At 39.3% G+C, this 111,575-nt stretch overlaps 2 protein-coding genes across 3 annotated transcripts; one reads left to right on the forward strand and one right to left on the reverse strand.

Annotated features, from left to right (window-relative positions):
* The first annotated feature begins 203 nt into the window (after positions 1-203).
* THEMIS (thymocyte selection associated) lies at positions 204-77,697 on the forward strand. Of its 2 annotated transcripts, XM_061474936.1 has the most exons (7): positions 1,207-1,421; positions 16,084-16,242; positions 23,215-23,673; positions 26,638-27,680; positions 65,288-65,438; positions 72,762-72,918; positions 77,077-77,697. In XM_061474936.1, the coding sequence occupies exons 1-7, from the start codon at positions 1,298-1,300 to the stop codon at positions 77,084-77,086; spliced, it is 2,103 nt and encodes a 700-aa protein (XP_061330920.1). In that variant the 5' UTR covers positions 1,207-1,297; the 3' UTR covers positions 77,087-77,697. The 2 variants fall into 2 exon arrangements, with proteins under 2 accessions (XP_061330921.1, XP_061330920.1); XM_061474937.1 differs by lacking the exon at positions 77,077-77,697 and having other exon boundaries at positions 204-1,421; positions 72,762-72,922.
* A 6,773-nt stretch (positions 77,698-84,470) lies between these two features.
* Positions 84,471-95,576, reverse strand: CUNH6orf58 (chromosome unknown C6orf58 homolog). Its single transcript, XM_061474981.1, has 6 exons — positions 95,201-95,576; positions 92,160-92,246; positions 88,682-88,866; positions 87,377-87,510; positions 86,785-87,023; positions 84,471-84,840 (listed from the first exon to the last, which is right to left on the reverse strand). The coding sequence occupies exons 1-6, from the start codon at positions 95,568-95,570 to the stop codon at positions 84,653-84,655; spliced, it is 1,203 nt and encodes a 400-aa protein (XP_061330965.1). The 5' UTR covers positions 95,571-95,576; the 3' UTR covers positions 84,471-84,652.
* Positions 95,577-111,575: the final 15,999 nt, after the last annotated feature.

Below are 111,575 nucleotides of genomic sequence, written 5' to 3' on the forward strand. Positions count from 1 at the left end.
CCTGTAAGGATGCTGGGGAGGGACTCTTCATTAGGGACTGTAGTGATAGGACAGGGGGTAATGGGTTAAAACTTAAACAGGGGAAATTTAGGTTAGATAAAAGGAGGAAGTTCTTTTCTGTGAGGGTGGTGAGGAACTGGAATGGGTTGCCCAAGGAAGTTGTGGATGCTGCATCCCTGGGGATGTTCAAGGCCAGCCTTGGGTGAGATGGTTTAGTGTGAGGTATCCCTGCCCATGGCAGGCGTTTGGAACTAGATGATCTTATGGTTCTTTCTAACCCTAACTACTCCATGATTACATATAGGTGAAATGCCGCTTTTTGAAAATAAGCAGTTGGTTATCTCACTCACCGTTTTGTCACAACATCATACTTTCCCTGACACATCAGGGAGACATGAGGACAGTGTAAGGGCACATGAAATCACAGTGACTTCAGTTTTCCTGATGATTTGAGTCTGGTGCTTATTTGCTATGTGATATCACCTTCAGAAGTGTGCTGCTGCAATAACAACACTTGATCAGGCTCAGAGGAGCAGAGCTGGGACCGATGCTTGCGATTTGCCCTCAGTGCAGTCTGATTTTCACTTGGTACTGGCCAGCAGCCTCTTAAAATTCATTTCTAGTCGCAGCATCTTAAATTCAAATCTCCACAAGTCACTGGTGACATTAAAAAAAATCTTGTCCTTTTTGCAAAACAACCTTGTTTTTTAATGTCCATTTACATGATGAAGTAATTTCTATTCTCCTTGTGAGTCTTAAATCCAGATACAATGTTTAAGACAGCAAAAACATTAGAACAAAATGGTTTCCTTTCTTTGTTCAAGGGCTGCTTGTGGTTTTGAAGACAACAAACACCAAATTATTTTGCTGTGCTCCAAATACATAAACGAACAAAACCCACCCAGACATGGTGGTGTTTCCCCATCTTAGGCAGGACCGATGATAGTATCTTCTTTTCACAAGGTCAGTTTTCACAACTGTCACCGATGAGATGGAGTTTTGTGGCAGAACCCTCTGCCCACTGCAAAACAAGTACCCACAGGACTTCTCCTAGCCTGACATGGATCTTTGGTGGGTACAGGTACCCCATCCTGGTGGTGAGGCACTGGCTTAGTATCCCCCAGCCTCACCCCACTCCAGCTGCAGCCATGGGAGGAAATGGCCATGAAGTGGAGGAAGCAGAAGTACCTCTCTGTGCTGCTCCTCCCCTCCACTGCGGAGCCCCACAGCTCTCCTGGGCGCAGCATGCACCAGGCTGAAAGTGTTGCTGCCTTGAAAGCTCTTCACTGGTTTTTGCATGCCAAATCCACATGCTGCCTTGGTGCGGACCATGGCATCTACTCTGGAGAAGTTCATTCATTCTGTGGACCCCAGAACTCTTCCCAGAGTCCTCCAAATCCAGTCAGGCATCTATTTCCAAGGTGAGCATTGGGTGATTTCTGACAGAGCTTTGCAAGTCTGACATCCGGTCCCCCTTGGGATCTGGATGTAGGGGAGGCAGAGGGTGGATTTTGACAGAGTTGTCTCCCAGCAGTTTCCCACCAGGTGCAATTTCCCCTTTGAAGAACCAGCATAAGAATTAATAGCTTCGGAAATGTCTTCGATAGTGTGTGCATCTGGTCTTCTCACAGGCAGTGGAGAAGGAGCTGTAGATAGTCTTCATTGTATGCTGGAATGAGTCACGAATTTGCTTTGCACTCACACAGAGCCATCAATCCAGCAATTGCAGATCACCTCACAAAGGTTAATTGAGTAAACCTAGCTCTACTGTTCTGGGGTTGGCATGAGGAGGTGCTCTCTGTCACATGAACAGAGAGACAGGGAGTTTGGAAAGTGACTGTGAGGGACTATATGGTTTTCCTGAATTTCTGCCCTACATTAGGGGGTACTTCAGGTGGTGCAACAATGCAGAAGAATGGGTATGAGCCAGAAAGGAGTACCACAGAAGCTGTGTTTTGCTGGGTTTTCCTGATGCAAATCTTTTCTTGTATTTATTGCTGGGCTCTGCTTGTGCACAAAACACAGTAGAAGAATGGTAAAGAGGCTTGCACAAGAGGGAAATGCTAGGCACTTAGTCAGGGCATACATGTTTAATGACAGCAAAAACACCATGTCAAGCTCATGCATTAGTCTAGGAAAAGAAAGTTACCTCCCTGTCACTGCAAGGGTAAACTTGGGGTAACACTAAATAAAACAGAGGGGGCTTCATGAAATGAGCTGAAGACTTCAGCTTCAGCAGAATACCTACTCCAGGATTCACAATATCTAACTTTACATTAATCTAAAAATCCCCATTCTGTGCCATAGTAAGAGGAGAGAGGAGGCAGCCAATGTTAGCCACTTCCCACACACCTAGGAAATAGCAGTAATATAAATACAAGTTGCATATATATGTGTATGTATACATATATGTGTGTGTCTGTATACATGTACACAAAATACTGTGAGAGGTATATGTACATACAAGATCCTATGATAAAATTATGGTAGCCCAGCTGTCATCAGGTTTCTGAGTTCCTATAGTCTGCATCCTGCTGTTGGTGGATGGTAAAGCTCATGCCGGTACATCTTTGGAGCCAGGGTATTTCAGTTTGTCCTTCCATTTATCATGTAAATCCTTCCTCATGAGGAGAAAAAAAACAGTGGAGACATATCACACACGCCATTTTGCATCAGTATCCCCACATGTGAGAAAAAGTGGCTATTAGCTGATGACTGCATATAATAAAAGAGTGTGCACAACCTTGGGAGGGAGTGGTGTGTGCTCGAGAGAGTCAGGCATGTTTGCACTAAATCCAAGAGCCCTTGTGCTGCTCTGATGCTTCTTCAGTATTCAGCAGCACCATTTCTTCCTGTTCTCTGCTCCTAATGGCTTCCTCCCAGCTATACTCATATATGTTTCCACCAGCAGGCTAGATGCAGCACTAACATACATGCAGGTGTTTCTTGCTTATACAATAAGCTAGGCTAATACAGTCAGTCTATTTGGCTTCTTCCTCCCACAGTTGGCACATCCCCAGAATACCTAGAAACACAGATCTCAGCTAGCAGCTTTTCTTGGTTCCTCTATCATCATCTTCCCTGCTTCAGAGGCTTCAGAGGAAGCTTGAGACAGTTGAGGCACTATGATGTACCTGATAGGTTTGTAGGATCTAGGGCTACAAAAGGTATTCTCAGACCAAACTCTCCCTTCCTCTTCTTCCTTCCCTCCCTCCATCCCTTTGTCCCTCACTCCCTCCCTCGATAAGCACTCTATCCATGTTGGCTTCCTTCTGAACATTTTGCTCCCCTCCATGCCTGACAGCAGGGGTGAACACGCTGTTCTGTGATTGCATTCTGATTTATGTTGCATTTTCTAAAGTGGGAGTAGTGCTTCAGAGAGAGTCTGAAGTAAATCCTGTTATATTGCTAAACAGGAGAGTGAACCACTTTATGCACTTCGAATTTCTATTAGGATGTCCTTACTCAGGCAGATACCCACACCCCTCCAATAATCTTTTTGATTTCTCCTATCACATGCAGTACACCAGCAATCTCACTGTGGGTAATGGCAGGTCTGTCAACAACAAATATGAGTTTATTGCTACCGTTGCAGGGGCCAAATCAGAGCCTTTGTGCACTGATTGTAGTAGCTCCCAAATGTCTACAGAGTCAGCCTGGTTAGCTGAGTCCTACTTGGATTAGTGTTTTTATGGAGTTGGATTTCATAGGAATCTTTAACCATTCTCAACAGAACATGCAGATAGTAAGGGAGAAGATTTATTTTTAAAGCATTACATGGGATTGTTTGAAACTGGTCAGTCGCAAGAGATGATTAATCTTCTGGTGTAAAAATTTAAAATAGCAAGGATTTATATGTGTATATGTACATGCTATGTATGTTCCCCTCTCAGCAACACCAGAAAAAGGTGCAACATTTCTTAGTGTCAGCTTAACCTGGAACATCGAATGGCTAATGGAGTAAATAATGATCTACTAAATCCATTAGAGCTGTCACATCAAAGCTGTAGCAGCCAAGCAAAGGCAGCTGTAGTAATTTAGTTAGTAAGAAGACAACAAACTGTAATTCATTCACTGGTCTTCTGTGGTGAATGTTGTGCTGTGGGAATGAAACTCTTCATCCACTCTATTTGGAAACAACATTTTGCACACATTCCACTTAGGCCTAAATGATTTTACAAATATAAGACTTGCAAATTAGTCTTACTAGTCTTAACAGATTTTCAGTACCTCTGGAAGCATAAGAAAAGCACAGCGCTCTAAGTCTTTGTTAGGATGAATGTATATTTTTCTGTGTGGTGAGGTATTTTTATTAAAGTCAAGCTCCAGGGAAGGAGTGGGAATTTGATTGCTTTGGGCAAGGTAAAAGCTCTAAAAGATCCCATACTACCTTCATGCTATGTTACACCAAATGTAGCCTATGTCTTTGTTTTCAAACCCAAGCCTGCCTGCTGCAGTTCCCTGGAGGAGAATAGGTTGAAACACACTGTGTGCACTCGTTCCACCATTAATCTCTCTACTGGCCTATAAAAAATTAAGTTCTTGCTGCTATTAATGAAATTGTAGCTCCCCAAACTACAAATGGACAGGACTTTATAGACCCTGTTTCCATTTAGAATACTTTCAGCTAGAAAAGCTATGGGCAATTGAAATTTTGTTGCTAGTAGCGAGTACTACCACCTAGACACCTTTCTGAGGAAGCTCTGTTCACATTTCTGTTCCTGGCTTGAAGCAGAGGGAAGGGTTTCCACTGGAGTTGTATCAGTATTTTTCCTGATACACCTGGACTTTGGGGTTGGTTGAAGCCTTACCCAGTTTACTTCAGGCAGGATAGCCAAGGTTTGAAAGCTTATTCATATTTCCATGTTTCTACTCTCCTTTCCCTCTAGCAGTGTGTGGTTTCATAGCCAGAATCCCAGCCTGCACTCACCACCTATGACTGTCTGACACTACACAGACTCAGGAACGTGGGGTTTAGTAATAGCCCCAACTTGTTCTAGAGTGCTTTTTATTCATCAGAAAACAGAAACAGGTGAAAGGAAAGAGCGGTTACGCAAACCTCAGGGATGCTTTTCAGGGAAGTTGTTTTGGACTCTGAAGTCTTAATATTGTTTTTACAGGAACTGGACTGTTGAATCTCTGAAGGGAATAGAAAGGCTGATTATAAAATGAGAGCAAGTTTGCCAGATACAAGTATCTTGATAATCAGCATTGATTAGAAAGAAACTACAGTGCAGACTGAAGTACATGACAATTTAACAGCTCATTAAAATATGTTATTAAAATTAAACTACTAAAACTCCATTGGAAAATTGATTGATTGAATCTCTTTCTTTGAACATTTTAGTAAATATTTATACTTAGTGAGCTAAGTACTGTATGGCCACTGATTTTTACAGATAGCATGCAAGTACAGGCTTTCATCTTTGTGTTACAAAAATTATGTCTGTTTTAATATTGATGTAATTATTTTATGGGTAATTGAATCTAACATTCTGCAGGCTTAATTTAACCAGTGGCAGGACAGTAAAAAGTGTCAAACTTTAATTGTGAAAAATGTAGAACTTCTCAAGGCACCTATTCTGTTGATGTTTCTTGCTGCTAGCCGTGTTTCCTACCCACAGCCTTCCAATTTTTGCTCCACCTAACTAGAAATCACACATTGCCTTATTTCATTCCCCTAAAGCTAAATGCACACATCAGCAATAGGATTAGGACACCATGGATTGGGTCTTGTGAGAGTACAGAAGAACAGGTAGCACCTCGCTGCAGTTCAGCTGTTCGAAAGCAACATTTGTGTTGTAAAAAATCACAGTGCCAGGACATGTCCTCTTTATGACAGACCAATGAAACACACAGGGAAAGTTTATGCTCTGGTCTCTTTCCCTGAGGAAACTCTAAGCCAGCAGCCTACACCTCTGCAGGCCAGGAGTGCAGTGAAGCAACATTCTGTAAACATGATGCCCCGCCCTCTGCTATCTCTGCTGGGGCTCTGAAAAGTGCCAGGTCTTTCCATTTAGGGAGAAAATAGTGGGAAAAGGCAACAGCAGGGTCTCAGATACATCCCTGGTTAATGCCCTTCCAGAGCTAAGGGAGTTAAAGATGCCCAGTATTGCCAAGTGGAGACCCCAGCTGTGGGCAGTTGCTTCGTGTTCTCCAATAGCTGCATGAGGGGTGATGACGAGCAAAATACCTTGGGATTTGCTCCTCCTTTGGTGAATGTGAATAGTTCCATTTCAGAACTCCCTTTGGTGAACCATAAAGAACATGAACATGCTTAGGTTCATGACTTCTCTTGGCTGTCCTTTGCTGGTTGTGTATCTGTACCTGCTCACTGTCTTGATAGTTTCAATTTCACCCTTTCTGCTTCTGTTACTGAGCAACATCTTTTCAGCATGTGGTTCTGTGAACTTTTCAGGGGAGTGCTGGGCAGAGCGCTGCAGCCACTTATAAAAATCCTGTTAACCCCGTAACTGCAGCTAGGCAAACCAAATAGACGAACCCTTGTATATCAAGTCTCAGCTGTCCCAAGTCCTAATGTAGACAATACATCACTCTCAACACTAACAGAAAATCATCACATAGGATGGAATGATTTTCTACTGTTTTTAAGCCAACCTAGACGTATGAAAAGCTTATGAGTCAGTGAACACTAGGATATGCAGTCTGTAATACTTACGAATATAACAAAGAAGCTGCCTCTTCGGGATTAATAAAGGCACTTTTCCTTATAAAAACCAGCAAGACAATTTAAACAGAGGCTGAAGCATGAGCAGCTTTGAACAGCTTTGATGAAGATAATTAGGGTTGTACTTCTTAGAGGTGGAAGATCAATAAAAATGACCTGTGCATTTATTGAGTGGACTCTCAGTTGAGTGCATGCCAAAGGGAGAATTGCACATGGAATGGGTGAAATTTGTGGTACTGTGTTTGTACTTGATAATTTGTCACATTTTTTTTATAGAGATAGATGCCAAACCTGTCTGTAAAAATTGAAGGTTTTCCTTTGAACATAGTTGTTTCCCTTCCTCTTGCTTGAGCAGTTAGGAGCAAGAGCCCTAGGTACAGCCTAGGGTACAGATAGTTTGGATTCTCTTTTTTGGTCAGTAGTTGGAGAATGTTGGTAAATTTTCTTTATTAATATGTACCACTGAAATTCTCCTGATCTTGTTCAGGCTTTTTCAAAACTATGCTTTATTCTGAACAAGGAGGAAAGTGCCCTTCAGTGAATGCAATATGAGAACAAACCCTGACTTTTATGGGTCAAATATTGCTCATTTTATTCATGCAGCTGCCCTCAATGGGATGAGTCATCCAGAAACAGAAAAATCTGACCCTGGGTAGCTGGTGCTGAGGGCAAAACTGCTTCAAGTTTTCTTGTGGGGATTTTCTTTCTATGACATTCACCTTTGGGCCTCTCTGTGGATCTCATAGGAGGTGGCCAGAATACCCAAATTGCTTGGCTTGTCTTGATGCAAGGGTCAAAGCCCTCCCTTGGCTTACTGAAGCTGCCCTCAGTGTTCTGGTTTCCTGCAGTAGAGAGGGCTCCCTGGCTGTTGTATTTGGGCCTCCAGGGATGCGAAGAGGAGGACTGCAACAGGAGGAGCCCTGTTTGCCTACACATGAATCCTATAAAAATGCCAAGACAATTCTTACAAACTCAGGTTCTGGGAAGGTAATGGGACAAACCATAGCAAATAAGCAAGGAGGGAGGATCCAGGGATAAACATCATACACAAGCCCATGACCATGCGCTGTTTCTGAGTTACAGGGCTTTTGTGGAGTAATTTTTTTTTTTTTTCTCCAGTTCCTGGTGATCTGTGCATAATGGGACATGGCATTAGTACAGTTTCACAGTTTCTGGTTAGTTCCATTGGACACACAGTAATGGCACAAGGGGCAGCATGCTGTGATCTCAGTAGGGAAAGGTGCTTAAACATGTTTCCAGTTCTGCACTTCACCTGTGACATGCTCAACACTCTGTCCTGATCTGCAATTTAATTTAGGCAGCCTTCTTAGACCTAGTTGATCAAAGCACAGATTTCCAGTTAAACATACACTTCAGTAAACTTACCTTAAGTGAAAGTAATTAATACTGCAAAGAAAATGAATAAAACTAAATAAATCATAAACAGCTAAACCAGTGACTAACGCTGGTCAAAAGGAGCTTTCGGCATTCTCTTCACTGCTGCAGTAATTCTGACTCCTGTGGGTAAACCCAAACAAAAGGTCAAAGATGTTGCATTTGGATCTGTGGTTTCACTTGCTCTTTTCATTATAGTGGCTGCTGCATGCAAAAAGCTCTGTTGCCACATGCAGAGCATGAGCCCTCTGGATAGATGAGAATCAGAAGAAAGTATTAAAAAAAAAAAATAGCCATAAACCTATTAGGAAAGGAATAAATCAGAAACTGCATAAGTAATTTTTAAAAAATTTCCATTATGATTGAAATGGCTTAAAGCACTTGACATTTAAAGTTTGATTTTATATGGGAAAAGATAAATCCTAGAGCTTTTGTTTTTTTGATGGGTTTGTTCTGGCAAAAATCAGACCTTCTGCAGTCTAATCAGGTATGATCAAGATAAGATGCCTTCTTTACACAGAGCTTTTTGAGACGAATTTACCTTCATGGCAATTCAGCAGCTGAACTGCTTGGAGGATTTGTGTCCCAGACTGACCAAACCTGCAGATTTTTGTTGATTGAGACATATTAAAGAGAGAAGAGCCATTACAAAGCCTAGTAAGTTGCTCTGTCACTTGATAAAGGATCTCTACAGAAATTCACGCTGCCTTTGTGACCACTGCTAGCCCTGGGCTCCTGGAACACCCTGTGGGCACAGGAGAGCTGGGCTCACTTGCTCTCAGTGGGTGCACCTTCCGGGTGTAGGAAGGAAGGGATGGATAAGAGCCATACAAGTGCTTTATACTATTTGCAGCCACTCTCACAGCCTGGGGCTGGAGAGAGAAGCTGGGTCATGCTTTCTTCTTTGCCTGACAGTGAGCATATGATTTTCAGCCTCTTCATATCTTCCCCACAAGTTGTTAGTTTGAGTTTAGTGGGAGGAATCCAGCATGCTGATTAGCATCTGCGGTGTTCAGGAGGTATTTGACTGGGAAAAAAAAAAAAAAGACACTGCTCACCATCAGAAATAGGTTACATTTCCCTACTGCTTAATCAGAATATAATATGATTAAAGTTATTAAGCAAAATTCTCCTCCCCGCAACTTTAAAATAGATCTCTCTCCTTCAGTATAAACTGAACAACTGGCTAACCCCCAAATAATGCCCATAAAGAATGATACCTTTTTTTTATTGACATTAATTATAGATACATTATGTCCTTTATAGTACTTTTGGAGCCTGCAGCAGCCTTAATAGAACTGGGATTTCAGCTGAGCTCTGTCGTAGGGGAAAGTAGGCTATTGTTATTCTAGCTGAATGGCTGCACCAAGGGATCTGTGTCTTTATGTGAAAGGAGAACCATTTCACCAGCCCCTGAAACAGAGTCACCTCTGATCTGGGAAGAGGCACCCATATGGGCAACTGATGACAACATAATAGTGGAGAAAGGAGCACTGGGAAAAGGACATTGGGGCAAAATTCTACTCTTCCAGGAGATCTTTCATCTCTCTGCAAAGCAGCCAGGTTCCCGGTTCTTTGGATCTTCTTTCAGAGACTGCTCAGCTTGCCAGCTGCAATGAATTCAGTGGGTGTTTCTGAGAGATGAAAGGGGTAATGTTTTCCTTCAAGGATTCAAACTCGTAGGCTGAGGGTCAATGCCTAGTGCTTGGACTCCAAAGACATTTGTTTTGTTAGGAGAAAAGCTTGGTCTTGGTTCAAAAAATAAGAAAAAAGAACGGATGATATTTGGAAGTGCTTAGCAGCACCCTGTAGCAGACAGACGGTTAGACTGGGAGTCAGCCAGCCTGGGCTTGAGCTCCAATCCTGCTGAATGATCCTCTGTGCCACCTTAGTCAAGCCTTTTGTCTTGTTTGCATTGCTGTCCCTAGCTCTCCTTGCTGAACTGTCAAGGAGCATGCAGCAAAAGGGAGTTACATAGGAGTGATGTATTATTGCTGTTTAGTCATGGGCCTGATTTTGAGCCATACTTCCTATCTAGCATCTGTGAGGCATTCACTCTGAGGGCAGTCACCAAATTCAGCTCTAAGCTGCTGGGAAGGAAAAGGAACCTATTACTGAGATATTTGCTGTTCTACCTTATATTATAAAATATTTCTCTCAGTGGTCTCATGTGTCCTGACATGAAGAATGTCATTCTTCATCTTAGGCATTCACTGTATTTATATTTTATATTGTTGTTTTTATAAAACTCTTTTTGTACCTATTATGAGAAATAAAGGGCTCGTGTTAGAGAAGATGGTGCTGTAGCTGCTTAGCATTTTACGAAAGTTGGAGGAAAAAGATATTGAACCAATTGTTATGATTGCTTTGATGTGATCACAGCAGTTGCTAATATGGATCGTCAAACTAGAGATAAGCTTATGAAAGGATATAAATGTGTTTTTTATTGAACAAAGTAACAATCCAAAAAAAGGTAGTTTCAAAGACAAGAAGCTCTTTAATTGCAGCCTTCAGGAGCATTGTTTGATCACTGTAAATAGGCTGCTTTATTCCAGGTTCTGCTAAAATGTGTTTTTTTTTTCATTATGTTACATACATGTTTCTCAAATCAAAAAGATTACTTGATTTACATTTTCAGCATCTTACACTTTCTTTGTGGCTTGAGTGAGACAAACACAGTTACTGTTGGGCAACAACAAATAAAGGTACTATAAGGTTCATTTAAATTTTGTCACTATAATGTTCGTGTGGGTCCACATCACACAGCTGAAGTAAAATCTTTCAGGGTCACATTGTCACACAGTGGATATTTCCACAGTGTTTTAAGACTAATTATGATGGCTTTTAAAGGAAAAAGAATTTTTATTGTCCCTTTTGAAAACCATGCAGTTTCCGTCCCTCCCTTTTATCAGCACAAATATTTGCTGCAAATGCCTAGATGACAAATCACACAGGTAATATTTTTCTTGTCTGAATGTAATCTTCGTTGTACTATTCCAGGCAAAACACCAAGGAAAGGCTAAAATCAGGGATAAAGCAATCTGGTTGCAGACAAATATGTAATTACAATCAATACTGTATGTGCAATTGGACCCCCAAAAATGAATCTATTCTTGCATGGATGGCAGAGTCTCATTTTATTTTTTTTAACCTGTTATCATTAAAAATGAGGCTTCTGCAATCAGTCTCGGTCTGTAAATCATTTCCTCCCAGCATCTCACCCTCATGATCTTTCAACCTCTTGGTCTATTTTAAATGAAGCTGATAAATGAGGAGGTAATTAAAGACCCACAAGTTGCCCATGAATATGGTCATCAAGGTAGATTTCTATATACATGTACACACATTCATCTGTCTATACGCTCAAATATACGTTCTACTACTGAGAAGCTATAGAAGGTTGGCCTCTGATTTCCTTAATTGGATGGAAAATATGGTGGCATACCTCTGTTACTCAGTGGTTACATACGCAATTTCTCCAACTTTTCTTCTGCTATGAAAGGTACAGTCCTGTGACCATGAGTCCTGGGATTCTTGGGCACTCTCCACCTCTACTCTGCTAAAAGCTTTTCTTGCTTCTACAAGACCTAAAATGTCCTTCCTAAATGCTTAGTACCCTTTCCCTTCTCGATGATGTAAAAAAATATGTCTTTTCTTTCTTCCTTTTTAATTCAAGAATGGGTTCCCTTTCCTTGGTATTACTACACAGCATTCTTTGCCAGTAGATTATGTACCCATGTGATAATTTATTTCTTTGATGGTAAGACAACCAGCTCACTTAATTTTGGGGGGCTTTATTTTTTTATTTATTTTAGTTAAAGCCATAAAATGTTTGGGGTTTTTAAGTTTTAATTTTCATCTCACTTTTTCCTCGAACTGATGCTTTTAGATGAATGATCCACTTGTTTTCCACATCAATGTTACGTTTTGTTCTGCTGAAAGACCCTGAGAGTTAAGGTGCTTTGACAGCCCTGTCTGCCTATTCTGCGTGCACTCTTCTGTGACTTGCAGTGTGGCATTTATAATCCATCTTTTTTTCTGAATGTATTATCTTGGCCCTTGATGTTGCAAACAGAGCCTGCAGCTCCATGTAATGGTTTTTGTAGACTCCAGTTTGCACTACATATGCTTGTCTGCCTCAGGTACTTTCTCTCTTTTATGAGTGGAAATTCTATTTTCTTGTGTATTTTAGCTTTTTCTTGCAGCATTTTAGATTCTCTGCCATCTCTACAGTGCTAGGCCACTGTTTACGCTGCATAGGTTGTTATATGCATTTCTTATGGTTTGCATATTTTGATTGCTTTGTCAAAGGCTAATATTTGTGTCATCCAATCATCTATTTTTTAGTGTTTGGCAGAGCTAGTCTCTTCTCATAATATTGCCAGATTAGATGTTCAGACTGGGACCATCACTAACTGATGAGTTTGACTTTTTCGCAAGCTCTGTTTATACTTTTATTTTGCGATGGAGGGCAGGACTCTTCAAACTTCTGCCGTACAATTGGTAATTAAGCCATTGTGCCTGAGGAAAAGTAAACGTGATAAAAGTAGTAAGTCTTTCAGAACCAGCAATAATCAGGAAAAGGGCCCTCCTCTGACTCCCCTCTTTATTTCTTGGTGGCACCACTCTGCTGCAGATATAGACTGAAGTAGTACTTTAATATTCTTTAATCACACAATCATTTTTTGAGAAATTCAACCTCATGACTGCTCCATTCTTCCCCTCAGGGCCGTTGCTTGGGTTGGTCTACTCCAGCTACCGTGTTATTTGGAAATCAACCATGGCCAGCAAGGCCATGGAACCTGGATAGCACAGTGCCCATGCTCCTATGGAGTCTGCATATGGATGTGCAGCGGGGCCCTGCTGCATCCTGCGGAATGCCTGCAAAGGCTGTCTAGCAGAGTTGAAGGCAAATGTGCCTGGAGGCCATAATTAGTCAGTGCAGTTACTTTTATATGTTAAATGATTTCTAAGGGTCTGTTTTCAAGTGAGTTATTCTGGAGAAGTTGGATCTAAATATGCACTTAAGAAGAAACCCAACAACTCTAGAAGCCATGAGCTCCCATTTTGAGTAGGTTTTCACAAATATTTATTCAGAGGTGAGAATATTGGAATTATTTGCTCATCTTTCCCTGTTTCTGTAATGCAGAGCTCATCATGCTGCGTCCCCTAGGATTCCCTGTATCTAATAATATCATGGCTGCTTGTGATTGCTACTGTGTCTGATGTGAGGAGTGAGGTGGTTCAGCACAAAAGAAATTACCCTCTTCAAGGCTGCTCAATCTTTCTCTCCCTCTAATATGAAATAAGTATTGCACATTGTCCTGGGTTCAGCAGTAGCAGACATGGCTTTTCTGACTGTCATAAAATATCCTGTGGAGTTCAGCTAAAGGAATGAGAGCTATGATAATTCCTCATGTGTTTATTAGATCAACAGCCAGCCTACTGAGGGGAGCTGTAGCAATATCCAGCGGAGACATCCGACTTAATGCTGAATTACACAGAGACTCAAGGGAGAGCAAATAACTATGCACTACCTTTACAATAAGAAAACCTGACTGTTTTTTTTTTTCAGTGAAAGGTCAGAAGCTCTCTTGGTCTTCTGCCTGGTACCAGATGGGCTGAAAGTATGCATTAACAGCATGGTTCTTCACCTGGCTGTAGCTGATATATTTGTCTGGCACTATAATCCAGAATCCCTTTGTGCTAATCATCGAGTCAGTAGCCTGCTGGGGGAGTTTAGAGCCTAAATTCAGCAGACTTCATGATCCTATGTAGGGTTCTCAGCAAGAGAAATCAGGCAGTGTTGGCACATGCAGCCTGCTGAAAGCAACTGCCACACAATATATTAATGCTTTTTGGTTTGGTTTTTTTTTGGCTGATATTCCTTCTACACAGGGTTAAATACCTACATTGGTATGTGTCTTCTTCAGGGTAGTAGCTGGGGATTTCCAAGTGTCCATCTCAACTGTGAAAGCATTGCACAAGCAACGGACAGGTTTGCCTGGCCATGCCTTCACAGCAGAGCGCCTTTACCCAGCTGCCCAGTGTTACTCCTGTTCATCCTTCTGTCCTGATACAAACTTGCTGTTTTGAAGCTTTGGGTTTAGGCTAGAACCAGGGCAACTTGTGCTCAGCTTGCACTTGCAGTGACCTCCCATGAGGTCGAGGTGGTAGCCAAACACTTGTCACCTGGAAGTGCTGCAGCAGAGTTGATAAATATATCCCAGACTCAGTAAGAGATGCTGATTAGCCCAGGCTGTGGTTGTGACTGGAACTGATCTTGAATGATCATTAGGAAAATCACTCAGGTAATAGTTGCATTTTTTATATGACACCTGGGTAAAAAAAAAAAAAAAAAAGAAAAAAAAAGCTTTCTTTTTTCTCCCCAGCAACTACAAGGAGAGCTGTGGAGTAAGGAATGGTGCTTTCTGTGGGAAGTGAGTTCTGCAGGCAATGGCAATATGTCAGTCCAGGCCATCTCAATTATTGATTGCTACTATATAGCCAGAGATCAGGTGTTAAATACCTCTCATTGCCTGAGACCATTCTGGTTACCTAGGTTAAAATGGAGAAAAAAAAAAAAAGCCAAACCCAGAAACTTAAATTGAACAAGATGCAAGAAAGGGGCTATTGGGGAATTGTGGGAAGGAAAATCTTCTCGGAGGAGATAAAAAGAATTTGTTTCTTCATATTTTTGTCAAAAATGTGACCAGAGAAGGGCAAAAATAACCTTGAAACCCTTTGGAGAAATGGAAATGAGAAAAAAAGTATTTTAAGTAGCAAAACAATGTTAGTAGCAGAGCAAATGAATACACTTACCAACGCATTGGGAGTGAAAATGAGAATAAGGTTTCTTACCACAGGGAAATGAAATTCTGAGATGGGATTCTAGAAAGGGTACTTCCACATCTAAATACAGAGCTTGGTAAGTTCTTAGAAAGAACTGCACAGCATCAGAAAAACAGAAGCTAGCATTAAAATCAGCATTTCTGATGTTCTGTGTTCAATGCAGTCCTATCTACAAATGGAACACCATGTGTTTGCTGTACTGTCTTTCTATAAAATTAATTAGTCCCATGCTTCAAAGCTTCTTCTAATCTCCTGCAATGACCAGGAAGAATTTTCCTTCTGCATAACTTGTCTTTTGTTTTGGTTTTGCTTTATTCTTACACACTTCTGAAACAGCAAAGATTGACCACAGCTACAGTGGAGAAGGGGAGGGTTGGTTTTGTCAGGGCAGAGAAGGGAGGGCTGCTTTTGACAGGGCAAACTGCAGTTCCAGGTTTTGTGAGGAAGCTCTGAAATGCTTGGTTGAATTGCCTTGATCCTGATCTCAAACTTCTGAGTATCACAGACAAAAAAGGAATTTTTTTTGCTGCCAGGTCAGAATCACTAGGCATTTTTTCAGCATGAGACAAGGGATTACCACTGTCAATTGACCAGTCTTCCATTTTCTTGTACTTTCTTTTGGTTTTCTGTTCCTACAGAAAGCTCAAATGCTAGTTGCACTTTGCTGTCTCTTGGGCTCTTCCTGAGGACCTTTAGCGTTTATGATTTTTTGTCTTCTACTGTAGTCTATGTCCTATGGGATATGCTATGCCCTATGCTAAGCAGAGGCACCTTTCCTGTGCAAGCTCCACTGCCTGGTGATTTCAGGAGGCAGCTCCTGATGACCCAAGTAATCCTATGCTCTACTTCATTCCATTTTGTCTAGTAACTTGGAAATGCAGGTCCTTCAGACCTTGTTCTCCTCATATGCATCTAAGATCAGTGGGCACATAGATCTGACCTAGAGATCACTGAAGCCACAAGATTCTCTCAAGACACTAAAGAAGAAAATAAAACATTAGGTTAGTTATATATAAGTTATTATATATAAGTATTGTTTCTTATAACTTGTTTTAAGTATTTTTGCTTTCATTCAAAGAGGTAAAGTCACTTGAAAAAGTGAGAACAAGCTGAATAATGCTTTTCTTTCCTTTTGTGTTTCTTTTCAGGCTCCATCTATGAAATGTTTGGACATGAATGCTGCCTGTCAACAGGAGAAGTCATTAAAGTTATTGGCTTCAAAATTAATAAGCTTATAGCAAGTATCTGTGAGAATAATGAAGTCAGCCAGTTTTCAGCCAAAGTGGAATTACCACTGAATTTTCCTGGTATAGTATTTCATGAATGCATATTTTTAAGAAATTATAACCCTGAGTATTCACCTTTATTCATTTTATTAATTTGCTGTCCTGATTAATATTTGGTTTAGGTTACAACTCAGCTGTCAATGATACAATTTTATTAGATGGCACATGAAACAATCATCTTGCTTTTGAATTTCAACTCTTACAGTTCTTTTTCAAGCCTGGATAAATATTATTAAGGTTATAACATTTGTTAGTTAAACTTTCTCTACTTAAGATTGCTACAGAAATCTTCTTTTCAGTTACTTATGACTTTGCCAAGCTTTCTCTGAGCTAAAATCTCCTTGCTGTGTGCTCAGACTATAATTTATTTATTATTACTATATTTTTATTTTATTATTTTGGATATAAAGTATTACAAATATTTTGTTATGTTTTGGGTTTACTTCAATCATTGATTTTAATTCCAGTGGCCAAAGTGGCTGCTCCATGCATAGAAACAGTAGTAGAGGAAAATGGATGTGCTTTCCTGCTTAAAGACCACTTCAGCTGTTCTATAGCAAAGTCCCAAAATATCTGTATTTTGGAGGATGGACTTGAAATTTGGCGCATTACAAATAACTGACTTGTTCTTTGTAACACATTTCTCTCTGTTCATGTGGCCTTGTTAGGGTGAGCTGGGCAAATGCTGTACGTACCAAGAGCACCTAGTTGATCACATGTCATATTTATTCATTTTTCAATTCTGCTGTCATCTCAATTCCTCTGTTGTTAGGGCCCAGTCTTGTTAAAGGCGGAAGTTACTGGAGTACAGAGGGAGAAGTGCTGTACTGTCAGCATCCATGTGTGGGAAGTGGAGGAAGCAAATTAGGTTAGGAAAAGTTTGGATCTTGGAGCAGGGGAACATAATGAAGACTCAACAAGCAAAGATCAGGGACTGGAGACAGCAGTAGAGGTGTTTACCGGCATCAGAAGAGGACTGCACCCACACAGAAATATACATGTACAGCATTTCATATGTTTGGAGTCTTGCAGGCAGCAGAGGTAATGAGAGTCCCCCAAAGAGAGGAGAGGACAATGCTGGAAAACAGCACAAAAAGGCAAGTGAGATGTGGGAGGGAGCCTGTGTAGGTCTGGCAGAGAAGTTATGGGACATCTGAACATAGGAAACACTGGGACAGAGCACACACAAGACACAGCAGCCCACAAGAGACGAAGATCACATCCAGAACTCACTTTGGCCAGCACTAATTCTAGCTAATGCACTGAATGAGACTACAGTTCTGTAGGAGAAAAAGAATAAATCACAGAATGTAAACATTTAATTAACACTGTGTTGTGCTGCAAGGACATGGGAGGCTAAATTGGTGCTGCATAGGAAAACATAATTGAGTGTTTTCTAGTAACTTCATTGATGTTCTTCTAATGATTGTTCTTCTAATGATTCTGATTGATTGACTTAGTAACTTCACTGATGTTCTTCTGATGAATTGCTGAGCATGTGAGAATGTGTGCACAGGCATATATATGGTTTAGGCTATGCCAGTGTCCAAACTGGTATGTGCTTTTTCTACAGAGGAAGACAAGACACACTTCATGAAGCAAGTAAAGTGTAAAAGCACCTGAGAATGCAATGTTTTATCTGAAATCCACGGGAAAATATCTTCTGCCATGCCTTCATTTTCAATCTCTAACATACAAATTTCTGCCAAAAATAGTCTTATATATAATTTTCTTTTTCCCAGTAGATCCTCAATTTTCTTTCATGTTTTTCTTAGTGAATCAGAGACATTTGTATGACCACTTATTAAAAGACTTTTTTGGGATGTCATTTTCAAGCATTAGTAGGGCCCAAATTGATTGAAGACAATTATCTGTGGCTATCTAGAGATATTAAAGTATAGCTGTACTGTGAACTCTCAAGATACTTGGTATTTTTCTTCAAATCCAAGCTGCTTTGCCATTATTAAAATTTCTTGGCTCTAAAATATATACACATATACTAATATACTCATATTCTAAATCTCGATTGGCAGATGGGGTTGAACATTTGAATTCTAAAATATCCAACACAACTGAGTGATAAAAATAGTCCTACATTTATTAATGTTGAATCTCCTGATTTTTAGAACAGAATGACTTATGATTTCAAATGCTTGAACCTGGTGAATCTGGATTTATTTGCATTCAAGCGATCAACTTTCAACTTGGCATTTAGATGTTTTTGCCCTATTGAGCACATTTTCAAATTTTGTCTGATCACTACAATTCACATGAGTACTTATGAACTCTCCCAACCAGTGTTCTAGAAAACTGGGTTATTTCAGTAGAAAAATAAATTCAGAGTTCATTTTGCTAAAATTCATCTTTATTATCCTCCACATGATGGGTATTACTGAACAGCAGCACTGAAGAGGGGCATAATGACACTTCTTATCAGCCCAACAGGGAGTAGCACTCTCTTGTTTCTCTCTGTATGTGTACTGTTATGCATTCAAGAGCTTTTTGGTAAGATGTATATTTGTCATTTCTCTAATTTAGTTCTTAGCTGAAGAATGATTCTGCTTTACAAAGTAAAGATGTCCCAGTCTCTGCTTTTTCTTGATCTTTTTCCTTTTCACTTTATTACATACACATGCTAAACTCTGAACAAAACATTATATTAGAGCATTTCTGGCTTGCCCCTGTTTCCAGAACAAAGCACAGAACCAAACTGCAGATGGTCTTTTTCACACTGACATTGACTTACTTCAAGAAAAATATCCAGAGGTGTATAGGAGGCTGACACTGTATTTACATTGTGTGTACAGTGCTCTCTTGCCAATCTTTTGCTTTGATGTTATTTTCCATTTCCTCTGAGTTATCATTTGTATGTGGTGGGCTCATGTATCCTTTCACCATGTGCATGCTAGCATAAATAAGTCTTCTATTTCTGTTACACTGGGGATAATGTCTCTGTGAGTAAAGACTGGGCTCATTTGCTTTAAATGATCCTTACTCTTTGTCTTTTTGAATGCATTTGCAGTCTACAGAATTCTTTTTTTCTGCTCTGGCAAATCAGATCCTTGATAGAGGCCTAATCTGTCTTTTGCATTAGAGAAACCACTACAACTGCAAATTCACTATCTGTGTTACTGCATTTTATCCTTATTCTAATTTGTTCTTTTTCATGCCTCAGAGGGCCAGGCTATTCTTTCTATGCACATGCACTGGGTAAAAAAGGAACTCTGCTGTTATTATAGACACTTCAATGACTACATCTAACAGCATTTTGAACTACGATTTTCACTACTAACAAGTTAGCAGAGACAGGTAATTTGCACAATACCCAAACTGTGTGCCAGCACAAATGATTTCATTCTGTTTTGTTAAATTCCTTCTCCTGCAAAAATATTGCTAGGCTGTCTGTGGTCTCAGAGGGTCCCTGGTAGCATTGCTGCTTATTCCTTCGTGGTCTGACAGACACATAGCTGAGCATGGCTGTGCCTTTTAGCTTCCAGCCTCTGCAAGCCAGGGACAGGGGTTTGTCTATGGCCGTACAGCATGTATGTGGAAGATAAGGGGTTAGGCATTAGAAGGCTTATCTCAGTAGGAGATGATGGAGACACAGGAGAGATGGCCTTTGGGGCAGGATAAGGAAAGGAGCATGCTGGAGCAGGGGAGGTAGCAGAGTGGGTGGTGAAAGTGAGTGAAAAGAGGAATAGCAATCAAATCACCTCCAGAGAAGTTGGCAAACTGAGCTCTTCCCAGTCTTCTACAGTATCTTGGGGAACAAACATTACTGGTCTGGAACAGAAGGTCTTATATTTTTTCTCCTTAAAGGCTACTTGCTTCTCTACTAGGTGAGCCTAACTACTGGCTTTCTCAGTTTTCTGTAGGGAAAAGAAATAAAAAAGATAATAAAAAGCATATTCCTTTTCTTCAGGACTCAGTTATAATTAAGATTGAAAATGAATCTCTATAAAGATACAGGGAGATACACTATATCACTCAATAACTGTTAAAAGAGACCTGCATATACTGTTCTGTAAAAAGGTGCTAGAAACATCCTTCTTGCAAAACATGCTTTCCCACCGGACTAAATGGGTGATTCTTGGTCTGTGTTTCCTCTCCCATACCAGTGAAGAAAATCTTTTCAAATTCCCAAACCCTCTCTCTACCAATGTGTGCATCATTGCTGGGCTGATTAGGTTTGGTGCTTACTGATTTTCAGATTATGTCTAGGCCCACACTTTACCTTGTGAAATGCCTTGGTGCAGAGGGTTCATAGAGTGTGACAAGGGTTATACATTCATGTAGTTACTATGTATGTGTAGTTATTCTTGTCTCTAGCTGTAATTTTTTCCAGAACTATTGGGCATCAGTTCATTTTAGCTGTAGACCAGATGACTACATTTAGAAAGTAGATATATAGGAGCAGTATTGCCAGCTCTTAATAAACCAGCTGGACTTTTTTGCAGGTTTGCTATTTCCATCTGTCTTTCTCCCCACTAGTCCACCAAGCTCTTGTAGGAAAGCCCAAGTGAATTTAAGTAATTTTATGACTTATGAAAAAATGCACAAATATTTTTGTTTGACCTCAAAATGTCTGAACTTTAGCATCTCAAACTTACCATATGTCTCCTACTCTGGAGATTTCTTTGCTATATTAAGTTTGGAAATTATTTGGCTTTGTAATTTAATTCATAATGATATTAATAAGGTTCTAAATGGTTCCCTATAGTGTAATGTTGTTTGGTTTTTATGGGTTTGTGTGGGTTTTGTGTTTTGGTTTGGTTTGGGTTTTTTTGTTCATATTTTTTCTTTGGGGAGAGTGGTAGTTTTTTGGTTGGTTGGTTGGTTAGAGTTTTTTTGTGTTTGTTTTTTTGTGTGTGTGTTTGTTTGGGTTTGGGGTTTTTGGTTGTTTTTTTTTTTGTTTGTTTTTATATATATATATATATATATTTATCAAGGAGAGCATTTAGAAGATGCCATCACAGATTATGGCAGCTAGATAGTAACAAAGTGACTTTCACCCATCATACCAAAATGAATTTTTATATATTCACCTCTTTTCTGTATAGAGAGAAACATATGGAATTTTACATACTCATAAGCATAAACAGGTGGCTATTAGGTGCCTCTACTTCAAAGGTCTCATCGATGCAGATGCTAAGTATACTAGGCCACATGGCTCTTTAATTGCCTATGCAAGCATTCTGCTACCCAAATTAAGAAAACCAGCAAAATGGAAGGTGATGATTTTCCTGCTCCTAACCCTTGCAAAGTCAGTCTGCCTTGGCCCGAGGGGATAATCAGTTGTCCAGTTTTGTATGAGATCTGGTAATTATGTTTCTACATGAAACCTGCTTTATAACCCAGGATGCTCGTTGGTTTTGTTGCTGAAATAGCTGGCTTTCATACAGCCCCAGCAAAATGAGTAGAGCCTGAGTCTACTGTCAGACTCAGATGGAAGAATGGTATTTCTCATACCTGTACTTTGCCAAATATTTTCAACGGGGAATATTTTTCTAACATAGCTTATGAGGGCTTTTTAATGCAATTCTGGAGGTTTTCTTGGGGCAATATGCATGCTTCTGTATCACAGATAGATAAACATAGTTATTGCCTTTGGGATACATTGTATGCACTTTGAATAAATTTTTTAATGAAGAGTATTCCTATTTGCTTTCTCCCAGCACTGCAAGGAGATGATGCCCATCTTGTGTTTGCCAAGCATGACACTGGAACACTGTTTGGGGGACGCTGTCTTTCCCACAATTTCAGTTTATCATTAGTGCCTTGTCACTGCAATATATTCTAAAGGCTGATGAACCACTTTGTCTTGATCTGCACTGGCAGGTCTGGTGGTGATTAGGACTGGGGTAGCTAACTTGCTTGTTAATAATTGCATTAAAAATGACTGTGAGCAACATTAAAAATACCAGTGAGAAAGAAAAGTTGTACTTTGTACCTGTGCAGTTTCTGCTGGTTGGGCTTGGGGAAATGAGAGAGGAAAGGCACTGTAGCTTCTTTGTCGCTGTAGCTGTAGCTAGTGGTTAATTTGTGGCTAGCAAGCTTGGCTTAGGAATAACCTCTATGTATGTCTTGGAAGCAAGCCTAAGTCAATGCCTGTCCCAGGAAGCTGCAATGTAATGCCATGAGGCAGCATTCACGCTGCTGTGCTTTGGGAAGAAGACAGCTGAATCACACAGTTCAGCTAAACCCTACTGTTAAGTCCAGTAAAACATCCACTTCATCTGCCTCTATGAAAACACTCAAGCAATACAGAAATGTACACATTTTTCTTGTGATGTGAGCTCCCAATGAGACAGCTTCATGGGGCATGATTAACATGAAATAATAGTGTCCCTAGGGGATAGGGAGGCTCAGATGCAGCTTCTGTCTTGCAGAACTTCAGCATTTTGATTGCTTTGTGATGGCCAGAATATTACAACACTCGAACTTTGAATTATTCCATCTGGTGGTCTGGGCTATGATATATGCTAAAACCAATTTTCTTTGCTTATTCTTATCCATGGGTGCTACTTTTTAATTTGTGATATATCTTTAAACATATTTGGTCTTGGACTCCCCAGTCTGTGTGTGGAAGAATATGTAGTACTGATGTTTAGGCAGAAAACTTATCTTGCATTTCACATTACTGCCGCTCTTCCTCATATCATGTCTGCATTTATTTCTTACAGGTTGGTTTCCTAGGAAGACAAATGAGAATTTAAGATAATTTTTCTTCTTACTGTGGCAAAGAAAAATTTTTACCATAGATGTAAATATGTTGGATGTCAGATGCAGAGCAAAAAGGGCTAGTTCCAGCTGCCTAGACATAATATCATATAGTTGATATCTCTTTAGAGTCACAGTTCTAACAACCAAACTATCAGCTATGAATTGTTTGATGTGCTTTGGTCCCCATTTTTATTGCATTCGTAGTCTAAAATTTGGCAAGGCTTGCTTTGTATATTTCCCCTTTTGTAATGCAAGTTTTTCTGTTCTTAGGTCTTTATAAAGTTATGGCAGATAAAACACCATATGTCAGCATTGAAGAAATTACAAGAAAAGTCTCTATTGGGCCGACAAGATTTGGCCATCCATGTTTCTACAGCCCTGAGGACATAAAGTTGGCAAACCTCACTATCAAACATGGTGAGCACATCACCTTCAACTCAGTGGAAGAGGTCAATGGAACAATGGCTGTGAACTGTGTTGTAGTCAGAAATAACCAGTCTCATTCCTTTACTTTGCCCCTTTCACAAGAAGGAAAATTCTATGAGTGTGAAGATGACCAAATATACACCTTAAAAGAGATCGCAGAATGGAAAATCCCTAAGTGCAGAAACAGGATTGTCAAACTTTCCAGTACTATACATATGTGGGACTTCTCTAATCCACTTCCTGAGAATTTTGATGGCTGCTTGATTCTCACACCTGTCTATGAAGTGCAGGCAGTAATGAAATGTAAGTAGGAATCAAAGTCAATGTTCTGATAAGCTCGGTATAGCAAAGGACACAAAATTTGCTTAAAATAGGAAGGATTCAATTTAGACAAGAATTAGTGATCCATATTTGCCACTGATGCTCGTTTCAAGATGAAGAAATGTAAAAATAATATTGTCTCTTTTATTCCTTTATTAGCTGTTAATTCAGAAAGTTACCTTGCATTTCTTTTTGTTGCCATTTTATCGATCACTATGATTAAATCATCATTGCAAATCAAATATATTGCATAATGAAAAGGTGGAGCTTAGGAATTCTATTGAGTTCTCAGATTCTTTTTCTTTGTGTCTCAAACTTTGGCCATGGAGCAGCCACTTGATCATTTATGGCTATGGCTAGGAAGCAGGAAAAGAATATAGACTCACATGTTGTGACAAACTCAATTACTATATATTTTTCAGGATGAGGCTGCTGCAGAACACAAAACCATACTATTTTACTGTATTGCAGAAGCAAATATCAATAGAATATAAACAGAAAAGACTCACAGACCATTTCAGAAACCTCCAGATTTGAGGGAACAGGAAGATAATAGAAAAACAATATCTTTGAAAGGTATTTTTGTTTGGGGAAAAGAAAAAAGTATTTTGTCTATGACACATTAACACTATTCTACCTGTTCCACCGAAACACAGCAACTGCTGGGTTGTGTTCTTATCAATGTCTTTAAACCTGCTAGCAAAATTTGTCGTGGGAATAAAATTAAAAGGTGCACAAGGGTATAAGCATAGCGCGAAATGCTCCTGAGCTATGATTACTAGAATAGCCAAGCTGCAGCAATGACCGATGTGTGCATGCATAGTGTACCCTCTCTGAACTGAGATACTTAACCAAGCAAAAGAAAAACTTAGGATAAAATGTCTGGTTTCCAACTACTGCCTGGGCTGCTGCAATTCTACTTCTTCATGCACCCACCCTTTTAAAGTTTGAAGGATAAGAGCTTAGCTTTTGGAAAGGTTTGACTGCCAGTTGCATTTACTAGAAACAAACCAGCGTGCACCATACAAATTAAATCCTAACAGAAATATGTCATTCATGAGGATATTAAGCAGGAAATCTTTTCACAGTTGAGCTTTCTCTGATGAATGAGGTAAGTAAATCAATAAAAGAGGAATAAAAGTGGGCAGAGACCTTAAGCACAATATCCTATAGTTGTTAAATGCTTATCATGAGACATTCAGGGGTATTTTCTATGTGATTTAATGTGTGAGTCTGGGAAGTGTATCTTCATTAGATAAACTACTTCATTTTCTGCAACTCTGGCTAGATTCAGGAATCTAACCCATTTCCTGAAGCTAGATTCATTTAGGTGAATTCCAATACCAGCTTAAACATATGTGTAGAATCAATGAGAATTTAGTGTTCCCAAAAAGCTTTCTGAAGATTCAGTTGTCTTTCAAACAGATTCCCGTGAGCGCTGTATTTGTTGATTTTATGTTTCATAGTGTGCTCAACATTTAAAAAGCATTAAATATGTCCTAAATAGTTATTTAATACAAACTTGAAAAGTAGGCTTCATGGTACATGATTTCTTGTGGACCATGAAAAATGGATTTTCACCATTTTTAGAAGAACTATAAATAGGCACAAGATAAAGTATGAGGAATACTATCCACAGTTCAATAAAAAAGATTCCTGATAAGAGGGAGGGATAGCAGATTATACTTTCACAGGCTGTGAGCAGATAGCCTTTACACTTCTCATTTTTTATAATGAGCAAATTATGTGTGTGGAACTCCCTCAAATACTCATAGAAAACTTTAATTTTCACCAGTCATTCCTCCTTCATTGGCTTTCCTTTGGGGTGCTTAGAATGTTTGTCACCTGAAGATGTCAATGTGGCAAAAGTACTGCTGGAATAAACAGATCCTGAATCAATGTCATAAAACTCTGTAATATGAAATAGATCCGATACCAACTTTTAAGGATAAAATATCAGTATGTCCTGCTACAAGGAAGTGTGAATCCAGGATATACTATCCTTCTGTGCAGGACTATGCAGAATAAGTCTTACTGAAGAGAGTCGTTAACTATTATTAAATTTTAAATTTAGTCGTTAACTATTATTAAATTATTAAATTTTAGTGTCCTGGTCAGCACTCTGTATTGTCACTGATCTGGATCCAAATTCTTAAACAAACCTTAACTGCATAGTCAGCTTTGTACTTGGAAGTTTTACATCCAAAATTTTGCAAGTTCGATGATGATAAGAAGTTGTTCTCTGTCAGACTGTTAAATACAATGGCTTGATTCTGATAGTAAATAAAACTAGATGCTGCAGTAAAAGATGCAAGAGAACCACAGAAGAGCATAGTAGAAATTTATTCATTCACTAACACTAAGCTTAGACTTCATTATATAAAAATTTTGCATTTTTTAATAAAGTTATTTTCTAGTAATTGTAGATATTTTTGTTATTCTTATAAATATCAAAATATCATATTTTTGCTAGACTGGCCACAGCAACAATATGTGTTAATGGGTTCAAATGCTATTTATTTATTACAAATGTTCCCCTGACACATTTCTCTGGAGGAACCATAAGAAGTCACTATGAGATAATAGGAATACATCTTGTACTCAAGGAAAACAGTTTGATAAGATGCACAGCTGATTAAACTTGGAGGTCCTGTGAGAAAGATAGTGAGCTATTTTTTTTCCCCTTTCCTTTTTCTTCAACTTTTATTCACTTGCACGCCCTATTTTTATCTCCTCTTGTTTCTGTCTTCCTTCATGAGGTCTCCTGAATATCTAACAGCCATATATCTCAAATTAAACCAGACTTTGACTAGCCCTGTTAATTGTGCATGTTTACATATGGAGGTGCATACCTCAAGGTAGGTACTTCTAGTATCTGGCCAATAGGACGTGTATTTTATTCTAATGTCAGTTTGAAAACAAAAATCAATGTCTTTTTCTTTTCAGTTCGAAAGGACATAGTTCATATCCTCTCAGATCTAGATGTCGAGGTCAAGGATATAACAGACTGTTATGATACTAGCTCTTTCCTTCAGCCACTGTCTTTGGAAGATGTATTTGAGAGAACAAGCAAGGAATTTCCTATGGTTGCTGAGATAATGGAAGGGCCTTCAGAAAGTCAAAAACCTCTTAAATTTCTGGATACAGGGAATGAGATCATTATCTACAAAAAGTACCAGACAACAAGAGTCCTAGCCTCAGAGATCAGAAGTGATTCCCCCAAAAGATATTTTTTAATCCCTATGAGCTACAAAGGAAGGTTCAAAAGAAGACCTCGGGAGTTTCCTACTGCCTATGACTTAGAGATAGCAAGAAGCGAAAAGGAACAACTTCATGTCGTAGCAACTAAAGCCTTTGATTCCCCTCATAAAGAGCTTTTCTCTGTTTCAGTTGGAGATCAGTTTCTAGTTCAGCAACGCCAGACTAGTGAAGTTCTGTATGAGGGAAGAAAGAAACTTATAGATGTTTTAGCTTGTGAACAAATACTAGGTGATAGATATAAGAAAGTTCTCCTCCCTATGTACATGGAAGGTAGATTTGTGGAAGTGATTCATGACAAGAAACAGTACCAGCTTTCTGAGATTTGCAGAGAATTTCGTTTGCCTTTTAATGTCAAAGTGTCTGTGAGAGACCTTTCCATTGAAGAAGATGTCGTGGCTGCCATGCCTGGTCTGCAGTTTGAAGAAGAAATCACAGACTCTTATTTGCTGATCAGTAGTGCCAGCAGTCCAGCAGAGAGCTGGGAGATTCCTGTATGTCGTTTAAACATGTCCGTCCATTTGCTCAGCAAAGATGTCCAGACAGTTGTGCCTCCTGTGACTAAGACAAAAGTGGAACAGATCAGTGAAGAGCAATACTATATGGTGCGAAGATATGAAAACCAAACCCTTCGTTCACCACCGAGGCCTCCTAAAAAGCCAACGCTTTCACCAAAACCTGGTTTTGCAGTACCTAAGCAAGGTGTGACTGATGTACTACAAGCTCCAAAGGTAAGGTATCACACCTTGTCTTTGAATCTCCTAAAATCACAGGTCATGTTCTGTTGGTTTACAGTCTCCGTTTCACTGGTGTATCGTAATAGCTTGTATACATATGGCTCTCAATTCCTGTAATAGGCAAATTGGCCATTGTAGTTGACAATGACTAAAATAGTCAGTATGTGTTAACTGTTCTGTGAAAAGCAGCAGAACCATACCAGCTCACAGCAGAAAACTTGGCCGGATAATTTTACATGGATAATCCTTTACTGCGCCAATGCAAAAGTGAAGGAAGAGAGTTGAAGTGGTTGTATTTAATTTTTTATTAAGGAAAAGCATATGTTTTAATGATATAAAGATAATTTTTCTTAGCTGGAACCAGCAGAATCAAATTCACAGGAAGTCAGGTTGTACAGATATTTTTGACTGCACGGTTTTGAGCTTACCCAAGTGGCAAATAGATTTGGAATAAAAAGAGCAGACCTTTAGAATAGCACTTGAAGTTAAGAGATAAGTGCCCTTTCTGGGACAATTTTCCTCATGGCTAACCCAAGGCAATCATTTGTTCATTACTTTTTATGTTGGGTCTGGCTGAGATGGAGTTAATTTTCTTCACAGCAGCCTGTAAGATATTGTGTTTTGGGTTTGTGACTAAACAGCACTGATAACACCAGTGTTTTGGCTATTGCAAATCAGTGCACCCGCAGTGTCGAGGCCTTCTCTTTTTTCCAGGCTGCCCATCCCCAGAAAGCAGGCTATGGGTGGGCAAGAGGCTAGGAGGGCAAACAGATGGCACAGCTGACCCCAGATGACCAAAAAGATATTCCATTTGTTGTTATGCTCAGCAATAAAAACTGAGGGAGTGGTTGGTCTGGGAAGGTTACCGTAGCTCAGACTGGTTGGACACCAGTCTGCTTGTAGGAGGTGGTCACTGGGTGCCTTTGTATCACTGTGGGTTTTTTTCCCTTTCCTTCACTTATTAAACTGTCTTTATCTCAGCCCACAAGTTTTCTTGTTTTTGCTCTTATTATTCTCTCTCCTGATGAGAACATAATCCTAATGTGAGTGCTTAGCTGCTGGCTGGGGTCAATCTACCACATTTTTTTTTCATAAATTGAAAGAATCAAAGGAAGGCACCTTGATGGACTTTAATGAAAGAGACTGCCCAGGAGGTATTTAATTTCTGCAGTTGTTCTTGTGTGCAAATACAAATTCTCTACAGGGGAAGAATTAAAAACACAGGAAATACTTTCAGGCCTCTGCATTGTGATTGTGTTGCACTTTAAATGCAATGTAACTCATGGAGTTCTATTTTGGGGGATTTGGGGAAGGTTAGTTTTTTGTTGCTATCAAATTATGGTCCAGTTGTAGTGACCCTGGAGGGACAGCCTTTATTAAGTACCTCTCCTTGGCTACTGGAGATGTTTCTCCCCTCAATGCCAACTCCAAGACCACATGCAAGTGCACATCTCCACTCTTCTGGGAGATGGTTACAACAGACTGTAGGAGACATGAATGGGTAATGTGGGTCCCTCAGATAGGGTAATACAGTAAAAACCTGCATTGTTTTCTTCTGTCTTTACTTGCATTACAGAAACTTCTTTTCTTCTAATTTGTACAGTGAACCTTGTAGCAGCTTAAATAAGTCATCCTGATAGGCTAGGGAGGATAGACAAGAAACTAATCCCTTGAGCTAACAGGTAGGCCATCATCCTGGTGTTGGTGTAAAGAACTGGAGAAGAATTCCCTAAAGTTGTGTTTCTGATAGACCTGTATCATTGCCAGGAGGACTCAGATCTCCTGCAGTTACTGATAGGGGTGTGTGGAGAGCAACAGGTAGATGCTGACTCTAGTCTAGACTCATGCAGAAGATAATATTTTCCTGAAGTGAGTAGAGAGCAATAAGGGCAAGAGAGATGTGAGCTCAGGTTCTTTTGCACATTTATGAGTGAAAGCAATCTCAGACTGCAGCTGTACAATGAAACACATTTAAGCAAATTGGTCCAGAAGACTTTTTTTTGTCATGTGCTCAATATAAATAAACTGCAGTTGGAATGCTTAGAGTTATGCAGATTTGTGAATCTACTTCCCTGAAAAGGTGAAACAGGTAGAGATCCCTTATTCATAAGATCAAACATCCTGAGCTGTAATGTAATAGGTTTAAAGTCACACAGAATGCATTATCTTTTCCATCCCGAACACCATGAATCCTCTGAGAGAACATGGCTGGTAGTGCATAAGCTTTGCCTTGGCTTCTCTGCCAGTGGTAGTGATAGGGGAGACTGCATTTTCTCCTATAAGTATCAGGGATGACTGGGGGTTCAGAAAGTTGGAAATTGTGCCAAACTGATAAACTGGCATTCTTTGAATATTTTGTGACTATGCATAGAATTATTTGAATAAATAGCAGATGAATGTCCTAATGAGCTGAATTTAAGCCTGACAAGATGGCAGGCTGAATTAAGCCATAGTGCTGCATGAATTGCCATGCTCCTCCTGTGGCAGTTCCCTGCATGGTGCTTAGGGAGCTCTGGCTACTTGCTGGAGGGTGGTGAATGGTTTCTTTGCCCACCAGCTGGGAAACTCTGCTTGGCTTGGTGCTCCAGGATTAAATGCTGCTGCTGCATGAGTCCACAGAGGACTAAGATCCATCTTTTTTATGCCAATACCTGAGGATGCTCTGCAAGAGCTATAGCTAGTGCTTTGATCACCTCTTAGCTCACAGCAAAGCTGTGGGGGCAGAGAGGCTCCAGCTGTCTCTGCCTGCTGTTCTCTGACATTGGTAAGGCAACACTAGGGCCAGGAGTAGTGCCATATGTTTCACTGTGTACTTTTTGCGATATTAGACACTTAATTGTGTGAGATTAACCGCCAGCATGAACTGGAACCTCAGATGAGTGCAAGACCTGCCTCTGCTTGGGTGCAAGGTGCAGTGCTGCAGAGACATGGATGTTTGCACAGTTCAGCAAAGTCCAGAGGCACCAGATGAATTCTCAAACATACTATAGCTCCATTAACCAAGCACTCTGCCCAGTCTCTTCACAGGGCTAATTAAGTTGGCTTGGCTCCTGCTGACACAGCTTTCGCTTCCAGATCCTGGGGATCTCTCCTTTCCCCTCCACAGTATGGTATAGACTTTCTCTCCCTCTCTTATCTGATCATTTTGTTTGGGTAGGAAACAGCAAGACCACATATGTTTGCAGTTTTGTATTATTTACTAAACAAAGACAAACCCCAAGAAAATATATGCAAACTAAACAAATGAAACAAAATAGCATGTATTGAATGATTAAATTAATCTGATATTTCACATATCAGGTGTCTATCTGTCCATGATACTATCTCATTATCAGATAGCAGATATCTATATTAATATGACCTCTACCCACAAGCATCCCCAGCTGAGGACAGTGATAAGAAAACAGTTATTGTACCCTTTGTCTAATGGTAAAAAGTTGGATACAAGCAGTCATTCACAAGAAATCCACATTTTCCTCACTGGAATGATTGGAATAAAGTCTTCACAGGGCTCTAAATGCCATGTTGAATTAAATAGTTTCAGCCATTCTATTTCTGACTTGTGAGCTTAGCTGGAAAATGAGAATGACCTAATAAACTCCTAGAAGTTAACGCTACTGATCTGAGAATGGAGCATCTGTCTCTCTTGCCAAGTTGTTCCTGGAGAGAAGTTCCTGTGGGAGAAACCAGTCACGACCTCACCTTCTTGAAATTATAGTTAACTTAAAAGACAAGCCAGATGTACCTGTTCTTTCCACAGTTAGTCTCACCACAGTGAATATAGCAAACCAAGTTTTCACTGAGGAACTCCAGAATAAGCTTTCAGGTGGGACCCTGAACAAAAGAGTCTTGAGAATTGTTTCGTAAAATTTCCTCAGGCTTTTTACATGCTACCCTACAAGGTCATTTAAGTGGCAGAAACTTTCCAGCTTTTTTTCAGTCTGTCAGTTAAAGCTGTAAATATCCTACAGATTTAAGAAGGCTACTATATGACCCTCAATGGCTTAGTTTTAAATTGAAACCATCAAATAATACCCCATGCCAAACATTGCTAAGTGCATTCACTGATATTCACTGATATTAGCTGATTCTGGGGGAATGGTAATCAAGGCATGGAAGGCCACACTTTAGTCCTAATACCCTGAGGGCACTAAGTACACTGCTTAAGGAATTAAAACAAGCAGTATTTGGCTCCTGATAAACAGTAAGAGAGGTTAGCTCCATCCAATGCTATTTTGAGAGGTCTGCTCTAACCTGAGCATCAGTAGAACCAGTAAAATACCAGCTCCAAGTTAGGATTGCTGCTAAATACCTTTATGAATGTGGAACTGGAAAAGTCAGTCACGGGCAGTAATCTGCTCAGCTTTGGCAAGAAAGCTGAGAGAATTCCAGCCAGGGAAACTGGAATTTAATAGTAAGTATCACAGCATGGTAGTTAATTGTCATTCTGTGCTAAGGTCCATTATCCTTCAAAAAGTCATTACAGTGTTATGGTATCAGGAACTTTCTTGCTTTCTTGCTTTTTATTTCAAAATTAAAATAAAAGAAAAAATTATCATTTCCATCTGGCTTTGCAGTGCTACAAACTGAACTATCAAAATCTGCCATTGACATATTTATCGCATCTGTCTTCACAGCAAAATGAAGACTTATCTGGAATTAAATTGATAAGACATAAGCTGCACTTTTCAGCAAATTAATTTTCCTGCAGTGCCTCCTTTCCTTCCTCCTCTTTCTTTTCTGCTTCCAGAGCATTTTTTCATGCTTTGAGGGCCTTCATAGAGTAGATTTAACATAAGTTATTTCTGCAGTGTGGCAAGAAACTAACCTTCCTAAATAAATATGTATTAGAAAATACGCACAGGACAGCCAGGAAGAAATAGGTAAGAACAGACTTCAGGAATTAATCTTTTGGCCTGGAAAAGAGGGATGAAAGTGTGTTTCATCAGCAGATGCAAAACTGTGCATATGTAAGTGTAAGAAAGGTTTCTCTCTGACAGATGCAGCATTGTCTCACCTTCACCCTCTCTCTCCTTCCACACATCCCATCTACTGTTTCTCCCTGTCGCTTTTCCAGTAGCTTTGTAGGTCTTTATTAAATAGCACAGAAAGGCTGGTAGCACAGCCCTTACAGATTAGTGACTATGCCATGTTGTCATGCCCACATTCTTGAAGTCTCTCAAAATCCCATCCTCCCCACAGCCTCACCTGCATGGATCCCAGATCCCCCCACCTCTTTGCACTGAAGCTTCTTGCTTCTCCTAGTACTAAGTCCATGCTGTGCCACAGGGTCCTTTTCCTCCTAATACCCACCTTCTACCACATGTGCCTGACTTCCCCCAAACCCTTGGGTGCCCCAGCACTACACTTTTTATGCGCCCTCAGCTTATATGACCTTGGTTCTCCAGTCCTCTCTGCTGCTTTCAGATAGGCTTGTCTTTTCCTCTTCCTTATTTCTTCCCCACACATCCCCACTTGCTCTTATCTCATGCAGTGAGCTAAAGCCAAGGCCACAGGCATTATCAGGCAGGAGCTGTGGGGACATCCCAAGTTGCACATTTTCATCTCCTTCCCCAGTGGCACCTGTTCCAAACCTCTGCAGAGCATTAGTCTTCAGCTAGGTTTTTAGGAGTAAAACTGGAGCAGGCTGTAGGTGCTGGCAAGTGTCAAGCCATTTAATACTCTTGTAGGCTGGACAGTCTGAGCTGAAGGACCTAGTTACAGAGATCCTTATAGCTATGTATGTATTTGGATACTCATGACCCTTTGCTGGGCTGAAGCCTGCATGCGTGTCATCCCACCTCATGTCCTGGGTTTTTCTGCAGAAGAAACCAAGATACGCTGGCTGGAGAAGCACTCTGCTCTGGATGATGGGGTATCCGGACTGCCGGCTACTTTATGGAGCCTGTATGAATCAACAGGAAGGAGCTAGAGGAACAGGAAACCCTACAGCTATTAAATGACTGGTGTTTTCCTAATATTCTCAGTATGGAGAGCTGGTATTAGGACCTCTTTCTCTTTTAAACAATACTAAAAGCTCAACATTTCCATAGAGAAGCACCAAGTCTGTAGTAGGTACTTAACTGTGGATTGATGTTACTCTCAAAACCAAAATACAGGGGGGAAGATAGCGATGTGCTGCCAGAAGGACAGGCAGTAGATAATTGCTTGAAAAACTGAGCAATCTGAGGTGTAAGTTTCATTGCAGAAAGCCATTACTGCTACAGGAAATGCTGATATAGTACATGAAATTAAGAAAGGTACAGATGAACATTTGGATATGCTGACTGATGAAAATGCCAACTGATTAAAAGAAAATTGCTTAATTTAAAGCTAAAAATGAATTACTTGGAGAACAAAGAGAAAAGAAATATCAAAATCAAAAGGATGCCCAGAAGAAATAAAAAAATAGACCACATGAAAATATGGAACATTTGATAAGAAATGAAAAATTTTGCACAGAATGTGTGAGCCAAAAGCCATTAATGTCAGTAAGGGGAGAATTGGTTGGCACATCTTTTTCTCTCTTGCAGAAAGTACATAACAAAATACATAGCATAACAAAATCGCACAATTATGAATAATTATAAAGCAGGACAAAAAAAGTAAAAATATAATCCAAAATTCTAGGAAGCACTGCAGCAGAATAACTCTTCTCTTCAAAATATAATGGGGAAGAGGAATCTGAAATGTTTTATTTCAGCTAAGGTTCCAGGCAGCGTGACATCCCACAGGGTTATTCTCCAAGCTTCATCTTATCATTTGCCCTTCTCATGGCAAGAAGGTTGGAAAATTAGGTTGGAAAATTAATGTGGTTATTGAAATGCTACCTTTTATGGCCTGTATTTTGGCCTGTTTGGGAGTTACCAAAGAGTTTTCCAGTTTAAACTGGTCAGAGATAATCTGCACTGCAACAAATCTCCAGCAGGAAACACAGTCCCCCTATACTCCTATGATACCCACATACAGGAGTGGCAGTGACTTGCTGGGCAGCTCCCAGGGCTCCCGCAGAGCCAGCTGCTGAACTCCAAGCAGCTGCCAGGCTTTCTGACTCCATCCCTGCTTAAACACCTTCATGGACTTTTCTGGGCTCTGAAAGCCCACTGGCATGAGGTGGCTTATGTTTCTGCTAAGAATCCTCTTGGTTGCTTATTTGTGGGGCTGCTTGCAAACTGCATACTGTGAGTGGGCCTTGGGGTGCTCTAACCCCACATCATGCCCAGGAACTGTTTAGGAAAGTGTCAGTTGGCACAGGTTGAAACTGATCCCAGGGATGTTTACAGGCACTGTAAACTAGTGGCCTCTGCTAAAAAAGAGGGGGGAAAAAAGAGAAAAGAAGGATGCTCCTCAGAGTCAATAAAGGGTTCAATGAGGTCAATGTGAAAAAAAGAACTGACATTGCCGTTTACATTATGCCTTCGTTTATGAAATTCAAGGTTTTGCAGTACTGTCAGACCCGGGCATCCTAGAAGGGAAAGCATCCCAGAAGGTTGGGATTGTGCTTTGAAATATGTTGCTCCATGAAATGAAATGAGAAAGTTGCTGTCAGTGTGACAGTAGGGTCAAATCTCCAAAGACCTGTAAACATGACTCACATTTTCCAGAAAGTCCTTGCAGTGAGGAACTGAGTGATTACCAGAAACAAGAGAATGCTGTGGAGATACTCATCAAATCCATTAAAATACATAAAGACAGCCCGAGTCCTGGGCTTTCCCTCTCTGCTTTTTGAATGTGTTAGTCCATAGACATGCTATAAAAAAGCACGATGGTAATGAAATGAATAGTGAGGTTTATCAATTATTATATGATATGAGATTTTAAAGGCTGAAAAATAATCTATCTAATATCTGTACTGAGAAAATTAATTTCCCATCTTTATGGATAGAGGTATATAATTTATACTGAACTTTCTCAAGGTATTTAACAGCATTATGTTCTTGTTCTACCTCAGGACATGAAGTAATTTTACTGGTAAATGTTTTAAATGGCAGTATGTTGTGATGCTGTGATAATGCAGGTTGTCCTTCCATGGGTTTCTTTATATTTTTTCTTCTTTTTTTTTTTTAATGGAAAGTAACAAGGGGTTTGAGGAGGCACAGGGTATTCAATTTGGTTGTGATTCCCATGGTGCCACTGAAAAATCAGAGCAATTATCAGGCTTGCAATGGCTGTAGGCAGTGGCTTATATCAGTGGTCAACCTGAACTACTGTGATGGAGTGTTGATAGGAGTCACTGTAGAAAAAAAGGAAAAGAAAGAAGCCTCTTTACCAGTTTGTGGCATGCTATGCATCATTCTGATAGGCTATAAACCTATCAGACTGTGCACTGATTTCGGTTCTAGATTAGCCAGCGTTGAAATCTGATGAATAAAACAGATGAAGCTATTTCCAAAGCAATATTTTCTTTTAAATTTTAAGTTTAAGAGTATTTTTAAAAATAAATAATATTTTATGAAGAAACTGTATCTGGAAGCTGATACTTTTACTGATCCATCTGTTTTGCATGTGGTATATGCATGCTCTGCAGTATTAATGAGGAAAAGGGTGGCTGAGTGTGCTGGCAAATTGCTCTCATTTGAAGGGAGATGTGTGAAGCAATTGAACAGCAACTCTACAAGAAAATTCTGGCCATGCAAAAAGCGAGATTTGCAGGAGCTCAGTAGGTCTGGTTTACATTCCCACTTCTGTCACATGCTGCTTCAGTGACACGAGACAAATCACATAAATATCATTGTTTCCAGATACATGAAGAAACTGCCATGTGGGAAGAAAGAGTGTGGATTTACAGCTCGTTAGTTACTCTATATGGATGCTTTTATCTCAGGTAAATGCAAGATACATTGCTGCACTTTCAGTCAGGGTCAGAGCTACCTCACATTTACTCTGGAGCAATAAGCATAAAGACAGTTGCCATGGAGTAGTAAATAAGCTGCAAATCCACGCTCATTTACTTGGTGACAATTTGTTCATGTAGCTGTCTCCTCTGTCTATGAAATGGGACACTATGCTTCATTTTCTCATCTCAGATATTTATAGAGACAAGCATAATTTTTACACGCATGCAGCATTCTGTGCATTGGTTACTGCAATACAAACAAAAGCAACAACATAAAAATAATATCAAAAATGAAATTCCTACACGATAGTACCTTTTAGGCTTCCTTAACAGCTTTCAGCTGAAAGTGAATGTACGTAAAAGGTGCAAAAAGCAAGTGACTGTTGTCTAGGACATCTGAATTCTGAATTGTGGATATTGGAAAGGGGAAGAAACAGGAAGAAAAAACTTGCCACATTTAGAATCATAGAATAGAATCATAGAATAGTTAGGGTTGGAAAAGACCTTAAGATCATCAAGTTCCAACCCCCCTGCCATGGGCAGGGACACCTCACACTAAACCATGTCAGCCAAAGCTCCATCCATCCTGGCCTTGAACACCACCAGGGATGGAGCATTCACAATTTGCTTGGGCAACCCATTCCAGTGCCTCACCACCCTCACAGTAAGGAACTTCTTCCTTATATCCAATCTAAACATCCCCTGTGTGCGTTTGAACCCATTACCCCTTGTCCTATTACTGCAGTCCTGAATGAAGAGTCCCTCCCCAGCATCCTTATAGGCCTCCTCCAGATACTGGAAGGCTGCTATGAGGTCTCCACGCAGCCTTCTCTTCTCCAGGATGAACAGCCCCAACTTTCTCAGCCTATCTTCATACAGGAGGTGCTCCAGTCCCCTGATCATCCTCGTAGCCTTCCTCTGGACTTGTTCCAACAGTTCCATGTCCTTTCTATGTTGAGGACACCAGAACTGTACACAGTACTCCAAGTGGGATCTCATGACAGCAGAGTAGAGGGGCAGGATCACCTCCTTTGACCTGCTGGTCATGCTCCTTTTGATGCAGCCCAGGATACAGTTGGCTTTCTGGGCTCTGAGAGCACACTGCTGGCTCATGTTCACTTTCTCATCGAAACACCCCCAAGTCCTTCTCTGCAGGACTGCTCTGAATCTCTTCTCTGCCCAACCTGTAGCTGTGCCTGGGATTGCTCTGACCCAGGTGTAGGACCTTGCACTTCGCTTGGTTAAACTTCATAAGGTTGGCATCAGCCCACCTTACAAGTGTGTCAAGCTCCCTCTGGATGGCATTCCTTCCCTCCAGTGTATCAGTAGATCCACACAGCTTGGTGTCATTGTCAAACTTGCTGAGAGTGCACTCAATCCCACTGTCCATGTCACCGACAAAGATGTTGAACAAGACCGGTCCCAGCACCAATCCCTGAGGGACACCACTCGTTACTGGTCTCCAACTGGACATTGAGCCATTGACCACAACTCTTTATGTGCGGCCATCCAGCCAGTTCTTTATCCACTGAGTGGTCCACCTATCATATTGATGTCTCCAATTTAGAGAGAAGGATGTCGTGTGGGACAGTGTTGAATGCTTTGCACAAGTCCAGGTAGATGACATCAACTGCTCTACCCCTGTCCATCAGTTCTGTAGCCCCATCATAGAAGGCCACCAAATTGGTCAGGCAGGATTTCCCCTTAGTGAAGCCATGCTGGCTGTCACCAAGCACCTTGTTGTTTTTCATGTGCCTTAGCATGCCTTCCAGGAGAATCTGCTCTAAGATTTTGCCAGGCACAGAGGTGAGACTGACTGGTCTGTAGTTGCCCAGGTCATCCATTTCCCCTTCTTGAAAATGGGGGTTATATTTGCCTTTTTCCAGTCATCGGGAACTTCTCCTGTCTGCCATGATTTTTCATGGCAATATTTAACATTGCGGGTGTTAACCTTGAGGCTAACGCCTTGATATGTTTGGTATTCTGTTACCACTCCATCATTTATTCTTATAGTAGACATTGGCCTTTGTGCTTGCATTCTCCATCTGTTATGGTATATCCACTGTCTTTAGCCTTGTCTTCACCTGTTGGCAGAAGATAGAAGTTAGTTTCAAGATATGAAGGGTTATGGATGGAAACTCAGGTGCTTCTCAGAATGCCTTCATAAATTTCCCCACTTTGTGGGACTTCGACAGATGATGACATTAAACTAAAAGTTGCATGCCAAATGTTAGTTTGTGCAAGTATGCAAGGTATCAGCAAGGGTAGAAAATGAGGGAAGAGAATGACACAGTGTGGGTTATATATATTTTTATTTTGATAGATTTGGATAAAAAGTAGTGGGACGTAACTGATGATTTGTAAATGAATGCTGGACTGAAAGGCCATTTTTCAAAGTTAGCCCTAGCACATAGCTTTTGCTACTTGCAGTGATGGAGCAACACCACCATTCGGATGGAAGAGAGGATTAAAGAAGTAGGCTAGAAAGGTGAAATTAAGTAATAGTGAAACAGAAAAATGGAATATCTAGTTACATTCTATCAAACTGTGAAGCAGGATGGGAAAGCAGAATTTATACAGGATGGAGGGAATTGCATTTTTGTTATAAAAAGAATTTTTTGAGGGGGATGATTTTTCTTTCTAAATTTGTTCTTTCCCCTTAAGAGTATATTGATTCATAGCTATCCTGCCCTCATAGCTATCCTGTCTCTCACATAAAAATGCAAAGCAGCGTACTGTAAAAAGCTCTGCTTGTGTTGCACACAATGATTTAAAATGCATATGTACATGGTGTTTAACATGAAATATCTGCTGTTTATCTGCTACTTTGCACCTCTCTGAGCAGAGGTGGACCAGAGTGGTCTTGATTTGCCTCTTACTTACCCTCCACACAGTCAACATCTGATGATGTAGACACCCAAGCTACCAACCTCCTACACTACTGATACTCCCTCTCTGTTCTTATGGTTCAAGCAGTAGGAATGTGGATATAAAAATATGTAAGCTAGAAGGAAAAAAGAAACTAAATTCTTATACAGGAGGCTTAGATTTTGCATAATGCTTTTCATTAGTTTGCATCTTCAGAAAACACAGAAGCAAAATCCGCTCTTGAAATATTGAAACCACTTCTGCCCTACACTAATAGCTGAATGTGAAAGATCTCCCTCTACCCTCCAAAATGGAAAGTAAAACTTATTATGAATGTATGAATGTTATGAGTTATTGAATAATAATAAGCTAGTGGTATGATGCTGCTATTGTTGAACCTAAATGAAAACCCTTATTAATCATGGATTTGACAGCTCATTCAGTTATAATAATGTTTCCTGTCAATCCAAGCTCTCATTATAATTGGATCTTACTTAGAAAGGAAGATGCTCCATTGACTGCACAAATGGAGGAAAATACAGGTTTGAAAATGAAAATATCAGTCTGAATTCTGTTTCCAGGGAGCCTACTTATGCATGTACAAGTTGGATAACACTTTAATCCTTGCTGTGTGTCACATTTGGATGTTGCTATAATAAGATTCTCTTACTGACTAGACACCAGCTCTAGAGTCATGACAGCGAAAGTGAAAGCAGAAAGAGTAAATGAAACTTCTCGGGGATGCTGGTATATGATTACTACAACCTAGTTGCAAAGAATCAACTGAAATAGATGGCTTTTCTACATAAAGAAGTGTGATTTTCAGTGAATTTACAATTAATTTGGTTTTCCGCATGGCCTCTTTTGTGGTTACTCAGTATGCAGGAGGTATTAGATAATTCACATGGCACTGGGAGAGGATTAAGAGGCTTCAAACCAAGGCAATTTAGTGTGCTTTGGGAGTGTTTACAAAGAGAGTTAGTGGCAAGGAACTGTAAATTCATACCCTAACTTACTGCACACTAACTTTATAAACAAGACCAAAGACAGGCTGAGACTGAAAGCAGTTGGAAGTGCATCTTAAATAAATGTCATTTAGAAGAGGCTCTGTGGGCAAAATCTATAAATTGCATACTGGAGGCCTCAATTCCACGGGTGTAACAGAGGAATGTGGTGCATTTCCATGCAGACTACAGTTCATTAAGGACACAGAAACCACAGTGTAAGTATAATTTATACTCAACCCAAAAAAATAGAGTTTACAGAAAGCGCTTTTCTATGGCAGCTGAAATGGTAATTCCCAGAAAATGTTATTGTTCACTGTTAAACCAACGTGGTTGCAATAAGCAGGAAATTAAAGTAGCTTTCTAATGAATAGTATAATTCCAGCAAACATAGAGATGTCAAATCATTTTCACTGCCTTGCAGGACAAATAACAAATAATCTATTAACAGTAAGCCTGTATACAGAACCAAAAATGGTTATGAACTAGGAAGAAACTTGTTGTTTATAGATATCAATAGTAAGTACTCTCTACAAGAAATCATAGGGGGACCTAAAGAGGACCTAAAGAGGTAGTTTTTGATGCAACTTGTTTTGAGAGAAACAGAAGTTATAGAAAAAAGCCAGTCTGCTTTGGCAGAAAATGAAAGGCAAAGGAGGTGATGGCAAGTTGTTGCAGATGGTGTAAAGTGTATGGCAAGTCCTTTTGCAGCTCTCATTATGGGCATGCATGTACCTGATTGGTTACCTGATGGGCAAGCAAATTTATGTCAGCTTCAAGCAGCCCCAAGCCCTTCTTCAAAACACACACATTAGAGTCACCAGTGTGCTGGGATATCAGAGCCATTTAAGTATTTGTAATGGCAGTGAATGCTTTCTTTTTTATGTCCCAAGAGCATTTTGCTCATGACATGACATATACTACAAGTGTAGCAGGGCTAGAAGGCAAGTAGTCCTAACTGCAACAAAGCCAGTCTTCATCAATATACTTGTTGAGAAAGGTCTTCCTAAGAAACCAAACTGTAAGAAGTATTAGCATTGTGATGCAGAATTAGAATGATTTTGTTATAAGCTAAATATTCAATAATGCTCTTAATGTCTTTGCATGTGAAAAAGAAATCATAAAATTATTTTTTTATTTCTCACTCTTTACCCAAAAGATAGACAAAATTTAGCAATGTCTACTGTTTTGTGAATTAGTATGCCATTCTTGGAACTTCATGTGCAGCAACAGGTGAGATATCTATTTTTCAGAGATTTTTCTATTTTCTCTATCATGAGAAGCTTGTGTAAGCTTAATTTATGGAATTCTTTGCATGACTGTAAGGACTTACTGTTTGCGTGCTTGATCCTATGGCAGATATACACACCAGGAAGAAGAGAGTAAATAATCTTTTCTCCCTCAGTGGCTCAACAAGGGAAAAAAGGCTACAACCCATACCAGAATTTAGTAACTGTACTGAGAGAGCACACATTCTACTCTTAGTTGTATAAAATCATTGCTGCTCAGCACTATCTATCTTTTACTTTGCTTTTTACCAAGCAGACAGCTTAGTCTTCACTGATATTGTAATGCCTAAGAGAAGTAAGGTCTAAGAGTGAAAGTGCTGCAAATATGAAAAGCAATAAAATTCCAAGAGATAGTGGAAAGTGTTTGCTTTACTTTTGTTCTTGTGCATTCATTTTTAAGGTTTTATGCATGAGTAGCTGACTGATTTCTTGTCTCTGAATTAATAAATAAAAGTCAATATTTGTTTTGGGTGAAGAGGTGATATTAAATGGGATTTCTTGCATTACTGAAGTGCAAAGATCATCCAGTCATAAACCAGAAGTCATCATATGCCTCTACAGCCACTCACATTGTGTAAATTTCTGTGGGTTATGGGACAGTTTGTAAAATGACTATTAACATAAAATAGCCATAAAATTTGCCATGAAACTATGTGACTCATATGGTGGAATAATATCTCAAACAATGCTTTCCATAATATGTAGCTTGATCAGCAACTGTTGAATGCATAAAATTAATATTTATATTCATGGAATATCTGTGAAAAGGTCAAGTAGGAGACATTTAAATTTATGTTTTCAATTTGTGGCTATATGCTTAGAATAATAAATCATAGCAGTTTTCAAAAGTAACGACAGCAACAGTAATATACAACTCTAAAATTTCTGTGGTCTATAGATTAAACTAATTTGTTTTTCCTAATCACCTAAATACATTTTCTTTATTTTTTGGTTGTGACCTCTTATGTAGTTACAAAAAGAGATTTTATACTTAATGGTGTTATGCTAACAATTTCAAACTAATGGGAACTTACAGTTTATTTCTAAAGACACATTGCCAAGTACTGCCATCATATTTTTCATAACTTTTTCAATATAAATATATTTTCAACAGTACAAATGTAATTTGTATTTGCAATCTGCAAATGTAAATGCAACTTTTTACCCTGACTGAAGGTACGGCAAAGTTGTAATAATGTGGCAGCCAGCAACATTCGTTGATTTAAAAAATCCTTTACAAATGTTTTATGTGCTTATACACTGTATGAAGCCCCAATAAAATTGTTGTGCATGGCTTTCTCTCAACAGGTAGTGTCGTTCAGATGTAACCACAAGGAAACCTCCACTCTATTATGAAAATGCCTGTCAGAGCATTTGTTATTTCAAGCTGATGCTGTTCATTAGGCAGTGCCAAATAATTTCCTTTAAAAAATCCTTGCTATAAGCACTTTTTCGACTGCTCTACTGTTTGTCTAGCTGCTTGGTTGTGACTACATTTTGGTGCCTATGTTCTGTCTTAGGCTGTCCATGCTCAAGATAGACAGATCTGATGGGACATGTGCAGACTTGGTTTAAGGAAATGCAGTTCCATTAATTTTAATGGAACTGAAACTTCTTCCAAGAAGTGTGAATTCGTAAGATTTGTTTTGGAAGAGGAATATGGCACATGTGTTACTTCAAAGCTGGGCCAGCATGGTGCAGTGACTGAGGGGCTGGGAGAGCCCTCCAGAGAAAGGTGACTTTGCTTTCGTGACCACATGTATGCAAGGTCTCTAACTCCCATTATGGCCTGTATTGTCAGTGATGCCTAGAGAGCCAGATAGATACTTTGCAGTTAGCTGAATCACTTTTTAACTGTATTGAATAAATTTCCTGACTGTAGGCAGAGCAAGGACCCGTGAAGCATGTAGATAGGTACACGTAGTTATGCACATATTTGTGCCTTGGTCTGGAGCTGAATTCCACCCATTGTGTAAGAATTAACCCAAACTGCATGATAGGCATCTCTTTTTCATGATAGAGTTGCAATTAGTTCATTTGCCTCATGAAGTGATCCCCACATTATGGCTGCTGACACACGAGGCCCATCAGCAGTACAAGCAAAGCCCTGATGTCATGGCTGTGTTGACTTGAACACTGCAATATTGTGCAGCTACAAGGTCTGAGGGACGAGGTGCAACCCTGGTTCAGAAGATAATGCTTCAGCAGGGAATGATGAGGCTTGGGTGTCCCTGTGTCATCCCAAAAGTTACAACACACACAGCTGGAAGTTTGGCCATATGCATATCATGGATGAAGTTCATTCCTGAACAGAAACAGACATAACCATAGTTTAATTTCCAAGTAGATTCTCAAAATAAGGTTTGAGGATCCATACTTTCCTGCTGTGCACATTTCATTCCTACTGAAGTGAGAAGGTGTTCAGGGAAAATGTGTAAGTAAACATTTAATGAAATTATTTACTGAAGCTGAACAAAAAGCAGTGTTTCTCAGATTTGTTTTTCTTAAAATTATTGTCATGCCAATTCTCTCTAGATAAAGAGATAAAGTTAAGGGTTCAAATGTGAGCTAGCCAATCCTGTTTCCACAACTCTTACAATGCCAGCAATTGAAGGGGACAGTGGAGTGTAAGATGCCTAACAGATCCTTGTTTGCATCCCCCACTTTGCTTCCGTAGCATTTCTTGTAACAGGAACTGGGGACACAGAAGATCCATGCATGCTTCAAAGGCATAAGAAACACTTTCCACTCAGAAGTGACAGCTGTGGCTTTTATTCTTCACTCTTATTTAAAACAGGTTGTTTTCTTAGTGGTAGAATCTTTGTTTGAAGTCTTGAAATTCTTGAGCAGCATCCTTTGCCCTCTGCAAACATGCGCACACAGTAAGTCAAGAAAGACAAAAAGTGTTTATTTTGACAGTCTAAGCCTATAGCATGCCCCCATGCTTTTTTTACAGCACAAATAATGTAGATTTCTGAAGACTTCATCTTGACTCTGATGAAGATATAAAGTACCACCTTGAATTAAAAGAAACAGTAAGATTTTAATACCTTTGTTGTGACAAAGAAAACCTTAACTACATTAATTTACATTTGAAAAATCCATTTGGATTGGAAGAAATGGTTATGTTTGTAGTCCTCCCATAAGTTTTGATTCCTGTATATTGAAACACCACACATGTCAATGTGACTGTTCAGCTTGAATTTCAGGTAGAAGAGAGTATCCATGTTTCTTGGTTTTCCATTCCTCATTGGTATATAAACTACAGCAATTTATTAAAATTCTGCCCCACACATATAGGGTTGTATAACTGAATAGGTCCTCTCCCTCTCCTTTCTCGTGGGATATTGCCAAGTATAACTTGTCAGAAGTACAAAATCTTTGATCTTTCCTTTCATTTTTTAATATTATCAATCCATTTCATTCACGCTTATTACACAAGAATCTCACTGTATTGAACTTCTGTCCTAGATAATTTTCAATGGTAGATAAAAAAGAAATAATCTATAGAATAATTTTGTACTGAAATTCTTTTTTTTTCCTCAGTATTTAGTAAATGTGTTCTCAGCTACTAATCACACAGAGGCCAGGTTTTCATTAATAGGTGCAATAAAGTGAATTTATTTCTCTTTCATGTTACTTTCTGATCTTTATTTCACTAACATTTCTCTTTCATCTGGAATATGTAGGTGAATAGATTTAATTTATAGAGAATTATGATTTACAAAGCACCAAACCATATTGAGAACCCTTGCCTAAAACTTCGTGAGTTAGGTTTTTCTGTTAATTTACCTGAAATGGTTATAGTTTACAATATTAGATAATCTTGGATGAGACATTTCAAATCTGACAGGGTTATCTACTGATCTACAACTACTAAGCATTTTTGTGCATCTATAATTGCAGTACATTTAAAGCATCTTCAGTTAAGATGCCGTCTCTACTCTTTCAATCAACACTTCCGTGGAGAAAAAACTAAACCCAGAAAAACCACACTTTTTCACATTAGAATTTGATTCGCTTTTGCTTAGTTTAATAAATGCAATATTCACCTGTAAAAAAAAGTATTTTAGCTACTTAGCCAGCATTCTACACTTTACAATAAATAGGGTGTTATAAAATCCTTATTTAAGAAATTGATCAGTCTGGGAAAACATCACTGTCATCCAACTTGCAGAACATGACCGATGAATAAAATGTTCCTAGCAAAATGTACACAGTAAAAGTTCAGAACATGAAGAACTGTTCAGAGCACTAGCTAGTCTCCTGCTACCCATTTTTTTTATCTTTAAATAATTGAATGTTTTTTATTTGTTTTTTTGTGGGCCCACTTGGATATATTCTTTGAGAAGAGAGAACACATTGGCAGTATTCTGAAATAAATGGAATTAGCAGTGAGAAAATAGGAGTATAGTTGTTGGTTTCCCAACACTCCCAAGGAACATTTCACAAGGGAACAATCATGATGCACATCAGCAGGTGAAAGTACCATTACCTAATGGCTCCTGAGAAGAAGAAAAAAAAATATTGTACCACCTTTGAAGGACCATCACTGAAAGATGAGTAGCCCAGTCGTAGTTCCTCTGAAGGGATCATAACTGGTTGCAATAAGGTACAAATGCTTTGGCTTCAAGGCAATGCTGGATGCAACCATGTCACTGAGTCCCATGATCTTGAAGGACAGCATCTCGGATTCTCTTCTGTAAGAATTTAGGTGCACAATTCCTTCTGGCTGTAATTTGTACCACTTTAGAGATTTTTTTTTTTTTTTTGGCAAGGCTTTAAATTCTATTACAGGAAAAATTATTTTTTTACCTCTCTTTTGTGACTGGTACACATTCAAGCAGGAGATTACATCCCATGTGTGGATACTAACAGCACATACCAGTGGCATGCTCTTGTCTACTCTACTGCTTGTTACTTTTCTTCAGAAAGATTTCAGCTCTCCACCAAGGGACTCCTGAAAGCTCGAAGAATACACTGGCTCTGACAATAATTAACAGTCAAAGATTTTTTATTTTTTTTTTGCTCTAAATATGAGCATATGTAATTATTAGGACCATTTTCCCTGCTGGCATTTGTGGCCTTTAAAGCCAAAATTGCTGGAGTTTTACATAAGCAGCCTAGAAGCCTTGGTTGTAGAATTCCCTGTTCTACATGGCTTATGCCTATGTTTCCTCTGAGAGTTGAAAGGCCTCTTCCTTTTGCTTTATGAATCTAAATGTAGATTCTCCAGATCTACAAATGTCATAAAATCACTGAGTCACTGGAGATGCCCAGAGGATTAATAATTTAAATAAAACCAATCAGGGCTAAGTTGGTGCTTTACGGTCAAAATGTGTATTTTCCCCATATTACTTCTCCTTCTGGTGCATAAATAATTCCTCTAGAATTAGTGGAGCTATGTTAATTTATACAAACAGAGGACTTGGTCTCAGAAGTCTAATTTGGATGACAACAGTGAAGTGCAAGGACTTGCCATTTTTATTTGTATGTAAAGTACCAGGCACTCAACTAGTATGTGTCATTAAATTATTTCTAGAAAATAAATTGCCACTTGGAAGGCTTGCTCTTGGGTGAAATTCTATCTTTTTGTATGACTTAAGACAGAAGAAATGGATTAATTTGAACAGCTCCTCTTCACTTCAACAATTTTGTTCTACCTCCTATGTCCTGTCTCTCATGTGCTGAGCATGCCTTCTTCATTACGTATGACTGAAATAAATAACACCCTTGGATGGTAGCTTATGTACTTCATTACAATGTTCCCCCTGTTCTGAAGAACCTTCGTAAAAAATGAGGTAGTAGGGCATAAAAGTGGTTGGTGTCAGCTATAGCTCCTGAGGCATTTAAAAGTTGGATGATAGGAAGATTTTTAAATCATCAAAGCTCCCTCTTCCTCAGCTGTAATTTTTTTGTTGCACAACACAGAATTTCACCCTAGGTCTTTTGACTGAATAGTGATGGATTTGACATCAATCACACCTGCACACCGGACACGTAACTATTAGTGGGGTGCTTCATTTCTGAGGAACTATGCAATAATGACAGCTTATGTTTTTCTACTTTCCAAGTCTTACGTTAGTAATTTCATAAAGGCTGTGTTATGTTTTCACTGGTCAGTTTTCTCCTTGGCATTAATTGCTGGAGTATTTTCCTTAGTGGCACCTCAGGCACACTTCCATGTAGTCCTGTTCCATGTCTGATGCTGCCATTCTTGCACATTAGCCTTCCCTTCTGTCAAAATCTATTTGGAGTCAACAGGGCCGGCAAGCATATATGTACATGCTGCTAAAACATGAGAGAAGGCTGACTTGTTTGCAAACAGTGAAGAAGAGATGATACTTGCTGAAAGAACTTGCCATCTGAAAAAAAAAAACAACAAAACCAAACAAGCAAACAAAAATCTGCAGAAAAAAAAATGTGTCGGGGTTAAGGCTGGTGTTATAGTCAATGTAACTGAAATGGAAGGCTTATGTGGCCTGTAAAGACATTATGGGCATTGGGGAAGCTATGAACTGATTCTATTGCTTTCTAGTGTTTGATTCTGTGCCTGTCATTTAATCTTGATATTCATCAATGCTAAACTGCCTTACCGCCTACTGCAATACACTGTACTGCATTCTGCTATTTTGTGTAAGTCAGGTCCCAGCAGTGTCTCACATAACACTGTGAGCTGGTTGGTAGTTATTGTCATGGTGACCAGGTTATACAGTGAACCCTCACAAAAGGCAAATCTTTGTCTTGAGGAGTCAGTTTTATGTTTAGGTTTTAATATATTGTGGTTCTGATAAATACATTTTTTGATGTTAGACAAGTCAGTTGCTGGAGACAAGATTCTTTCCCCAGTATGTATAGAGATGAAAACAGTTTGCTTCCTTGACAAACTGTTTTTAAATCAACTCATTTTTGCACCCTTAACCATAACTTAGTGGAACTTTTCTAACCTCAGACCTCTGCTTCATTTAGGTTTCCAACATTCTGTATTCAAAATATCTATATTTTATAGATATACAACCATTTGTGTGTGAGTGTGTCTATTTTCTCAAGACTAAGGCAAGCTTGATTTTTTTCACATTTTTCACATTAGTATTGGCTATACAAGAGGGCTGTGTAAAGGTAATATGAAAAGAGATGAGAACAAAAGACTACTGCTAGCTATAAGGATCCTGGGGAGGTATTTAATACTATTGCAGCTGTCTGTAGCTTCAGTTTCTAGGCAGCTGGAGGGCTTCTCACACCTGGGGACCTGGCTTGGCCAGTCACTGGAAAATAAGAATGGGGTATTTGGATGAAATGAAATTCCACTAGGAAATGGTGTGATAGTAAAGATCCCTTGCATGGATATTTACAGTCATTGTATCACCTACAGGCCCATGTGGAGGGAGGGTCTTGGGGTCTCTGAGCCCTGCAGAAACACACAGTGTGTGGTAGTTGCAGCAGACATCCTTAGGCTCTAAACAGACGCAGAACGCATGACAGAGGGACCAGACAGCAGATGACTTGCCTGCAGTCACTCAGCAGGTTAATGGCAAGGTTTCTTGGCTAGCAGACCTGTTTTGTCCTGAACTAAATCTCTGTACAGGAATTTTCCTTTTCAGTTTTGGGGGAGAAAAATAGACTGAGATCCCAGAAACAGAGTTTGTCAAATCATCAACCTACAAACTGCATTCACAGCTACCACAGTGTATTTTAAGTCAACAGGTTGTTGTTCAGGTTGAATTAGTGTTGTTTTTGGAAGGCTGCACTTGTCACAAGGGTGTAACGTGTCCTTATACACCTACATCAAAGCCTTGCAAGAAGTTATTTGTTAGAATAGCCTTGTGAAATACTACTAAGTATTATTTTTGCAAAATGATTCGGAAGTAGCTGGAGTTCATAACCAGACAGCTCTTTCTTGAATGACGCCCACTTTTATACTGACAGCAGGAATAAATTTGCCACCTTACTCTTCTCGAAGACCTTCCTCTCGTTCTCTTTATAGTGGAATGGTGAAATGTAGGCAGGTAAGAAGAAATCCTTGAGCAAGTGACAACTGTACTCAGTTCTCATGTGGAGTTAAATCCTCACCAGAACCTTTTGTGACAATGTCTGTTAACAACTGTTTCCCTGGCTTGTAACATTAAATCCCAACATGGCCATGAGAAAGATGGTCAGAGGACCACATGACATTAGCATTTTGGTCAGGAATTAAATAAATACTTTTTAAAGGGTAATTTTAAAAAGAAATATTTGAGATTTACAAAACCAAGAAAATTTATTTCAGCAAAGTTTTAAGTCTACTTTCCTGTACTATTGCTTTAAATCTTTAAATGACTTTGCAGCCATTGATAATTAGCAGCAACGACAAAAGAGTTTGTCTCCATTCCTGCATCTGTATGTTATCAGTTAAAATCTAATCAGCAGTTGAACAGTATTGTGGCTTGACCAGCCTCTTGATTTTATGCCTCTGCTTCTCTAATGCTACCATGTTCAGTAAAGTAAAACCTGCCTACACTGGAAATCCACTACAGACCTTTGGTTCTGCTTTGTCTTCCACTTTGGGCTGTGACCAACTACCAAGTGAAAGCAGAAAGGCAATGGTTGATTTTATGAAATGTCCATGTAATGCTTTTCTAACAAATTATATAATAAATAAATAAATAAAACCTTTTGTCTATGATAAGAAAATCATCACTGAACCTGATGTATTTACTTGAACCAGGGCTTATTTCCCTACTTTTATTACTAGCAAGGCAAAAGTAGCCATTGGGAGCAAGAGATATGCAAGATTCCGGAAGAAACCAGTATATTAATGAAATGCACTTAGCAGAGAGCCTCTTACAATATCTGTTCCCTCTCCTGTGCCATTGCAGAGCTAAAAGTGATTGATAATAACCTTGCAGTTGCTGTAGAATTTGCCTACAATTCTTATTCACAGTCATGGCATTGATCTACAGTTAAATGAGATAATTTTTGTGCGCCGTCTTGCCGGTCTGCCAGGAGCAATGTACTAATTGTACCGGTAAAGTCACAAAAAAATGAATACTTGCTTGAATCCAGGGCTTAATACAGACATTTTTAGACAGCTACATTATGAAATTGCTGTAAAGAATATTTTTAAGTTTGTAAGAGAAATGTGATGAGGACTATTTAAACCTAGAAATTTCTATCAGTAATACTGCTTTTATCAGCAGAGTATTTTATAGCCTCTTTATAGCTTACTTTCTTCCTGTCACTATATGAATGTTGAAAACCACTTTTTTCTGTTACTTTGTAACTGCAGTATTACTAATATTAAGTTCTAAGACATTAGAAGATGTTTATGCAACATTTACTAAATTAATCTATTGAAATAAACTAGTTTAAAATGCAGGATCTTTTCTTTCTGCTTTTTTAACCTCAAACATATATATGATGGATCAAAACTCAAGTTCTTAGGAATTCTACTGGAAAATTCCAGTGAAATCCTACTTTGGACTAGAAACCAAGACTTCAAAGATACAAGTAAATTTTTCACCCAATTTCTTCCCAAATGTCTTCTTTCACCCAACTTTAAAATTTTAAATGAAACTTTTGTGTCACAAAACCACATAGACCACATCCTGCAGAAGTTTGCTAGAACCAGAGACCAGTGAAAATTCACTGGCTTCAAAGAGCCCAACACTGCAAGTGTGGCTTCTTACTCCTCCCTGGATGTAGCTCTTACCTGCACTGAAGCTTCTTTTTGTTATGCCAGTGTAAGATGGGGCCTTGGAAAGGGAGCCAGTTACTGTGACAGAGGGGTGTGTTTCCCTGTTGCTAACATGCTGGTTATAGAGATGGCCAAATGGGCAAGGAGGAGTCAGAAGTTGCTGATCTGATAAATTCTGGCTCAGAAGGAGGTATCAGAGATACCCTCAGGTTGTCTGTGACACAGCCTTTTAACTCACAGCATTTTGTTTCCATGATTTCAATCAAGAAGGAGGAATTTGGGACTGTAGGAAATGAGTAGTGCTGAAGGGAAAGCTTCTCTGGCAAGCAGAGTTGTTTCATCTACAAACTGTTGCTACCTCACAGATGCTTGCTGATGAATCATGTGAAATTAATGATTTTAGTCCAGCTCCAGGTAGATCAGAGAATTTTCTCCCAAGAGCCATTGTCACATGGAGTGCCACTTGCTGTTGATTTTCCTAGTTATCCAAGAAGCTGAAAGAAGTGTTGGAGGGTGAGGCTAACCTGAAATCTGCATGATTTATATAAGCTTTCAAATGTCACTGAGAACCCAGAAAACATAGATAGATTTGTTATTTTTGAAGTTTCCTACACCTAAGTAAAAAAAAGACTATTAAACCACAGAACTAATGATAGCAAGCTGTACAATCTTTTATTCTTTTAGGCTTGTCATAAATCCATGAAGCAAATAATAGATAAATGATGCCTAGTTATTTTCTCTATTTATTATTTGAATTTTGATAGCACCCACAATGTGTTAAACACTGACCTCTTCTGTGGATAAACATAGTTCCTTCATGAATACTTTTCGGTTTAAGACAAAGGAATTGTTTATCTGATAGATTATTCGGCTACATTTTATTATTTACTTAATGCCAAAAATATGCTTTGCTGTGGAAAACACTGAGTCCAAGGTCCTGATCTTGCCAACTTGGAGGCTTGTACAATACCATGGCGAGATTTTCCATTTACCAAATGGGATTGTTCACTGCTGTACACTTAAGTATGTATGAATGTGTTGGCAGGGTCAAAGCCTCTAAGGCTCTGCTCCTGTAAACACTTATGCATGAGCATACTCATACAAGGATGCACACTGATTTTAATAGACTAATTTACTCCAGATGATTACATATTTATCTTGCATTAATCTGCTTCGCACTGAGTCAGAAGACAACAATAGCCAGAACCAGCCAAGTGCTTTTAAGAATTTGTGTTGCTTTCATTAAACTCTCAGCAAGCTGTTTCTCCACCAGCTTGAAACAAGCACCAACAACCTTTTCTTTCTGCAACTCAGCCAGGGTCATTTCAGGTTTGCCATCTTGTTTCAGGTCAGACAATTTTACTTGTGCCGCATGCCTCTTTGCATGATCTACAGCAGCCCTGATCTGCTCATGGTATGTAGACGAAGGCACAGTGGAGAGACAGCCCGGTCTCTCTGGTACTGGAACGTTTTTGAACCTGCTCAATGCCGTGCCTCTCTGTAGCACTGTACTTCCACAACCTGTGGGTTTGGTGAAAGACACAGAAGAGAACAGCTCTGGAGAGAGAAATGTCTTCTCACAGCTGGCTGCAGTGAGTCTTTCTTCACCAAGCCCCTTGTTTCTGGCTGGCTGCACTGGGCAATTTCCTGAGGCAGCAAGGACTAACTCCTGCCACTTCAGCCAAGAGCCCAGCCTCCTCCTCTCCTGCCTGACACCGTTTTGCAAATGAAACAAAGGAACTGAGGGAAGAGTAGAGATCAGCAGTCGTTTCAGCTAAGAAAAAAGTTCTGCTGCTGCCACTGCTGCCAGTTTGATCAGATATGCTCTCCTTTTTGCTCCTGGAACTGAAGCACGAGAGCTGAGTTGGTAGATCTGGGAGACTTGCCTGTGATGCTGCTTAAAAACTCCTCTGCAGCATGGGGCATGAAAGCTCTACTAGTAATCTGACCTGTGACACATACCATTGAGGAGAGGTCTAGTCTGCATGTTTGAAATACTTGCTGCTGGGAAGACTCAGAAAGTATTTTTCTTGTGCAGTTAATGGAACTGCAAATTTTACCTCTCAAGACTGGCACAAGATTCATATTATAATAATCTCTTTTAAAACCTTCTGTGAGCTTGCTTGGAGTCATCTCAATTCCCATATCCTGAAAGAAAGTATTACCACCAGAAAAAAACAGATCCATCTGGCCATCTGAACGTTGAGCATGAAGCGTCAGGAAAAGATAGCGTTATAGTTTCAATGGCTGGCTTCTGAAATGAAAAGCAAATAAACAGTTAAACTTGGTTCAAAGACTGAATGAGATAAAACTTCAGGCTGCAGAAAAGTCTTTTCAAACTTCCCAAAGTAATTCAGCAGGCTGAGGAAACCAAAGCAGTTCTATGTGATCAGATTCATGAGAGTCACACAGCTTTTCATCCTCAGAGGAAACTGAAAAGAGCTTTCTTGTCAATAATTTGAAGCACTGTCCTCCAAGCAATTATTTGTTTGCTCAGAGAACCTTCTATCTATCTGGTGTATATCTGTGATCATTGTGGCAAAGCCCTCTGAAGATGTATGCGATTGCCTTGACAACTCAGAATTTAACAGCTGTGTCTGTGCCTAGACATGGGGATACAGCAAGACTATCCATGCCAACATCTTTAATGCATTGGTCAGCTGCAGCAGTGCTTAAAAACCTAATGTCGATGTCTTCTTGGGCTTTGTAAATGTAGTATGGGAATTATTTACTTCATTTTTTTTGTTAGGAAATGCAGATATTTGTCATTTAGAATGTCTTCTGCAGATAGAATCTTCCAGAAAAATTATTAAACAAGTGGTTCAAAAGGTCTCTTTTGGTACATTGAGACAATATGCAAGGTTCAGGCAATATTTCATGAAATTAGATATATTCTGAGCACAAACGAACGTGAACTGGGGAGAAGTAACATCCACTTTCAGGGCTGCATAATGATTAGTGTTATCTGCATAATGGCAGACCAACTGAGGTTTTATCAGGGTGTCATTAGTTTTTAAGACAAATGCATACTTAACATGGCTGAAATTTTATGCTTTCCTTTTGAGCTGCTACACTCAATGAACAGCTGTGAGAAAAAAAAACCTTCAGTGAGATTAATGAAACCCTCATTCTCCTATTTTTAACCCAAGTAAGCCAACCATTGTTATAGCTGACGTGTCATTCTATAATAAAGAAATTGTCTCGTATCAGAAAGAGACAAGCAGTGAAAGAACTACTTGTCAAGCGTGCTGTCTGAAGGAGAACAAAATCCGCCTTAAAGTCTAAAAATTACCTAAATATCTAAATGCTTTAAAAAATTTTATTACAGACTTTCCTGAGTCTGACAAAAATAAATCACAGGTGTTGGGTGCTGTAAAAGCATGATTCTTTTAATTATTCTTGCAAGGCATCAGTATTTACTTGATGAACTGTTCACATCAATCTACCATAGCTGTGGTAAGAACATCGTCACTGGGAGGTGGACTACAAAGAAACTGCCTGCTCAAGACAGATGACTGGGAACATGACTGCGCAAGTAAAACAAGCAGTGGCAACCAGTTGCTGAAATCTCTTTTATTTGAACATAGTTTTGTCAGCGTCATCATTGGTGCCAGGGGAACTCACCAGGAGACGAGGTGGATTCTAATAATGCCATGCACTGAGAACAAAAGCAAGAGATTACCCCAGGGACTGAGACTGAAATCTTTTGGTCCTTCCTGTACATTTGAAGATTGGGATTTCCCAAGGATTGTGTGAGAACATTAATGATACCATCAAATACAGACCTTATATTTACCATGGAATTCACCCAGGCCTTTCGTTTCAACTAGAATTCAACTTGCCAGCCCACCACGAGGGAGAGTGGTTTGGGAAGTGGGGCAAGAGGCAGAAGTGGGCACATTGTACTGCACAGTTTCATTTTGATACTGGGGACCAAATGCCTTTGCAAGCCTCCCCTCACCTTACTTTTTTTCTCTGCACTGAACTGAGGAAATTCAAAATCTAAACTTCCAACAGAGAAACAGACCAAAAAGCCCCCTTTTAATAGTTTTGATAAGTACTTGTAATTTGAAGTGAATTGAAATTCCCAATTTGCCAGAAGTTACAGGATGAAAATGTCCTTTCTGACGAGGAAGAATCTAGCTCCTCCCCAGGACATTTTTCAGTATTGCCAACAAGCCAAAACCCCCTGTGATTTGGCCAGGTTTTCTAACCACCGGTGTGCAATTTAACACAGCTGTGAGAGAATTCCGAGTGTCAGAGCTTGGAAATTATGTCAGAGAATAAAAAACAAAAAGTGAAGTGAAAAATGGGGCAGAATAGTTTCTGCTAAAATAGACTACCTTCTAGTGAGCAAACTGAAATATTTATATACTTATACCTCTGTGTACATTTATATGTCTATACAAGTGTGAGAAGGCAAAATTCTTGAAGGGATCCAAAAGTTGCAGAAATACCTGTTAGAATAGGAATGCATTTTACTAATAAAATAATCCATTTTTCTTCTCACTCCTGCTGTTACATTCCCCACTGTGACCTGGAAACCAGATGATTTTGAAAAACAAGAAGCCTGATGCTGAATGCAGACATGACTGAGTAAATCCAGAATAGTGCTTCCAAGCTGTAGAGACAGACTTCAGATTTATACCCAGTTTCTGAGATCCAAATCTGGTCTGAAGTATTTAATTCCTACCAATGCGATGTCCTGCTGCTTTCCTGAGGCTGCTGTCTGCCACGCACAGCGTTTTCTGTTATGCAGTAAGAGGAAGCACAGTGTGAGCTCTGCAGCTGGACTTGCAGACCCGTGCTAGGGAGGACAGCAAAGCAGTAAGAACTTGAAAACAACTTACTTAAAAAATCTTACCAGCACCTCCCCCTCTCCCCTCTGCAGGGCCACAATTAGAGGAAATGGGGCAGGATGCATTCAGATCAACGGCAGCCGGAACAAGGCTGGAAGTGGAACAGGAGTTCAAGGGGACTGGACAAATACTTGGAAGAGAGACCCTTTCAGGGTTACTAATAGACAAACCACATCAAACTCAGGAAATTCTCCTGAGCTGAAATTAGTAAGGGGCTGAGAGTGTATTTGGAGATAGCAGATTGCTTTGCTCTGTCCTCACTCTTCTTTATGTCTGCTTAGAGCAATGGCAAAGAAGTACTAAGTGAGATGCATTTTGACCTGGAACAGTGTGGCTGTTATTTAATTTTTTAGAAACAGAGAAGATCTGAGGACTGATGGGGAGACTCCTGAGGGAGCAGTGCAGTGAGGGGTGTCTCTTTTGAGGTTTTGAGTCAGGAGTTGCAGGAAATTTTGCTCTTCTCATTCGGTTTAAGTTCAAATCTTCCCCACAGAAAACTGCACTTCTGTTTGCATCAGCTTCAGCATTCAGATTCCATTCTGTTGAGTATATTCCATCTGCAGTTCGGCAAACCTGCAGATAATTAGCTCTCTATTGTAATTATATTTCCAGTTAATGTCCCATTAAAGATAAATGAGAAGACTTCACATCTTCTGCTTAAGTGGTGATTTCACAAAATGCAACATTGCATAGCCTTTGAACAAACAAGCACTTCCATTTGTCAAGGTAAGATGTATTTGTAATGCAGAAGCGGATCTTAATAATGCACATCTTCAGATGTACACTATTTTTCTCCCAAGAACTTCAGTGCTCAGTGGGTGAGTATCCCAGGAGAAGAGCAAAGCCTGCCCTGGGGATAGGGCATCTGACTCACCATCGAACAACAGGGTCCTCTTCTCCCTTCCTTTCACGGTTGCATTCTCACACTGTGAGTGCCATGGAAACCAGGATTTTCGCAGGTTGCTACTAACTGTGTTGCATTGCCCAATCTGAGAAAGCCCAGGCCTAATTTCTGCAGCTGAGCACCTTCAAGCAAGGCTGCAGTTGATGGCAGAGCAGGCAGGGAGTGCTGCTAGTGGGGAGGGCAGGGTGGTGAAGAGTCAGGATGCATGGAAAGGTGACAGCTGCAGACATCTCTTTGGTTCCTACCCACTTTTTGGAGCTATGTGGAAAAGAGCACATTTCAATTTGCCAGTAGGTAAAATGCAGAAAACAATACCTATGTTTCACTGCACAGAAGATTGAATAAAGAAAGTGCTGTTTAAGACTAAGTACTCAGAAAAAAAACAGGCCTTAAGATAAAGACATATCTAGAAAACTAAATGTAGTGCTAACATCATCTACATTACAGCAAAGATGAAGAAACTGTTTTCTGCTTTGAGATTCTGGGGATCAAGCATTCTGTGTGCTTAGCAGGGAGGGGAGAGGGAAGAGATGGAGCTGGGAGGGCATTATGCAGTTCTATATTTTGTATTTGAACTATGGCTAACAAAGATTTTGTATTTTTATTTGTAACATTAATAGCTGAAGGCAGAAAGCCTGGTGATTTTGTGCTGGCTAATTCAGCACTGTTTCGTCCCAAGCAGCTCAAGGGTGCCCAACATAATTTTCTTTTTTGCTTGTACACACACAGAGCAGGAGAAAAATGTCTGGGAAAAGAAGCTGACAGCTCTGGTTACCCATTGATATAAAAGACCCTTTGGTAGCAGGACCTCATTTTAAAGTCTCTTGAGACATACTCTGTACTATTCTGGGACAGATTGTGGAAAAGAAAAAGATCTCATTCAACAATAAATGATTAGATGAGTACTATGAGCAGTGAATGAGTACATGAAGGTTGCTGGATTAAGAACAAAAAGCTTGTGGCTCTGAATTTCTGAAGCAAGCAAAGGATTTTAATAGAATGTAATAGCAGTACACTCTTGCATGGCTTTTATTGATAGCATAATGCAACTTATTTTTTCTCAATCAGCTGTAGAAAAATTACGTGAAGTGTGGGAACTCGCAGTGAATAGTAGCAGTATTTAGTTACCTTCTTAAAACCCTCATGAAATTTCCTTGAAAAGCATTTACCATGCACATACAAAAGCCACTCTTTAAAGGTCATCCTGTTGGCTGGATCCCTTTTTTCCCCCGTTTGCTACTCCCTCCAAATTGTTAAACCTCAGCCTGTTTACTTACCAGATTTTAACAACTCACCACGACACTGCTCCAGGAAATCATCAAAACCTATCAAGAATATTTTCTTTCAACCTCATCCCAGATACAACTGTGGAATTTGTCATGCTTGTGTTTTCAAATGGGGGGAAAGGAGTGGAGCAGCAGGAGAAGTTTTTGTCAGAGGAGAGTTGGCATGCTGAGGTTGTACCTATTGTTGCACTGTTGGACTGTAAGCTCTTGCAACCCCGTATTACGCTGATAAGGTGGGGGACACAGCCATCTAGTGGTACTAGGCCCGCCGACTCAGCCAAGACCCCTGGTGCTAAGCAGCTCTCTCTCTGCCGGCAGGAATCTCCTCGCCTTTGCCGTTTAGTCTTTTTCACTCAGGATGTCATAAGAATATTTGTTCAAGCTCCCGGATAAACTGTGTGTTGGGCAAAACTCAGACTGGTCCGCCTGCCACTGATTTGTCCAGGTGCATTCAGTTTGATATGTTATCTGCTTTTATTTTTTGTAGAAATTAATATAGCTAAAACATGACTTTCTGGTCTGCTTTGTTTTTTACAACCAGATATTCTTGTTCAAACTCTCAACAAGGATTAACTAATTCTGTCCCTACTGTTAGGAGAATACTGCTTTTTAAATACATTGTTTGAATCACAAGAGTGAGCCTAGAGTGGCATCTGCCTGCGGCGGCTGTTACATAGCTACCCCCTTTTTAATCCTTGGGAAAATCCACACTATTGATAATGAAAGTCAAATTAATTGTGATATTGTAGGCATGTACAGAAAGTACCTAATGAGAGAGAAACCTATTAAGAGCTTGAACCTTGATCAAAAAAAACTTAATTTCATCAGATGTTTCATGTCCCTATTAGGCAGAGAACTCACAAACCAATGTAATTTTGTTCCTGTCTTTGAAACCATATAATCTTGACCCCTTCTTTGGCAAAAACAGTTCATCTGTAGTTTATAGAACCTTATGAGTTCTACAGGCAAATAATAATTCTCCAAAGTGCTCCTGTCCTGTATGTGTGTTTATTGCCCATGGCCTTTCTGAAGCATCTTCTAACTAGATCTTTTCCTTTTCCACACTCCAATGGACTGTGGAAAATGAAGGCTTGATGTCTTGTACTGGAATCACTGCACAATGGGGAAGACTGTTAAAATTCCTTACTATAGAATCATAGACCTTTGTCAGTACCCTTAACTATGGGTACACTGTGCCCTTGCAAAAATTACTTGATGTGCAAGATAAGTTGGCTTGCCAGTAGAAAGCTACCTTGGGATACAAATGAGTAATAACCGAACGGTAATTGTTTCCTTTCAAGTGGAATAAATCAGTCCTAACTGCCCACCGTAATAATGCAAATTTCCTGAGAGGTGTCAGCAGTTTCCATGCATGTGTTCCCGCTATTGGAATTTGTGTTTCCCATCTGTTAAGTGGAAGTACCCATTTTTACTTCTAATCATACAGTGGGTGAAATTTTGACTAGCAACTGTGTAAATCTGACCGACTCTGACCGATAATTACTCCAGAATGTAGTTACTCTGGCTTATGTGCTTGCAAACCAGAAAATAATTCAGATCTGCCTTTTGGGATGGTCTAAGGCTCTGATTGAGATAGCGTCTACCCTGGTTCTGTATTGATACAATATGGGAACCAAAAGCTGTGATTCTTCTTTGATTCACTGGAGTTCCAAACTGTTCCTGAAGAAAGTCATGCAGATATAATGAGAGTTGGAGAAAAATTGCATCAGTAGCTCTGAAAATTCAAGTTGCTATGAAATTCAAGAAGCCTTCTCTATAAATCAACAGCTATGAATACCCTGTCTCACTTAGACTGATATATGTCTCTCTACCCCTCTCATATTTTCCAAAATATTAAAATGTAAAGATTCACTCAGACTGATAGGGGCTTCCTCGTGAATACAGTGCTATGTGGCTTTCTTACAGAACCTTCATTTGTAGCTTGTGGGGATAATTTGTCTTTTTTGTCTGTAAACCGTGAAATGTGTTTGGACTGCAAAATCATTCATTGCACTTTCATTCTACATATATAGCTTTTTTTCTGGTGGAAGGGTGCATGCAGCAATTAAACATTTTACAGAGAAATATACCTGTACAGTATATGCCAAAGCAGAGATATATATCTAGAGCTTTGGCTTAAGTTTCTGAAAGCAGCGAAGAGTGCCACTCCAAGCTGTCTTTAAAGATTGCAGTAAAAGTTTTATGATCTATATCTGCTAGCACGGGTGACTCATAATAAATGTACTCCAAAGGCATAGTGCCATGTCCAGCACTGATTGCTCTTACAAATGAGTGCTCCTCTTCACTAGAGTAATTGGTAATCATATAACAGCTTGACTTTCTGTCTGGAAAAGCATAGTTTTGTCAGATTGGTTTATGCTACTACATCTTTCACAGCATTTTCAGAGACTATGACAGCTGTTGGTTTCATATTTACTCCCACATTTTTCTATATTTTAAACAAATGCTGCTTCTCCTTCTTTACTCCGAATGTTCTAGATGCTGTTGAGGCCTTCTTTCCCAAAGAAAAGAAAAAAAGAAAAGAATAAAAGCAACCAAAATGCTAATGTATATTATGAACACATATATTACATTGGCTTTTTTGTAAACAGACATAACAGCTCTTTTTTTTATTCTTTCTTGCTTCCTTTAAGAGCTTTGCTTTCTATCTCAGAATAGGTTACACTACTTTTACTGGGCATTTCCAAAGGTTTTGTTCTGTTTTGGTTTGGGGTTTTTATTATAAGAATTCTTTTGCTATATTCTTGGCTTGTTGAATAGTTGTGATGAAATCCTACTGTCTGAAGTATGTGTGGTATATGGACTGCCTTCAATAGTTTTGGTTGTATCTTGTAAAGAAGCAGGAATTTTTGGAGCTTATGCATCATAAATTACAGTTTGGCTCCTGTAACAGGAAAGTCAAAATAGACCAGAAACACTTCAGCCTGAAGACGAAGTGCTGAGGAATAAGAGTAAAAACGTGAATGCAGGGTGAAAATTAATAGAGAAGGATTACAACAGCAGCATGAAATCACAAGGTAGAGCATTAAAAAAACAATCAACAAACAAAAACTCAAAGGAAATCTTACACAAGGCAGAACTGGACTCTGGAACTTGTTGCCACATGATGTTGATTACAAAGAAGTTGTGAATGCTCCATCCCTGGCGGTGTTCAACACCAAGTTGGACAGAGCCTTGGGTGGCATGGTTTAGTGGGAGGGGAGTTGGAACTAGATGATCTTAGTCCTTTCCAACCCTAACTATTCTATGATTCTATGTAAATGACTTCAAAAAGCATTTAGACCCAGTAATGAAAGAAATATTCACAGAGAGACAACTGCTAATAGCCCAAAAATTTTGCAGTCAGAGGAGAACACACCTTGGAACTGTGGACAGAGGATACTAACATATGCTTAAATTGCAAGGGCAATTGCCATTTTTTTGAACAGATTTTGTGTAACTGGAGCTGTAGATAGACAAAGTGTTACTATTTCTGCAGTGACACTGGTAAGAACAAGAACTCCTGTCTGGTTTTAACTGCTTCTGAAGCAGACAAGTGGAGGGAAAACTTGTTTGCAGAAGAGAACTCTCTCTCACACATAAGCTCTTCAGGTAATCAAGGGAAATTAATTCAAACTGTTCACTCTGATACTCAGTTTGCTACTGCAGCATTTTCAGTTGCGTGCATCTTCAATACACTCGGCACTCACATACATACACAACAGAATGCTGAAACTTCTGTTCTTACTAATGTGATGCATTTCCAGCCCTTTAGTTCTCACCTTAGGTTTCACACTTTTTTGTATCCTGTTCAGTATAAGACCTGCTATTTCCTGAGAGGAACTGGGCAAATTTAGGCTATCTGACCTTTATGGCTTTCTGCTTTGTCTTCTGAGTTGTTTCTAGATGATAAGTGAACGTAGGGATGTAATGGGCAATGCTTAGCCATTGGGGTAAAATTTTTAGTTCATGCACATGTTGCTGTTGGTTGGAATTTCCAGATGCTGAGATTTGGGGTTTCCTAGTGGGGGATCCGTTATAACAAATGACTATAGTTGAGATCATGAGTTGTTAACTTAATTAGTGTTTCTTCTGGCAGTAACAGTACTGAAGACCGTGACTGACATCCTGACTTTTAAATTAGTGGAACAATGACTCCATGTAGACAGAAACCCTATATACTGTTAAACCTTCCTGGTGTCTGAAAGACTGCTGTAAGAGTTCACTCTTGGTTAAAAAAGAATCTTATCTCTGTTGGTCTCTAGCATAATTGTTATCTATAATGCAATTAAGAATGTTCAAGTGATATCAGATTTCAGCATATAGTGAAGTGACAATTCAGCTTCTGTAATCTGTTTAGGTTTAAATGTTTGAATTCTGCATCTTTTAATTTGTTCTCAAGGTGCCCCAGATAACCAATGTGTTACAATGTGTGGTTTTGCTGATAACTGATGAAGTAGATTAGTACAAATTTCAGCTACATTCTTCTCAATGAGGATAATCTTTCTGTTTTGATACCAAGGCTTGTTTTTAGTTAGTTAAGGCAATGCAAAACAAATAATCTCAACATACTAATTTATAATATTGCTTACTAGGATTTGGAAAAAATTCCTCACTGTGAGGGTAGTGAGGCCCTGGAACAGGTTGCCCAGAGAAGCTGTGGCTGCCCCATCCCTCGCAGTGTCCAAGGGCAGGTTGGATGGGGCTTTGAGCAACCTGGTCTAGTGGAAGGTGTCCCTGCCCATGGCAGGAGGGTTGGAACTGGAGGAGCTTTAAGGTCCCTTCAAACTCAAACCATTCTATGATTCTCTGATTCTATGAAATAAGGAGCTGACTGGAAAATAAGAGAATTAATGATTAAAAAAAAAAAATCAGATTTTTTTATGTCTACTCTTTAAATTAATATCCCCTTGTTACCTGAAAGTTAACTTTTATGTGAAAGCTTTCTATGTGATAAGTATGCCCAATAACTTGAACACAGAAAGAATCTGAAAAATGTTTCCAGGCCTTCCAAGACCTTTAATTTGTCATAAACAGGAGTGACTGATAGTGAGGACAAGTGACAGCTTTGAAAAATGATTATTTAAGCATGTATTTTCCCTGAGCAAAAGGTGGATGTTTCTTGATAACTACCTGCAAAGCATATGTTCATATTCTCAGGCCAGATTAGCAACAAACACGTAGTGCATACAGGCATGTTTGTGTGCAGATGATTGAGAAAAGAGCTGGAGATGAAATGAATGCCATGCTGTGCTGGTGAAAGAAAGTCAAGGGTCTTGTAACCTCAATGAAGCCATTCCACAACGCACCAGCTGAGCATTATCCTAGTTTGAACAGTGCCTTTTTCTTTGGGTTATTTTAATTCTCAGCTGTGAAGGACTTCTGATATTTTTCTTCCTTATTTCTTTTTGCAAAAAATTGCTGAGGATTTTGTGAATTACGTCATTGCTTAAACCTTTGCTTGACCTTTTGTAATCAATGAGAGCGCTAGCCAGCATTGTACAGCCTGTGTTGTGCAAACATGCATTGAATACTGTAATTCAGTCGACTCCTGCAGGTCGAGCTTGCAGTGTTTATTTCAGAAAATGGAGAAACTACCATAGATTCCTCTAATTGAAAAATGAGGTCTCTCACTTATGTTACATTGTGACCCACCCACTGAGGAAAATTGTCTACAGATTTTACAGATTTCACCCTTTTCTGTTATTCTTAATATACTCTCACAAATTTTTTATTTCAATTACAAGTGATTTTCTTGTTGCTAGATGGTATCTTCTTTTTTTTTTTTTTTAAAGGGCAGTTTGTCATAAAACGGGGGCTCGTGGGTTTTTTTTGCAAACTGTGGGTTGATTCTGAAAAGAGCAGATGCTATTACTGTGTAGCTACTGTCAATTTTATCAACACGAACTTCTCCCTCTGAATAAGATGGGCTTTGTCATTGCTGAGGAAAATACGCATTTTATTTTGCATGGAAAATCTATCCTGATTATTTCTTAAAATGCATACTCTCTGATATAATGATTACAATTGGACTGTACCTACATTCCAGCTACTGTACAGCTTCTCTAAAGATATATTTTTGACACTTAATTGACCCTTATTTACACAAATGAAAAATATGTATTTGATTGAAAATATTTATGACGTAAGTACCTCAGAATTAAAAAACCAAAACCAGCAACCAACAAGCCAAACACAGAATTATGGAAACGTATGTATCAAGCCTGAATTTCAAGAGGTGCAACTATTACCCAAACCAGCAACCAACAAGCCAAACACAGAATTATGGAAATGTATGTATCAAGCCTGAATTTCAAGAGGTACAACTATTACAGCCATATAACTCACTTCCTGCAATGTATTAACATTATAATTAATCACCTCATAATTGTCTGTTCCCATCATATAACTATACTCGCTATACTATGAATGCTACTGGATAAATGTAATTGGAATGTCAGACTTTATATGGATTTGTGGTGTAATGTGTAACAGAACTCATTAAATTAATAATTGATACAGTAAAAATAGTTAATCAGAAAGGAATCTGCATCAACTAAAAGGGATGCATAAATCTCCCTGCTTGTGTTTGCATAGCTCCATATACCCCTCAAAAAGAAAAGAAAGACTAGGGATAAGTTTTAAAGGTAATTCATTCACCTAGGATGCTGCCTTCTGGTCATGTTGTTTTGTGAGGTACATGCCTCAAAGACAAGCATTATGTTAAATGTGATACATGACTTTGACAAACAGAAGATACACAGTTAAAATTCATAGAAGTAACCCAAAGAATGTTCCTTCTGTGTGTCACATCTCTGTAAACATTCAGTTTGGAGTAACAATTTACATGTAAAGTCAATGTGCTCTTCTATGTAATTTCAGAATTTCTGTGTTGACACCACCAAGAAATTGTGCTCAAATCAAGCTGCTGATGTTTCAGGATTACAAGTTAGTTGTCAAAATGATTTGATGCATCATGACAATAAGGACATGACTGGAAATGCTACATCAGTGGAAACCAGTGTGATTAAAGGTCAGTTAAGCTTTATTATTTGAGTTATTGATATAACAAAGCTTCTACCCAGCCCTGAAAAGTAATTTACATGCAGAATTATCTTGTGTGATTTCACTTGGAATATGTGTCTTATTCAAAAGAGATGAAAAGTGAACATTTCTGTTCTTCCTCCATAAATGCCATAAGGCAAATTCATCCAAACTCTCAACAGCAGCATGGTCTTAAACTCTGTTTGACTCTGCAGCGTGAATATTCAGTAGTTTTTAGGAACAGACGTGTGGAAAAGATGCACTTTCTTTTTGCTTTAGGGTAACGCTTACGCATAATCTGTTATTAAAAACTCTTATTCCAACAGGTTTGAAAGACAAGCAAACAATTTACATTAAAGGTGTCAAGATGTCTTCACATTTTTGTATTTTGAAGGAAAAAAAAAAAAGAGCAAATTATTTGACTGATAATTGGTTTTAAAGTCACTGTTTGCTTGAATTTCCCAAGCATTTTTGATGGAAGGTTAGTTCCCCTAGTTATCTTTCATGTTTTTCAGAAGGAAATGTGCTAAAGTTGAGAAACTAAATGATAAGAGGACAAATTTAAAAGACTTTGCAGTACATATAGAAAATAAATTTAATTAATCTGTCACTGAAATATCTGAAATATGAACACATCACATTAATTACAATACTGAAATATTTGGAAGACTAAAGCACAAATGCTCATTCTCACAGCACTTTTTAACTGATAACTGGTATCATAACTGAATTTCCCATAAAGTTTCTCCTTATTGTCTTGTCATTTAGTGTGTAAGACTCCTAAAAAGGACTGTCTATTTGAAACTACTCATATTGACAATGCCAAATGCAACATAAACAGCGTTTATAATGAATTAGCGTAGCATGTTGAATATTCACTAATCCTTACTGCTGTAGAAGTTAATTGTTTGTGGGCTGGTTTTTGAAAGTTATTTTGGTATCTTGCTGCTTTGAAAGATAATCCCAAATTCGATACTTAGTTGGCTTTGAATTGAAGTTGAAGTTGACTTACTGGCTTTGAAAAATCTACCTGCAGGCTGTTTTATCACTGCTTAATGATTTGATTAGATTTGTAGGGGTAAATGGTAGCTTCCATATTGGCAGCTACAGAAGACATTATCCTCTCTTTAAACTTGAGGGAAAAAAATGAATACCAAGATGGGTTAATGTTGTACTCTTCTGTGTCAAAGGAACTACCTGCAAATCACTGGGACTTGGCTTTGACAAGCACTGTCCATGCTACAGGGATCAGTTGGATCACTTGCATTGATTAATCTCTGCAGGGTGAGGGAAGCAGTGGGGGGGTGCACCAGAAGAAAACATGAACAAAGCATCTGTACTGAAGTAGGCCAGGGTTAATGTTTATGCTGAGGACTGGCTTATTCACAGATAAAAAATAGCCTTTGTTAAGGAAGGTTTCAAAGAAACACTCAGTACCTTTGTTTAGTACATACATACAAAATCAAGAAGCAGCGCATCGTAACGTTTCTTCTTTTGCAAGGCTAGGAAATTGCTTCTTGTTAAATTGCCTTGGAGTATATCCCTGTACAAACTTTGCCTTAAATTTGAGTGCAGTGTGGGTTTGAGCTAGGCAGATTTAACCTAGATGAAAGAATAGTGATGGATTGTATGCTGACAAAATGAAATCTTTTTCTGTGAGATGTGTGTTAGTATAGCCCAAAATTATTTGACTTAATTCAAAGATAACTGCAGAATTATGCAGGAGATTGGATTAGATGGCATAGCAGTTCTTCCAGGCCAGCCAAAGGATTCCCATGAGTCCACTGTTGCATGCAACAAGCTTGCCCATTCCAAAGAGTATACTCTGCTCTGCTAATTCACAAGATAATGGATTAGAAAATATGTCAAAACTAATAACACAGACACACTCCTGTGGGTTTTGAGTAGGAGGAAATACACTATTCACTGACTAATCTTTAAACTTCTACTGATGAATGTTAAGCCACACTTCAAAGCACCAACCTCTTTCAGATTCCTAATAAGGATGTTGAATCTGTGCTCTCAAAAAAAAGCCCCAACAAGAGGCAATTGCTATTTCTTATCAAAGGCCACACAGTTCCAAAAAGCAAAGCAACATGTTTTTCTCTCAGCTTTAAAGCCTCTATTGTCTTTCCTTACAGAGTTCATGTTAATAAATATAGGATTTATTATCTTTGTTGCTAAGAAATTGAACCTTTTTCTTCTGTTGCAATTAAACCTGAATTGACCACTAAAGACATTATCTTATTTTCTTATATTTGACTGAGTTTGAATTCATTAGAAATAATAGCAATATCTGCAGGATAATAACTCTCTTTAGAAAACTGCTCTATCAGTTTTTCTATGACCTTGAAATTTATTCTAAGTGGAGTTTCTAAAGCTAATCTTACCTAATCTTCTTGCTCGTGGTTCAGTTTTCTGGAATTGTTACAGTCTGCAATAAAAAAGTGTTTATGTTGACTTTGTTTATTAGTGTCAAGACGTTTTGGGGAGTATATTTATACCTTCTGACTTCAAGCACTTAATTTAGGAGGCCAGTGGATTGAAGAAAATGAAAAAAGAATGGGCCTTCTGATTGCCATTTAGGATACACATATAATGTCTACTAATTTGGCAGTGCAGATGGTTTAAGAAATTTCTGCCCCTGTGCTGTAGCTTGCTGTCCCATCAGTTAAGGCCACACGTTTGGTTATGGATCTGTGGTCTAAAACAAATATTAAAATTAATTAAACAAAATAGCCCCAAAATCATAGAATTAGGAATTATTAAAAAAAGAAAAAAGGAAAAAAAAATCTGTTCTTTCATGACAACACAGGGATTTTTTATTAACATTCAGAATTAGGAATTAGGCACATAGTGATAAGAAATATGAATTAGGAATCCTTTACTGTATGCATGTATGACAACTCTATCCAGCTTCCAACTGCATCTCAGTCTTTGGTGAGGGCAAAACTGTTATTAGGTACTTTGGCTTCTATGGTCCTGTAACTATCTTTAAAAAAATGCAATTGGACTCTTTTTCTGGTTTTTTGGGCTGTGAACACAAAACTTACTCTTGGCTGATGCATGTTCTGGGGTAAGTTTAAAAAAGGGAAGAAAATGATGTGACGGAGATCACATAATTTCATAGGATAGAGAGTACACTTTACTAAATTATATTTAAACATTTTCAATCAACTTTGCTCTTAACCAAACTGTAACTTGTTCTACAGCAGGGCAAAGAAAGCATAGGGTCTGAATCTTTACATATTTCATTTGTTTCTTAGATATGACTAATTGTAATTGCAGCAATAGGCTGAGGTTCCAGGCAGAAGCTTGGAGAAGTGGTTGCAAAGGAGACAGTAAAGCAGTTACCTGTAGGGTAACTGAAAAGGCCTTCATGTGAGCTCTTGCCCAGTGTCCAGCAGTGCTGCCTGGCTGTGCTCCACGAGCTCTGTGCAGAGCAGCACCTGGGATCTAAAGGGGTGCATGCCAGTGCCCTCAGCCCTTGGCATACCTGCTTGCAGGAAGGTATTGTTGGGCTTGAAATATGCAATTGTTTAAAACTTACGGGAGCTGTTTCTTATCTGCAAGATCTGTTGATACACTGGGGATTTATTTTACAAAAAGAGGCAGTAGTGCAACAGTGGAAATTAGTGTCTCTAAGAATTCAATAAAACCAGCAAGGCAAAAAGTGCCAAAGAAGAAAATTAAAATATAAAAGGACAGTGGAAGCGGTCAACAGACGTCTCTTCCAGGAAATTTAAGATTTTTTAAGAAATTAAGTTTAAGATTAAATTCTTCCAAACAATGCGTTGGTAGATTCGCTTGAGAGATAAATATTACCCACACATGAATTGTAACCCTATAGTGCATATGAAATACTTTGAAGGTAGCACTTTGCAGTTTTTAAAGATATGTTACATCATCACCTGAAGTAATAGTTGATGAATGCCAGCTGAAGGAACAGTCCATTAGTTTTATAGAGACTGATTCTGCTCTCACTGAATAGTTTTCAGTAGCAATTCATCAGGAATTAGCTCTCATTAGTACTGAGGAACATTAGAACCAGACCCACAGCAAATAAAATGTTACTGTTCAACTGTTCATAAAAACACTTTGGCTTCTGCATATGCCTTTAGTTCTGTACATTTTCACTTCAGTAATGTGCGGAAATAAGGATGTGGTTCTACCAAGTTTAATTCACGTTGCTATTGCACATAGTAATTCACAACTATTGTTTTCAAATATGGGATAAATAAACACTAAATGTTATTATGTGGTTGAATGTTAGTTCATGCAGCATAAAACCTGAACTGAGATATTTGCCACAGCTATAAAACTGTGTTATGGTCACAGTCAGAGTTGTTTAGGTATGCAGCCTTGTATGTACATGAGTTGGGGTTTCTAGCACTGGTTTCATTCAAGCAGGAGTCCTGATGGGTTGAGTTACTTCTGTTGCCTACATTTTGAAGGAGGGCAGAATTGGGAATTATGACAATTGTGACCTTGAAATCTGTGAAAAAACGGGGTGGGGGGGGAATAAATCCTACTCATTCAAGGATACAAGTGTGATAAATGAAAGTGTTTAGTCTGCAGAGCACTACCCTTCCACTATAACAGCAAACATAATTATACAAATTCTTCCAGGAAGAGCAGGATTTATTAAATTTGGTTTAATAAGTATTCAGGTCTGTTGCCCCCTGTTGCTCTTCTCCTGATAATAACCAAAACTCTCCTTATGGCACTCCTATCAAATGAAAAAGAGCAGGGCTGGAGCTATGTGTGTGCTGAGTGGCCAACAAATGTGCACATACTGATTTATCCTGCTGGCTGCTGCCAAATGGAGTGTATAACAGCTGTGTTCTGCATGCTTTTCTTTCAAGAGAGGAACTAATTCAACTCTCGCTTTTGTAACCACATTGAGACTTCTGCCCCTTTTTCAAATCTGACTGAAATTGGCAAAAAAACCTTTTAAAACTACTGAAGAGATTGATGGATGGATAGACAGCACAATGACATAAGCCTTGTTTTCTTAGCAGGCTGAGATGGCATATCTGATTCAGTAGCTCAGTGTTGAGAGCAATAGAAATTTTTTCAATCAGGGAAGGAAATTGCATTGATTTCACTGTTCAGAATCCTCTTGGGATCGTTCAGCTTGTCCCATTCATTGCTTAATGCTTTACTGAAGTGTAAATATATACATTTCAGAAGGCATCCTACACAGGTTTGGTACTAAGGACAGCTTTGATTTAGTACGGCCTGATGACATTAATTTCCCTTCTCCTTGAGCTGTCTTGCTTAGAAGCATATCATTTTGTTTCCATGTGTTTGGAAAAGAATGAAGTCTGGCTATGCCATCCATGAGCAGTCTGTGCTTTGTATCCATATTAGCAAGTCTAAGCACATAAACAGTATTTCCCTTGCTGAATCAAAGGGGTTAGTTTATTCTTTCAGTTTACTTTCATTACTTTCATTAGTTTACTTTTACTTAAGTGAAACACAGCCAACTTGCAAATGAACTACAAACCTGAAAATGTCTATTAACATAGTGGCCACATATGTGAATGAGATCTTAATTAAATTTCTCATTATATGTTTGGGATTTTGGTTGGGGGTTTTGTTGCTGTTGTTTGGGTTTGGTTTTGGTTCTTTTTGCATTTGATGCGTAGATCTGTAAATACTTTTCGAAGTTACTCATTCCTAAAAAGTAGCAGGGGTACTTGTAGGTAAATTAGTCTATGAGAAACTCTGTGCTGGTGTGGCTAGTCAGCTACTTGATTAACTTAAGGGTTATTTCTGGCCTTAAAAAAAAATCTATAAAGGAAAGGATCACAACTTCAGAAAGAAATGATTCCTACACAGCTTTTCAGTGAGAGACACCTCAGCTTTGGAGAGTCTCAGGAGGAGCACAAGTGGGAGTTGGACACCACTGGGAGTATATGCAGCTATTTTCTTGACAAAGGGGCACACAGTGGTCATAAGAGTAAGCTTGGGAGGATTCTTGTTTGAGAAGCTCAGTCCCATAAAGAAGGACCTGTTTGACAAGCACAGCCTTGCTGGGAGGTTGTCCTGGGTTCAGGACAGGCTGTGAGGCCCTGTGTATATGTGCATGTTGTAGCAAATTAAACAACTAGGAACAGCTTTACCAAAGGCAGTCTTTCACACTGTTTTGCCATTTCAGGGGAAACCTTTTGCTTTAGAAATACAGCATCCTCTCAGTTCCATATAATGTGAAGCTTCCCGATAAAGCCCAAGGGGGAGCTGCTCCTGGTAAGGGAACTTCTATCCTACTGCTACCTGGTTCTTCCCCACCATAGCATGAACCAAGGGATATGGTGGCTCTGGAGGCAGAATGTGGGGCATTCACTGGCCAATGCTTGTGATGTCCTGCTCCATATGACCAGTGGTCCCATGTGGTTTTTGGAGCTACCCCTAGCCTCAAAGAAACATTAGGATCACCCAGGCAGAGAAGACGACTCTGGGACCTTTTGGCAGCAAGCTATACCTCACCAGTATGAGCTGTAATGTGATGCTGTCTATGTGCCAAGATTCAGTGCAGAACTCAACCCAGTGCTGGAGCTGCAGAGTGGTCTCCTGTGAGGGTCTCTGCCTTTGTGGGAAAAGGCAACTGCTTTTGGGAGGGTTTGTCCTCAGTATTGCCTGAGGTTGGTCTAGGTGGATGTAAATAAATATGCTTCAGAACTTTTAATTTTAACCTCAAGCCACTTTCAAGCCTGAATCTTTGTTACGTCACCTTCAGATTAAGAAGAAATGGGAGGTTTGTTCTAGGAAATCCCAAAGTATCACAACAGTTTCCTAGCTGCAGAGGCTCATCTCTTCAGGTAATGAAACGTGACAGCAAGGGAGCAAATCTGCAATAGGGATGGTACATGCTGCACATGGCAAGTGGACTACTTTTCTCTTGATACAGTCAGAGTAAGTCTGCCGGCTTTTACACTATCAGTGATTACACTTTTAAACTATTTTAATAAACCTTATAGTTACTTGTGCACAGCTTGTGGAGAGTAGACAACAGATTATCCTGTTTGTCCAAAGACACTGAAGTACAAGTATTGTGCAAAAACTAAAACAGGAATTCTTCAGCTAAGAGTCTCTCATAAAATGCTCAGCTGGGTTTCATTCTTGATCTGCAAGGTATTCTTCAGGAACTTAGGTAAGTCTTTTAAGATATGAAAATAAGAGAAGTGAGGAGAACGTTGCTTTCTTTGCCTTTTGCTTTTGTGGTTATCTGCATGAATTGTACATTTTTTTTATAGGGCAAGGGCAGAGTCTTCCATTTCTTTACAGTTATTTTTTGCTAACTGTTCAGGTCTAACAAATCAGGCACTTGGCAATTGTGAGGCAGAAGAGGATGAGGAAGAAGAGCACAGCTACAATTATGTTGATGAAAACATAATTGAAAACATAAGTAAAGTATTTCAAGACTCCACCATTAGAAATAAGCATGCAGTCTCTGAAGGAAGAAGGTGAGTGTGACCTGTGATCACTTGTGGATGCCAACAAGTGTGGGCAGAATGATTTTTCAGGATGGCCAGTAACCTTGACTCCCCAAAGCAAGGGAGGATTTTCCCTGGGAGCTGACACTGTTACCCGGAATATCCTGTAAATAATGCAGAAAGGGCAACTCTGAGCTGCTGCCTGTGACCCCCTGTCACTTCCAGCGATGTCACCTTTGTCAAATCCGTACCTATCATCATTCTGGTGACAGAGGTGCAAGATCAGGTTTGCAGATAGGGACAAAAACTTAATTAGACCAAATGTAGTCCTTAAAAAACACACACAAACCCAGAGAAAGGCTTTATATCTGAAAGCCTGTGTAATTTTTCTGATTTGTGCCAGTTTGCTGTAACAAATTATAGTACTATAAATGCAATCCTTTCCCTCTTTTGAGAAGTGGATGCCTTGTTGTGCATGACTAAGGGTTCTCTCTTAAAAAGCTTTCAGGATTTATCTGTGTTTTCACTAAAGCCTCGAGGCTTTAACTGCTCTGGCAGTCTGCAGAGAATTAAAGTGCCAGTGAACAGGGTCTTTGCTTCTAAAAAGCTCCAAGAATCATTTCCAGCTAAACAGATTAGACTTTTTTCTGAGATTTGAGTGAAACTGTGTAGTCCCACCTCTTTTCAGTTGTAGCTGAACCTTCTATGAACTTCACTTGATTCAGCTGAATTGTTGAAAACCCAGCAAAACTTAATGTTGTGTTTCAGAGATTTTCAAAATTGCTTTATTATAAAGTGGTGGTTTATTTCAAAATGTACCTTGTATTTATTTTAAAATGGCATGCAAAGTTTCTATTCTATTTAAGTAATGTACTGAATCTGAAACAAGCTGTTATTTTTTTCTGAAATGCTCAAACCCCTCAGAAACACTACATCCAGGGTAGTGTGTGATGTCTCTGTGGCCATCTCTTCCCCTATTCACAGCCACAGAAACTCCAACTTACAGGAAAGACTGAAAAATGAAACAAAGCAGGGAATTTCACATAATGCATTGCTTTCTCAGTCCGCATGTCACTGGGATGGGGACTTGCTCTATTGCATAAAGAAGTCAAGAAAGATAGAATGAAACCCTATTTTGATTAAAATAGTCGTTTTGACTATAGGCATTCAAGGAAAAGCACAGTTTCAAGAAGCTATGCCAGCCTAAGGGATCAGCATCTAATTATACTACTTACTGTTGTGGCATCAGCTCCTTTAAGTCTTTATCCACCTGCCCTTTAAACTCCCTATCAATAGAGGCAAGGTTTCACTATATTGGTTGTCTTCTTTAAGGGCTCTATCAAAAAAATGAAAGAAAGTACCTTTGCTGCCTTGAGGCAGATCACTATCTGGTTTGGCTTGTGAAGCAGTCGCATAAATTATCACCCTTGATGCATGACAGAAGTATCCACCCTCTGAAATCATTAGCCAAGGAGCACATAGCTCCTCCAGCCTGCTAGTCTTCCCCTGACCATCAGAAATCCTCCATTTTGGCTTTTATCTAGCGCTTTAAATTTCTATCAAGCTACCACATTGTACTTGTGAGCATTTTGTAAAAATATGTACTTGATGTGGGCATATGAAATTAACCTTTAATGTGGGCAAAACCCATATAAATTATCTAGCCAGGCAAAATGATTGATGGAACTTAAAAAATCGGGTTTTGAGCATGTATGCTCCAGAGCTGGCCAAAGAGACTATTAAAAAATAACCAAATTAGCTCTTTTAGGCTTACTTACAGGCAAACAATGAACAAAAATGTGCTGTGTCTTGCACCTGTGCTAAATGCCTAACATCTGATCATGTTAGTTATACCTCAAGAATTCACCAGTAAACCATTTCCCACCCACGGTCCCTCGCTTCCTCCAGACATCTATGCTATATATGAATATCCACTCTTAATTATTTGATACATATGATCTATAAAAATTAAAACTGTTGGTCCAAATTACTTTTAAATAAAGTCATTAGGGGAAAAGATAGTTTTAATGAAATACGGTAAACTTCAACAGTCAGGTATACTTTGAGAAAATCAGTATTATTTGTAGTGTTTCACCAGTGCCCCAAAAAAATCTTTACACAATCAGCACCAAAGCAGGCCGGGATGAAGCTAGTAATGGCTAGTCCTTATCCTAAGCAGGAGGGAGAAATAAAGAACAGAGATTGCCTCAGGTCATTGCTATGTTAATTTTGATAGAATAAATGTGCCCAAGGGTCAGTGATGTTAACATGACCTCATCACTGCAGAACAGCAAGCAATTAAACCAGGGACTTCACTACAGATGCCTGAGCTTGCTATAGCAACAACCACCATTAACATATTTTAGCCTTTCATTAAAGATTCAAGAGAAAGTAAGAAAAAAAAAAAACAGCCCTCTGAACGCATTTAAATAGTGTGGCTTTCTTTATAACAACTGAAGTTTATTTCCTTTTATCGCCAAGAGTTGTTGAGGAGGGGGGATTTTTTTTTTCTTATGAGGAATGCCCTCAGTTTTGCAGTCTTTTAGAAGGCATTAAAGATGTCAACAATGTTTTTTTTGGGGTGTGCGAAAAATGGGTGAGAGAAGGCTCATTGCAATGAACTGGAATAGCTCTGGTGCTGCTATAATGTCTCAGCACATGTCCCCGCAAACAAAAGTGAGATGGAGGCATGCAGCAGAAGCAACAGCAAGACTGGAGAAGGCAGCTTCTGCCTCCAGAGCTCATAGCTCCTTGTAACCTCATGGATGAAAAAAAGGCAGAAACAATATGGTCCAGCCACCTGGAGAGCTGAAAACGAGTACTGGTGTCAGGCTGTTTCAGGGCGTTGCTTTCTGGACTTGAACTTCACACAAATACTGGAAAAGGGGCAGTCTCACTTTACTAAGCCTGGATAGTTTATTAAAGAGGAGAAAAAAGAGTAGAAAAGAGAGAGAAATTCAGAAGGGAATGAAAAACCTTTGCAGCTGTGTTTCATCTTGTCATGAACTCAATAGTTGAGCTGGTTTTGTTTGGACAAAGCAGTTTTCTCTATTTTCAAGGTGTACCATTTTTTTTTTTAAGTAATTGAATGAAACAGATTGAGGTGTGACCATTTTATTTTTATTTTAATCTTGGTTGTGTTAGATGTAGGTTCCTGCATAACTGAAAGCTAGAGAGAGCTTTGATAACAAATGAAAACCAACCTTTCTAACACCACCTCATCTTCATTAGTCCTTTTGTACTGTTTTTCCAAGACATTTCTCTGGAGCTTTCATACCACTGACCCTTTAAGCTGGCTATTTCTTTCATAGCTCTGCTTGTCTCTGACTGAAAGGCTGAGGCAAACTTTGTAGCCTTTGAGATATTGGAAACCCAAATCCATGACTGGAGTTGTATGTTCTCAGCACTTTTGAAAGTCCCCCTCCTCTTAAGTAGTTTTCAATGCAGATTTGGAGCATCACCTACTTTGCTAATTTTCATTGTTAGGTAATTTTTCTACTGCTTGGTGTCTGCACTTTACAAAGTGCAAACTGAAGCTTTTTTCCCAGAGTGCAATCAATGGTGACTACAGAGGAAAGGAGGAGCCAAAAGGGAGCAAGTAAATAGTGTTCTCCTCTGGGAGCTGCAATTCAATTCTCAGCTTTGACATAGGCACGACTTCAAGCAGCCTGTCTCAAAGCAGTTATAGGTTCAGAGACCCTAAGAGCAGGGAAGACTACCAGGTTACCATAATTACCTAGATGTTCCTCCTAGATGCACAGGTCTTGCCGTTCCCCTAGAGGTCAGGTTAAAACATCATGGGCATAGTGACACTGGAGAAACACCACAAAAACTTTTTGCTGGAGTTACAGCTTGCACTGACTCAATGTGCTCTTTCACCCTGTATAGGTCAAATATTTCCCTAAACTGCATAAGCTATACTAGTAAAAGAGGAATTTACTGATATGAATTTCACACGCTTAGACAAAGTTTCTGGCAAAGCTGTGATGAAGTCGTACATTAGCTTCATTTTTGCTGTAGTCTTGGGGATGCTGGTATAATTGTACTGACAAACCATTTTACAGCACAGACAAGCCCTAACTAGCTGCCAGTTGACTCAAGAGCTCATTCACCTGCATTCTCTGTGTGATTTTTAAATTGAAATGTAAAAAATTCCTGTTTCACCCTGTCATTTTGTTTTGTTTTCAGAGACATCTGAAGTAAAATAATTCTGAAATTAACTGGAAACAAATAGGAAGCTGTGTCCTTCACACATTAAGATCGTCCTCAACTGTAAGAAAAAGCTGCTCATGCAAGTGTCCTTCTTGTCTCATGAAGAGCATACAAGGCTGTAATTTAACTATAATAATCCCCTGAGAAACTAAACTGCCTACTTGTCCTAAATAAGAAGTCAAACCAGATAATGTCTTGTGACCTTTTGAAGGGACAAAGTTCTTCTGTACGTATTTATTCATGAATTCAGATGATGATGCCAAGTCCAATCTTTCGTTCTTATTGTACCTGAAATTCCAGTGGATTTTCTGAGCAACCGCAGGGCATATGCAAAATGAACACCCCTTACTGAAACAGCTACTTGCTTGTTTCCTTTGTTTTTTTGGAGAAGGGAAGACTAGAAAGGGGAATGAAGGTTGTCTAAGGTGAATGTCTATTTCTTTGTCAAGTCTCATATGCTTCAGTTTAAGGCTCAGAATTGGAAACAGACAAATTCTGCCACTCTTTCAGATAATGAGCAATGCTTTACTGCACAGGTAGTACTGTTACCCAACAAGTAATTCACTCTGTAAAGCAATGCCACTCCTACCAGGGGGAAGTGTTTTACTCAGAAGGGCTACAAATGCCATCTCCATAAACCCTTGCACAGCTTAAATTATCTAGAATCACACTAGATCCGTTTGTTTTGCTGGCATGTACAGTAATTTGCTGAAAATACAGCTAGGAAGGAAGGACAGAATCTGGAGCTGAAAGAGTAGTATTTGTGCTAATATTAGAGCTGCTGTATTCCTATCTGGGGTCACTATGTGCAGTCTCATGAGCTGCACAGGTAGAGTGTGCTTAACATCTTTGTATGGCACAGGACTTAGGCCTCATATTCTGGCAGAGCCAGTCTGATACCCATAATTTGCAGCATATAAGAACAAGATCTGGGAAGCACATGCATAGTGAGTGCTGTGTTTCTAGAATTGTTAGATCTAGGGCAAGTACATATCCCTCTGGCAATACTTTGACTCAGAGGAAACTATTGAGAACAGATGTGTAAATACACAGCCGATGTGCCAAAAGTTTCCAGACTCAACAGCAGCTTGATCAGACTAGCATACCCAGAAACCTCAGACAGAGGAGGGAAAGTATTTAGAAAGCCTAGACACACCACATTTTTAGTCCTACTGAGGAGTTAAAAAGCAAATGCTCACAAAAATGCCTTAATATACTTTAAAGTCGTTTCAAGCAGACAGTACAGTATCTTCAGATTTGCCTATTAAAATTCTACTGAATAATTTTCACTAATTAATTTAGAATTTCTCAATATTGTCTCAAATTAATTTATTCAAGATAAATGTTCACCCTCATTAAAATCAGTTACAAGTTAAGTATTATAAATATCACACGGAGTGCTTTGATTCCATGCATATGTAGCATACAGTGTTTTGCATATCAGTAGTTAATATGGAGGCTTGCAGGTGTGTACAAAACTTGTAGCTGACACATCGCTTGTGGCTATTTGAAATGCATTTTGAGCTTTTTTCACTAAAATCTGTATTTCTCTTTATAGCAGTTGAAAACAGCCCTGTTTGTTAAGCCAGCAAATGCAGTCTGGTATTTGAATAAAACACATTTGTTATATATTTTACTGACTTTTTTGTCTACTGAATGTTATGTTGTCCTTTGCTGGATGGCTGAAAAATATGATAGGTTCCTACCACAATTTTCCTTCACTAAAGTGCCAGAAGCCTGACTTCTGCAGCTAGAAAGGAGAGGAAAGCCTTCTGGGCTGCACTGGCAGAACAGTGCCATTGGCTTGAGGGATATGACTCCTTCCCTCTGCTCAGTACTGAAAAGGCTATGTCTGCACTACTGTACCCAGTTCTGGGACCCCCAGGACAAATGTGGACATACTGGAGTGAGTCCAACAAAGGACAGTGAGAACTCAAAGCATCTGAAATGCAAGGGGATTCTGAGAGAGCCTAGAAACAACAAGGTGCTCATTAGTTACTCTAGGTGTTAGGATGGGTGTGAATAGTATGGGATACAGTTACTTTTCCAACAGTTACTTTCCCAACAGATCTTAAGCTTCTTTCAGACATTCTATCAAAGTCTATGGGATCCAGTCTGTGAACAAAACCAAGATTTATAACATGTTTTTATAATTTCTTCCCTTTAAAATGCTTCAAAAAGGCAATCTCTTTTCTTTGCTGTTGTGGTTTAAGTCCAACTAGGCAGCCACTTGCTCAGTCCTCTGCCCCACACAGTGGGATGGAGAGGAGAATCAGAAGAAAGGTAAAAGTCCATGAGCTAAGAACAATTCAATAATTGAAATAAAAGTAGAATGTAATAATTCAATATCAACAACAATAATAATAGGAAATAGAATGAGAGGAAGGAATAAACCCTTCCCCCCAAAAAACCTCACGAGATGCACAATACAATTGCTCACCACCTGCTGACCGATGCCCAGCCTGACCTGAGCAGTGATCCAATCCGTTTTAGGTAAATCCCCTGTTTATATACTTGGCATGAAACACTCTTGTTTGGAATACCCCTATGGCTAGTTTGGATCAGGTATCCTGCTTCTGCTTCCTCCTGGCTTCTCTTCTCTCTGCCCCGCCTCACTGGCAGAGCCTGAGAGATTGAAAAGTCTGACCAGGGGAAGTGCTACTTAGCAACAACCAAAACACTGGTGCGTTACCAGCATTGTTCTTAGACTAAAGCCAAAACACAGGACTGCACCAGCTGATAGGAAGAAAATGAACTCTATCCCAGCTGAATGGATGGAGTAGATCCTGTCACATAAGAAGTCATGTGCAACAATCCTGTTGTCATGTGCAACAATCCTGTCTTGTATATTCAGCCTCCTTGAGTTCAATTAGTATAATTCATCTGCGTAAAGGTGGCAGATTTTATGAACCTTGTAAATATATTAGTAGCAGAGGTGTCTCTGATATCTTTTCCTTAGGCATGTGTTTCAACTTCATATCCTGTCATGGAAATGAGAACTAGCCTGGCCGTTAAGTTTACATGGCACAGAGAAACAGTAGCATTTGCATTAGGTTCTTGGCATGAAAGAGAGATCATGGTGCTGTGCTGTGAGGAAAGAACATCCAGTCTTGCTGCAGAAAGCAGAGGGGAGGAAGGAGGCACAAAGTAACATCCTAGTAAAAGGTTGATGGTTAAGACTTACTAAGTATTGTGATTCTCTTATGCCATACAGATGACCAAAATGATTTTGTACTGTTTGCTAATACATGTTTGACAAAGCTGTAATGTCATCACAATCCTTGAGGAATCTGGTTATCATGCCCAGACATTGAGGCTCAAGAAGACTGAATTCGAGAGGGGAAAGCCATTTTCAGCTAAACACAGACCACGAATGCTATGCCTGAAGAGACTACAAGTGTATTTAAGTAATGAGATATTTGCTTTGCAAAAGATTGGCATAAGCTTTTGCACAGGCTTGTTAGCTTAAAGGCTTATCTCTTTTAATGCTAAGAAGTATTTCCACTGTGTTCTCACTGAAGGCCTGCTCAGGAGCAGCTGCTTCTGCAGCACTCCATGTGTGCCTAAGCCCTTAGTGAGGTGGCATTTTCTGTTTGGATGAACAACATGCATAATTTTTATATATCTAGCTTTTGTGCCTGGGAAGATAAGAAGAATCTTCTTCCTGCATTCTTCTTTAAATGCCAAAAGCTCTTTTGTTTAAATACATGTCAAACAAATGCTTATCTATCACACTCCGCCCAATAAGAGGCCACTGTTTATTCTTGACATCTCTTCACCTAATGCATATGCCACTATTCCCACCTCTCCTAAGACTGTACCGGTCTTTTCCTAACTTTTTTCACTTTGATGTGCCTGTGCCATGTTAACTTTCAACAACTTGACACCACATGGGAACTGATAGTCTCCAAAGAGAAACCGTTTTCTTGCCTCTACATTATGTATTAGTGACAGGTGGGTTTATTGTTTTCTGTTTTGGTTTTTTTTTTCCTATTGTTATTTTCTTTCCTCCTCATTTTGATGCACCTGTGTGCTGGGAGTATTCTTGTGCTTTGCAGTACTACGCGTCTTTGATGAGCTGTTTCTGTCTCATCTTGGTTTTTTGTATTTTCTAGGATAGCCATTTACAGCTGCCTCTGGAACTACTAAACTGCGCTGCTGTAAGTGCAGACTGCCAGCTGCTGGAGGGATTTGACTGCCTTTGCCTTGCTGCTGCTGCTCTTGCCCCAGTCGGCCTTCTGTTGATATTTTTCTCTCTGCTGCTTTTTTTCTGATACCCACGTTTCCTTCATAGGATTCATCTATTCTGTTTCAATATACCTGGGTTTGTTCTACTTGTAATAATCCACCACCTCTGTTTTGTCTAAACTTCTATACATGCCTCAGCCTCCAAAGTGCAATTGCTGGCTGATTTCTAAAGCCTTTACCTGGTTGGCATGCTAGGTTAGGACAAAGTGTCTCAAATACACAAGTGTTTTGTGTTTCAATAAGAAAGATAGCTTTTTTCAAAAGACTGAAGTATTGACTAATGTCATCATAAATTCAGGTAAAGAAATATTTGCTATTTAAGAATGCGTTTTACAAATATCCCTTTGAGCGCAGCAGCTTATAAATTGTTTTTTTCCTATTTGTATTGATGGCTCTTTTTGTTTTCTCAAAACGCACCTTAGGTGAAGTTAGTCACAGAAAAGCTAACATTTTTTTCCCAAACTTTTCTGGAACACAACTAACTTAATATTTTAACAGCTGGCAGCTGTGGTAATTACTTTTACATTATACCTAAAGTCTGTTGGAATCTAATTACTCTGATCTATGAACCAGGTAATTAAGGTAAAAACTCCCACATTTTCTTAGACCTCATTAATGTGTTTCCTTTGAAAATTGTTAGCTAATGATGGTACATTAAGAGTTTATCCATAAAATGGCAGTGAATAATTAAAACGTTTGTCCTGGGACCTTAAAGGACAGAGCAGTGTTTAACTGCTCAATGTGTTGGCAATTATTTCTTCATTTCCAGTGCAAGTATGGTGCAAGTTTGGGGAGAAAGGATCAATCAAACTGTGAAAGTGGCAGGCAAGGACACAATTGATTTTCTTTTATTTCAGTTACTTGGTATCTGGCTAATACTTCAGAAAGTGTGGAGACACCTGGGGAGCTGGTGTTTCTCCTGCTATCTGGGCTCTGAAGGGCAGCCTCAGAAGGTGCCTTCCAGAGGGGCCCTGCTGGAAGGGCCCTTGCTTGGCTGCTACTGGAACTGTGAGAGCATCGCTCAGACACTCTGGCACTGGGGGAAAAGTCCACCCCTGAAGTCCGCGGAAAACTTCTGAGTGCTGTACATGTGTCAGAAAGGCTATTACTACAGTGGCTACAAAGGAAATGTGGTATGTGAGTGCAACAGAACTTTGTGCTCCAGCAGAAAAGTGAGTGGCACATGCCTTTCTCCTTCTGAGCAAGGGGCGTGAGACAGTTACCAACTGAGATGCTAGGTGCGAACAAAAATGTGGGGCAGGCCTAAAATGGTGGAAAAGCAATGCTGCTTGAGACAAGGGGAGCACAAAATCACAAAATGGAATATATAAACCTTTAGAATTAGTTTTAAGTAATGTTAAGTTTGATGGCTTTGCAACAGTGGCAATGGAAAATTACTGAGGTGCATGATGCATAGAAAAAAAATAGAGTACAGCTAGAGAACATAATGAGAATTCTTGTATGAGATAAATCATTATAGTTGACATAGTTTTAAGAAAAACAGTGTAGAAGAACAGGACACAGGGATAAGGAGTATCTGGGAACGGCAGGTGTCCAGGATGGGCTACAGTTAAACTAACTGGTAACTAGGAGGATAGGAGAATTATTATGTCTCTCGTGCTAATGAACCAATTATAAACTGGTATGAGCATCTACTGTTTCAAAGGCTGCCAGAAGTGATGAAGATTGTTGGAAGAAGTAAACGACCCTCAGAGACCACCACCACATTTTTGTACGCATGCGGGGAACCTTCTGAAAAATTATGTAATCCATACGTAGCCTCATGAATATGTATGTATGCCCAGTGGCTATCTAAGGACAGCTTGTGACATTGATAGATCAATGTTTTCTTGAAGTAAATGAAATGAATTAAATACCAGAATCATGTAAGAGCTGACAGAGAATAAGCCCATTTACTTCAGGACTGGCTCCACAGCACCACACAAGGCACGCACTGGTTGCAAAGCAGCATACTGAGGGAATCTGTCTATACTACAGTATTTAATATGAAAAGGCTGAAAGCTTCAAATTTGATTGCTGCTGGTCTGCAAAATAATAACTTTGGTGGAAAACAGTCGAGGCACTGATTTTGGATTAGAACACGTTAGGAGGAGCTATCCCCCGTGTCTCCCGGCGCCGCAATAAAGAATGCCTGCTTGTCAGCTTGAAAACTTTGTTGGCAAGTTTGTTCCTGGAGTTTTCTCCGAATCATGTTTTCCCTTGTTTTGACTTACAAATCTAAGGCTTGTGTTATTTTTAACTATGCTGCAGTGTAGGCTGTAGTCTAATAGGATGTAGCAGGCAGTGGCCATCCCCAGCTGTGCACCAATGAAAGAGAGCTCCAAACATGCCTGCTCTCTAGGGGAAGCTTTCACAAGGATAGAGGATCCAAGTCAGCAGATTTCCTAAAAAACCTTCAACCTCTGCCTGCCTGCAGGACACCTGTCCCACTTCCCAACAATCTCCGAATGCCAGGTTATTCTTATTAATTCCCAGCACAGAAACTTGGGTCTGAGTGTGCCAGGTGCTGGGAGCGCAAGCAGTACATCTCTTCCTCAGTAAACAAATCTAATGTATGACACACTGCAACAAGAAGGGCTAGACATGGGGGAATGAAAAAGCAATTTGTGGCTATACAGACTACACAACCACATAAATAAATAAACAAATAAATTGATAGATCAATGTTTTCTTGAAGTAAATGAAATGAATAAAATACCAGAATCATGTAAGAGCTGACAGAGAATAAGCCCATTTACTTCAGGACTGGCTCCACAGCACCACACAAGGCACGCACTGGTTGCAAAGCAGCATACTGAGGGAATCTGTCTATACTACAGTATTTAATATGAAAAGGCTGAAAGCTTCAAATTTGATTGCTGCTGGTCTGCAAAATAATAACTTTGGTGGAAAACAGTCGAGGCACTGATTTTGGATTAGAGCTTCAAAAAAAAGTTTCTGATGATCACCTGTTGGACCATCAAAGACTTGAGTAATTACATAATTGGTGGGATTCCTGTATACAGAGAAAAACCCAGTCTGAAACAGAATATAATTTGCCTTTATTTACTTTTGTATCTAATAATGATACATTATTTAGAAAGTTGAGAAAAGCAATAAAGTAAGATTTTCTGTGAGGCCTTTTATTTATAAAGAATTGCGTTAAGCAAATGAGCTAATTAGGAAAATTAAGGATAAAAATATTGATTCAATATGAGAGATGCACACATGGCTACTCAGGAAATCCTGCTGTAAGAAATTACCAAATCTGGATTACCAGGCACATATCTGCTAAAAGATTTAATCACTCAATGTTGGAACTGCTTTTTCTCAAGAAACTGGGTGCTGTCAAATCAGTTCTTTTCAAATCATTGTTCATTCCCAGGAGGTCAAACTTCTGGCCTGCAGCCATGTCTGCAATCAGCTTTTGGCCCATTTTTCTTCCTTCTTCAGTAGACATAGCCTTTCGCCAGAGACTCAGCAGCAATCCTCCTTGAAAAGAAACAGGAGAAGACATTGTCAAATTAACATGGAGCACCCGCAGCTCACATACACAAGGGATGAAGCCCAGGAGAGTGGTGTATGTGGGTATTTGTCCAGCAGCAAACACCCATCACTCTCCTGTGGATAGTGAAATATAGACAAAGACAGGAGTGTGCCAATGGGGCAATAATTGCCCACAAATGTGTAGGGAGACAAAGGCCATTTATTCAGCTCAGGATCCTTTGTACTGACAAACTGGGCTTGTTCTCTTGTCAGCAGTCTTCCAAGTCAAAATGGTTGAATATGCACTTTAAGGTCTTGGTCTGCAAATGTGCATGGCTTCAAAGCTTATGAAGCAGTAGCCTGGTAGTTATAGTCAAGCACATCTTTGTTTTTACTCTCAAACAACCAAGAATTTGCACTTTATGCCAGCTAAGCCCTCAAGCTAAAGAAACAAATGATCCTTATACTTTCATACAGGCAATAAGCAGTGGCTGCCTAGGAAATATGCCTAACCAGTCCAGCATTAGCACCAGTTTGTCTGCTTCACAGTCTTCTCAGTGCTGATCTTTATGGGGGATAAAAGACCCACAGAGGAAATCTGACAGTAAAAAAAAGAAAAAAAATGTTTATTAGAAAACCAAGAGGGCTTTATTCTTCTGCAAAACATGCTTTAGAAGGAAACTGACAGCAGTGGAGATCTCAATTTGCACAGTATTGCACTGGGGAGATGAGGAGTTAAGAGGAGAAGGCAGCAAACAGTCCTCTTTCCTAGGAGGACTGCAGGAGGACTGCAGGAAAGGTGAGGACTGCAGTAAAGGCCTTGAATAGCAAGGCACCTGCTGTTCTGCTTTCACACACCAGTGACAGGAAAAGCATAAAAATTAAAGCTTTTTGCTGTCCATGGGTCAGGAAACTTTAAACACAGTGCAGCCCTATCTCAGTACAGGTCCTAGCTGGACTGGCAGAGGCAGCGAAAGGAAAATAGCGGACACTCAAACTCTGAATTAAGAAATCAAATCTCACACTGGGTTGGAAAGGGTCCTGTCCTAAGAGGTACTGAGAGCCTCTGCTGCGAAAGGTGGGAGGGTAGCACTCTGTGATGTGAGGATGCTTTTTTGTAGCACTGAATACCTTCATTATGTGGCTTTTCAGCTACAATTAGTGAGAGAATTTTCACTGAAATGTATGGGCAGAAGAGGATCACAAAAAAAAAAAAAAACACAACACCATAGCTCTGGAAATTAATCAACTAATTTTTCAGTGTATTTTTATACTGTATTTTCATTTAAAGATTCAAAAGAACTTTCCTCCACAAATGACAAACAGAAACATGCAACGGAGCAATACATATGAATGAACCGAAATCTGAGAAGAATGCAGTTCTGTGTCTCACCGCTGGATGGTGGTGCACAATTTATTTTGTAGTGAAGCAGGCCTTGTCTAAAGGTGCAGTTTTGATGGGACAATTACATTCTCTGTTAAACTAAACACTGAGACAAAACCAAAAGACAAAACAAGAACATTTGTGGGCACACAAACTGTTGTTCCTGATCTTTTTCCCACTTTTTTTTTTTTAGTGACCCCAACTGATTTAATAAGTTCATTTACAGCTTTAACGGTTTCAGATTTAGCTGGTGAAACACAAACTAGTATTTGTGGTTTAAAGTTCCTGTAAAAACTGGAGAAAAAAACTAAGATCATCTTTCCAACAAATGATGCATTTATCTCCTGTGAAATACCGCATACTGTCAGTGTTGCATTTGCTTTCTGGTGCGTTGTTTACATATGGTTCTATTTTTATCTGCACTGATTTACTGTCAGTCTCTATGAAGTGCTTATACTATTTTATATTAAAAAAAAAACCTGTGTTTGTATGGAGAAAGGTATAGAAAGAGAGAACAAGTTATTAGATATCTGTGGAGTACAAACATCTGTAGGTTGGGTTCGTACCTGTTATTTTATTTGTTTTGTAAAGAGCGCTCAGTGAAAGCAGGACTCTATTTTGCTGTGGACTGAAGTCACTAATGAATGGGACAACATCCCCTACAACAAGCATCCTCTGGGGCAGGAAAACCTGGAAGTTGTTTGTGGTCAATAAATCTGTAGAGAAGTATGTGGCTGCAATGAAATCTACAGCATTAGCCCAGTCTTCACCAAAATTTGCTTCTGGATCAGAGAGGTATTTTAAGCTGAAAAAGATCAAAATAAAAATGTAACAGATGATTGACATGCCCTGTAGAACACCTAATTTATCCTGGCATCGCTGCCTCTGCCCAAATTAAATACAGCTCCTGACTTGGGCCCTATCTCCCAGAGAAGAATCATCATCTCATTTTAAGCCCACAGCCTGCCCACCCATCACAGCCTTAGCAGCCATCTCTCGCTGATTCTTTCATGCTCCAAGAGAGCAGAAGGGAGAGCAGAGCCTAAAGAGCAGAGGCCTAAAGCAAGAAAACTCATATGGACTTTGTTGGGATACTATCCTTCTAAAGAGGTATGCAGGTAGGAAGATCCCCATTGGCCACCCCTCTCATCCCCATACCTGTCACGGAACTTGGGCTGTGCATAAGCAATGGAGGCAACATGTGCCCTCCACATGAGAGAGAGGGCATCATCCAGTTTGAAGGAGGAGAAGGTTGCAGGGCTCTTGGCTTTGTGTTCTGTAGATAACAGATACTGCAGAGACGAAAAAAGGCAGAGAAACATAGGGGAGGTTTAAACCCAATTAATTTTTTAGACTTACACACAAGCCTCATGTAATAGTAAGTTTGCAAGCTAAGGGAAATTACTTTTGAGTAGTTAGATTGTGCTGGTTTGTAAATGACTACAATGTCTGACATAGGGACAGAAAGGTGATTAATATAGATGAAGATGGAGTCAATGGGAGTTGCTATTCTTTGACTTCAACAGAGTGAGGGTTTTATCCAGATAATTTAGGTACTTTGTCCCAGTAATTCAGTGTACTTTTGTATCTGAGTGCCATGGAAGTTTCCGTGCTGAAGTATTGGATTCCTTGAAAACTTGTTTATGTTCTTTTGGCCACAACTTTCTGAAGGTTTTCAGAAAATAAGAAAATGCTCCTTGATGATTACCATTATGGCTATTTGAGGAGTAGGTCTTTTATAACAACTTCCGTAACACACTACTTAGGAAAATTAATCTTAAGAAAAAGCAAATCTTACTCCTAGAAATTCTACATTCACTCACAGTTGCCAAGAAGGACTTAAGGTTTAAATGTTATGATCATTATTAACTATTTGACTATTAACAAAAATGCCAAATATAGAAGTCTATCTGTAAAAATAGTTATTGAATCAATGAAGTAAGAAATATTGTCATCTTTGGGATTTGAGAATAGCTGAATGAGGAGGAAAGAGAATATCTACTTGTATAAATGTGTCCTTCTGAATAAAGTTTCAGCATTTTCATGGTTTTTTTTAGATATTCAAAAGAATAAATGAACCCTATAAAACCAACGCAAGACCATTTCTCAAGGGTAATGTTCTATCTTGCATGCTTATTTTGCATTGCTAATATAAGCACTATAAGCAGAATACAAATATAGCTGTTAACAAAACAGTCTCTTGGGACAGAGTCCAAAGTACAGAATTATCTTAGAGAAAGAAAGGAAAAAACCCAGAACCTGTAAAAAGACTGGCCTTCTTATGTCTGACTCACTTTATCTTTTCGTTTTGTTACTTTTATAGCAAGCTGTTACTGAAAGCAAACTAAGCTCTCTGAATCTTACAAATAACAGTAATAATAGTTTTTAAAGGTAATATTCTGGTATAATTTCCCAGAAAATATGAAAAAGCCCACCCCAAAACACCAAAGTAAAATTGCTTACTTCAAAATAGGCCTTCCAGGCATTCATAAGATTGGGAATGCGAGACTGGCAGTCAGCAACACTATAGCAGAAATCAGATCTTCGCTCCTCTGGCGGCAATATTTCAATCTCATATTGCAGCTGCCCAAAAAGTCCAGCTTCCACTGCCCCCAGAAAGGGTATGACAGCCAGGTAGTAATTCATACCTTAGAAAGAACAGGGTGTTAACCTCATGCAAATTAAAAATTCCTGCATAGAAAAAAGAACATTCTCCCATATTAGATGCAGCGGTTTCGAATTGCCAGTGATACAGCTGTGTTCAGCAGTAGGACACATGTACTGACATTCACTAATGATGATGTCTGTATTGATTTAGATACTTTTTGTAACGTTCATTTATATATTGCCCTTTAATAGCCTTGCATGAGCTTCTTGTTCACTATTTTCATGAGAAATGTTGAAACCTTGATTTCACCTCAGAAAGTACTTACATTCCTTTAAGTGGGCTTGCATATATCACACATTTGTGCCTGCTTGGGTAACTGAGAGGGCAGGCAGAAAACAATGAGGAGAGGACTATATTGAATATTATACCAGGCAAAAAGGACTGACGTTCTCAATCAGGAGTGTCTCATACACCTAGGGATATATTAAATGTGAGTTTCTGGTTTAAGCTAATTCCTGGATTCATATGAATTCTCAAGCCAGAGAGGGCTGCCCCGAAGGCCAGCTGAAACCACTTACATCGTCAAAACAGTGAGAGAGGTTTCTGTGCAGTCTGAAAGACTTTTTGTGTGCTCCTACGGCAGTAGGGTAAATCAAGGTTGAGTTTATATGTTTTCTAGAGGCAGCAAAATTAGTATCAAATAAACGTGCAGAGTTTAGAAGTAAGTCAACAGCAGAAATGCAAACACGAAGAAAGTAAAGGTAATGGTTTCTATTTCAGGAAGGCCCCCTGCTTGCACAGGGCTATGTAATGACCCTCGTTACTTGTCACTGCGTGGGATGCCTTCCCATGGAGCACCTACTGCTAGCTACCCACAGAGATGGAAAACTGAAGTTGGAGTGAGTATCACAGTCAGCTTTGGTTTTATTTAGAATTTACATATTTAATTTACTCTGTGCTTACAGCTTTGTTTACTTGAAGATATATACATTAAATTTCTAGCTCAAAGGCAGAAGCTTCATTCTAAGGGCCTCTACAACAAAGCACTTGTGTGTCAGGGAAGGGACAAAGCTGTTTGCTGAAGCCTGCCAGCAGGTCTGGTGGAAAGGGTGACTTGCAACAGGACAGCAGGGGAGCTGAGGGAGTGAGGGACAGAGTGATGGAGAGAAAATGTACTACAGGAAAAAAATGTGTAGCTTTCCCTTCCCTAGGAACGAAAGGGATATTTAAACTGGAGGGCTTGCAAGGCATCTTACCTCCTTAAAAACAAAAAATACCAAACAGAAGTTTTCTGTTGTTTTATTTCCTTTGGATATAAGCAGTGATTGTAATCCATACATTGGTCTTGTCTTTCTTCCCCCTACCTTATCTGTCAGTTCAATTTCTTTTAGAATAGAAGATAAACTTTCTAAAAGAGTTAAGTTCCAGTTTCAGAAAAAAAGAGTCCCTAAAAATATTGACTTTGACTCACATCAGAAAAAAAAGGGATTTTGCACTTTTTTGTTTTTTTTTAAGAATGTATTTGTTCATCTTTTGAAGAATAGAAACAAAAACATTGTTTGAGAGATTTTATTTGGCCTGGCTGGGATATGTTCTTCAATTTTTGTAGGAAAATTAATTAGATTTCATTAATCATATGAGAAAATGTAACAGTTGTTTATGTTTTTGCATAGGCTCAGAAAAGAAATCCCTTATAAGATGAACTCTGTGGAAATCTAATTATCTATTAGTTTGAGGAATCTGTTTCCATATAGACTTGGATCTAAAAGTACCAGAGGGAAACATGCGACACATGTTCTTGCACTTGAGACAGAGAACACTGTAGTATCAGTGCTTTTTTTACTGATGCTACAAATGTTACTCACTGGGCTGCTCTGTGCAATAATAAATGGACATCCTTGAGCGGCATGCGGCATTCCAGATTCCTTCCTTTCCTCTTTGGCAAAGCTCTTAGGTAGAAGTGGACATAACTGGGTGCTGGTTTTTTTTTTCTTTCTATGTAAAAACCTGGTTATAGTATCTTGTCTCACACACTATTGTTTCTCCCATGATCCTGACAGTGGACCTACCCTCATGTCCCAGGAGGATAAGATGTTCTGCCACATCTACCAGGAGTGATGCCAACAGCAAATAGCTGAGTTAGCTCACAGCTGGTCCTTCAGTAGAGTTTGTCACTTTGCCTTTTCTCTGCACTGCCTAGTGCAAAGGTAGTTCCAATTTTGATACCACCGTCACTGAGATGGCACTGCTTCCTGCAGTGCAAATTTGCTTGGGTGTAATGGTTAGACACATTCTTCCATTACACCAGTGTTATACATTTTTACAAATGAAATTCATGTTTTTGTCAGGTTAGAAGAAACCATGCATTAACTTGATCCCTCCAGTTCAGCAGGGATGAAGTTAATCAAACTTGCATCAAACATGCAAGACATATGAAAGGCTTGAATTATCAAAAGTATCCAGGTTTTTTTCTGATGTTTCTGTTGTGGGGAAGACTGAATTATCAGGATGTGTGTTTTCAGAGGTATTGAGGAAAACACTGAAAATGTCTAGGGCATTGTCACTGGAAACTCAGATTTTTATACTTCTTTCTCTCTGTCACTGTGTTCAGTTTGTTTCTACTTACTGGAATAAAAAAAAAATTAACAGAATTTTAACCTTTTAGAACTCCAAAGCCAATATTAAAGTAAATAGAAATTGTCTTATAGCTTGTGTACACCAGATTAAAGTATTAACTAAGTTTTAGCTGAATCCTTGAAAGGCTGTTGGATAAATGTCAGTGTAACGAACATAATGAAGTTATTTGGATATCATGGTCATAAATTCTCCCTTTATTTCATTCTCTGTAGCCTCCTGACCACAGTGAAGTTGTGAAAGTGTAACTGAAGACAGAAAAGTCCTGTTAGATTTGTATTACTGAAGGTGATGCAAGAATCACAAAGATTCCTGCTTGACATTTTCACACTAAGTTTTAATTGGAAGTATTAACATCTAAACTGAATAAATCTGTTCCAAAGAAATTTAAAACTCTAATTTCTACAAATGTCTACAAATGCAGATACCCATTGTGATGTTTCTCACACATTTTTACGTGCATTTTTGCAGTGTAATTCTTTTTAAAGCTGCAAATTCACAATTTTTTCCTTCCTGAAATAAGTTATTGAAGTCAGTTGACTTTCATTTACTCATGCTTGCTGCAAGTTTTTAATGGAGAATTAAGTAGCACGGAAATTATTTTGTAATATAGAAGCCTAAGGGGAAGAAAGATTCTAAATTGCCTTCTCAGACAATAAACATATTTTGAAGAAGAACAGTGAAACAGCTTATACTTACAGGACCACCAGCTTCTTACAGATATACACAGGAGGTCTCCATCTTCATAGCCACAGGAAGTCACATTGGAAGGATCTGCTAATCTGCCTAAATCAAATGAAATAATACACCAAATACTTCCCAATCTTTTTCACAAAAGAAATCCCACTGTGATGAAAAAAAAATTACAGAAGAATGCAGAATTTTGCTCAGAGACAGAGAACAATTACTGTTGTTTTGCTTCATAAACTACTGTTCCTAGAGTAGTTGTATTTCTCAGTCAATACTTCATGCAGTGCATAGTAATTTGGTTGTGTTTTTATAGTTCGATATATTCCTCAGTGTAAATGTACTCTGAGAATTTACGGAACTATCTGAAAGTAGGACATCACAGTGACATTTCTTTGGAGACATAAATATACATGCACATACAGACATAAACACATACATAGCTGATGTTGCTTTTTCCATAGATGCAGGGCTGCTAGTGTAGGAGAGCTGCTTAATGAATGGAAGAGCACAAACTAGATGCACTAGTAATTGTCACACCTAATTGGGCTGTGTGATATGGAATCCCTCCAGTTTAATGATGCACACAAACATGGCCTTACTGTGAAGCTAAGCATGCAAACATTGTGTCTGATTAAGAAGGTTTTCAAGCGCATGTGCTGTAGCAAACATGCAAGACATTTCACAATTCTTCATGACAGCATATAGAGCATATTTCATTTTAAGCCCATGACACGGAGAAACAACATAATTCCTGAAATGTACATGTACATTGTGTGGTAAGCAGTCACATAGTGAGTCAGGAAGTGTGCTTTAAGTGTATGACATGAAATTACCATGGTCAGGTCCAATGCTTGAACTATTCAGAAGCTCCCCACCTCTGCCCTGCAGAGCACTTACTCTGGTGAGTCAGCTAAATGACAGCCTCATTTCTGTCAGTTTAGAAGTAAACCTCATTACATTCTTTAAACATGCACATGATGATTTCAGGAATGTCGGCATTACTTTGTTTTCCTACTCTTCTGACATCCAATGCCACCTGAATCTTTTTTTAAGTTCTTAAATCCAATGCTCCTGGATTCGTACTTCTATATATCACTGCTTCCAAGTGGGGGTAGAGGTTTTCCGGCTTCTTCACTCTGTGTAGGCAGGACTTTCAGGTTAGCTCTGTCTCCCAGGTGACAATTTCTATTTCCAAAATCTCATTCCTACCAAGTGTGCTGTCTCAACATCATTGTCTCTACTGAAAATTTAGCCAAATTACTGATTTAATTTAATGTCCACGAGTAGATTATTGCATATCTTTCTGCCACTCTTACTAAGTAGCAGCATCACTTGCTCTTGATAGTTTATATAGAATCATACCCATAAAAATATTTTCTCAGCAACATAACTTTCATGACCAGACAGAATGGTTAATTCAACAATTTTTGTAGTATTTTCAAGGATCTGTTGTCTTGAACCCTGAACTTAAACCCTGCTTTTGTTTACACAAGCTTATTATGCCAGTATACAAATGCTTCAGTCATTCCTTACTAATATAGCCCAGCTGCCTAGGATTAGGATTAGGTTTAGCCAGTTAGTAACCTCACTACCATATGTACCAAAATTCTGTCTTTCTTTCCCCCTTATCCATTCATCCTTCTACTTATCACATTTTTTTACTGTAAAACTCTTTCCAGCCGTGTGATATTTCACCTTCTAATATTTTTTTAACCTTTTGATCATGTAATTTCAAAAATGTATCTCCTTGTCTAAGGACCAGCCCTATGGCTGTTTGGCAGGTGACAGTAAGTCGTCACCTGTCTGTGCAACCGGGTGTAAATCTTCCTTTCACCTACCATGTCCCTCAACTCTATTTGGCAACTCTCACTGCAGACACATCTTCCCTTTGTGGAGGAAGCCACACTACACAACTAGGTCCTTTCCAGCAGGTCACCACTCAAGCGTAGCTTCTGCTTCCAGTCATCTTTGCCTCTGCCACACATTGGGCCAACTTTCCGGCTGCACCAGCCATTCTCATGATCTTCTCTTTCTTTTCCTGTACATAAAGAGGAAACAACTTGCCTAAACTCCAACCAAATTCTTGCTGCTGTTTGGCAGCTAGTTGCCTGCTAAGATTTTGCTTACTGTACCTTCTTTTCCTCATTTTGACTTAGCAATTAATTTTCTGTTAGGTGTGACTAAATGCTGGCAGCCTTCCTTCACCACCAGCTGCAGCACCTCTGTCTTCTTCTGAACACACAGCTTCACCACCTTGTGAAGCTATACATTACAGCCACTACAGAAAACAACAGTCAGACTTATGCGTTGTTACCACCAGGCACAAGTTCCTGAAAACATTATTGACTCTTCTACCTTTCTTTCCACATCTCCTGGTTGCTAGAAAAAGGCAAGTCAACTCTGGCTTTGAAAGGAAGCTTCACTGTCTCCTGCATGTGAAGCAGCTTGTGGAAGAACATGTTCTCTCATAAAGCTCTTGATAAGATAATGCATTCTTACCCGCAAGGGACCTTTCACATGTGTTTCTGTGCCTCCTTCCTTGGCAAGGCCAACAAGCAAACAAGAATGGCTGCTCAGATGGCAAACAGCTTTTGGGGAATGAGCCAATACCTCACCACGCCTCCCCCCCCAACAAGCAGAACAAACTTCATCATAACATTAACAACAACAACAAAAAAGCCTATTAGTTACCAGTTTAAGAACAGCACTGCAGAGTCCAGGCCCTGAAATATACCTAGTATAAATTGAGGCAACTGGGATTTTCAGGTAACTGGAATATTGTCCATCTAAACCACACATCTTCTGAATTCTGACCAGTACTATGTTAGCAGTACACATTTAATAGTGTTTAATAGCTATTGCTCAACAAGAGAAGGGTGTTCCCTTCATTTAGGATTTCTTTTTCAAATTGGCAGTTTAGCTCGGTATGTCAAAATTTATACCATCTGAGGCTGTACTGGACTTGCAAGGCAGAAACCTTGGAAAGAATGGCCCAAAGTAGATCTGGTAAATACTTTGCTGTTCCAGCACCTTAAGGGCATAACTCATACCTGTACGAAATTGCCACCCATGCTGCAATGGTAATCCCCAGAGAATATTGCCAAAATTTTGATATCCAAAGGCAGTAAAATATTTGGCTGAAGAGTTTAGCAAGCTCTTGTACAGTCCCAGTCGCTCTTGGTAGTTCCAGGCATTGATGACGATTTTGTTGTCCTTTACTAAGAAATTCAAGAGGTTTTCAGGGGCGAGGTTCCACAGAGGGGGATAGATGTCCTCTTCGGTGGCATCTTTTTCACTCCACACTGCAGCAGTCACTGGACTCAGGGTAATAGTCACTGTAAGAAGAGCATGTATGCCGAAGTAGGACCACATTGTGAAGGTGTGTGACCCAGGCGTTTGTGGCTGCAGGGCTTTTATCATGAAAGGTGAGGGCTGGGCAAAAAAGGGTGACTCAGGCACAGAGGTGTTTATCTCCCTTCCCTCTTTCCAGTGACCCTGACGTGGAGCTGCCAGGTTGACAAGCTCTGAGTAATGCTTTGTCCTCCCTGGGGAGCTGGATCCAGTGGGATCTGGGGAGCAGCAGCAGATATTTAAGAGGGATCAGATTGATGAGAAAACGTCCAGATCTATGCTGGCCACCACGTATACCCACCCTCCCACAAAGTCAATGTGCTACAGTACTGATTACACTGTATTTGTCACATTTGTGCCTCTGGGGACAGCAGTGCCACAGAGCTCACCCCTGCCAGACACAGTCAGGGTTAGGTTAGGGCTGAGGTAGGCGCTCTGATGATAAACTCCAGGCACTGACCAAGGAGCAGTAGTGACCTAAGCAGGCACTGCCACTAGCACCTTTGTCATTTGTCCTTGGGACAACTGCCTGCAGCCTTCTTGTCATGAAGGCATTGGAAGTAGCCAAACCAGCCCCGCTGCAGGCCGTTCAGCACCTGACTAGCTGTATTTATTTTTAGTGTTAGTTTGCTTTGTGTAGAAATGGTCATTATAAAGACCTAGAGTCTCCTACTGAAGCTCCACAATCTTGAGATAAAAAGAGAATAGAATCCTCCACTGATAAAATCGGTGTCTGCCTCAATTACAATACAACAAAAATTAAACTGTCCAGCTACCTTCACCTCACCTACTTCTTTATAATCTTCAGCTGCTTTTTCTCAGGTAAGCAAGGGTTACCAAAGAGCACTCATCAAACAAACACATCATTTGTTATCTCTGTAGCTTTTCTTTTGCATGAGAAAAATTGCAGATGCCCATTTTCTTTGAAGTAACTCTGTGAGTTCTGGTCGGGCTCTGTGTGCCTAAAGTACCCTGAATGAGAGAGAGCAAGTCAAAACTGGCTGAAAACTTTTAACAGTAAATTTAAAAGAAATGCATCATTTCGGTTCAAACTTTTCCAATTTTTGCTATTTATAAAGTAGATTTTCTAGCAAATAGCATGATTTTTCAAAGGTTACTTTTTATTTTTAGCTCCCCTACTGAGAAAGAAACCCAAAGGTTTTTGAAAAACAGTGTTCAACAGAGATTAGCATAGATCTGAGAACACTTTTCCTAATCATGCTACCTCACAGACGTTTGAAATAATCAAGCTGTAATCAAGTTGTTCTTTCACTGAGTTTCTGTGGATTAGATTTATCTAACCTAACTGTGGATATTTAAACATTAACTTATCTATGTAGATTCCCTCGACAGCCAAAGCAGAGAATGTAACTCATTTAAATACACTACTGAGAGATGCATTTCTCTTGACTGTCTGCAGAGGGAGTTGAAATTACAGGTTTAGCTCTAGACATATAGAAATACTTCAGAGTAAAAAAAAAAAAAATCAATATTGGTTTAACCTACTTTTACGTAATAATTTCAGAAATGGCTTCAAAGATACTTGTTTTTTCTTGAAAGAAGACATTCTATAAAATACTCGTAAGAATAAATGCGAAGAACTGCATTGGGTTTTTAATATATATAAAACATACATATGTATGTATATATATACACACATAATATATATAACATATATATATTGGAGCCTAATATATATATTAGGCTGTAATTGAGGTAATAGGCAGCAAAGCTCACCTGAAAAGCAGGAATGCTGAAAAGCATTAGCTAGGTTCCAAGATATGTGGAAGAAAGTGTGATTCTATGATATAAATGGCACAAAGGTCTCAATTGTACTCAAGCAGAAATGCTAGTTGGGAACATGGAGGAGTGAGTAACAGTGGGGGTTATTTTTACCACCACTGAGACAAGTGTCCAATTTGTGAGTCTAAACTCTCTCTGCCTTTCTGCAGTCAAGGAGTAGAGTCTGAATTCTCCTACCAGTCATTCATACTACATGAGCGATTTCGCTTTAGGTGCCTAAGGTAAAGATACGTGAATAAACATTTCCATTTTTCACAGAGATACCATACATTTACAGCCTCATGGCAGATTACATGTAGTAAATTACATGGAGTGAAAAATCATAAACCAAGAATACACCTACTAGACAGACTACTGAATGCCTTCATTTTTTTAAGTTTAAGCCTTATTATGGTAGCAGAAGGACTTCAACAACCCTGTTAATCTTTAATGAGTCAAAAATAATTTTTAAATTAATGTAATAAAAATATTCCTCCTGCAAAATATTATAATTTGTTTTGTAGCTCTTACACCATTTCCACACTTATCTGTGTGGGCAAATAATTTTGAAGTTTTTGAAGACGTTAAGAACAACAGCTTTACTTTGAGAAATCTCTGCTCTGGAGTTTCCAGCTTGGAATCCAGTCCTGCTGGTTTGCTGCCCTGAGTGGGGTGAGGGGGGTATTCATGTGGCATTGACTGGACTTGAGTGGTATTGCTGTCAGGTCTTGAGTCATAGCATCCCTTCAGGGAAGTCAGCATTTTAAATAAGTGAAAGATTAAGGGAGATTATTGGTAATGACAGCATCACTGATCTATTCACCACTTTCTTAATAAGTACTCTACCAGTTTCTCGGTACAACTGTGCTCTTACAGACATTGAAACAGAAGCAAGTCCTGGAAAAGACTGCAGATAGTGACAGATGGTAAATTCAGGTCTGATATGTAATTTTGTCAAGCTTCAAGAGAGAACACTGTAGTTTTCACCCGGGCGGCAGAGTTTGCTGCAAGGTAACTGCAGAAAAGCAAATAAGCATCAATTAGATTAGTCAAGGTGACTATAAGAAATGACAGGCAATGTTTAAGTCCCCAAACTGTCAAAACACGAAGTTCCTTAGTCCTGGTGGAATACAATGAAGCAGAAACTGGCAAGCCAGTGAGGAAGAGACATCAGTACCCTCACTGGAATGAGCTCAGAATTGATATGGAGCTTTGCAGGTGAGAAACCTTCAGGTAACCTGGGATGTAAATATCCTCCAGTCACATAAAACAACACTGAAATTTAACACATTTTCTTTTCAGGCAAAAGTCCTAAGGGGAAGAAGAATGAGTCTCAATGAACCTCCCTGTCACCATTTTTCCATGCCCTGGCACTTCCACCATTGATTGTGTATGCTGCTTGGCTGCAAGCAGTTCCAGGGAAAACAAAACCGTGCTGTAGCAAATGCCATTCTCCATGTATTTCACTGGATAAACTTGTAGCAGTGAATATATTTAGGTTGTTTAGCCATCTCTGTTGCTACTGTCTGCAGCTATCACTTTGAATGGACACTCTATTTATATTTTTTTCACAGGCCCTTGAAATTTGGCAGGGAAGATCTCCCTGGCTCCAGTATCCTCCAGCAAAATGTCATGGCAGGGTTATAGGAGGGATTTTAAACTGCTACTTCACTTCCTTTAAGTGTGGTTCTGAGTAAGGGTCATTAGCCAAAGCCTATGGCCATGTGAGTGGACTCCCCCACTAATGCAGCAATGCATGTTGTGGTAACAGCATCAGGCATCCGAGGGGGAAGTTACACTTTGCATGTGTGGATCTAGCATGAAGTGCTGTGTACTCATACCCTGGCTCCTTCATACATCCTTGGACCTAAAATTTCTCCTTCATTGGAAAACATCATTCCCATGTTATCTATTAATCTTTTTTCCCCTCTGCAAAAATCTTTCTATGTTATCTGCTGATCATGCCTCACCAGAAAGAGCAGCCTGTGCTACAGACCCCAACAATTCAGGTTTTAAATTGTGCTGATGAATCCTGCTGATGAAGGGTGGCCATAATAAAATACTCACTTTGTCTTTTCTGTTTGTTTCTTTGTTTAACAGAAGCAATTAAAAAAATAATTTAAATAAAATGATAATGAATAATATTCCAAATCAAATTCATTCACTCCTATTTTAGGAAATACCAGGTTCATAACTGTGGTAGGATATTTACCATATGCAGTTTTTCTTTCCCAGATGAGGCAGTCATTTTTCCATGAGGCTGGCTGGGTGAATGACTGGCTGAATAAATGGCTACAAACACAAGTGTAAATCCAATGTTTCCAGAGTTCCAATTATTACTATTAAAAGAAGATGAACTACCAACAGGCTAAAACTATTGATTTAGGAGCAAGCCTACACACAGAATGCGTAATGGGTACCTGATGCAGTCCCAGAGGTACTCTTTTTGATCAGAGTGCTCCAGGGAAGTACAGGCAATACCTAAATTTCCTGTGCAGGCTTGCTTGCAGGACCACTGTTAAGTTACATAAATATATAAATAAACAAACAACCCCCCTTCATCAGACCTGAAACAGGAAAATTTGAATTAACCTATATTTTCATTATGATATTATGAATATATATTTACCTTATAGGTTACTTCAAATGGTACCATAACCATCATGTGTTTTTGTTATCTTTGCTAAGGAAGGAAAGGTTAAACTGCATGAAGCTGGATATCTGTAGTACTTGGCACCTACAGATACATGGTCTTCATCACCACCTTTTCAACAACACATCATAAAAGACATCAGCCTTATTTTCATAATGTGATGGAATTCATTCCTTTAAAGCAGACCACCCAAATCCCCTACTTACTGAAATGAATACTTAAAATTTGATTAAACAAAAATAGTTACATTCCTGAGAGCATCAGGATTGTAAACTATTGTTTAATGTAGGAAGATGATCATACACTTTTAATATAATATGCCTATTTTGTCTCAGAGATAGTTACTCAAACACAGCCCTAAGCCTGCTTCTAAATTCAAGGAAATCTTTTGGCTGTTTGTTTGTATATCACTAGGGAAAGAGCAAACTGCAGGAAAAAGTACCAGAACCATATTGTGAGTTGGCTTTTTTTCAATCTTTCATTAATTATGCATCCATTTATAAGACAAATTAACTGAATCTTCACTTATATTTTTAGCATGGCATTTTAATTAGATGAAAATGAGAATAAGTGGGAATAACTAATTAGAAAAAAATCAGCATAATGGCAAAGATTCATTGAAAAAATACGCACAAACATCCAAAAGAGTGTATCTGTAGCTGGATGCTAGTGCCCAGATTAACTGATGTGAAGTGTCTAAAATGACAGCATCAATTAAAAACTTGGACCAAACCAGCTTTTTTGCTATTTGGAAGGAGTAAACAATTAATTCAGAAATTTAAATCTGGAGATATTTTCACCTCTTTAAACTCAGAGACTGCAGAGAGACCTCTGCAGTTTGCACAGAGCTGTGATCCATCTTCTTCCAGCTGCAGCCATTTTCCTTAGACTGAAAAAAATCAAAGGGAGGGGGAGGGGAGAAGCTTCCTTGCAGGAAAGGAAAGGAGAGCTAGCAAAAATGTTTCTCAGAGAAATAAATGAGTCTTTAGTGTGCAAGCTGGAAAGATAAATTTTGGTATAAGACAACTGGAATGAAATGTAGTGAAATAAAAGACAGGAAGTAGAAATCATCCTCACATTCACTGCCTAATTTTGCTTCTGTCATGGGAAAGAATAACACTTTTGTTGTTTCTAATTGATATTCTGTTGGTATACAACACAGTAACTTGGTTCCGCTGTTTCATTTTCAATGACAGAAGAAAAGAGGGTCATTTTCAAGAAAAAGATATTTCAGTCTTGTTTAGAGAAGTATGAATAGCTCACTAGAAACAGATTCCAAACCTATTTGATTAAATTAAGACGTATGTTTAACATATACTTCCTACACCATATCGTCTTTTTAGAAACATAATAATGGTACTATACACCTAGGAAAGGTATGGAATGAGCAAACATATACATGGACAGGTATTCAAAGAGAGAAATGGCTGCGTATTGACAGATACTTGTGCAACAAAGCTAGCATTATTTTAGAATGAGACCTAATCATATTCTATGGAGAGGTGTCACATCAGCAGCTGAGAGAGCAAAACCCATGTTTTGTAAGACAGAATATTTTTCTGGAAAAAAATTACAAATATTTCCCCTTTCCTTTTTTTTTGTGCTTTTTTTTCATTTTGCTTTTATTTCTTTTTAGATCATATCTTTCATTTCTTTTTTAAATCCAATACCTATATGCTCCCAAAGACTTGATTTCTGAGATCTCTCACAGGACACAATTTCATGCACACCAATGACAATTCCATAATACAAGTGTCCAACGCATAAGGATTCATGTGAAAAGTATTTCCTGTATCTGACAGCTATCTGCTGATATTACACAGAAAACACAAACATGAGTAAGTGCCACAAAAGGCTCCCAAGCTTGAGACCATAACAGAAACCACGTGGCACACAACTGGGCAACTGCTTTGGGACAGGACTTTCTAGGCCATTGCCCCATGTTACCAAAAAATAAGGCCTTGGATTATCAAAAGGATGAAAAAAAAATCACGTTTTGTTTTAAACTGGTTTGAAACGCATTCTTTTAGTCCTCTAAGCTGAGGACCTCTGAGGACTTACTGATTTCACTGGAAGAAACATCCAGCTTCCCAAACATTCCTGGGCTACTCCAAAGAACCTCAAATGAATGAGGCACATGCCCTTACTTGGTGTGAGTCATACTTACTTGTCACATCAGGGAGAATAGCCTTTGTTGAAAAAAAAGTATGTCTCCCACAGCCTCCCATCCAGCTCTCTGCCCCGTTGCCACCTTAGTTTCCAATATAACCTACCTTCAACTTCTCCCTGCCTGCACCACTGTTCAGATCATGCTCTGTGGTCACTGAAGAGAACCACAACATGATGCTTACTCTCAGGGAATGGCATACCATGGGAAACCATCCAGCAGAAGAGGCTGGGAGCTATAACCTGAATTTTCTTCTGCTGTCTGGATGGTGAAGGGAAGCTGCTGTGCTTCCTAAGAATAAAGGCTGCCCTTCTCAGAGAGTGATGAGACCTGTTCGAGATGACCAAGTGTGTCATTGGCACAGGTATAAGAAAGCCTTACCCTACAGCCTAGATTTAAATGAGAAACCAGAAAGACCAGGATTAATTTTTTTGCCTTAGCATAGATGTAGACGAAGGCTAATTTACACATACTAATACGATACACAGCTAAACACAATCAATCATAAGTTCTTGGAATATTGAAATCTTAAACTACTAAGAAGGAGGCAGAAGACAAATCCCCCTCCAGAACAGTGAGTATGAACAGCCAAGCTTTACAGAAGGCAGGCTTCTGAAGTCTGTGACTTCCTTCTGGAATTTCTGTTGCATTTTCTTCTAATTAATCTAATTTTAAAAAGATCAGCCTTGGAGACAGAAGATTTGGATTACAGTTCTGATTCTCTGCCTTTTAACAAATAATTTAAAAGCATTATAGTTTATTTTGTTAAATCTGAGTGATTCCATCAGGTTCTGATCCTGGGCTTTTAACCAGCCTTATACTAAAATTGCATGCCAAAATTTTTTGGCTTAACCTTATCTGCAAAAAAACCCTTGCAATAAGATATTTGATATTCTTGTGCCAGAACTGTGAATGGTAACAGGGTGAATGGGCATAACACAACTCCTAACCCGATGCTCTACTTCATTTATTTTTTTTTTCCTTAAGAGTCCTCATGTTCACAGCTGGAAATACAGAATTTACCTCACATTTTCCTTCGGAGTCAGCACAGGCGCCGGGCAATCTGTATGGGTAAATTTGGCTGTGTGAATTTGGGTGTGACCACTAGGTGGTGCTATAGAACTTGTCAATGCCTGTCCCTTTTCACACGTAACTGGAAAAATAAAAACTTAGAATCGGAGTAGAACTTGGTTCCTATACAGTGGCAGACACGCACATAAGCCAAACCTTAGCACTGACGTAAAAAGTCTACATTCCTCTCTCGGTCAGCAGTTGCTGACAGATGGATGCAACAAGAGGGTACATGTGATTTTAGGGCTTCTTGTGCCAAACCAAAAATATCGTGGCAAAGTGCTGCAGAATGATTTTAAGCAAACCTTCCTCAGCCAAAGTGCTTTCAGAAACTGGTGGAAAGTTAACTTTTGCCTGGCTGCTTTTATACCATGCCAAGTATCAGCTCTTTTCCTGCACTCAGGATAATGCCTTAAACTGGCATAAAGCTGACTGGACTAAGTCAGCTTGGTTTTGGTCCAGATGAAACTTGTGCTGGCAGGCAATGTAGTAGTGTACAGAAAAAGGCTGTGACTCAGAAAAAATCTTTGGAGTCATTCTGACTTCTCCTATTTTTCCTATGAGAAAAAGCTCCTCTGATCAATAAAATCCTTGATGTCTTCCACATTTCACATCTCTATGTCACTGTTCAAACACTAAGCAAACAGTGAATCTGAGTCTCAGGATGGATATAGTTACAGATACAGACAAGTCCCTGCTCACATATTCATGAGGTTTTTATCACTTGCAGAAATACTGAAAGGAAAAATCTCAACTGCTCTTGCCCCAGGGGAGTATTGATCTGTGCAGTTTCCAGAACTCCCTGATCAAGGGACGCTGCATATACATTAATGTGCTCACCAGGCAGTCATGGAAATAACTCTGATGTCATAGATGTGCTCATTTCACACCACTGGTGCAGGTCACCATTATCTGAACAGCTTGAATCAGACTAATTGAAAGCATAATTGATGAGGGCAGAAGGGCTTGAGTTACACTTTAAACTTGCTCAGAGAATTGGTTGATCCTTTACCTAAGCTTTGGTAATGATTGCAAGATGTAGCTTTAAAAGGGTCTTCACCAAGACCTGCAAAATACTTCCAAAAGGTGAGTTGTCCAGTTAAATCTAATTGCTTTTCTTCTTTTTGGTCTTTTACTAGACTACTGATTAAGTATCACAGGCCTTCAAGGATAAAATTGCCTGTTCCTTCATACATAAATATGCTCAGTCAATCTGCTCATTTGTTTAAAGTTAAAATGTACTAATGCTCTTGGATTGTTTATTTTGCTTGGCTCAGTTTATCCATTGCATGCTCTCAAGCGATACCAGATAACACGTCAAGATTAGTAGCGTCCCTACACCCTGCTTATCACATGCCATTCCTGGAATGGCCTACTCTATCCCACTGCTCCTGCTCCCCCTCCTCAAAGGAGAGCCAGGGAGAAGTCTCCTTCTGACAGCCCCTGCCACTCCTGTTTGGTGTTGCTCCTACATGAAAGAGGGGAAAGACAACATCTTTTTACGATCCCCCCACTGACCATGTTTCTACCTCAGCCTGGAAGGGAGTGAAGTTCAGGTAGAATTCAGATCCTAAATTCCCCCAAGAACTGAGGAGGACACATGCAGAGTAGTGAAGATAGTGCGGGGCTTTGCCCCACCCATGCAAAGCGTGCTTTTTTATCCCCATGCTCTGGCTCACTGATGTGGCTCTGGTCTCACTTTGTAATGTTCACCCACCAAGATACATGAGTGTTGGGTGACTATGCTTAGTTCTTGAGTTGAACTAAGAAAAGAGAGACGGTGCTAAATAATGGCCACGTGTCCTCCGCTCCTAGATAACAATGTCATCTGACAGATGTCTTGAGTCTTCTGTTGTTGTATCCAGGAAAAAAAAACAAACAACCTAGCTAGTGTACTAATACTATTAATTACAGCATAATGTCAATAAAAACATTCATTAACACCACTGATATTTTACAGTGAAATGACAGAAGGTGTTTCCATTGCATGGTTATTAAGACACTGAAATATCTATCTAAATTTTTTTGTTGCTTTATATGTGGGAAAAGAGTTGTGCTTGTCTTCCTCAAATTATAAAGTTCTTATGGCATTTCACTAATTTGAGACCAAGTAATCATAGTTGTTATTTAATTCTGCTATGAAATCAAGAGACAAAGTGCAGCAAGTACTTGTAGTGCCTGAAAAAAATGTGTTATTGAACACACCCTGAATTGTATATGGGGAAGAAAAAGGTATAGCAATTCCGCTTGTATGCAGCTTACACATCTCTTCTAAGATTTACTTTCTGAGTGTATTTATACCGTGTTCTTGCAGCTCCTTTTCATTTATTGCCTATGCTGAAAAAGAAGACATGAAAATGCATATGGAGAACGTAAGACACAAGGCTGGATTTAGTAATCCTCCACTGTTGGACTCTTGGCAGAATCTGATCCTGATTCCTATTGTGGGATGATTTGCGCAGACTTTGCCTGCAGGGCCTCAAAAGTGTCATGCTCCTGCCTGAAAAGATGTGTGTCTCCTCAGTGTCCCAGGAGGCACGAAGCAGACTGTGGCAAGATTACCAAATAGAGTACAGGAAAAGAGGACATTAAGATTACCCAGCAGTCTTCTGCCAAAAAGAGTGGATTTCAGGGAGATCACTGAATGGACCCAGCAAAGCATCACTAAGTCCTGTCTGAGACAGCCACCACTGTAGCAAAGATGTACCTTTTCAGATAAGACACAGCAGAGCAGCTGTGAAGGCTGTTGCTATTGTTGCAGAAGAGAAATCTGTAGTGATAAAACTTTAGCATACTTGAATTTTAACATTATCAGAACTAGAGCACTGAGGATCTGTAGCCTGTGAACAACTCTGGTCTCTGTCAATTGAGTGTGATTACAAGTATATTGATAAGAGTGTAACTGGGGAGCAGATGCTGCTACCTCTTTCATACAAACTAGAGAACTTCTGACTTAATTCAGCTAGACTTTTCTATCTGTTGTGCATTAAGCTCATTCTCTCATCAAGAATATTTTAATATACAGCTGAACTTTTGTACTTATTCCCTGTATGCAACTTCAGCTTCCAGTGATAGGAAATAAGGCTTCTCTGCAAGCAAACCTTTTGCTTCCTGTTTCATCAGCATTACTCCAATAGCAGTATACCTCAAACATCTATTTTTCAGTTTTCTTATATGTCTCCAGTTGCGTTATGGAGAGGTCAACTCCCTCCTTTGTGCATGCAGGGAAACTACTTGATTTTTCCAGTATGCTGAGAAGGATGCCAGCAGGAACATTCTTTACCCAGGGGAGTCATAAGATAAGGCAGATTCACAGCTCCTCAATTTCTCAGCTTTGCAGAAACACAACATTTTTGGGGGCTGAGAGTCTCTGTTGCATTATATAGGCAGTACCCAATGTGCAATCCAATTTAACTGCTTTAGTATAGTTATGAAACGCTTGCATATGGCCTAGAAAATGGGGCTGAAAAGCTATAAAAGTAAACATAATCAAATCAGGTTCATAATTCAGTGCTCAGATCCAGACTCAGAGCCCAGTGGCTCACAAAACATCCTGCAACAAGAGAGAACATTGCCACAGCAGTCACTGAAGAAGACACTTACTTACTTTTGCTGAAAGAGGGATATTCTGGGCTCAAGAAGTTTTCACACGTCTTTTTGTGGCCTTTAATGATAGCGAAGCCTTCAGCACTGTAGTTGCATTTTGAGCTATTAAAAGTATGGTAAACAAAAAGAAAGCTGGAATTGTGCTTCAACTCAGGCATTTTTTAAATTATTTTGGATTAATGGAAAATGCATGCAAGTGAAAAGCAGTAAAAATGCCTTTTCTTCTCCCGCCCCTCAAAAACCTGAATTCAGTGCTCTCTGAGAGAAGGGACTTAACTACCCTGAGTTAATCTGTTTTTCATAGCTTGCTCCAGGATGAGATCTGAAGGTTAGGAGGGGAAGAGACAGCAGCGAGTATTATCATGACTTTAAGTGAGTGTCACACAGAAAGTCATGTGGTACATTGCCAGCATCAAACAGGAGATCAGAGTGCACTGCTTATATTTTTTTCTGTCATACAAAAAAATGTTGCATGCAAAGACAACTGCTGTTCTAATAAAATCTCTTTGTAGTACAATTCGTTGTTATGATTCACAGGCTTTCTCAGGTTATATGAAGTATTTCACATGAACGGAACATTGGGTTCTTTTTTTTAGTAATCATGGCAGAAATAATCAGTGACTTGAAAATATGTATTTGCTTTATAGCAGTTTATTTAGTAAAGCTTCTAGATTAACCCTCTCAGTACTCAAATCACTGTGAACAATCCTGTGCCACCTTAGAGGAGACATTGAGTTAACTGGCCAAAGAATCCTAACATTCCTGTCTGGCCATTTTAATGACAATGTGAGATTTGCTACTAACCTCAGTGGAGACAAAATTTAGCCACAGAAGATTTTAAAGGATATCACTGTAATATGAGGTTTTGTTTCTTCCTGCACATGTGTCTTCCACACCTACAAGACAACCTGGAACATGGGAAAAGAGAGTGAGTTTGGAAAGAGCAGATCCCAGCTTTTCTGAGCAAGTACAGAATTGCAGCAGGGTAATCATATGCCTTCCTTGGACTTTCTCCCTCAGTAATGAATGAAACCTGTGGGGCATCCTATATATATATATGTTTCATTAATAACTGATTATTTAGAACAAACAGAAACACCTGCATTCGTTGCTGACTTTGTTGAGATAGAGACCAAGTTAACCCCACACTCAGAGGAGAGGGAAGGAGAAAGACTCACTCTGCAGCACCCTTTCCAACCCAAAGCCATTATCTTAAGCTTAAGGGAATCCTTCAGTCACGGTCTCCAGTGCCTCAGATCAATAAAGGATTATCTCAGATCTGTGCTGCAGCATTCTGATTCTCCATGGGCAGCAATATCATCTGTCCAGGGTTTACATTTTGCTGTGCCAGTGTGACCCAGTGTCACCTGCCCTGCCCTTTCTCCACAAAGCCTGATAGTTATTTTGTTTGTAATAGAATTACACCAAAGTAAGATGTGCTGTGCTGAACACCATTACTCCACTGGGACTCCAAAAAATATCAGGCTATTAGCACCTTGTCTGTGCTGTGCTTCTGAGAGATGCAAAGCATACAGGAAGGAGATAGGGTGAGGAGTCCGACATCCCCCCAGAGTTTGCCCTGTAGCAGCAAGTTCTCTTTTTGCATTCTCCCGATCCTCCCAGGCTACCATAAAGGCCACAAAGGTAACACACCAACCCTGATTTCCATGGCTCCCCATTGGAAATGCTCCTTCCTTGCCTCCACCTCCTCTCCCTCCCTCCCACCAGGGCAATGACATTGAAAAGGGGCTGCCTGATAGGGTGATGTGCGGGTGAAGTCACCATAGAAACGGGGATTCTGGCCCCATTCCCACACCGAGCTGCAGCACGCAAAGCTGCTGTAGGTATAATCACAGCCAGCTGACGCTGCCTGTCCTTCAAAACCATATAAAACAATTCCAACATACACAAAGAAGGATATGGGGGGCAAATAATTTTCTCAATTGCTTTTCAAATGTGTGATCCGTGAATCAAAAGCCATACAACAGAGCTGTTATATATACTTCTCAATACACCTACAGAGCCTTTTCCATCAATATGTACCAGAAAAACCTGATATCCTGATTTTACTATTGTGATGTATGCCAGAAGTCCTCTGATTTCTCCAAAAGCACCAGGGCATTATGTAAGAAGCTTGGATATGACCCAGGATTTAGATAACAGCATAACAGGCGTGATAGAAAGCCCAACAAATTGGTGAACAAAGGATCCGATTCACTATTGATGTATTAATTTTCAGCTTGCCTAATTACAGTGATTTCTCCCCAGCCTTTGCTAGTGTAAAATAACAAATAAAATGTCAACTCATCATATTCAAAATTCATTAAGACATGGGAATGAAAAAACTTATTTTCAAAGTTACTTATGCTGAGTTCTCACAGGCTTTTTAGACAATAAAGAACAGAGATAAATTTGTCAACATTTTCAAAAGTTCATAGTCCAAGAGTATCCTGGAAAATAATATTAGTCTCACAAATTACTTAGATCCAAACAAAAATCCACTGACCTGAAATACAAGTTACACTGAATAATTACCAGAGAAACTGAAGAGAAAATAAAAGACAGGTTATCAGTAAGAAGATGACAGTGAGGCAGACGGCAATTCAGGAGGCACCACAGGTGGAAAGGCAACCAGTTGTCTAACACCAGCTCTTGGAAAATCCACATTAAATTTGAATCTGGAAGCTTATGTGTATGGTAATGTGATACCACCTGGAAGCCAGAGTAACAAGATACAGTTCCAGCCTAAACAATTATACACATCCATAACTTATCAAAATAAGCATCCCAAAGTAACAAGGAGGAAATAAAATAATCAATTAACATTAAATGAGAAATAAATAAAAAATAAAACACAATCAAGCCTCTCAGCTGACAAAACCCAGACTGCTTCATCACCTGCTTCCTCACTTCAGCCCCTGCTTTTTCGAGGTAAGGGCTTATCCCCCAGCAGTCAAAAATAATTGGGCACTTCAGTGCTTTTAAGGTTGTGCAGTTTCATTTTACACTTGATTGACTGATGCTGTGGTCAGCCGCTGAGCTATAATGGACTAATGAAGAAAAATCACCTACTGTGGAGACCTCTAGAAAGGACTTTGCCTTATTAGTTGACGAGTGTATGAGACTGGGATGGCCCTGCTTCTCCCAAACTCTCCTTAGGCACAGAGGAAGGAGTCTGTAAACCCCCTAGGATGCTAGAACCGTTGCTGTCACTTAGTCTATCCTGTTTTGGAGCACAATGTGGTAAGAATTCTGCAACCTGATTGAGCAAGTCATAATGAGGACTTTAAATGAGCAACAAAACCTTCTTATTGACTGTGGCCACTGCTTGGTACGATGCTGAGTTTGTGGCACAGCCTCCCTCACAGGAGGAGGCAGGCAGACGCTGGAGTACAGCCTGTTCGTGACTATCTTCTTTTAAGACCATCCATTTAATGCTGGAGAAGAGCTCTGAGGTTACCTGCAATCATTGTCCTTTGTATTTCAAATGTCTCCCTGGAAATGACTGTTTGAACGTATTGGTACTGTGTTAGTGCTCAAACTGGAATATTGTTTTTCTTCAGCAGTCAGTAAGCATGTTACATAAAATGCAATGAGACAGGGTACAAGATTGATTAATTTACAGAAATTCCATATTTTAGCTTTCATTCTTACAGTCTTAGCTATAAAATTTTCTGTACCTTTCCTCTCCCATTAGCCTCATTAAAGAATCAATGAGCTGCAGATACTAATGCAATATATAGACTATGCAGATACATACATGCATGATTTGTGCAAGTTTGGTGTAATACTATCCTCTGAATATGAAAAAGTGGCAGCAAACTCAGCAATACAAAGAGACTATTTTCAGTGTAAATTATGTCTTAAGTTCCAAATTATTATTATTTTTTTCTAAATCATTCTAGTAACATGAAGTATAGCAAGTCCAGGAGACACACAGAGAGACTGGTAAAGATTGTTTTTTTCATTAGAAATGGCTGAATAGCACTGGCCTGTTTCAGAGCATGCTCAGTTCTGTCATTATCTCTGAACAATAGGTACAATTGATTGCAGTAGGAATAAAAAGCAGGAATATAAAACTTCCCAAAGCCTTCAGAAAGGCTGAATTAATTTTTTTTAATAGGAAAAATAGACCCAGACCTTTATTTTATGAGAACCAAGTTCTAATAGGCAACAGATGTAATTTCACCTGCTTTTATTGGCAGAGCTAAATATTGCTTTAACTTCCATTAGAATTTCAACATTTTGTGCTTTCTCACCCCCTGTGATGCTGAGAAACCAGCCAGGTGTGTTGCAACACAAGACTTAAACCAAGACAGGTATGACACAGTGCGTGACATCCAGACTTCCCTACATGGGATAAAGGAGATCTCTTACAGATACATAGGCTGAAGCTATTTCCTTTACTTAGCAGTGAAAAGCAGCATGACCTACTTCTCCCATAGGGATGAATTGTCAGAGAGGGTGCAGATGGTATCATTGTCCCCTTGGTGGGGCCTGTGTGTAGGAGGACATGGATGAACAGAAGGTGCAGACACAATGTGCAGTGCTACAGCTGTCTCCAGCTGAGGAGCAGCCATTAAATATGACAACAAGGACCACCATGATTTTGTATAATGAACTGGACAAACAAGTATGCGAAAATATGCCTGTTTTAACAAACTATTTTGTGCTGTTTGCATGTTTCTATTTGATGAGCTGCATGAACTTGAAAGATTGTTTCTTAGCTTTGTTTTTTCATCCAGATCTTATGCCTCTCTAACATTTTGAAATAACATGATTCGGTGCTGTGCAA

Source organism: Pezoporus flaviventris, unplaced genomic scaffold (assembly GCF_033815535.1).
Source record: "Pezoporus flaviventris isolate CSIRO_AGI_PZ_B2104156 unplaced genomic scaffold, CSIRO_AGI_Pfla_v1 ptg000081l, whole genome shotgun sequence".
Lineage (NCBI taxonomy): Eukaryota > Metazoa > Chordata > Aves > Psittaciformes > Psittacidae > Pezoporus > Pezoporus flaviventris.

Bases quoted from the DNA above. Each gene is read 5' to 3' on its own strand.
- THEMIS (XM_061474936.1), top strand. From the start codon at position 1,298: ATGCCAAATCCACATGCTGCCTTGGTGCGGACCATGGCATCTACTCTG. The intron at 1,422-16,083 runs GTGAGCATTGGG...GTTTCTTTTCAG, and splicing joins GTCAGGCATCTATTTCCAAG to GCTCCATCTATGAAATGTTT. The intron at 27,681-65,287 runs GTAAGGTATCAC...ATGTAATTTCAG, and splicing joins ATGTACTACAAGCTCCAAAG to AATTTCTGTGTTGACACCAC.
- CUNH6orf58 (XM_061474981.1), bottom strand. From the start codon at position 95,570: ATGATAAAAGCCCTGCAGCCACAAACGCCTGGGTCACACACCTTCACA. The intron at 87,511-88,681 runs GTAAGCAATTTT...TCGTCTCTGCAG, and splicing joins CCTGGAAGGCCTATTTTGAA to TATCTGTTATCTACAGAACA. The intron at 84,841-86,784 runs GTACGAACCCAA...TTTCTTTTCAAG, and splicing joins CAAAACAAATAAAATAACAG to GAGGATTGCTGCTGAGTCTC.